Genomic DNA, 144,179 nt, shown 5'->3' with positions numbered 1-144,179 from the left:
TTGCAAGAGTTTTTTTTATGTTATTCAAGTTCCATTCTGTACTGCACCGCAACGTGATGGAATATTTTGACGAGATTTGCACCAGTTTTTCTTCATAAACAGATAAACAAAGTTATTTTAAATGGTTTCTGTTCCTACCACAAGAGGCGTGCCGTCGGTGACGCAGGAAGGGCGTCCAGATTGACTTTAAACTTTAACCCTGTCGAGCAGTAGGCCGTGTTTTATTCAAACAAAGTTTATTCTGCCATTCTACATCTCAGGTCGCAGCACCGATTGTCGTTTGTTGCTCTGGTTTATTTTCCATATGTCTAGATGCGGTAAAAGGGGCAAAATTACGGAAAACGCAAAATGCCGCCAAGTCGTGTTACTGCGCTGAACGCTGTTAATGCGGCCGTAATAAAATGTGTTACAGCTAAGGTTTTGAAATTGGCAAAAAAATGCCTGCCGTGACAACAAGAAAACCATTTTTAGTACATTAGTATATGAAGATATAATTTAGAGTGTCTTTTTGCTTGGACAATGTTCCATGTCCTCCTTTCCAGCAGAGCAAAGTGATGAAATCAGAGATCTCCACTGCCAACGGTTTACCCACCATGGCTTGCACCTGTCGCCAGGACAGGTTCTCGTCAACAGCCCGGATGTCGTTTGCTAAGCTGCATCGCCATGAGTCTCTGGGTCTGCCTTTTCTACGTTGCCATAGCGGCTTTCTGTCGAAAGCTTCTTTCTAGATCTCGTTTGCTCTTTTCCTCAGTGTGTCCGATCCACTTCCACCTTACTTACTTTACTTTATTGGCCGACAATCCATATTATAGCGGATTCTAGCCGAATGTATCAGTGATTTCCAGGATTCTCGGTTTTGGGCTGTCAGTCTCTAATCACCCTGCACTCTTGCTGCGCGTGCATCTTCCTCGATCGCACACACCCAACGAGTGCGTGGTCTACCTCGAAGCCGATACACCACGTACAACTCATGATCCATGCGTCTACGCCATTCGTCGATTTCCATCTTGTCGCCAAATATTGACCGCAAAATTTTTCGTTCAAATACCCCAAGTATACGCCTATCTGCTTCTCTCAACATCCATGACTCATGACCGTAGATGGCCACCGGCAATATTAATATTTTGTACATAGCTATTTTTTCACGCGTCCGCAAACTTCGGGCCTTTAGGTTGCTACGGAGTGCGTAGAAAGCTCTATTTGCAGCAGCAATACGTCTCTTCAGATCTCGGGTGACGTCATTGTTGCATGTTACCAGAGTTCACAGATATGTGAATTCGTCGACAACCTCGTACCGTTCCCCATCTATTTCCACCTCGGATCCAACATCATTCAGACTTCCACGCTCTCCGCCAGCAACTATGTACCGCAATTCGGGGGCAAATTGATCACCGGGGTGAAATTGATCAAACGTACAGCTCAAACAAACTCAAAATTTGGCGGTATTATGAAATAAAATTTATACCTTCTTTTGTTTATTATGTTGAAATATCATCTAATGGTTTATTTTATCGAGAATTCTTAAAGGATTGCTCATTAAATTACTTTTTTATTAAAATTCATATTCGCATCATATTTGTTTCTATTCTCTTGCAACATAAACAAACAAATTTTTCATGCATCCAAACAATATTAATGAACGGTAAACATCTAACTCAAACCCCGCCGACAGTTTGCGATCCAAAACAGTGATCGTTGTATTGTTAATGAAACAAATGATAAAAACCAATTTTCCAAAAAAGTACCACGAAAACAGCTTATCTCTTAACCCGGTAACCATGGCTACCATGTGGTAATGTAATCTAATATAATGTTTTCCTTTCGATTTTTCTTTAAACTTTTTTTTTATTATTTCTCATCAAAATACTACCAAGAAGAGAATTATCATTTAGTTCATTATACAATTACCAGTCAAAATAATACATAAAACTGCTGTTACGAATAACAATAAATTGCTGAAATAATACTTCCTACTTACTCGCTCGGACGAAGTAAAAATATGTTTTATGTGAGGACACAAGTTTTAAATTTTCATTGAAATTGCCGTAACTAAAGAAATTAGTCAATTTCCATGCATTTTAGTATATATTAGTCTAAAAAACGATGAAAAAATAGGTTGATCAATTTCACCCCAAAGCGATGTTTTGCAGTTAAACATTTTTTAAAATAATTTTGAGTGAAATAAACTTAAAATAACGAAGATATTAAAAATTTCCTGAAAAACGTGATCAATTTGCCCCCGGATTACGCTACTTCGTTTTGGCAGTGTATATGATCAGTCCGATTCTCGCAGATTCTCTTTTGAAAGGCACAATTCCCACTACAATAGCTTTATAAACAACATCAAGGCTAGGAGCATGTGCGATTTAGTGATGATGGTTCCATTCCTTTGCACGCCTGCTCTTCGTATCGCCCCATCAAGTGCTATATTAAACAGTAGGTTAGAGAGTGCTTCGTCTTGTTTCAATCCGTCTAACGTCACGAATGCATCTGATATTGCACCACACCAGCTAATCTGACGCTTGATTTTGATTTGTCTAGCTTTATACGACACAGTTTTATTAGCTTGGGCGGAAAGCCGTGTCCGAGCATTATCTGCCATAATTCATTTCTTTTCACTGAATCGTACGCTGCCTTAAAATCCACAAACAGATGGTGAGTCCGCAACTTGTATTCCCGAAATTTGTCAAGGATTTGACGCAACGTGAACATTTGATCCGTAGTCGATCTTCCCGATCGATCGGTCCCGATAGTTACTATAATCGAGTCGGTGTCCCTTCGTATAAATCGGGGAAATGAGACCATGAAGCTAGTCTGATGGCATTTCTTCTTCCGACCAGATTTTTTTGATCGTAGCTTAGATTGCTTTGTGTAGCTTCTCACTCGCCACTTTCAGAAGTTCGGTCGGAATTCCATCCTTCCCTTTTCGTAGCCTTTTCGTTTTTATGCTCTTTTATCGATATCTCGCATCGACATGGCATCCGTAGCATAAGTCGTAAATGAAAGGAGATTCAGCGTGGTTGATCGACGTGGCATGAATCCGTGTTGAGAATCGTCGATGAATTGCTTACAATGGTAGATCACTGGTCCCAAAATTACTTTTTCGAATATCTTGGATGCCGCACACAAAGCGGCGATACCTGGATAATTATAGATGTCCTTTTTATCACCTTTTTATGGTGCGTTTAAACTGGGCAATTTTTTGACAATATGTGGGATGCAACATGCGGTATGTGACATGTTATTGGCTAGTTATTGGTCAATGTTGCTTCTGTTGGCACCTGAACATTTGTGATACGTTGCCATGTTGCTTGGAAACATCGCGCAACAGTTTGGAAAAAGTTGCATGCCACATGTGGCCAATCTAAACGCACCTTTATGAACCGAAAACATAAACGCCGTTACAGACAAATTGTAAAGATGACGAAAAGGAGTAAGCAAGCCTGGGGTTCATTTCTTGAGGAGAATGGCGGGTATCCTGTCCGGTCCAACGGGGATGGACGGCAACATAGCATCGCTCACATTAATAACATTCAACGAAAGCCCAGAAAGCGGAACATTATTTGCAGTCAAGGAAATTTGACAATTGTCGACGTTGCTCTATCTTACGACAGTGATTACAGCAGTTTGAACGCAGATCTCACTTTCAAACTGCGGTGTCCCGTTTTGTGGAAAGTGATTTTGGAAACGCTTGTTGCATAATAAAATCATTCTTTTTCAAACAATATTCTGTTACTCAAGTGTTATTCGCATTGTACCATGCGCCTCCATTGAGTCACATTCCTATACAAATTTCAAGCCAAGTTTTCTCAAAAAAGTTCCTTAGGCTACACCTATAGGAGCAGTGCAGTGAAGTTCTGGATCGACAGGACTACACTATGGTGTGTATGGTTAAACTCTAATCCTGAGAACGATAATGATGTTTCCTTGTGAGTATCTTTTCAGAATTATGTTTTTACCTTTGTTATACATAACAAAGGTTTAGGAATTGGTCGAAAAACACGAAATTGATCCGAGGCCCGGAGGGCCGAGCCACATATACCAATCGACAGGGTTCGACGAACTGAGCAATGTCTGTGTGTGTGTGTGTGTATGTGTGTATGTATGTGCGGGGCGCAACTTTCCTATCGCCTGTTTCTCGGAGATGGCTGAACCGATTTGTTACTTTTGTTACTTTTGTTTGAAAGGTATTATTGCCTAGTATATCACTATTGAATTGCTTCGAGGTTCGACATTTCGTTTAAAAGTTATAAGTAAAAAAGTGAAAATTACGTGACACGATTTTCTCCGGAACCAAATGATCGATTTCAATGATTTTGGTATCGAATGAAAGCTCTAGTTAACACTAAATTTTTTTGGTAAATTGTATTGAAAACAAACTAGTAGTTTAAAAGTTATGCTTAAAAAACCTGTTTTGACAAGGTAATAATTATCGCCTGTTTCTTAGAGATGACTAAACCGATTTAGGCGCTATTAGTCTCATTTGAAAGGTAACATAACCTAATAGATCACTATTGATTTGTTTTTTGATTGGACGTTTAATTTGAAAGTTATGAGCAATTGAATACAACATATTAAAATTTACAATAATTTATAACGATTTCATCTAAGATGATTTATGTAATTTGAATTATTTTGGCATCAAATTAGAGATTTTAATGCTGCAAATATATCTGCAAAATTTCAGAAGAATCGGCTTTGCCGATCAAAAGATCAAATCCTCCAACACTCGCGCCAACTTTTGTAATACGGTTACTCGCGCGCACAATGACCCAAAGCCAAAAAGACATGCGCACTAGAATTTTGACTGGGAAAACATGGTTTTAGGTTTATGGAACCTTCGGAAGAGTTTCTTGAAATTGAAAGCTCTATCGTCTGGTAGAATTTAAATTTTGATTAATCCCCCTAAAAGTGAAATATAAAAATTATTTTTCTTCAGTTTCAATATAACATATTGATATGTTCTGCAAAGGTTTAGAGCATCTAATTTCAAGAAATTTTGTTAAATACAGTAACCTTCTATCTATTCAGCGAAGATAGCAAAATCTTATTTATTGTATATGAATTTGCAAAATCAGTTTTTCTATTTTAGCTCTTTTTGTAATTATTGTATGACTTGTTCATGTACTACAAAATTGTGCAAATAGTAAAAATACACAACTTTGCTGAAAATAGCATACCTCTATGTTTGCTTGTTTAGGAACTGTAGAACTTTGATTATAAAAAATACCCAAATTTTGACCCCGAATTACTAGACTACCAGCAGACGGATACATTTTAAACATTTCACATTGGCTGATAGTTTTGCTGCATACAGACACCATTTTTCCATATGAAGAAACGAGAGAAAATTCCAGTTGGGGTCAATTGCGGTACACCTCACATGCTGACTGCTTCGTTTCTGTGATATCAGTTTATGCTGATCTATTTTCCCAACAATTTAAAATATTAATGCATTGAATAATTATGACATTTTGCTCATAACAAGGTAATTGAAGAATATACGTTAGTTAAACAGCGATTTGTAACTTTTTAACAATATGGCATTCAAAAACCTACACGTGTTGTACAAAATGCGTGAGTAATTGAAGGTTAATAAAAATTGATGAAATTTATTGATGTCAATCAAAAAGAATGGCATTACAGGAATTTATGCATAGTTCAAAAACCTATAAATTAGACCTTTACTACGCAATGTATATGTTAAAGAATAATATTTCCTCTTACAACTTGCTTTTATTTGCACTTACTCAAATTAGTAACAACCAACTTATCCTTACTCAGTAATTTCATGAAAAAAGGATCTATCAAAATTTATAAGTGCTGCTATTTTGTTCAAATTTTGTAAACTTATTCAATTTCCAAAAATTTTATGAAAACCAACGCACTACGCAACGTTAACCAATAGATGAATTATGTACCGAAGACTTGTCGATTTCGATCTCAAAGAGCAAGTAAGACCGTATAACAAAGGTTCCTTTCACCACTAGGTGGATTAAATCGGGTTTTTGGCTTTGCAATCAAATTGTGATAAAAACGAACTAATTGAATATATTTATTTTGTTTAATAAGTCTTCAAATATTGGATCTTTGTGATTGGGTGAAAATGGCTAAAAAATAAGAATTACACTTTAATACCTCGAAGCAGTGGACCCCTCGCTCACCAAGGAGCCCGACTGTTTAAAAAAAGTAGAATTTTTCGGTTAACCGCCCAGTTAGCTTCGAGGTACGATGCTGGCCTAACAAGCCAGTCGTCGTATGTTCGAATCTCGGCTAGGCGGTGCTTGCTGGATAGAGTCAGTAGGATTGTTACACTGGTCCCGTAACTTTCCTGTACTCTAAGAGCCGGATGTGAAGTCTGTCGATAAAGAAGGGTAATGTCTGATGATGGTTTAAGCCCAAAGCTTTACTTAGGCTTTTGCCCCTTCGCGAACGAGGGGTCCACTGTTTCTAGGTATTAAAATTTTAGTTCTTATTTTAACCATTTTCAACCAATCTAGTAGAAAAGTTTCAATATTTGAAGACCTCGTATCAGAAGTGGTCCTGTTTCAACGAGAATAACGAAACTGGTTTTCAAAAATCGCAAAATTTCAATGGCGGGTGAGTTTAAGCCACTAATCACTAATTCCAATATGTACAATAAAATTTAATGCGCACATGCTGCACAACTAGGGAAACTGCTGAAAATTTATTATATATCCTTTCGGATATTTTATTATAGACGGTTAGGTTTGATTTTCTGCTGGAAGTCAAGAAAACTTGACAAGGACAGAGAACATTAAAATGGCCCTTTAACCAGCATAAATTTTCAACTACCATTCCATATGTCCCAATGAATGGTGCTTTCAACTATTGGCGAATCAATGCGAACCAATGTTGTAAATGATAACCTAGATTAATTCATTATTACCTTCTGTAAAACCAAATATTGTGCGACAAACTCTAAAACGTGAATAAAAATGATATGCATTATGAGAAAAAGAATAATTCAAGGCATTTAAATTTTCATAGCAAACTATTGAACAGTTGAAAAATTTAAAATCTCATGTTTTTGTGATGAATGGCTATTAATGAAATTAGATATTTAAATAAATTTTTATTACGATTGTTGTTTCAATAGACGAAGGAAATGGTAGAAAACAGTGTTGAAACACAGGTGTTTTATAGTATCTCCAGTGCGAGATAAGACGTGAAGGAACAAGAGCGGAAAATTAGACAGGGAGCGAGTCATTCAAGCAACACTTACATAGGTTTGCAATTCATTCCTTTTTACCAAACAATGAGATGGATTGAACTGAGCTGTAACAGGAGCGGATTGTAATCGAATTCGAACTAAACTTTTCTCCCACTAAATTTTTAGGCACACACATAAATCAGTACTGTCGAACAGTTGGTCATATAAACGGGTATGATTCACATACTGATGCAAATAAAAATTCTCAAAACAAAGTTTAAAAATACTATCGACAATTTAATGAGAACATAGAACACAGTTCTTCAGAATTTTTCTTCGGAGGTTCGTTTTAAGGATAATATTTTTCCGCGTGACAACAATCACTCAAAACTTTTTACGAAAAATCGGAATTATCAACGATCCATTGACGGAAGTGCGAAACGCGCACGTACACCGACGGCATTCCAATCGAGCAGCCAGCGGCCGATCCGAACGAAACGATACCGACCTGCAGGGAGCCACCATCGGCAACGGTCAGCGGACCGCCGGAGTCTCCGTTACATGATGAGCGACCGCCCTCTCCGGACAGGCAAATGTTCTGAGCCTGGATGATGTTGGCGTTGTTGCCCCAGCTTGACAGACAGTCGGCCTCGGTCATGATGGGATTGCTAGTGAACATCACTACAGCGGAAGTGGCCTGGCTGGCATCACTGGTACGTCCAAATCCGGAAACGGTTCCGGTCAATCCGGCGAAGGTACGGCCATCTCCTGAAGCAGGGATACGAGCAGGCTGGACACGGTCATTGAAAGCAATGGCACTGTTCAATCGTACTACGGCAATATCGTTTCTGATGTTGGTTGGAGTGTATCCTGCGTGAATCGTGATACCACCTGATCCGAAGGCAATTCTCTGCTGAGATGCCTCAATGACATTGCGGTTATGGGCTCCAATGATGGCGGTTCCTCCCTGAGCATTCTGGACACAATGGGCAGCAGTCAGGATGTAGTTGTTGGTCAAAACAGATCCTCCGCAGAGACCGGTACCACCGGCGAAGGTACTGAGCAGAGCGATTTGATACGGGAACTGACCGGGAGTGGCCTCCTGTCCATTGGTGACACGGCGAGATGGCGTCAGCTTGCGCAGGAACTGCCATTCCTGCGGAATACGAGCCCAGTAGTGGTCGAACTCTTCGATCGGCTTAACCTGGGACCAATCGATTTCGATCCATTCAGCACTAGCCACTGCCAAAGCGGCGATCACCAACAGGACGGTCTTCATTTTCGACGAAGTAAGTAAACTACAGTTTCAGACCCGTTAGTTAGTCGCTTTTATACTAATGGCCAATGGTTTATCTTTAGTGACGATTATCGTGAGAAGCTCCTGTGCTTTGCGAGAATCGGGAAAACTGACGATTTATTATACGTAAGTAGACGATTGAACTGGAGGCTTGATAACATGAGTTACTGATATGGTTGTAACAATGCGTATTTCCCTCGATTATCTTTGAACCTGAAGTTGGATTTGGTTCCTACCAAATATATTTACAAAATTGTCGCATTATCTTGATTTGATCGCATATTATCTGAGGTGTTTTATTTTTGCCCCTTCGTCAGATTGAGAAAAAAATAAAGAGCGTGATTTTCAATTTCCTGTAACTTATTTTCAGTATCATGTAGGATCAAATGAAGCCTTTAGGAAAAAATTATTTGTGTGTTAAGTACAGTGTGCTTCTTCAAAAATCACATTTTCCCTATCTTCTATTCAGTGATAAAATTGTAGCTTTTCCGTGTTTTCAAGGTAAGACTAAGGCTTAAAAACCATCAAGAAAAATACATAATTTGTTTAGAATTAAAATACTTCTTATTGATAATCGGAATTGTTAACGATCCACTGGCGGAAATGGGTGACACGCGCGTACACCGACGGCATTCCAATCGAGCAGCCAGCGGCCGATCCAAACGAAACGATGCCGACCTGCAGTGTGTTGCCATCCTCAGTGATGGTCAGTGGACCACCGGAGTCACCGTTACAAGCCGAACGGCCTCCTTCGCCGGAGAGACAAATGTTCTGCGGCTGGATCAGGTTACCATTGTTGCCCCAACGCTGCAAACAGTCCGCCTCGGTCAGGATGGGGTTGCTAGCGAACCGAATTAGAGCGGACGTAGACGTACTGGCATCGGAAAACCGTCCGAATCCGGACACCGTTCCGGTTTGTCCCGCGAAATGACGGCTATCGGCCGAGTTGGGGATGCGAACTGGCGTTATCCAATTACCGAAAATAATGGAATTGTCCAAGCGTACAACGGCGACGTCGTTTCTGATGTTGGTGGCAGTATATCCTTCGTGGATTCTGATGCCACTTGCTCCGTATCCGATTCTCTGCTGAGATGCCTCATTGACCGTACGGTCGTAAGCTCCGACAATGGCAAGTCCTCCTTGAGCATTCTGGACACAATGAGCCGCAGTTAGAATGTATTGATTAGTCAAAACTGTTGCTCCGCAGAGACCGGTACCACCGGCAAAATTACTGAGCAGTGCAACTTGGTACGGGAATTGACCACGAGTGGCCTCCTGTCCATTGGTGACACGGCGAGATGGCGTTAGTTTTCGCAAGAACTGCCATTCCTGCGGTATACGAGCCCAGTAATGGTCGAATTCTTCGATCGGTTTAACCTGGGACCAATTGACTTCGATCCATTCAGCACTAACCACAGCCAAAGCTGCAACTACCAACAGGACACTCTTCATTTTGGCCGGCGAAAGACTACGGATTTGGAATTAAAATTGATTGCTTTTATACTTAACAATCTAGATTATCGTCATTGACGAATTTCTTCCCGGAGAAACGGAAATGAAAGATTTATCATCCTCTGTTTAATAGGATTTGATAACGTGCCCCACTGATAGGATTGACACGATTCGTACTTCCGTAGATTATATGTGACCCAACGCACAGTTGGATTATAAATTCATATGAACTTGTACTGCGGTATCTCGGTCCGATTGCACAATGCGAATTTACAATTGAGGAAAGATACCAGGAGGAAAGCGAAGTTCGACTGCAGTAAATTCAGTTTAAACCTAAAGGTTCGTCGTTAGGCAGCCATTTGATTATGTGCCGATCAAGAAAAAGCATACAACTTGGGTGATTTATTAATTGACGTATCATAGTCCTACTTCTTACCGCAACTAATAGCTAATTGCTCTGCCAATTATGAATGGATTTTGATGATTTGGATACCGATCGATTCATAAAAGATTAAGCTATGACTTGGCATACACTTTTCGCTTCGATTTTGCTCTTTTGATTACTGCAGCTCAGCCAAGCAGAATTCGAAAAAGTGGTGTTTGGAGCATTTATAGAGCTGGTAATTATCTATAATATTGTTGAAGAAAGTAAAGTTTTATCTTTAGTATTTACGACGCAGTAGGGTTGCAATGCCGTTGGTAGCAAAAAAGCGCGCTTTTTGCTACCAAGAGGGTAACAGCCTTATAGCGCCATAAATACAAAAGGCTTAGTAATGCTTACTTCAGCAATATTGTAGGTAATAACTAAGTCTGCAAACACCCTATACATCACGTTTCCAAATTTTGCTTGGCTGAACTGCAGTAATCAATAGAGAAAAATCGAAGGGAAAAGTGTTTGCCAAGCCTGGCTGGTTTCTATTATATTTGTCTTTTACAATCGCTAACTAGTGGAAAATTAACGAAAAGTTTCATGGTCAAATATCATCATACACTTTCTTCGTGATCGCCTAGCTTCATAGGCAGGGATGATGGGTAAATACTTCATTTATTTCCTGTGATTTTGATTACTTTCTTTAAAAAAAGTGACAGAGTCTCCCTGTCCCAACAGGTTGAAGATTCTTTACGAATAGAGATGACTGTTAATCGTTCGATTAATTCAACTAATCGAATAATAAAAGAAATATTCGAGTCGTTTTAATCGAATACTTCTAGCACGAATAGTTGAATTAGTAGACAATGGACGTCACTATCCCATTTACGAATATTAAACCTAGACCAGTGTTTCTCAAAATTCGATTTGAGACGATTCGATTTTGATTGACGACAATAAATAAATAGATAAATAAATAGTTTGATGTCTTTGCTTGGGAAGTACGTCAGAAAAAGTGACAGTCTTCTCGTACCAGCACAATTTCTTACGACCTCCATTAATTTCATTCCTCTGGCGTTGTTATTCGGTGCTTTCATCGTATTTTTGTCGTCTTTCGACTTTTATTTTCATCAGTTTTTCGCCTTTTTTTCTTTTGTAGGAGAACGAACCACTGCGACCAATAATAGAGATCTATTGTGGTATACTCCACCTTAATCTAAGTGCATACTCTTGGCTCATCACTATTGACGAGTTGACGGCCGTGTCAGATTGCACATGTATCTCAGTTCGGTACTACACTTCGTATGAAGTTAAGTACTTCAATGGGATTTTTATTCCAGATACCGGAAGGTTCTAGGATTCCCTTCCCGAGGATACGCAGTCTGCGTTGTATTAATACTCGTCATTCGCAGAGCAGGTGTTCCGAGGTCTCACTCTCAAGATTGCAGAAGCGGCAAGTCTCCTCATTGAGCTTGCCTATCCTCATAAGATGATGTTTGCTCGGGCAGTGACCGGTGATTAGTCCTGTCATTGTACTTAGGTCTTTTTTGTTGAGCCTAAGCAATGTTTGGCTTTTCCTGATATTAGGATCTATAAACCTTTTTGATTGTCGTAGTCCATTTATGCCATTCCAGTTTACTTTAATGGTCGTTCTTACTCACTCGTCAAGTTCCGTTTTTATAGCACTTGACGAGACTCCACAAAATGGTTCTGGTCCTATAAATCTTGTCGATGATCCTTTTCGTGCCAGTAAATCGGCCTTTTCATTTCCTTCAATTCCACTTAGGCCCGAAACCCAGTAAAGATTGACCTGGTTCTTATGAGCTAGCTGTTGCAGTGAAAGAATACATTCCCACACCAGTTTGGAATTGCATAGTGCGGTCTTTAGAGCCTTGCCTTGAGTGCTGCCTGACTGTCAGAGAAAATGCAAATGTTTGCATGTCGGTAATTTCTCCTCAGGCAGACATGATGGGCGCATTCTAAAATAGCGTACACATAGGCAGCACCAACTCGTATATCAATGTACGAAAACTATCGTAAATATCTCTTAACAAGCTCGGATTCGTAAAAAAAAGCCTAATAAAGCGCGCTCAAGTTGATATTCTATCGTTTATAATGCTAGTAACTGACAAACATACGATTTTAAACACAAATTCGTTGAAATACCTATATAAGTGTATCGCTCAAAATTATTCCTCAGTACGTATATCGCCTCAAAAATGGTACGGATAAGCGGCTTTTGCACGTCGAATAGGATTTTGTTGAATACATATCAGTACGTAACTCTTATTTGCAATTTAATTATATGTACATGTGAAAATGCTGACTGGGTGAAAGACAGTCGACCAGATTCCCATGGGAACATATTGATCTATTCCAGGACCGGAGATGCCGGCTCTTGTAGATTTGTTTATTTTTGAGCCGGGACCACCTTGTTCCCAAGTCTAGCGTGTGGTATCAATTGTTCTATATGGAATTTCGAAGTTAGTTCTTTTATCTATACGATCTTCGTTTTTTATTAATAGTTCGTTAATACGGAAGTTTTCCAGACTGGAAAATACGGTTTTTTGTATGCCAAAAGGGTTCTGGGTTCAAAGACTCACTGCAACAGTCAGTGGAGATTGCTTTTGTAGCTTGACTGATACTAATATCTTTAACCTGAGGTTGGTTTTGGTTCGTAACAGTATATGAAATTGACGCAATATCTTTTCGATTCGATTGCAAATTATCAGAAAGGATTTATTTTTTCGCCTTTTTTAATGGATATTATCACTGCGACCAATATCTTGATCTATTGTGATACAGTCCACGTTTGCGGAACTAAATATTTCATTTTTTCCTGCAGTATCGCAATAGAGTGAGCGAACTGTTGTTTATTATCGGTGCTTAAGTGTGGGAGTTTTTCACCCTTTTTTCCTTGTATGCATTTTATTACATACTTTTCAATCTCGCTTTATAGAGCCAAGAAGTGCGGAAACAAGTCCAGTACCTCCATAAAAACTGCTAAGCAGTGTAACTTGAGACTGACTGCCGATTAAGGGTTGTGTGGTAAATTGAAAATATCTGAGTTCAGAAAGTATATAGTGTTATTTTGTCCTCTTTCGACAGGGCAACCAGCGAGTTAAGACATGTGAGTCGACATACTCCGTACACAGTATCTGTATGTGTGTGTTGACGATCCTTCCAAGTTTTAATTTTGAACTAGCCCGAATCTTACGATCTAGGAAATATAAATATCTGTTAAAAACAACTGCTAATACATTCTATTTACCAGTGCACAGTATTTTTGTTTGACCCGTAATATTGCCCCGTTGCATATTTCTACAGCGAGCTAGCTTTAGGGTACTTTGTTCCGCTTCCAATTGAACCACCTGGCAAACTGGAAGAATGTGTAAAATTGCTTCTAAGGCTTTGGTTGGGGTACTTCTCATAGCTCCACAAACCATTACACATGCCTGTCTTTGTAGCTTGTCGAGCTTAGCTTGCGTTGACTTTTCTGATGTTTTGGGCCACCATACTAGCGAGGCATAGGTTACCCTTGGTCTAATTATCGTTAGGTACATCCAGTGTATCATAGGTCTACCAATGGCCCATAGAGCACTAGACGCCTTATTTATAACCTGTTCGATATGTGCATTCCAGTTCAGTTTTTGGTCCAATATTATTCCAAAATGCTTTACTACTTTGGACATTTGGTTCTCTGTACCACCGAGTTGTAATTTCGAAATGGTGCATTTCCTTTTGCGTGTAAAAGGAATGATTGTTGTTTTGGAGGCATTTATATTTAGGCCTTCCTGTCTGCACACATTTAGCTGTGAAATTTAATGCAGACTGCATTCTATTGGATATTACATTATCAAATTTCCCTCTAGTGAGAATCGCTACAGCGTCCGCGAAACCAATCACCTCAGCCTTTGTCAGTCATGTTATTGAGCAGCAGCAGCAAATATTGAGCAGATATTGAGTCAACGACTAGCGACCACTATCCCACCTTGAGGACAACCTTTAGTTGTTTTCCTTGTTTGGGACATACCTCCATGCTGGGCAGTAATTTCTCGACTAGCAAGCATGGCTTGAATCCAACTGATTATATTATCATTAACTCCGTGCTTACTCATTGCCTTTTCAATTGATTAATGTGAAGTGTTGTCAAATGCTCCTTCAATATCAAGAAAGTCTGCTAGTGCGGTTTCTTTAGTTGCAATAGAGCTTTCAATTTTCCCCACCAACATATGTAGTTCGTCTATTGTAGATCTATTGTATCTATCTATTGTATATTGTAGAGTCTATTGTAGAGCTTTTCGCCTACTTGTCATCACTTTTTCATCATCTTTTCGTTACCTTTTCGCCGCCTCTGCACCATCTTTCTGTCGTCTGTTTGCTGTCTTTTCGTGGTTTTTATATTGTTGTTTCGTTATTTCTCATTGTTTTCTCGACGCGTTTCAACGTCTTTATATCATCTCTCTGTCTGTACTTTTGCCGCAGCAATTTCATGATCGTTTTGCCATCTGTCTGTTCGTCACGAAAAGATGCCTGAAAAATAAAATGTTGTCTTCTCTTTCTTTTTTCTCTGGCTATTTTGTTTACAAAGCTCAAAAGTTATAACAGTCTTTGCCAAGCTACTACCAACAAAAACAAAAAAAAAAATTTTGTTCCAATACGTTGTGTAGTTTCTGAGAAAAAGGTACATAAAGTTTGAAAATCGTGTTTTTACAGGAGCGGCGTTTCATTCCGTCGAGGTTATTCCACGCCGCACTAGAATGCTCATGTGTATGATCGTTTAACGGCCACTTCCCGTGGTCGAATCATTACAAAATTAATATCGAAATAAGCGGAAAAGACTGCAGATACAAAATATAGAATAAAAAATGATTTTTTCAAAATTTTAATCATTTATGTCCCCTTAATGGAAATAGAACAGGAATGTCCCCTACTTGGTCATAAAAAACAGCAGATTGACAGCAGTGAAGGATGAAGGAAACTATCAAAATGTAAGAAGAAATTGAAACGAAAATATTTCGTGTTTTGTCATACTCTAAGAAGTATAAATATAGTAGGGAGAGAATGGATCAAAAAGGCGGAAAAACAATTGCAAGTAAATATCTCACTATAATTGATATTAATAGGCAACCGTTAAGGAATAGATACTGCTCACACCAAATCGGAATTGTCAACGATCCACTGACGGAAGTGTGTAATGCGCACATGAACCGATGGCATTCCAATCGAGCAGCCAGCGGCCGATCCGAACGAAATGATTCCGACTTGCAGAGAGCGGCCATCCTCAGCAACGGTTAATGGACCACCGGAATCTCCATTGCAAGGCGAGCGGCCGCCCTCGCCGGAGAGACAAATATTCTGCGGCTGGATGATGTTGGCATTGTTGTCCCAACGCGCCAAACAGTCCGCTTCGGCCATGATGGGGTTGCTAGCAAATCTAATTACAGCAGATTCAGCCGTGCTTGAATCAGAAGTACGTCCAAATCCGGACACCGTTCCGGTTAGTCCGGCGAAATCCCTGGTATCGATCGAATTGGGAATACGAACCGGCTGGATACGATTGCTGAAAATGATGAGGCTATTCATTCGTACAACGGCAATGTCGTTCCTCATGTTGGTCGGAATATATCCTTCATGGATTCTGATCCCGCTGGCTTCGAATGGGAGAAATTGTTGAGAAGGTTCGTTAGCAGTACGGTCATGAGCTCCGATAATAGCAATTCCTCCCTGAGCGTTCTGGACGCAATGGGCAGCAGTCAGGATGTAATAGTCGGTCAAAACTGTTGCACCGCAGAGACCTGTAGCACCGGCAAAATGACTTAGCAGCGCAATTTGATACGGGAACTGACCCGGAGCTGCCGCCCATCCACCGGTAATTCTGCGCGATGGTGTCAGTTTGCGTAGGAACTGCCATTCCTTCGGAATCCGAGCCCAATAATGGTCAAACTCTTCGATCGGTTTAACCTGGGACCAATCGATATTGATCAATTCAGCACTAGCCACAGCCAAAGTGGACAGGATCATCAACAGTATAGTCTTCATTTTGGACGAAGTTAGTTAACTACAGGTTGATTACTACAATTGGTTGTATTTATACCAACGGTTTGTGTTATCGTTATTGACGACTATCGTTTCAAAGAAAAGAAAATAGAAAATTTATCATCCACGATTAATGGCTCTAAATCTAAAAAAACTCTCGTCGATATTATGAAATCGAAACAAGATTTTGCAAACACAAGTTCGCATGCATTTGTAATCTCACTAAGCGTCACAACTAATCTGCGGAAGTACGAATTATGTATCAATCGTATCAGTTATGCACGTTATCAAACGTCAACTAATCGAGGATGATAAATCTCCAATTTCCTGTCTCCCACGAAGAATCGTCCATATCGATAACCCGACGCTTCAATATAAAAGCGACCAGCTACAATCCTGAATCGGAAGCTACTTACATCGTCCAGCATGAAGACCGTCCTATTAGTAATCGCCGCTTTGGCTGTGGCTAGTGCTGAATTGGTCAATATCGACTGGTCCCAGGTTAAGCCGATCGAAGAGTTCGACCACTACTGGGCTCGCATTCCGAAGGAATGGCAATTCCTGCGTGAGCTAACACCATCTCGCAGGATCACGAATGGACAGGAAGCTACTCCTGGACAGTTCCCGTATCAAGTACTTGTGATTAGTAGCTTTGAGAATGGTGCTGCCTTGTGTGGAGGATCAATTTTGACCAGAAATTACATCCTAACGGCTGCTCATTGTGTTTTTCGCGTTCAAATAGGATTGGCTATTATGGGAGTTCACGACCGCACTGCTTTCGAGCCATCTGAACAAGGAATCAATTTCGAAGCCAGTGGTGTCAGAGTTCACGAAGGATACAGCCAAACAAACATTAGAAACGATATCGCCGTTGTTCGACTGAACCATGCCATCGACTTCAATGCCCGTGTTCAGCCAGTTCGTATTCCTGCCGCGGGCGATAGCCGTCATTTTGCCGGGTTGACCGGAACTGCTTCCGGATTTGGACGATGGACCGATTCCAGCACGGCCACCTCCGCTGTACTGCGGTACGTTAGCAACCCCATCCTGACCGAGGCAGACTGTTTGGCACGTTGGGACAACAATGCCAACCTCATCCAGCCGCAGAATATTTGTGTTTCCGGTGAAGGCGGCCGCTCGCCTTGCCATGGTGACTCCGGTGGTCCGTTGACCATTGCTGAGGGTGGTAGCTCAGTACAGGTGGGAATCGTTTCGTTCGGATCGACCGCTGGATGCTCGATCGGAATGCCGGCGGTTTACGTGCGCGTTACACACTTCCGTCAATGGATCGTTGATAACACCGATTATGCGTAAACGGCTTCAAGCGGATTCTTTTCAATCAGATGAAGATAAATTAAATACGAAGAAACAATGGCTGTAGAATAAATTTAAAGCAAAGTGAATTAACGTTGATTTAAAACTGAAACAAAAGCTAACCTAAATGAAATTATAATGAAATTAGAAAATAAACAAAAAATAATTGATAAGATATCCAGGTCCAATCGAGTCAAAATCGAGAAAGATATATCTGGGTGTTCTTCAGTTACTCTCAATTGAACTCCATTTCGCCTTATTACCTCTTCTTTATCTCGGTGCACTTTCAAAGATGTCGAATCTACTGTCGCAGAGCAGCCTACGGGGTGAAGTGGCTGTCAAATTCTTACATTTTCGATGTCCCACGCATAGGTACCAAAATGTTAATGTTGAACCAAAGAATTTGCTGGGAATTCCCCTTTACCGAGGACCATTCGAAAGTTGCTCTCTTTACTCCTACATGCGAAAGAGATAGCAACACACCATGCCCTTGAGAGCAGCACGTTCTTCACAATCATGTGGAACATTTGTGCCTTGCCCATATTGCCCGTGCCATCATTTACCTGATTGGGACGGGAAGGAAAACAGGAGGAATAGGAAGGGGTGGATGAAGAATTTTTTTTTTATTACAAGCACTTTAACAGCTTGGGTCATTCGTGACTTGGATGAAGAAGTTGGACAAACACAAACGCATACCTATCTGAAAATAAAAATCAGGCATAATGAAACGAGCCAATATAGGGTAGAGGATCCATATTTCGCCAGGAGCCACACCTCGCCAGTCGACGAATCCAAAGCCCTCTCCCGCACATCTTTGGCAGACCTAAAAGAAATTATTTGACGAATTGGTAAAATTGAGGACAGCAATTTCACCAATTCGTCAAATAACCTCTCCCAAGTCCACCAAAAACATGCAAAAAGGGCTTGGATTCATCAACCGGCGAAATATCACTCCTGGCGAAATATGGATCCTCTACCCTAGTCCCTAAGTTGATAAGCATTTCCTCTTACCAACACTAATATGCAGAGATATAGCGCCCTACACGCTTAGTTCTAAATAACAAATATTTTATAATAAAAATTCTTTTGTGTTTTTGATAAAAATGAAAAACACGTTTGTACTTTGCAGTGTTATAGTTTTTAATGAGAACAACAATAATAATAAAGAGCATAAGATCAATACATTTCAAGGTATGGATATACATGGTTAATCAGAAGTAATCACTTTTTATCAATTAGAATAGTCAGTCTGGTTCACAACACCCCATCTCAGACCAAGCGTGTAACGATGTTCTTTGAACGGGCCACTCGGAAGGCTCTTCGTGAACACGTCAGCAACCTGCCTCTGTGACGGTATGAACTCCACTTAAATCTGGCCTCGTTGGATACACTCTCGGATGAAATGGTAACGTATGTCCAGATGCTTTAACCTCTTCTGATCACGAGGTTCGTTGGCGATATGGATGCACGATTGATTGTCCTCATACAGTGTTGTTGGAGAACAGCAATCGATCCCGAGGTCTCTCAGGAAATTCCACATGGCATCGCACGCTGCCTGACTCAGTGACACGTACTCTGCCTCAGTAGACGATAAGGAGACAGTCGGTTGTTCCCAAAGTATTGTGTTGCCGAAAACCTGGAAAACATTTCCTGAAGTTGATTTACGGTCATTAATGTCGCTACCCCAGTCGGCATCGGCATAGCCAACCAAAGGTTCTTCGTTTTTGTTGCGCCGAAATACTAGGCTGTAGTCCTTCGTGCCCTGCAAATAGCGCAATACGCGTTTCAAGTGCGACCAGTGGGTGTCAGTAGCTCCACTCTGAAAACGGCTGAGGAAGTTCACAGCAGAACTGATATCAGGGCGTGAAGATATCATTAGATACCTTAGGCATCCTATAAGTTCACGATACGGATGCTGTGTTGCTGTTTCCACTCCGTTCTTTTCCAGCTTGACCTTTATTTCCAATGGTGTGGATACTGGTTTACAGTCTTGCATTCCAAACCGCTTCAATAAAGCACGAACGTACTGGGATTGACTAATCGACAGAAATCCCGCTTTCATATTTTTCTTCACAGTCAGGCCGAGAAAATGCTTTAATTCACACATATCTTCCATCTCAAACTCCTGACTTAAGCTTTGCTTGATACTCATAAGCTCTGCTAACGAATTGCACGATACGATAATGTCGTTCACGTATAGCATCAAGTAAACTACAATGTCCTTCGTCTTGCGTACATACAAACAAACTATCATGGTGAGATCGTTCGAAACCAAGTTTCAGCAAATGAGCATTTAATCGTTCGTTCCAACTGCGAGGAGCCTGTTTAAGCCCATACAAGGATTTGTTAAGCTTACATACGCTACTCCCCCTCTCAAATCCTGGAGGTTGACGCATGTACACGGTTTCCGCTAAATTACCGTTTAAGAATGCGGTACGCACATCCATTTGGTGAATGTAGAAATTCTTCTGAACTGCTACCGCAATCAACGTGCGAACTGTGGCAATGCGAACTGCTGGTGCGTACGTTTCCTGGTAATCAAAACCTTGTCGTTGCGAACATCCCTTCGCCACAAGACGCGCTTTATACCTATCGACGCTTCCATCACCCTTTTGTTTAATTTTAAAGACCCACCTACTTGAAATAGCTCGCTTGCCAGGGGGAAGGTTTACCAGGTCCCAGGCATTGTTCTTTTCCAACGACCGTAGCTCATCCTCGATCGCCTTTTCCCATTCCGGCCAGTCCTCTCGACGACGCAGCTCCTCAACGTTGTCCGACAAATCTTCTACATAGTTTTCCGCATTCAACGCGAACGCGATACACACCTCGTAATCCGATAGGTGTTTTGGAAGTTTCCGCTCTCGATTGCGTCTCCTTAACGACACATTTTCTTGTTCAGCATCTTCAGCATCCTGCAGATCTCCATCTTCAGTTACTTCTTCAATCGGTGGTTTATCTTCTTCTACGTTTCTGATTGTATTTCCGATAGTCGGTTCTGGTAAACGGTCCGACACTAGATGATCATTGGTATACACTTCCTGATGAATAGTCTTCTTCACACGAAGTTCTTCAACCACCACATCACGACAGACGATAACTTTCTGTTGAATCGGGTCCCCGTACACGGTAGCCATTCACACCGTAACCGATAGCACACATGACTTTTAGCATCCAACTTGGATCTCTTCTGCTTTGGCATATGACAAAACACCTTACTTCCGAACACACGTAGTCTCGATACGTTGGGCTTCCGATCGTACCACATCTCGTACGGCGTTTTTGCCACTGATAAAGCGTTTGTAGGGCTTCGATTTACGATATGAACCGCCGCTTGTACTGCTTCAGTCCATAAGACCCGATTCACACCCGATTCATCTAACATCGCTCGCGCGTGTTCGAGAATTGTTCTGTTCATTCTTTCCGCGACACCGTTTTGTTGCGGTGTATATGGCACACTCGGTTCTATAACGATTCCCGATTCACTACAGTACCTCATGAATTCTTCATTCATATATTCCGTACCGTTATCACTACGTAATCTCGCGATCTTCCGCTCGAAATGCGACGTCGCCATTGCTGCATACTTTTTGAACGCTTGTACTACATCACTCTTTGCTTTCAATGGATAAACAGCCGTAAAGTGTGTGTAGCCGTCGATGAGGGTAACGAAGATCTTCTTTCCGTCTCAAGACACTGGTTTAAATGGACCGCACACATCCGTATGCACTAACTCCAGCGGACGTGACGAACGGAGTCTGTCACACTCTTCAAAAATCAATTTCACTTGCTTTCCCATCATACAGGGTTCACACACTTCCGAATTATTAGCGGGGCGAATATTGTCATTAATCCCTTCGACCATATTACTTCGAATTAGTTTCAACAAACCGGCATTACCAATGTGGCCAAACCTGCGATGCCACAGCGACAGTTTAGGTTCTGGTTCGCTAACCATAGCAGACGATACTTCCATCACTCTGACGTTCAATTCGTATAACCGTCCCTTACGGTCAGCAGTACACACAATGTTCCCGTTTCTCGTGATTCGCGCACTGTCTCTTCCGAAAATTACTTCCATTCCGCCTTCCGCTACGCGTTTGATGGAGAACAAATTTGTATACAGTCCAGGTACCAACAAAACATCGTAGACTGTGCAACTTAGCATCTGTCCATTCACCATTGCACTCATTTTGACGTCACCAATAATTCGACTAATCAGTGACACACCCGATTTCGCTACATTGATCACCGTCGGCACCTCAAGCTGATGCACGTTCACGAGACAATTTTTGTCATTTACCATATGTTCCGAAGCACCACTGTCGAGTACCCATCGAAAGTCACTACCACTACTATGCAAAGCTTGTTCGATACTAGCACTGAAAGCAACATCTTCACTTTACGCTTCAGCACTATGTGCTCCAGAACTGGCCTTCTTCTACGTTTTCTTCCATTCATCTGCTTTGCGATTCAGCCACTTGGTCTGCGGGCAATCCGCTCGTTTATGCCCCGGCTTGCCGCAACCGTGACATTTGAAGAGACATTTTCCACTCTTTCCAGCAAAGGCAGTTCCCGGTTCTAGCTCTTTAATAATTCCGCAATACTGGCGCTTTACGTCTTCGCTAAGCAGTCTCGATTTAACGAATTCCATCGAGCACTGTTCCACTGGAAGCGTCTCCAGTACGGTAATTAACTGATCGTATGACTCTGGCATAGACTGTAGCAAGAAAAACACTACGACGGGTTCATCGAACTTTATCTTCGCCGATTCCAATTCCCGAACAATTTTTTCAAACGACAGAATGTGCCTTTCCATCGAAGAAGAATCGTTGTATTTTATGCCATTTAGCTGCTTGAGCAAGAAAAATACTCCAGAGACACCCTTCTGTTCGAACGTATTCTGCAGCACCATCCAGATTGCTTGTGGTGACGTTTTCCCACGAACGTACTCGAGCTGCGAGTCTGCTATCTTGTGGATTAAAATCGATTTACATTTGGCGTCTTCTTGCTTCCGCCTCTTCCGTTTTTCATCCTTCTCCGTTTTCACTGCCACCGTGTCTGTCGCAACATCCAGGAAAAAATCTTTTTCTTCCAGTGGCTTCTCGATACAATGCAGCAAACCCAATTCTTCCAGGTAAGCTTGCATACGGAAGCTCCATGTCGAGTAATTTTTCCCGTCGAACAAGTAGACTCGCTGCGTGCGATCGTCTTCCATTGTCGAATACAAAAACGAAATGGCGTCGTTCTGGCAGACTATCGATCAATTTTTCCGAAGCACTCTACTGGCACTCGCGGCCTAAAAAACTTTTATTCTAATGTTCTTTCACTTTGCGCGTATCCGTTGATGGTTTTCCGAACAAGAACTTTTAGATTTATATAAAAAATTCACATGTCTGGGCCCAAAACCTGATAAGAATGAAAAACACGTTTGTACTTTGCAGTGTTATAGCTTTTAATGAGAACAACAATAATAATAAAGAGCACAAGATCAATACATTTCAAGGTATGGATATACATGGTTAATCAGAAGTAATCACTTTTTATCAACTCGCGTTGACGAACGTAAGCTGCTGCTACCTCCAAAAGTTTACTGTAGGGGTGAAGCGAAATAAGTATTTCTCAAAGAGCGCAAGAGATCGAAACATTTTGGCAGATTTTCACCCACACGTACATACGGGCATTTTTATGAGAGTGCAAGAGATCGTTTAATGCCGTCAACGCGAATTAGAATACGCTTCAGTCTGGTTCACAACAGTTTTGTTATAAACTTGGTCTCGATAGTAGTTAAAATAACAAAAATTGTAACAAAATTTGCTCTAGGCATATCACTAATATATCAAATTATGAAAATAATTTGATCCAGTTTAAATTAGATGAGTTACAAAAATCAGTATTCTGTCCTGCTGTATAACCAAATTGTAACAAAGTGTATTACACATGACAGAACGAGATAGAATCTTGGTAGAACATTTTATGTGTCGTAAGTTTTTCTATCTAATTTATAACAAAATTTGTAAGAAATTTGTAAGAATATTTTTGTTAGAATCAGCTAATCGGGAAGGAACTAAGAATAAGCGCGGACCCTACTCTGGAAGACCGAAAAAGAATAGATTTTCGTAAATATTTTTATATGCAAAAATTATAGTTAAGTGTTGGAATATTTTGAAGATTGGTTATCAAAGGTTTTTTCAAGACGAGTTCTTACGTGGACTTTTGGATGTATTTTGACCCGATCTGGATATTCCGGAATATCCGTTGTCGGTTCTACCGGAACTCCAAATCGGCCATTTCTATTTTTCTTCCGAAGTGTGGAAAATTGAGTATCAAATCACAGAAACCACCTAAGAACTCGTGTTGTAAATTTCGCGATTTTATATATTTCCAAAGAAAATTCAAGCAGGCCAATTTTGAGTTCCCGTAGAACCGACAACGGATATTCCGGAATGTTCAGATCGGTTCACCCAAGAACTCATGTTGAAAAATCCTTTGATTTGATACCCCATTTGCCATATTACTGAAGAGAATTCAAAGCGGCCAATTTTCAGCTTCCGGTAGAACCGATACCGGATGTTCCAGAGTGTGAGACATGTAATTGCGCTCTACAGGATAGTGTAAGATTCATTCTTATTGACCACAAATGAAGTGGATAACTTTTGCGCACTCTGTTAAGCAGATTTCTAGTTTTATTTCACATGCTACTTATGACTTAAAACAAAATCCCACTGCGATCTGGAATATCTCCGAGAAAATGGAACCAAAATTTATCAACTTATTTTTTCATTAAAGGCCAATCTAATGTGGTTCTTTTAAGACTAATTGCATAAAAATCGAATGAAAATAAGTGGAGAGCCAAAAGTGTAACTGCAAATACCATAATTTTTGATGTCGGGGACGTAAAGGTTAAGTGTATCAGTAGGGCCAAAAGGCCTGTTGATATTTTTATATTGCTTTGGGGCGTTTTTGTCGACTTTTTTGTTCCTGTTTTGACATTTTTTCATCTTCTTTTCTTCGTTTTTGTAATCTATTCATCATCTTTCGTCGTCGTTTCGCCGTTTTTTTTTGTCTCTTCATCACTTTTTTGTCTCTTCATCACATTTTTGTCATTTTTTCGTTATTCTGTTGGTTGTCAAAACAACAAAAATATAACCTTTTCACTATCTTTTCATCGTTGTTTCATTGCCGTTAACCCGCTTTTCGTCGTGATTTTGTTCTTTTTGTCACAACTTTTTCATTTGTTTATCGCATTTTCCCGTGAGTTAACTAAAAGAAACTTTCAACAATTTCCGTGAAGTTTATGAAAATCCATAGATACAAGCACAGGTGTAGAAAATTCCTAAATCCGAAGAACTACGTATAAATCCGTAGATCTGCATCATTAAAACGAAGACCCCTAGACCAAGAAGACTGGCAGCTCTGTCAATATTCGGGAGATACTCATGGCAGCTCGCTCTGTCGGCCAAGGTAGTTGTCCCTTAATGCATCTGTGTGAGTGAGTGTTAATATTCATACCGCCATGCCATGCCAACATAGTCGAACAAACACCAATCCAGAATTGTGAAGAGCTTACTAACGCTCATGCAAAATTTACCACCTTCGCTAAAAGAAGCGCCGCTGATGGTGACGCATGACGTGGAAAAATAACAGAGATGCCAGTCTTGTTAATAATGGGGTCTTCGATTAAAGCTCAATTCTTTTTGGAAATACAAACTTTTAAGAAACTGGTAAAAATGATACATAGGGTACTGCCATTAGAAAAATTTAGGCTCCAGCTCATTTAGCTAACGTTATAAATTTGAGCATTAAACAATTAAACGTTTGAAAAATGTCCAGCATTATCGAATTTCATCCACATTCATAGTTCTACGTTAACAAAGCGTTCGTGTTCCTAAGCACATGGATTATTTTTATCCCTTCAGAATCCAGAGAAATTCACCTTTATATCTCTTTATATCGGACACTCAAAGATATTGAGATAAACATCTTTTTTCGAAAAAAAAACTCCTGCAGTACTGAGTTGCTAACAAATTACGACATTTTACGTAGATAAAAGCGAGAAAAATAAAATAAATTTGCTGGTTCATGGTTCCAGAAGTTACGAAAACGACACTTTTCATTTCGTGCCTACCCCTGGTGTAAATTCGTATGAATCAGAAAGACGGAGAAACAATTTTAAGTAAATATCTCATTTTAATTGACATTAATAGGCAACCGTTAAACAAACAATGCTACTTACACCAATTCGGAACTGTCAACGATCCACTGACGGAAGTGTGTAATGCGCACATGAACCGACGGCATTCCAATCGAGCAGCCAGCGGCCGATCCGAACGAAATGATTCCGACTTGCAGTGAGCGGCCATCTTCAGCAACGGTTAACGGACCACCGGAATCTCCATTGCAAGGCGAGCGGCCACCCTCACCGGAGAGACAAATATTCTGCGGCTGGATGATGTTTGCATTGTTGTCACAACGCGTCAAACAGTCCGCTTCGGTCATTATGGGGTTGCTAGCAAATCTAATTACAGCAGATTCAGCCGTGCTTGAATCAGAAGTACGTCCAAATCCGGACACCGTTCCGGTTAGTCCGGCGAAATCACGGATATCGATCGTATTGGGAATACGAACCGGCTGGATACGATTGCTGAAAATGATGAGGCTATTCATTCGTACAACGGCAATGTCGTTCCTCATGTTGGTCGGAATATATCCTTCATGGATTCTGATCCCGCTGGCTTCGAATGGGAGAAATTGTTGAGAAGGTTCGTTAGCAGTACGGTCATGAGCTCCGATAATAGCAATTCCTCCTTGAGCGTTCTGGACGCAATGGGCAGCAGCAGTAATAGTCGGTCAAAACTGTTGCACCGCAGAGACCTGTAACACCGGCAAAATGGCTTAGCAGCGCAATTTGATACGGGAACTGACCCGGAGCTGCCGCCCATCCACCGGTAATTCTGCGCGATGGTGTCAGTTTGCGTAAGAACTGCCATTCCTTCGGAATCCGAGCCCAATAATGGTCAAACTCTTCGATCGGCTTAACCTGTGAGTGACCATTCGATATTGATCAATTCAGCACTAGCCACAGCCAAAGTGGACAGGATCATCAACCGGATAGTCTTCATTTTTGACGAAGTTAGTTAACTACAGGTTGGCAACTACAATTGGTTGTATTTATACCAACGGTTTGTGTTATCGTTATTGACGACTATCGTTTCAAAGAAAAGAAAATAGGAAATTTATCATTCAAGATTAATGGCATTTAAATCTAAAAAAACTCTCGTCGATATTATGAAATCGAAACAACATTTTGCAAACACTAGTTCGCATGCATTTGTAATCACACTAAGCGTCTCAACTAATCTGCGGAAGTACGAATTATGTATCAATCGTATCAGTTATGCACGTTATCAAACGTCAATTAATCGAGGATGATAAATCTCCAATTTCCTGTCCCCCACGAAGAATCGTCCATATCGATAACCCGTCGCTTTAATATAAAAGTGACCAGCTACAATCCTGAATCGGAAGCTACTAACATCGTCCAGCATGAAGACCGTCCTGTTGGTAATCGCCGCTTTGGCTGTGGCTAGTGCTGAATTGGTCAATATCGACTGGTCCCAGATTAAGCCGATCGAAGAGTTCGACCACTACTGGGCTCGCATTCCGAAGGAATGGCAGTTCTTACGCAAACTGACACCATCGCGCAGGATCACGAATGGACAGGAAGCTACTCCTGGACAGTTCCCGTATCAAGTACTTGTGATCAGTAGCTTTGATAATGGTGCTGCCTTGTGTGGAGGATCAATTTTGACCAGAAATTACGTTCTAACGGCGGCTCATTGTGTTTTTCGCGTTCAAATAGGATTAGCTATTATGGGAGTTCACGACCGCACTGCTTTCGAGCCATCTGAACAAGGAATCAATTTCGGAGCCAGTGGTGTCAGAGTTCACGAAGGATACAGCCAAACAAACATTAGAAACGATATCGCCGTTGTTCGACTGAACCATGCCATCGACTTTAATGCCCGTGTTCAGCCAGTTCGTATTCCTGCCGCGGGCGATAGCCGTCATTTTGCCGGGTTGACCGGAACTGTTTCCGGATTTGGACGATGGACCGATTCCAGCACGGCCAACTCCGCTGTACTGCGGTATGTTAGCAACCCCATCCTGACGGAGGCAGACTGTTTGGCACGTTGGGACAACAATGCCAACCTCATCCAGCCGCAGAATATTTGTGTTTCCGGTGAGGGTGGCCGCTCGCCTTGCCATGGTGACTCCGGTGGTCCGTTGACCATTGCTGAGGGTGGTAGCTCAGTACAGGTGGGAATCGTGTCGTTCGGATCGACCGCTGGATGCTCGATCGGAATGCCGGCGGTTTACGTGCGCGTTACACACTTCCGTCAATGGATCGTTGATAATACCGATTATGCGTAAGCGGCAGTTTCATTTCTTTTCAATCAGATGAAGATAAATTAAATACGAAGAAACTATAGTTGTAGAATAAATTTAAAGTAAATTGAATTAACGTTGATTTAAAACTGAAACAAAAGCTAACCTAAACTAATCACAATTATAATGTATTACTAGTCGGTAGAGGACCAACTAGGACAAAGCCCTCGATCGCTGGTCAAACACCGTCGGCGATCCTGAGGGTGTGCTTCACCTGCCTCTTTTCGAATGGCTAGCGCGGCCGTGAGTAGCGCTCTTGCTCTCAGGGTCGGCTCACACAAGGAATTGCCGATCAAGATTTCGGATATCACTTTGAGTTACTAAACTACTGTCTACACTAAAAACACCTTTAAAACTATTTATTCGCCTTCACTTACACGTGCTTTGGTTAAACGAAACTTGAGCTCTTGAGCGATTTCGATATGTTTGCTGGTCTGTGGTTAGATTTAAAGAGACCTTTCGCAACTTTTATCCCCGGCAGCTGAGCCTTTTTCCCCTCTGGTTTTATTTTCCCCTTATTTCGCTTTTTCGTTTACCTCTCCTTACTTCCTTTTTGGTAGCCGCGTTTCTAGTAGCGCTAGTTGCATTTTATCTGGTAGCAGGGTTGTGCTAAGGTATTTTACTTCTCTATTCTACATTTTAACTTGTCCCTTGGAGTGTTTATTTTTATCCTTTTAATTTAATTTTCCTAATTTATGCTAGCAATAATATTTACCAATCTGAGTATTTTAAACAAAAGCCAATTTACTAACATTTACATAATATTTTAATACAAAACTTTTAAACACAAATAACAACTAAGTATCATACATGCCAACGAACTACGGGATTGTCCGCGATGGTAACAAATGAAATTAGAAAATTAATAAAAAATAATTGATAAGATTTCCAAATCCAATCGAGTCAAAATCGAGAAAGATATATCTGAGTGTTTTTCAATTATTCTCAATTGAACTCCATTTCGCCTTATCCTACCTCTTCTTTATTTTGGCGCACTTTCAAAGATGTCGAATCTACTGTCGCAGAGCAGCACGTTCCTCACAATCATATGGGTCCTATTCTCACAGTCACCTTCACCTCACCTTACAGGCCCCATTTGAATTGTACAGTCTAGTGATCGACATCGGACTTTTGACAGTAAAACTGACAACGGTGGAAACAACGACTAGGACTTGCTTTGCTTTTCTTTTAACTACCTCAGTACTGTAAAAAGGCAATAATTTCGCTAAAATAATCCGCTTTTTGTTTATGGGGAAATGAGCAATCATTAACTTTTCGTCGGAAAGCCCAATTTCGGAAGCAGCTTTTGGGCCGAAAACAGGACATCTGTGTTTAAAAATGTATTCACTGCATTGTTCTTGCCAATCTGAACACAGAGAATATATTTTCATGAGCATAATTTTTGTTTCAAACAAAAAAACTGCTTTTGAAATTTACAGAATCAATGACGGTTCATTTCTCCTTAAGGCTTCCAAACCCAAAGTCCAGCCGATCAATTTAGTTTTAGAAAATTAGTAAATACCTGTGTGTCAAACCGCCCAGCTAGTTTCAAGGTACGATGCTGGTCTAACAAGTCAGTCGTCGTATGTTCAAATCTCGGCCAGGCGGTAATTACAGTCAGTAGGATTGTTGCATTAGCCCGTAACCGTCCTGTACTCTAACAGCCGGCTCTAAGAGCAGTGGCTAGAGCGTTTAAATCGTTTATAATTTGATTTCAAAAAGCTCCCTTTAAAAGTTATGTAATTATAGGACTACATTTTCTCTTATTGTCCCATTTGAAAGGTTGGTACCTACTAAAGACTCACTGGATTAATTCTCTTATTTCTTTATCCTTATTTTAAAAGTACAAAACCATGTTGGCACTCATTAATGATATTTCGTTTAGCGGTACAAAGCGAGTGCTGGATTATCATTTCAAACTTTTCTGACCACATTTTCCCCCTTTGTTTCGTTTTTGCTCCTTTTCTGTACCGTTTTCTTGATTTTTACTCTCACTTTCTTTTTATTTTTCCTCTTTTTCCTCTTTTTTCTCGTTTTCCTTTTTTTCAGTCCCTTATTTCTTGTTTCTTCGTTTTTTTGGCACCATTTTTTCTTGTCTTTAGTCCCGGTTTTTCCCATGCTTTCCGCATGTTCTCAGTTATTTTCTTTCTGATTTTCAGTCATTCTTTCCTATTTTCCTTTTTCTCGTCTTCAGCTTTTTTGCCTTCGTCTGTGCCGTTTTCCTTATTTTTTGAAGCCTCGTTCTTCCGTCTTTTCCGTTATTTAATTCGGTTTTTAGCCATGCTTTCTCTTTCCACTCCAGTTTTCCTTTTATCACCCGCTTTCCGCCTTTTGTTCTTCTGTTTTACCTAATTTCTCGCTTTTTGTCCCATATTTCTCCTTTTATGTCTCGTTTTACCTATTCCCGTTTTCCTTGCTTCCTATCGGTTTTCTTTTTTCTACTTATGAGGGAGTGAATCTCGGATACTTTTTCATTTCGACGTATCTGCAAATGGGAGATTCTCTTCGTGTCTCCTCTCTTCCGCTTTTTACGGCGATATTTTTTGCATTGAAAAGAAATTTTTTTTTGTACGGTTACTCGAAATAACACGGTTTATTTTTGCACGGTTTTTTGTACACGGCACGCATCTCCCGTGTAAAAAAAGAATTGGTGTACAACATAACTTGACCAGTAGAAGTCGATATTAAAGTGATAAAAGTTATGATTCTTTTTTCTCTTTCATTATTCTTCTTTTCCTTTTTGGTTTCTCTTTTTCGCTTCTCCTTTTTCTGCCATTCTTTTTTTTTTTGACTGAAGTTTTTGGAGCGTCTTAGTAGAATACGATTTTTTATTTATTTAATTAATTTAATTTCCAGGATCCTTTTTCTTTTCTTTTTCTGTTCCTTCTCTCTTCTATTGCTGTTCCGGTTTTCGCTTTCTCTTGAGTCCTGAATTATCTCTGTTCTGTTTGCCCTGCTTTCAGACCTGTTTCTCTTTTTTGTCTCGTTATTTGTCATTTTCTTTCCTGTTTCGACCTTTTTCTTCTATTTCGGTTTTGTCTATTTTCGCTTTCTAATCCCGTTTTAGTTCGTTCGTCGTTCGTCGTTCGTCGTTTGTCTGTTCCGTTCCTCCTCTTATTATGTCCTGCTTTTCCTCCTTTTCGGTCATGTTCTGTTTTTCTATTCATTTTCATCCCTTTTGTCTTCTGTTTTCATTTTTTCCCATTTTATTTTCTTTTTTGTCCCATTTTTCCCCATTTATTGTTTTCGTTACTCAATTGAACATGTCTCTCTGCATATTAGCGTTGGTATGAGGAAATTCTTATCAACTTAGGGACTATAATATTGGCTTGTTTCATTATTCCTGATTTTTGTTTTCAGGTATAATATGTTCAAGTTGTCATACGGTTTTCGAGTCGTAAATCTCGCATGTGCTACTATATAAATCCGATATAAATTAATAAGTTATGGTTGTTTATGAGTATCATTACCATGATATTAGATTTATAAAATAAGAGTATTTTTGATCTTAATTTTCGTAATTATACTAGCTTTACAAAAAAAAATTCCGAATATCCAGGTTAGTCTCATACAACCGGTGCTTACATACTGAGTATTGTTTCGTATGATAATGTAGTATCGTTTGTTTTCGTGTCTCGCTCGTTGTATTTTTCTCCGGCAGCAGTTGCTTTTGATGGTCATTTTGAATTCATTTGAGCATATTTAGCAATGGCGCGTTTACAAACCGGAACTTTTTTTGAAGCATAATAAACGTGCATTTGAGTCGTGAAATCGGTTACCTAGGAACATCGCGGTTAATTTCTTTAATATGATTATCGAATATCAAAAACTAAATAGCTTAAACAGTTCCCTAATAAAGTAGTTGGAGTTTTCAAGTAAGTTTTATGATCGAAGGATGCGAAAAGGTATCTCGTGCAGTCATATAGCAACAAATGTCTATCGGAATTTATTAACTGCCGGCGATTTCGAACGACTCGGATATGTTAATAGCACATAATTTTCGGTGCGGTAAACTGATTTCTCATAGTTTTTTCTTATATCGATATGTCGGATCTCCACTACCTGTTTCGCAATGGCCACGTAACCAGAGACGTCCTCAAATCGTTCGCGAGCTTGAATGACGTGATCGCACCACCTGCCTCGATGGATCCAGATCAATCTCTGTCTACTAACATCAACTCCTTCCTGTGATACTTGTGGATGATGCAGAGGATTCCTCGGTCTCTAGTAGCAGCAAGTGTCGGACTAACATTCCTTACCATACCAAATTGACCTGCATGGGCGTGGCCAGCTTTGCCATTGGTCATCACAAAGAATTAGATCACCAGAAAACGCACACTGAGAATGATCTGCTACTCTCAAGCATCATTCTGATGGTCCTTTGTGCAATCTCAGGTGATCTAGATCAATCGCGGGCAACTCACGGGCGGTCAAACTATGCTATGCTATGCTATGCTGTCAAGTTCAATTTCAAGTCCAAGTGCATGTCCGATTGTAGGAAAAGTCTAATTTAACGTAAAATTTTGAGTTCAATTTAAACTCTGATTTCAAGTCCAATTTGAATTCCAATTTTAGTCATATTCAACTCTAATTTCTAATTCTTCTGAAAACACGAATGCTCCACCTTCTGTTTATGTCTGGGGACGCTAGTGCATATAGATCCATGCGGGAAGCTATGAGCAAACATGGGATTGACATCTATATACATTAAATTTAATAAAGGCAATAGCGTGAAGGACCCTCTTCCTCATACGTAAACACGATTCATACTTTATTTCGAGTTTTCAAAAGATTTATATTCTCAAGCATTCAAGCTTTTCACGTTTTTTTCATTCGACGAATGGAACGGTTGAAGAAAGTAATGAAACGAAGGTGTTGATAGTGCCTCTAGTGCGAGACAAGACGTGAAGCGGAAAATTAGCTGAGGGAAGGTCATTGAAGCAACGCTTATTGAGTTAGTATAACGTTTCTCTTTACCCAAGCTGGGGGATCCGCGAACCGAACCAAGCCAATTATAACTGGATTCGTAATCAACTTTTCTCCCAGACCTAATCCGTCGATACCCTTGAAAAACAGTAAGCATTCAATCGAGCCCAAGCATAAACGTTATATAATCAAACGACTAGCTAGAAACCAAGTCTGAACTGATTGTTAGATTAGCTTAATGGATTAATCCAATAACATTTTTCAGCTTTTCTCGAACCCTATTTTAACAGAAACAATTAGTCCTCTTAAATGATATTCGTTTGCTGGGTAAATGTGTGAAGAACGAAACAAAACTTGACATTAGACAGCCTGTTAGTAAACTATGCGTTGGAATAATTGAAAACGCACTTGACCAGCAATCGATTGCGGTTGCGTTAATCAATTATTTTTCTCAGTCATACCATTTTCGTCCGCCAATTCGATTTACTTCTTCATAATGTTTCACAAAGAATTTACCAAAATTATAAAAGCGGAATGCGACTGATGTTTGATAATTGATTACTACAGCTGCATTTTTGAAAGGAATTTGCTACCATTATTGTGTAGTTCGTGAATCGTGAATAGAATTCGTTTTATATTATTGTTGCATGGAAATTTCGATTAATTTTAATTTCTCCCCTTGTATTTTCACAACCGACTTTGGTGCATTGATGAATTCAAACGCATCGTCGATAAAGACTACAAAAAGTCGAAACGTCGATCAAAATAAAACAACAGCATGTATAATTACAATCATTTGATACTATCCGAGTATTTTTTCGATGTAACCTTCCCTGGGTTAAATTACTCAAACGTAAAATATTCCACATTCGTATAATGTTAAAAACCGAATTCAAATTTTGCATCGAATTTTGCAGTATCATTTCCAATCGTTACCGACCTGAGCATTGGGGGTCCCCACATTTTTTGCGGAAGCTCAAACCGTGTCAAGCGTATCAGTAATGCATGTTATCAAATCCCATTAACTCGAGGATGATAAATGTTCAATTTCCGTTTTACCTGGAAACCAATCGTTCCTGATTGACGATAACCCGTGGTTAGTATAAAAGCGACCGGCTGATAGTTCCAAATCCGTGTAGTAACTTAACTCATCCGAAATGAAGACTGCGCTGCTGGTGATCGCCGCCTTGGCCGTGGCTAGTGCCGAATGGATTGATATCGATTGGTCCCGGGTTAAGCCGATCGAAGAATTCGACCACTACTGGGGTCGTATTCCGAAGGAATGGCAATTTCTTCGCAAGTTGACACCATCCCGTAGAATCACGAATGGATGGGAGGCTGCTCCGGGTCAGTTCCCGTATCAGATTGCGGTGTTGATTGCCTTTTCCGATGGTGACGGATTATGCGGAGGATCAGTTTTGACCAGAAATTACATCCTAACGGCTGCGCATTGTGTTGTGAACGCTCAACGAGGAGTTGCTGTTATCGGAGCTCACGACCGTACCGTTAATGAAGCATCTCAGCAAAGAATCGAATTCTCAATAAGCGGTATCAGAATCCACGAAGGTTATACCCCAACTAACACCAGGAACGACGTCGCCGTTGTACGACTAAACAGCGTAATCACTTTCAATGAACGTGTCCAACCAGTGCGCATTCCCGCCGCGGGCGATAACCGTCAATTCGCCGGATCAATCGGAACTGTGTCCGGGTTCGGACGGTGGTCCGATTCTAGCCCTAACACTGCAGCCATACTGCGGTACACTAGCAACCCACTTCTGACCGAAGCAGACTGCTTGGCACGTTGGAGCCACAATACGAACGTCATTCAGCCGCAGAACATTTGCATGTCCGGTGACGGTGGCCGTTCGGCTTGCCACGGTGACTCCGGTGGTCCAATGACCATTTTCGAGAATGGCAACACAGTGCAGGTTGGAATCGTTTCGTTCGGGTCGTCCGCTGGCTGCTCGATTGGAATGCCGTCGGTGTACGTGCGCATCACCCACTTCCGGCAATGGATCGTCAGCAATTCCGATTATTCATAATGTCGTAAACTGTAACCCGCACGCGCTAAAGAAAGTACCTAAGACTTGATGGTGAATGGCCAAATGGCTAAAACCACATTAAAATAAAAATAAAAAATGTACCTAAGACTGTTTGCAATGAAATCCTGTATTTTTTTATGGTGGATGGATAGGGTTTCCCCATTGAAAATTTTCTAGTAGATTAAAACGAGTTTGACAACTTGAGACCGACCATTATCACGCTGTAGAATAACTTTCTCGTGTCTAAGCTCGTATTGAGGCCGTTTTTCACACGGCTAAATCCCATCAATTGTCTTTGATACCCTCTTCCACTGGTGGGTGGCTGGTTTCATTTGGTTTCAATAGTCCATGATAAATAATCCCGATCTGAGCCCACCAAACAGAGAGCCTTACCTTCACAGCGTGAATATTTAGTCGAGGCGATGATATAGAAGCATAACCGGGACTTTCCCATGAATTTTTTCCTTACTAAAATAAATCCATTTTTAATAAAGAAAACTCTTTCTTCTTTTTTACCGTTATAATTTTTACAATCAGTGTCGGAAATGGTTGAAAAAAGTAATCAAATAAAGGTGCTTGATAGTATCTCAGGGGAGACAAAGCGTGAAGGGGAAAGAACGCAAAATTAGGTAAGAGAGAGTCATTGAAGCAACGCTTATTAAGTTTGTATAACCTTCCTCTCTAACCAAGCTGGGGGATCCACGGATCCAACCAAGTTATAATGACAGCCTCGAGGCACATTTTTCTTCCAGGCCATGTAGATCGCAGATATTGGTGAACCTTTGAACCACAGTGGACTGGATCTAGCGAACAGTGCTGGGTGATAACTCAAGACCTTACGATAGCAGTATGACTATTTTTTTATCTAGATGATGAACAAGTTGGTTAGAAGGATAGAACTTCCGTGCCACGTCAAGGTAGGTTAGGAAAAATCTTGAAGAGCCTCGAAAAATTGATCTCGGGTTATAGAGAAGTCAGGATGACTGGTTATTTATTTCTTTATTGTTAATAAGATCCATCTGACTAAGTCTTAATGCATAGTTTAGCAAAATCAACAAATTAAAATTATATCCAGTCAGTTCTCCTCAATTTTTGCATAAATTTTCCGGTAGATTATCAAAATTCAAACAGTCCTTCAGCCCGTGTGAATGTCCGGATACACGCAGCCATTGGTTCATGGTACCCAAACGTGGTTCGATGAAATTCGGTATTCAATAGTGCCGTGGAACTGATGGATGTTTACAAGGGTCACTAGCACTGCAGTCCTCGTTTCAAACTCTGTGTCTGATTCACAGCTGAACTTCTCGAATGCACTGCTGATTTACTATCAAAACGTGCGTAGACCTTGAACCAAATTGTATGACTATTTTAAAATATTGCCGCAACAGAGTCGAATTTCTTTATAACAATTTTGAAGGAAACCTAGGTTGACGAGAAAATTCACTCGCAAGAGCTTTTTGCAGGCACTTTTCCCATCTTCAGGCGAGATCGTAATCAGCAGTTGCCGATCACTCTCCGAGCTATTTACTCCTCAGTCATAAGGGTGACGCAAAAAGGATCAGCAAACATATCGACTCAGCTGAAAATGTGTATTCACATCTAGCGTCGAATGACTTACCGCTGCTATTTGGTGATTACAACCAGTCTGGACAACACATTTCCTCACATGAATATGAAAGCGACGTTTGATCGAATTGGTCACGGTACTCTCTTTGGAAGACTTAAAAAAACTGGGGGTTTCCTCACCATTTTGTGAGTGGCTATCCTCAATAGGTCATGTCACGTCACTCAATTACCGTCTTTGAAGTGAGACAGATATATTCATACAATTCAAAGCCAAAACAAAATCACAAACAACTGTAATCTAATATTTTTCATCTAGTTTCTGTTCAGTTGCGTCTAAGTTTAGGTCAAGTTTCATCTCAGTATTAAACACAATGTTAGTGCAATTTGCATGATTTTTATTCTAAATCGTTGTATCAAAAGTCAAGCTTCATCTGTTTCAAGAAAAAACTAGCCGCTCACGAAAAATCCGAATTGTTAACGATCCATTGCCGGAATTGCGTAACACGCACATAAACCGACGGCATTCCGATCGAGCAGAAAGCGATCGGTCCGAACGAAACGATTCCGACCAGCAGCGGGCTGCCATTGTCAACGATGGTCAACGGACCACCGGAGTCACCGTGGCAAGGCGAGCGGCCACCTTCACCGGAGAGACAAATATTCTGCGGCTGGATGACGCCGGCATCGTTGCCCCAACCTGCCAAACAGTCCGCTTCCGTAATGATGGGGTTTCTAGCGAACCGCAGCACAGCGGAGTTACTCTGGTCGAAATCAGACCACCGTCCAAATCCGGAAACCGTTCCGGTCAATCCGGCAAAATTACGGCTATCGCCCGCGGCAGGAATTCGAACTGGCTGAACACATTAAAAGCATTAAAATCGATGGGGCGGTTCATTCGAATAACGGCGATGTCGTTTCGGATGTTATTTGGGTTGTATCCTTCGTGAACTCTGACGTCGCTCCCGACGAAATTAATCGATTGTTGTGACGGCTCGGAACCAGTGCGGTGGTGAATTCCCACAATAGCCATTCCTGCTGGAACGTTGAAAACACAATGACCAGCCGTTAGGATGTAATTTCTGGTCAAAACTACTCCTCCACACAAGCCATCGATACTCTCAAAGTTAGTGATCACAAGAGCTTGATACGGGAACTGCCCGGGAGTAGCTTCCTGTCCATTCGTGATCCTAGGGGATGGTGGTGTTAGATCACGCAAGAATTGCCATTCCTTCGGAATACGAGCCCAGTAATGGTCGAATTCTTCGATCGGCTTAACCCGAGACCAATCGATTCCGGTCCATTCGGCACTGGACACAGCCAAAGCGGCGATTACCAACAGGAGAGTCTGCATTGCTAGGCGAAGTACGTTGCTTCAGATGCTGGGGTTTGCCCAGCCTTATATATTAACGCATCTTGTTATCGTTTGTCGATTTTCTTCGCAACGGGAGCGGAAATTGAAGGTTTATCATCCTCGATTCACCGGAATTTGATAACAATAACATGATTTGCTGATAGTAATAACAATTGACATGATGTTCAGCGTGATAACAAATGCATATGTAATTTGTGTTTCAATATCTTGTTTCGATTTCGCAATATCAGCGAGCGCTAGTTTACATTTAATCTTTGCTGGTGATCGTTTGATTGACTACATTATCTCAATATAGCAGTTCCACCAGTGCAGTGTGATTGCGGGGTTCTTTCATGTAATAAGCAGAAATAATCTGACTCTGTCCAGTAACAAATGGAAACGGAAACAAAAGTGCGTATACATGTAGTGCAATTGAAAATAATAGTGAAATTATAAAATTCAAACAAAATTATACTAGATGTGTTTTTCAGATTCATATAATTTTTGATCCGATTTGCCACAAAAATATGAGAAGAGTATATCGAACTGATCCGCCATCAAAATAACCATATTTACGTCTTCGAAAGTAAAGTAAATTTCATTGGCCAAAACAAAGCATTTTCCGGAATAATTCGTCATCAACCAGCGGCATTGAGATTTCAGCGTCGAAATCTGCTCCGGAACTTTATTTCGACTGTTTTTAATATTTCGCAGATGTACCGGTGAGAACAGTTGAACTTTTTTGCGGCATCCCGCGTTGGCTCACGGAATCCTTGTTGTTGTAGGCACGAGAAAGAGAACGACGTTCTTCTGCGTCCATAATTTTGGCTGGTCTTCCACCACCTTGCTTGAGAGTAGATGTTGGGGATCTAAGGATATGGTAAATGGTCGAAACCGCAATATTTTCGGTTTTAAAATATTGTACTCTATAGTTCTTGCCGAGATCATTGTGTAATTCGTAGGAGTATACAACGCGCTAGCGAAATTCTTCTTGTTTTGACGCCATTTTGAACAAAACTTGGCAAGCCTAAACAAAACAAAAAACACTGGCAGAAACAAGAGAGAGAGATAACACATACACCTCTCATTTTTCTCTGAGCTCATTTGTTGTTATGTATAGGAGCCTCGAAAGAAATCCAAAATTTTAGTTGTCACCTGTTGTAATTGGTTTTCAAAAATTGCTTATTTATGTATGAGTTAATTTTAGTTACTTATCATTCCAATATGTGCAAAACAATTTAATGTGCATATGCTGCACAACTACGGAAACCGCCGAAAATTTATTATATATTCTTTCGGTTATTTTATTGTAGTCACTGCGAGTCAAATTTGATATTATGAGCTCATAATTTATAAAATTGGTCATGAAAACCATTATTGTTTTACCTGCATCACTACGAATATACCTTGTGTTCGCGGGATCGTGTTGGTTCGAAAGGTTTCGAAAAATATCGCGCTTCTCACGAAAATATCGTTAATTTTGATCACTGAAAATAACGTACTCAAAGGTCATATTTCAAGTGACCATAGTACGCAATGATTTTGTTTTAGAACTAAATAGTTATTTTTGCAACTTTTTACAAGTTACATTCAACAACGAAAACATAAATTACAAAAAACGGTTCATATTGATATTAGCTGCAAATGCGTTATAAACGAATAAAACGGTTGATTACGTTTTATTGAAATAACACGTTCACGGTGTTCAAAATACCGTTATTAAAAAATAAACTGGACCATTTAAACGGAAAATACCAGTTAGTTTGAATAGCCATCCTACACCTCTGAGCCAATTTTTATGAAAATCGATCGACGAATTTTTGAGTTACGCCCTTTTTAAGTTTTAAAGGCCAGCTTGCTCATATAAAGTAAATAAAAATCTTCAAAGACACTTCCAAAATGAACGTAAATCACAGCCGGTATTGATTTTTTAGGCAACATATACCCATTGGCGTCCATTTTAAGAATTTTACGCTGTATTGGGACTAACCGGAAATGTTCCGGATTAAGTTATCGCTATGGGAATTGGCCCGTATCGAACATGAACAATGACTTATCATGCGACACCTCAAATTACGCCAGAGTTTAAAAACAAGATCAATCAAAGTCAGATCAACTACCTAGCGCCACGTTAGTTATATCTGGACAAGTTCCGGGCACTTCCAGGAACACCCAGACAAGTGCCCAGTTCCGTCCATGAACAAAAACTTATCGTGCGACACCTTAAATCACACTAGAATTCATTAACTAGATAAATGGAAGCCAACTCTGCTGTCTAGGGTCAAGTTTAGGGTCATATCTGGACATGTTTGAGAGACTCCGGAAGCCCCTAGGTAATGACCAGTTTCGAACATGAACAAAAACTCATCATACGATACCTTAAATCACACTAAAACTTTTAAATTGGATCCAAGTAAGCCAAACGACTACGTCTTTCAGGAAGGTAGCTTCCAAAAAATCTTTCTCGAAAAGTGGTCAGGTTTTGAACGCTAATAGCTTAGTCGTTTTCCGATCGATTTTCAATATTCTTACACCAATCGATTGGAAAATCTTCTAAGAATTGGCCCAAATGATATGGATGAAAAAGTATGGATTCTTGATGTTGAACTATTGAAAAATTGAAAATAATGAACCTATGTTTTACCAGAATTCTCGCTTCGTGATTGGTTGTTGGAAATGACGCCATCAAAATGGAAATGCGTTTTCACGCTTCGGCTTATAATTCAGCCAATTTTCAATAGATTTACAAGATATTTACACCAATTGATAGGAAAATCTATTTGGAAAATATTGAAAATATAGAAAACTATTGATTTTAGATGCGCGTCATTGAAAAATTGAATTATTTTCATATATTTGCCTTCCCACGTTAGTGCTTCCCTAGCACAGATGACAGAAATATATATGATATGACCTATGAGTTAAGCTTCCTTATAATTTATAATTTATATTTATAATTTACGCCCTATAGAATCCGATCGAAAATTGTTGATCTTTAGCTGTTTCTACTTCCCTGGATAAGGTTAGTAATGTCCGAAAATTTCAATTATTCTATTACCGATTAATCGGTGAGCGTTGTCTGCACTAATCGATTAATTCAACTATTCGTGCTAGTAATGTTCGATTAAAAATATTCGAAAATTTCTGGATTAATTTTCGATTAATCGAACGATTAACGCGCTTTATTCGGAGATTATTCGTAGGGGAAGGGCGGTAAAGACGGACATTTGTCATATTTCATAAACAATAATTTTTTGAAGCAAATCAATGATGGGAAATGTTTCTATAGACTGAATGAGCACTTTTGAATTAAACTGCCGATTTTTAGCAGCGCAGATGTCAAATAGCGTAGACAACCGTACACATCATGGGTGGCTGATATGATCTACCCGTAAGTACACCATACACCTGGCCATGTCCTTACGATTGTAGAAATGGGTACGTTAGTTGAACACCTACTTTAAGAGGATGCGCAAAAACTTACGCACTCTTCATAGGTGTTCTTGTACCCAGTAATATACGATATGAATATAATATTAAAAATAAAATGAAATGGAGCATATATGGGAAAACTAGAACAATCTCACCATCAATCCGTCGAATGAAAAATAATTACGTCAGTTTCCATCAGTGCATCTAACGTGCATTGTTTAAGCTTGTTACGGCTAGAGTCTTCATTGTACAGTAGGAGGTGCTTGATGAACTAAAACGAAACAAATAATTAAAATAACATATTATACTTACCTGCTACCAATGCCGTGTGGCTCAGTCGTCTGCATCTGGGAACTACGCGGCATCGCACCTCCTAGCTTAGCTACTCAATAGAGCATGGGCGGGTATGGCCGCGTGGAGGCGCTAGGTAGGAGCTTGGGTTGGCAAAAGCTATGTTGGTCGCTTTCTCGTTTGACTTCCCCATTTCATACCCATTTTTAGCAGCGCAGATGTCGAATTTATAAGAAAAACAAAGAAAAAATGCGTAGATACGCTAACCGATGTAATTTTGTGTGTGAAGAAAATAGCTGGTAAATCGTTGAAAAACAACATATTCATGCTAAACCGACGACATTGCGTTAGTTTGATCCTTCACTGAATATCCATTGGAAGCCTAGTGAATTTTTGAATGATCAGTAAAAAGTTATTGAAGTTTGAAAAAATGGTATCCAAGTCGGGAAAGACGGACACCCAACGGTAGGGAAAGACAGACACACAGATTTTAAAGTAATTTTGCCCAACAACGAATTAACATTGCGGATACTTACATATTATTATATATGTAAAAGTAACCAGAAGCCATATAACAGTTGGAATGGGCCAACTTTTAGAAAAGATTAATTCGTCACCAATTAAAATATTGAAGGGAACGATTTTATTTTCTCGCTCAAAGGGGGGATCGGGAAGGGGGTTTTCTCAAACCAATTCTTTCCTAAACCCATGATGAAATATGTTAATCTTTCTTAATACTGATAATTCGACGACGCGTGACACCTTTTTGCGAGTGTCCGTCTTTCCCGCCCCTGCACAGAAACTCTGATTTATACATAATGTTTATAATATTAAAAAAATCATAAATTTTGGAAGAAATTTTCTAGCACACAATTTAACTTTATTAGACAGAGACTTAAAGGATCAGTTTGCATGAAAATTGCGATCAATACAGTTATATTTGAGTAGATATTGAGTCTTTACCTTAAGGTGTCCGTCTTTACCGCCCTTTCCCTACTCATTGAACTATTCGATCAGTTCAACTACTCGTGCTGGCAGTATTCGATAAAAAATTATTCGAATATTCCTTGTGTTATTCGATTAGTTGAATTAATCGAACGGATAATAGAGATGGTCGGGTAGCGGAAAATTTGCCCGAATCCCGCACCCGTACCCGCCGGGTTCGGGTCGAGGTCGGGTATTGAAAAAAATAATTTGCGGGTTCGGGTCGGGTACGGGTTCTTAATTTTTGTTTTTGAAACCGGATACGGGTTAAAAAATTTTTTTCTTAATCGAGTACGGGTCGGGTTCGGGTATTCAAATTTTCATACCCGACCATCTCTACCAGATAAGGCAACGAAGACTTCCAAATTCACCAAGCGAGACGCCAACAAACCGAAGAATCCATCGACTCATCCGCCAGTGAACGATATGGTTTTGGCTGCTATGCCTTTTACTGCGCATCGTCAGTCGGTCAGCGGCTTTCGTTGACGACACATCGGCAAGCAGCTAGCTTGCTACACATCGGGCAGGCAGCTTTTTGAAAACTCGCGCGTACCGCCTACCGATTACCAGAGGAAAAGCACTATTCAACGTAGGAACAGATCATGAAAATTGATTTACTGTTTGGTTTAGAGTGACTTCGATACGTTTTAATAAAATAGATTCAATCAATTCATGGATATAACTCCAAAATCGGTTGAGGATTGAACGTATACAATGTTACTACTTTGATAAACGTTGCGTATGTAGGTTGTATACATGAAGAATCGTATTATTACATACATGGATACATCCTACTACCGCTGCAAAGAGACTTACGTAGTCCTACGTCACCTATGCGGTCGTGTCTTGTGCACAACCCCTCTGATTTTATAATTATTATTAGAGTGGCTTTAACCCCGAGGGTCATTCACCAAAAAGCTTTTTAAAGTTGTTATATGCGGCACGCACTACTTCAATCGGAATATCATCCCGTATCAAATTATGATATTTATAATCCTTGAGCATGTACCCCATTTACAAAAATCCAATGGGTTCAAATCAGAAGAACTTGGAGGCCTTACTTTTTCGCTATGAAATCCATCGGATTGGTTTTGCACCACGTCTTCACACGATTTGCAGCGTGGCTGGAGTTCCATCCTGTTGAAAACCGTAATCTTCTTCACCATACATTCCCCGAAAGTATTAAGTATTATAAAGTATTAAATTTTGTTTTAACACTATTTCCTGATAGTATTTTGCATTAACTTTCACACCCTTGTCAATAAATACAAGCGGAAGTTTCCCTTTCTTTGAAATGCCTCCCCATACCATGACCGTTGATGAATTTTGGAATCGTGGTACATTCCGTTTGTGCTTTGGAACGTCCATGATCGAAACCGACCACAACCGATCGTTTTGAGCATGATGTGGTGTTTGAAGAACAAACAACTTCTCATCAGAATATATCACTTCTGAAACACCGTGCCGACAGAACAGCAGTTTGCATCTTTCCTGCCGTTTTTCTAACGCAGTTCTAACACTTCGTTTTCTTCCGGTTTTTTACGGTTTTCAACAGATGCCGTCTCGACAAATCTTTTTAGTGTATAGTATACAAATCCTCTTTTTATGCCGTGATATTTGAGGACACGAAAAATAGTGCCGCATGTAGGACCGTTTGACAATTTATTTATTATCAACGACCGTATGGAAATGGCATCACATCTTTAATAATTTTAAAGCACCGATACAGTCGATCGAAACCATGAAAAAAACTTTTAGAATTTGCAGATGATTTTGATATCATAATCAGGAACTTTGCAACGGCGGAGGCAAACCACACCAAACTGAAAGCGGAGTCTAGGAGGATTGGGCTAGAAATAAATGTATCGTAGACCAAATACATGAACGAGGCTCAAAGAGAACAAACGCGCGTTTCCCCCGGACGGTAACCGTTGACGGCAACGATCTACAAGTGGTACATAAGTTCATATATTTAGGATCACTGGTGACCGGAAACAATAACACTAGTAAGGAGATTCAGGGCATTTAAGTGGGACATCGGGACTACTTTATCCTTCGTAAAACGCTACGATCAAAAAGCATACGCCGCTGTACCAAACTGACAATGCACAAAACCCCGCTACTCATGGAGGACATACACGCCCTTGCCATATTCAACTGAAAGATACTGCAGACGATATTAGCGAAGACAAACCGAAAGCCCATCTCGTATCCTCTATTGAGCTAGAAATAATTTGATGGTCACTTTATAGTAGTTAGTAGAATGTAGCGAATATTTTATGTACTAAAATGCTTCAATAGTCCCAGTTCTGTTATTCCAGCCTGTAAAACTACATCCGGCACGAAACTAAATATGACAATCTTGTCTATGTGCCAGCCAGCAGACACTTTTATATCGCATATTAGGTTTCGCTAAGTTTATGACGACCACTTGTAATCGTTCAAAAAAACAACAGATATCGAAATGTTCGAACGAATCGTCCATCATAACTTGATTAACAGGAAGCGTGTAAAATCTGCAATGAAAGTTGTTTTTCATGATGTTTCATATTTTCAACATTACTACCGCAAAATTCGTTTATAAACTTGATTCACCCTGGTCTGCTGTCGAAGCATCCATAAAATAATCTAAAATTGATCTCCTTTGAAGTCGATCTGTCAAATTTTAGGTTAGAGTTAGCACGAACCCAAGATAATGAACGAATGTGAGACAAGTTGAACCGACTTTTCCTTCAAACAATTTTCATGTCAGCACATATTTTACCCTGTTTGTTGTTCGGACAACTAGCGTCGAATGGGTGTAACCATCGATCCGAGGTTTTGACCGACCTGTACCGCATACAATCGGTCAAAATTTCCCGCGATAACCGAAATCTGCTTCGATAAGCTGACCATGTAGGAGCTATAAAACCTGATAGCGCGGCATATATCGCCAGTATACGTAATCAAAAAACCCAGCATGAAGTCATTGGTACTGCTGTCGTCGATACTGGTGACCGTGGTGGCGGCCGCTGACATCGACTGGAGCAAGGTGCGTCCCATCGAGGAGTTCGATCACTACTGGGCTCGTTTGCCGGCGGAGCTGCAGGCATTGCGTCACGCAGCACCGAACCGCAGGATCGTCAATGGCTATGAAAGCTATCCCGGTCAGTTCCCGTATCAGGTTGCAGTGATATCCGACTATGGTGTGGCGTCTGCATTGTGTGGTGCTTCGGTGCTGACCAACAATTATATACTAACTGCCGCTCATTGCGTGGTGGATGCCAGTGGAGGTGTAGCCTTGGTTGGAGCCCACAACCGGATGAACAATGAACCATCTCAACAGTCGTGCAGTTTCAGTGCCGAAGGCATTACCATTCATTCAGAGTACGTTCCGACCACTTTACGGAACGATGTGGCCACCGTGAGACTGAATGTTCCAATCATTTTTACCGACAACGTACAACCGGTTTGGCTTCCTTCTCACTACGATTCTCGAACTTTCTCGGGACTTATTGGAACCGTTTCCGGCTTTGGACGTATTTCGGATAGTAATAATTATGTTGCGGATACGCTACGTTACGTGAGCAATCCGATTATGACAAATTCCCAATGTTTGGATGCTTGGGGTAACAATGCAGACATCATAGACGCGATGAACATTTGCTTGTCCGGAGTTAACCAGCGGGCCACCTGCGGTGGAGATTCCGGAGGTCCCCTGACGATCTATGAAGTTGGAAGGACACTACAAGTGGGTCTCGTATCGTTCGGATCTGCAGCCGGGTGCGCCATCGGAATGCCGTCGGTGTTTGCGCGCGTTACCTACTTCCTGTCGTGGATCGAAGACAACTCAGATTATATCTTTGATCATCCGGAATAGGTGATTTAGAGAGTGTAGAAGGTTTATAAATTGCAAAACACAGTTGAGTTATGAGTGTTGTTTATTTAAGAGAGAATGTTCCATGACGGCTTTTCCAATTAAATTTGTTGTCTCTAGCTAATAACTTGAAGGGATCTAACGAGTAATGTAAATATTACGATATATAAATATAATAAGCAAACATTGTACACTAAATTCGTTTTTTATGCAAACTTTTTGCGTTAAAGTAGGCCAAAAAATTCTTTTTACCTTCTAACAATCCTGAACATCTCAAGCACCCAATGTCGCTACTGACTGCACGCATAGTCATAAGACAGCGCTACTGGATAATGTAGAACTAACCAAAAACCCCTTCAACCAACCTAATATATGTATGCACTTCGATTTAGGTATTTCAATTCAATTCTTTTGATAACCCAGATAAGGACTGGCTAACCTTCAAACACTTAACGAAAGCGATGAAGTTTGCATGAACTCAGCTCTTCGAGCACATAAATTTACTCCGTCGTTCGGCAGCGTCCTAGGACTCCAAGCGAAGCGAAGTTAAAGTTGAAGAACAACAAAGCAGCAGAAAATGATGGCATTGAAGCGGAAATTATCAAACTGAACCCAAACAAATTGGCCAGCTGTTTGCAGCAATTGATTATTAAGATTTGGGACACAGAACGAATACTATCCTGAATGTCGCCTACAAAGTGCTTTCCCAAGTCATCTGCCATCAACTGTAACTAATAGCTAATAGATTTGTGGGAAGTAATTAGACTGGCTTCATGGAGGATCGATATACAACGGACTAAATCTTCACCCTACGGTAGATCCTCTAGCAGTTCTGTTGGTGCGGTAAAAAACGAATGCACAATTTTGTGAATTTATTCCAAAGTGTGTAATCCAAGGAACGTAAAATTACAAAATTCCTGTATGAAGGAAGTTAAATTTTGTAAATTAATTCTAATTAATCAATCAATCAATGGAATTTATTCGGCTCTGCAGTCTTACAGGAACAAATTTTACAATAATTAAACTATTACAAAATACAATTCTAATTAATATATAGTAATATTGTAACTCAGTTTTGGTGATTCGTTACCGCGTGTAGTAGAATGAACAGTGGAAAAAAAGTACAGTAGATATTTTAACGATCGTGTCCCTTTAATGAGCGGGATCTCGCGAGAAGTTTTACTATTTGACCGCCTGATCTTTGAATGTAGTTTATATGAGGATTATTGTCTAAGTTAATTTTAAGCACTCTCATTTCTCACCTTAGATAAGTCTACTAAACATAAGTTAATTGGAAAAATATAATAGAACGCCTCGAAATTAGCATTTAGCTGTGAATAAACGGGGCATAGGTTAACAATTATTATAATGCCGTGAATCGCATATCAGTCCCATATGGAAATTCATCAATCGGAGAAAACAGTGATGAAACCCTGTGATCATGTTTATCAAGATAAGAAAAATATCGCATGACATACCGTTATTAACTTGACTCAAGAATATGTATTACAATGTTTTTAATACTTTTGTAGTACTATACAATAAAATTATAATATTTTTGTATAAAAAAACAATGGGACTGATATGCCATTATTTTGCATGACAGACTGCAAAATAATTGCATATCAGTCCCGCTATGACCGGTTTCTATTTACGGTGTAACTGTCAAAGTTGATTGTTTCGCTTAAAGTGTTTATTTAAAATTTTTAATATCTCCTGGAAAACGTGCTCGTTAAGTTCTCGATACGAAATGCCAAAAACAACGTTGAAATTATGGATATGCTTCCCGACAGTTTTTTTTACAAATGTTTTCAGCGTATCTCAATATGTTTTAAATAAGTTGAAGCCTCGACCCTATATCGACAACATCAGATACGTAGTTGTAAAAAAAGGATCACGAATTTCATTACAGCAACTCTGTGAATGGGCTAAACCAAAACCATTGCAAGATTTTTACAACGAAGCAAGAAAAAATAGTCATGTCTGATGAATTTGATATTGAAAATCATTTAAAAAGACAAAATCAACCAAAATTTTGACGGATGATTGACGATGGAAGGAAAAAATCATTGATTAAAACCATCGTTGCATTAGTAGACGAAACTAAAAAACAATTTTGGATTGAATTACCAGAACAAAACCAGTAACGCATATTTGACGAACGATCTGTGATGTTTGCTAACATTTTATCTATAATAAGAGTAAATATGAGTAAATAAAGTACGTAAGAGTTGATAAAATTGTGTTATCATTCATTTGAGCTTTAAAGTATGGGATATATTATATCTTCTTCCTGCGGCCACCGCTGTGGGACTGATATGCGATTACTTTTAAGATGGGACAAACTGACCTGATATTTTTTTTATATTTTTTGAAATGAAACTAGCTATTTTTTTCTTACAACCTAAAGAACAATGATAACTAATACTGTTCAGCGATTAAACTCAAAATCACAAAAAATACATATGGGACTGATATGCGATTCACGGCAGTATAGTGTCACTAAATCTTCAAATATCGCAGTATTATTAGGTTCAAGACTATAAATTCACTAGTACCTAATAGTTTAGTAGTATCGGCACTATAATTAAGCAGATTTAGCGTAGTTTAGCACTTATTTTACAATGATTTAGCAGAATATTTATATAAAAGAGCAAACAGTTTAATCGTTTCTGATCACATGTGCGATTGTCTTTTGTTCCCGGCCTGTTTACATTTGACTCGTTTCCTGACCTTCGCATGGCCGTTCGTGCTATCGACGATCCCTTCGACAGTGACTGGGCGTAGTTGCGTTGACGCTTGAGCGTTAGTAGCGATAGGAGCAATGAGGCATCGGCCGGTCCCTGGACGTGGCGGGATCAACATTCCCCCCCCCCCTGGACGCTCGTAGATGCCGTTGGCGGTCTGGATTGTTGCCCAACTCACTTGACCGTCAACTCCAGGCTTCGTGGCTATAATTCGTCCTTTCGGCCAGCAGTTTCGCGGGAAGCTCGGATCAACGATTATCACGATGTCCCCGGTCTTAATGGATCTCACTGGTTCAAGCCATTTGGTTCGGCGAGTGATGGATGGTAAATAGTCGCGTATCCATTGTCTCCAGAATTGATTGGCCAAAGCTTGAGAAAGCTGCCAACAGTTTCGAAGCCTTGTAGGATTGTCGTCGAGATGTACCCATGGCTTTAATCCACTAGACGAGCCTAGCAAGAAGTCGTTTGGGGTGACCAAGGGCGAGTCGTCGTCTTCCAACGGTATGCTGTTCAGTGGTCGCGAGTTGATCATCTCTCCACTTCTATCAGCGCGTTTTCCAATATCTCGTAGGAGATCGGACGATTCGACAGTAGCTTACAGAGATTCTGACTGCGCGGATTAGACGCTCCCACGGTCCGCCCATATGCAGGGAGGCTGGAGGGTTGAAACTCCAGCTAGTGTGGGTAGTAGTGAACTCGGTCATCAGGCGTTCCCGATCTAGACTTTCGAGAGCAGCCTTCAGCTCCTTACTAGCACCACGAAAATTGGTCCCTTGCTCACTATAGATGACTGCCGGTGTACCCCTCCAACCTATGACGTTACGTAAAGCCAAAACGCAGGAATCGGTACTGAGTGTGCGTGCAATTTGCAACCGTCTGGCACGGATGGTCAAACAGGAAGCTATTAGCACCCAGCGTTTCTCTGTTTTACGGTTTGCGGAAATCAAGATCCACTCCCATATGTGTAAACGGAGAGTAGGCGGTCAGACGTGCTGGTGGCAAGTCGCTCATGGCTGGCGGTCGTGGAGTTGCCGCTTCGTTCATACATTTCTGGCATTGTTTCCGGATTGTATTGTAGACGGACTTGAGGCGGGGGATCCTGTACCGCTGTCTAACCTCATTGAAGACAGTATTATGGTTTTGGTGGTGGTACTTGCGATGGTAGTAGAGCACTATCAGACGAGTGATGTGGTGTTTGCCCGGAAGGATGATAGGATTGACTGCGTCGTAATCGATCGCCGGGCATGCACCGGTCCGGCCACGGACTCTCAACTGGTCCTTCTCATCAAGGAAAGGACAGAAGTATGCAATAGAGCTGCTCTTTGGGATGGATTTCACCTCAGTTCCACTCAGGCGATTACCGTTGATAGTAGCAATTACGTCAGCGTATTCGCTCTGCTGGGCGAGACGATGAAGAAAAGTTTCAGTTCTAATTAATTCTTGCTACGTCAGCGGCCCACCTTTTCGACGATTCGTGGTGATCATCTGCTTTGAGTTGCATATGTATCGAAAAATGTACGTCGTGCTTCGGAGCGTGGTTGTCCACGTTGAGAAGTTCTGCGGGTCAATGACAGGTTCTGTCGCGGGAACGTGCGTTAACAGGTAAGCTCGCAGCTCCGTATCTGTCGCTCCACAACGAGGAGTAGCAGGCCAATCTGCTTTACATTTCCGAAGAAACTCTGGTCCTTGAAACCAGCGGCTGGAAGGATTGAGATCGGGAAGGCGTGTCCATTTAGTTCCTTCGTCAGCCACATTCTGTTTCGTTGGAATCCACCTCCACTGCTTCGCATCGGTAGTCTCCAGAATCTCGCTCACTCGAAATGCCACGAATGGGCTGTCCCGGCGATGATCAGAGTTTATCCAGCATAGAACATCTCTGGAGTTGGTCCAGAAGTAGCGTTCTGATATCTTCGTAGATAGCGATTGGGCAACTCTGTTTGCTGTTTGCTCACCCGCGTCAACAAACGTGTGCATCTAGATGTTACTTTCTAGGGGCGTAGATAGCCTGTAACATCAGGGGATCTGGATGTTGGTCACTTCCGGCAGAACCTTCAACCACATCAACCACTTCTGGAACTGTGGCTCTTCGATGGGCGTTCCTCATTCAACTGAGGTTCTCCAGATCTCCTGCAGGAGTATCTTTAAGTACATTAGAAAATGCGAAATAAAGCCGAGCGGGTCGAACGTCATCATGAGTGTCCGAAGTACCTCACGTTTAGTGGGTCGCCGGCTTCCCGACAGCAGGTCTTGGTCGTATCGCGGAGATATTTTGAAGGTGAAGCAGTCTGTAGTCGTGTTCCACCAAAACCCCAATATCTTCTCAGTAGTGTTCTCTTCCCCGACTCCTAGGTTCTTCTCATTTGTCGCTTCTTCCTGCAAGAATACTAGGGACAGTTGTTTGAGTTTGAGAGCCAATTTCGCATTCCAAACCCTCCAACGGCGTGGATGCGTTTCACGTCGTGTGCCAGCCTCACAGCTTCTTCCTCCGTTTCTACGCTGGCAAGCATGTCGTCCAAGTAGTGTTTATTCACGATACCACGATTCTGGCATACCTATCGTCGATGTCTCTTTCCAGTAGAATAGCTGGCAATACTGATCTTCCAATCCCATCGATAACACAGGTCTGCAAAAATAAAAAAAATTTCAGATGCATGCGATATTTTAGGTGAATCATATGTTTTCCGAATCCAAAACTGATTTCCGTTTTTCTCCATCACGTACAGATTTTTTGTTTATGCTTCTTATATGGAAAAGTCACAAATTAGATGGAAAACTTATTATCACAAATTCGTAATAAAAACCTAAATAAAATCTTTTTCTGTTATTTCAGTAAATTTTTACTTAATAAATACAGGAAAAGTACTACTGGACTGTAATTTTTATATTTACTCTTTTTTTGCCCTTCAACACTGGGTTAATATACTAAGGTACGCTCACTTATGCAAATTCAACTGCTGTGCCACACAGAAGCAAAATCTGTAAAAGATATGTAAGAAGCATTTATAGAGTAGAATATAATCTACAATTTTGTTGAATAGAGTAGTGCATTATTTTTTCCATTTATAAAAAAAGACGGCCTTTAAGCCTTGTTTTATAAATAGAACGTTTGTTTGAGCTAAGGATAAAGTTGCAATAATATTACCACGAAAATACAAAAGTAATGGAGTACTCAATTCAGAAAGATTGTAGATTGCATTCAGTTCTACAAATGTTTCATACATGATTTTATCAAATTTGCTTCTATAAGGCAGTACAGTCAACTGAGCGCAGGTGGATGTATTTGAGAGCACCAAATTTGCTTTAAAATAATGCTCTCCATAGTTTCTCCATCGTGTATGATTTTCTTCCAAAACATGGAGGGTTTATATTAATAAATACAATTCTGATGTAAAAATCAATTTTTTAATATAATTTACATCTGGGATATTTCTGCTGCTTTATGTCTAAAACCAACTTTTAAGATATTTCAACAAGTATTACATGAAAACGTGACGTGATGGACAATTTTTAAAATTTTTTCTGAATTCAGGGGACAAAAATCTATAAGAATCAGTTGAAAAATCCTATGCAGTTTTTTTGATGCAGACCTGTGTAATTGATGAAACATCTCTTGTAAGTCTCCACATACTGCAACCCGAAACTCACGGAACTGGATTAGGACCGAATTTCGAATCCCTACGCATCACCTGTTCATTGATTTCAAAGCTGCATATGATAGTGTAAACCGTGAAGTGCTTTAAAAATCCTTGACGAAAATGTCTTTCCGGGTCAGCTTACTGGACTTACCATGACTACGATAGATGGGATCCAGTATCGCCTGGGGCTTCGACAAGGAGTTGATCTTTCCTGCCTGCTATTCAATCTTGTGCTTGAAGGTTTATATGACGAGCGGTTATCGATATGCGGGGCACGATTTTTAATAAACCCAGTCAATTTATCTGCTTTGCCGATGACGCGGACGTGACAGAACGAGGCGGTGGAAAATCAGTATACCAGACTAAAACGCAAAGCAGAAATCAGGTTAAGAATAATATTAGCCTGTAACCGCTCATTGGTTAGTAAGGGGAAATGCAGATGGGAAAGCGGGTACGTGTCTGGGTTAGATTAATCGCCTGTATTCTACATACCAATCGGAGCCGGATCCGATCAGAAATTGCGCTTCATTCGTAATACATCGTATACTATAACACACGTCGATCGGGACGTTTCTGATCGGAGCAAGCCCGATCGCAATGCAGAATCGAGGCAAATATTTACCACGTTACTTCACTAGCAAACAGCGAACGCCGAATTAAACCATTAATCATGAGTGCTAATCTTACCTAAGGAAGCATATAACCAATTTACCTGAAGCTGTCGAGGACCAACCAAATAACCAATCAAAATTGCAAACGAAAACCTAACGACGAGGACTGGCATATGAATACGATCATCACTTTATCATCACTGCGCGCACTTCTTACTTCGCTAGATACTTCGAGATGGAATTAAGTTTGATGATTTGCGTTGAGCCTTTTTAAAGCTTCTGTATGTTTGAAATCGGGATTTCAAAAGCTTTTCGTTTCCAAACAATAGTCTGTTTTTGGTAACAATTCCCTCGGCAATGTCACCCTGTGGTATTGAATACCTTGGCTGTGCTTTTGACGTATCTGTTAAGCGGATATGTAGGAGAGACCCCTTCGTCCGAAAACGTGGAGAGCTTTCACTTCTACTGTCAACAGTTTGCTCAGAGGTGGGCTTAGGATGCAGGCAGTTTGGTAAAAGCATACTAAATTAACGAAAGCAATACTAAAACTTGTAATCAAAAAAACTCCACCTTCTCAAATTGGCGGTGTAAAGGGCCAAATAGAATGCTGCATCAACGCGTCCGTCAGCGTCAATTTGACAATAAACCCATGGGAAAACTGTCAGAATAACACTGGAGGATGCGTTGACGCAGCATTCTGCTTGGCCCTTAAGGCTGATTCCAAGATTAGCACAGTGTAAATTTCCTTATCGCTGTTTGTAAATAAATTCCTTAGCGGCAGGGACTCGTTACTCGAGTGGTAGCAAAAAAACGCCATCTCGTCCATAGTAAATACTCTTTAGGGCTCAGAAAGGACGTTGTGGGCACAAGTTCACACCGTTCTTTTTTTCCAATTCAGGGTGGCGTTGCAACAAGTGCATTAAACAACCGCGAGCGAGTGCTGAATCCTGAAAAACATTTGCCTTGTGGAACTTTTTCGCCAGCTTCCCAAGAGATGACCTAGCAGGATGAATTATTTACAAATTATTAATCATTATATAAAGAAATACCAATGTGATTACCAATATTTGTTAGAACACAGGACAGTCGCATGAAGAAGCTACTATCGAATTACTAACCTGTATAGGACCCACAGTTTAAGTAAAAATATACCTACAATTGGGGTTTGTCACTTTTGCTGAGAACACTTCAGCCGGATTAATTAAAGATTCTAAAAGAGAAATAAACGATTTATAGGCTTTTAGGCTGTAGAACAGCTGATTCTACTTGTCCGCAGGGTTCACGTCCGTCCATAAGTCGAAAAATTCAACTGAAATAAAGTACCGGATTTTCACCTCAATCTTCTACATGAGAAGATTCTGACTCTATCGCTTTCTAAGTTTGAAATGGTTATGACGAACCCAAGGTTGTTGGTTTATTCACACTGCAAATCAGATAAACTTCAACGGTTTAGATTGGAAGCTATTTGATATTCCCAAAATATCCCTGCAAAAGATTAACGTAAATGATGAAGAATAAAAAATGCATAGTACCATAGATAAACCCCGATTACCGGTGCCACGCAATTAAATCGCACCGAGTATAAAAGCGCAACAGCGGGTCAACCAGCTAATGCATTCAGGATGAAGAGTCTAGTGCTTTTGTTCGCTATTCTGGCCGCGGCCAGCGCCGAGTGGATCGAAATCGATTGGTCCCAGGTGAAACCGATCGAGGAGTTCGATCACTATTGGGCTCGTCTGCCACCGGAGCTGCAGTTCCTGCGCAAGCTAACACCATCCCGTAGAATCACCAATGGTCAGGAAGCCACTCCCGGTCAGTTCCCGTACCAAATCGCGCTGCTTAGTACCTTCGCCGGTGGTACCGGTTTGTGCGGAGGAACCGTTCTGACCAACAACTTCATCATGACTGCTGCCCATTGTGTACAGAATGCCCAGGGAGGAACGGCCATTATCGGAGCTCATAACCGAAATGTTGTTGAAGCAACTCAGCAGAGAATCGGCTTCGGAGCAGGAGGTATTAGGATCCATCCTGGATACACTCCGACCAACATCAGAAACGATATCGCCGTTGTACAGTTGAACAGTGCCATCGCTTTCAATGATCGCGTTCAGCCAGCCCGGATTCCGGCAGCAGGCGATAGCCGTACCTTCGCTGGATTGACCGGAACCGTTTCCGGCTTTGGACGTACAACCGATGCCAGTCAGGCCACTTCGCCGGTGGTTATGTTTACGACCAATCCGATCATGACACAGGCGGACTGTCTGTCGAGCTGGGGTAACAACGCCAATCTGATCCAGGCGCAGAACATCTGCCTGTCCGGTGCCGGTGGCCGCTCGGCATGCAACGGAGACTCCGGTGGTCCGCTGACCGTTAACGATGGTGGTTCCCTGCAGGTTGGTATCGTTTCGTTTGGATCGGCCGCCGGTTGCTCGATTGGAATGCCATCGGTGTACGTTCGGGTTACCTTCTTCCGTCAATGGATCGTCGATAATTCCGACTTTTCGTAAACGGGATCCGTTGTTAGTGTCTGCACTGTCTTAACTGAAAATCAAATAAAAGCGACTCAATGTAAAAAGTTGGTGTTATTTTCTCGTTGTTGGTAAATCACAAACGGGTCTGGGGTTTGAATTAAACTTGATTAAACTTAATTCGATTTGAATTCAGAATTAAGGTTACGATCAAAAGCACATAAAACCGAGCAGAAACCAAAAAGTAATTATTTTAATTTAGTAAATTATCCTAAGGTAACAATTTGACTTATATTATAGTCTTATTATGGTTTCTATGACCAATTTCTGTCACTAGAACTGTTATAAAGGCATGATAAAACTCATATTACTACTTTGAGTAACTGAAAAAACTAATTTAAACGAACTACGTTAAAAAACGTTTTTGGTTGCAACTAATCTAATGCTTCTGGTATCTGGTATAGCTTCAATATTTCAAATAATTGAGATAATCTCGACCAACATTTGAAAAAGACCAATAAGCGAAACGTCAGCAAATTGAGTGAGAATTGTTTTTTGCTATACTAAAGCATAGAAAACCCAACTCACATTTGGTTTCTTTACATTAAGTTGATTGGCTCTTTTCAACTGTTTGGGAGAAGAAAAGTGAAATACATTGAAAGCAATAAAATTCCAATTGTACTGTACCTTCGCTGCAGTAATGTTTTAAATTTATTAGGGTAACCAACGCATTATCAGCAGCTGTACATAATTTGGACACTTCCAGCAAAATCAAATAGAAGTGTCCAAATTATGTAAGACTGCTGATGGAGTCCAAAATAGATTGGTTATCCTGTCAATCCTTGCGACATGAAGAGCGCTATTGAAATTTGCGCTAACCGAAGTAGTGTATGGCAGTAAATTGTTATTCAAAAAATCTTCGGAAACAATCAAGAATACTAGGTCAGTTCAACAGTAAAAATTAAAAAAGTGCTTGACGTAAAAAGCATTTTAAAAATAAATGCTTTCTCATAATAATCTTCAACTTATCTAAAGGTTGTTTGTGATCTAAACCGATCATATTTGGATTTGGCAGGTATGCACGTCATTTGACGTCAGCCACACATTGCTATCAATGCTGATAAATTTTGGAATTTCCGAATCGTTTCAAATATACCGTGGACAAAACTGCTGCAGAAGCAGCGACACGCTGCCTGCCATCGGCAGCTCTTGGATAATCCAATTCCGAGTGAAACACCCAGAGTAGATGCAAAAAACCAATAATTTATTGCCCACATTTCGCGCAAATATCGTGATACTGACCGACTTATCTGTCAAAAAAAAATTAAAGAAGGTAACCAAGCAGTAAACATGGCTGCCCTTATCATTCGCATCGTGCGGAGCACGATAAGCTCGCTCATAAATACACCCTAAAATCGAGCCCATAATCTTAGTCTGTCGGATTCGAAAAGATCACGCCGAAGAATGAAGTTCACCGCTCTACTGCTGCTGCTCGGACTGGCTGCCCTCGCGGCGGCGTCGGACGATATCGATTGGAGTAAGGTGCGCCCGATCTCGCGCATGCCCCGCTACTGGCGACGCATCCCGAAAGAGTTGATGCGTCAGATGACGCTCGAGCTGAAGGATTTGCCGAGGCACCGACCGGAGGGTAGAATCGTCGGTGGCTACGTAGCCACGCCCGGTCAGTTCCCGTACCAGGTTGCGTTGGTTTCCCAGTTTCCCGAGGGTGGCGCATTGTGTGGAGGTTCGGTCCTGAGTGCAAACTTCATTCTAACTGCTGCCCATTGTGTCGATCAAGCAAGCGGAGGTACCGTCATTCTGGGAGCTCAGGATCGTACTGATGCCGCTGAAGCGGGACAAGTACGAATTCCATTCGTGCAGTCGGGAATCTATTATCATCAAGAGTGGACTCCTGAGCTGATCCGTAATGATATTGCCACGGTTCGTATGCAAAGTCCGGTGACGTTCTCCGACCGCATCCAACCGGTTACGCTGCCGACCTGGAGTGACGTGGAGAACGATTTCTCCGGCATCACCGGAACTGTTTCCGGATTCGGACGCTTCTCCGATGATATACCGGAGGCGTCGAATATTCTTCGTTACGTCGATAATCCGATCCAAACCAATACGGCGTGTAATATTCGATTCTTAGGATTGATCCAGCCGGAAAACATTTGCTTGTCCGGTGACAATGGTCGTGGTGCCTGCAGCGTAAGTTATCATCAATTAACAATGCTTTGTACAGCGTAAACCTAATTTTTTTTTCCTACAGGGCGACTCCGGTGGTCCGTTGACCATTTCGCGCGGCGGAGATACCGTTCAAGTCGGTGTTGTCTCGTTTGGTCTGGCGCTGGGATGCGAACGCAACTGGCCGTCCGCGTTTGCTCGTACCACCTCGTTCCTGCAATGGATTCAGGCTCACTCGGATGTGATCATCCAGGCTTAGATCCGGTCGATGCTCCAGTAGTGCAAAGATCAAACTGTAATAGGCAAATTGTGACCATGTTTTTTAAAGTTTCTATGGACTCTCCAAACTTTCTTTTTTAATATAAATAAAGCAAACTTAACAACTTTCCATAAATGAAAATATTAGAGCGTGCATTGCGATCAATAAAATATTGTAATAATGCCAGGACAGAAGGTCGTTTTAGACCACTTGAAATAATTATAAATTTTATTTCTCTTTTTAGCGAAGCATATTTGCGATAAGACTAAAACTACTGAAATATTGAAAATACATTACTTTCAAACAAGACTATAATACTATAAATTATAAACATATTGTTGGAGGCTGTGAAATTTTCTGTTTCTACCAATTTTGTTGAAAATAGTCGGGAATGATTAAAATTTCTTCATTTTCTATCTCCAAAAATGTTTACCTATGGAAAACCTTTGCGTATTTATATTTTTATATAAACAAAAAATCATTACTCTGAACTAGTGTTAGCTCGTAAACGTACATACGTAACATGGACATGGACCAACAATGAAAATGATGATCAAATTACTCTCATTTCTTTTGCCATAAAACTGCGAACTGCTTTCCGTCGCATGCCGAACCACTCTTTTTATTCACAATCATCTACCATTCCTCATTCGGGTTTAGCGCTCTGGATGTTGTCCAAATTTCTACAATGACACCATTGTCATTGAACCATTATTTGATCGGACTTTAGTAGTGAAAGTAGGGATGGTATAGACAATAGTCAATCTTATGTTGCTCCAGAAAAGGCAGTCCCCCTCATCTGAAGGCATTTCTGTTGATGAAGTGTAATTTTCCTGTCCTGTGTTCTGTATTTTGCAGCACTTTACCGATCGAATGAAGCAGATATAAAATTCTTGTTCAGAAATTTGTTCAAAAATAGCCTTGCAATATGTTTTATTATCCATAATGACGCAAATTCAGTCTTAGATCCGGTCGATCAGTAATGCAAAATTATTTCGTCAGCAAATGCTCGTAGAGCTTTTCCTTGAGCGTTTCTTTTATTCCTCCGGCGCTAGCCAATTTGTCGCTCCACGCAAATTCTCAAAATGGCGCCTCCGGAATAAACGAAAAACAGCAGTGTACAAACATTTTACTACCTACACACTCGCAAACGCACAGTGTCGTAGCGTCTTTCTGCATAACCACTCACGAGGCAAACAACTCGTGAGCAGCCAGCTGCCCGTGAGGGCTAGCGGCACACTAGGGTACAGATGTTGCATTACTTTTCTGATTGTTTTCTTCTTCATCTTAGGCCCTCGATTTTACACGCGGACGGGAGTGCGAGTCCTCGCGAGTGATCGGTATCAGTTGCTCAGGCTGTAATGACGCAGAGAGCGACGACCGTGGCTGTTAGCTAAATACACATATCGTCATATCTTGCTACTTCATCGAAGATGAATCTGCTGATTGCGGATTTTGAAGAGATTCGAAAATCTCTCCCGAAAAATTTCTAAATAATTTAATATCATCAATGCCACTTTCCCACCACGTTTATTTGAGAGTTTTGATTGTTGTGTTTTGTTACGAATAGATTTTCATCAGGAGGAGGTGGAGCGCAAACAAAAAGCGAACAATGGCGTAGGCGTAACGCGTGTGAAGCATGACTGCACTACTTGGTGTGATTCTCAAAGTAAACTCGTCGAAAGTAGGGAGAGTACGATGGGTCGGTCACGTCACCAGAATACCGGATGACCGTGCAGTGAATCTGTTCTCCTCTAGACCTTCATCAGCCTTAAGGGAAACTACACGTACGCATATATTGGGTTGGAAACGAATAAAATGTTGATGGGTCATTCAGGTCGAGCGACAAGCCCAACATCTTCTTTTGCCTGCTTGGTTCGTGGCGCTCATACACAGGCGAGAATGTTAAACGAACATGAATTCACCAACATTTTCGGCCAACAAGTTCGTACGTGTATGAGGTTCTTTAGGAATAGAGAGACCCAACTTACTAGATGGCTCGATCAGGCTGAAGCCGGTATGCTTGTGTCGAGATGGTCAACGAATTGGCAACAAAACACCCAGGATCCAATACAGCGGAGAATAACTCTAGATACACCACTTGCCATCCCGGTTTTATGCTGCTAAAGGAGAAGGAAGAAAGTTTTACATTAACCACTTATTTATTTGATGCTGCAGTTTTTTTTAATGTAAGCGAAATGGCGCCCCCTCGAAGTGGCGCTCCAAGTAGCTGCTTGTTTTGCTTAAGGGAAGCGCCGGCCTGGACATTGCAACACTGCAAGCAAAAATTTCGTTTGTGTCGGAGGACGTCTGTCTGACGGTCGTGCATCTAATTCTTACTTGAGTTATAGGATAAACTGCCCGGGCTTTTCTACCATTTCTTGGTTCCCTGCCCGATGGTCAAGGGGTTCTCAAAATCGTTTCTGGACATCACATACCGTAGACTAGGAATAACGTGCGCATTGAAAAAGAGGACTAATTCCGGGTGGCAATAAAAAAACTACAAAAGACAATCCAATGGATCCAATTCTTCTTAAATTCTACGTTTATTAATCCTACTACGAAAATGTATCGGCGCCCTGCCGGGCAACATTCCAGTAATTGAGCTTAGCCATGATAGAACCTTTAGCCATGGTCGACATTGGCATGTTCTCCAGCTCTTTCGTGGCCTTGGCGATCAACTGCTTTACCGTTTTGGTCAGGAAATTATCGGAGTAAACTTTCTATCGATCGCAGCTGGGAGACTTTGAGCGTTCCAGTGCTATCTTGGCATAATGGGCCGAGACCAGGTGGAGATCAGCTAACCAACCCCCGTGGGTGCGAAGTTCGTATGCTGACAGGGAGGGAGGATCATTTGGAGCTTCATCGGTTTCCTGGTGAAGCATTCCCGGAGGCCGCAGGCCTTTCAAACCGCCACAAAAAGATTATGGATTGGAAGTTCGGGCTGTGGGCCTGCCGATCTCTCAACTTCCAAGGGAGCTCGAGTGCTCTCCGACTTAGTCGTACTCAATATGGCTGCAAGTTCGATGTCGTAACGCTCCAGGAGGTGTGCTTGAAGGGCTCAACGGTACATGCTCCAGAGATGGACATATCATCTACCAGCGCTGCGGCAACACATACGAACTGGGTACAGCTTGCATCGTGAAGGGCGAATTGCGGAAACGGATGGTTGGGTGGTGGCCAACCAATCCTCGAAGCAATTCTCAGGTAGGTGAGGAGGAGAAATACAAATCAGTGATTGGAAGGTTGGGTGAATGGGCCTAAGACTTATCGACTTTGTCGCCTCCAAGAACATGGCCGAACGTAGTACCTTCTTCTAGCATAACCTCCTACATAAGTACATCTACTTACTTGCTTACTTAAGTGGCTTGTCGTGCTAAGACAAAGCCTGTTGAACAAGGTTCTCCAGTCGGTTGTGGGCTACCGGCTCTCCAATTCCGCGGACACCAAGTACTCACCACCAGATCTCGTTCCACCTGATCCTTGTTCCTACCAGATTTGAGACACACACCAGCTTTGCATGGTAGTTGTCCGGCTTTCTTGCAACATGTCCTGCCCATCGTGTCCGTCCAGCTTTAGCCACCTTTAGTGGGTTCGCCATAGTGCGCCATGTGCGAGTTCCTGGTTCATGTCCAGCTTCGATACTCCGTTCTCGTGTACCCCGCCGAAGATCGTTCTTAGCACTCGTCTTTCGAAAATTCCGAGCACTCACGGGTCCTCCTCGAGCGTTGTCAATATTTTATGCCCATAGAAAACAAGCGTCTTGTACAGGGTACACTTTGTACGAGGGCCTAGTCTACCCGATCGCAACTGCTTATGAAGCCCATAATAAGCATGACTTCCGCTGAGAATACGCCTCGGAATTTCATGGCTGGTACACGACACAAGCACATCTGGCAGTCATCTAATCAGACAGAATCACAAATCGATCACGTATGGGTTGACTGTCGGAACTTCTCAGACAACATTGACGTCAGATCCTATCGAAGCGCTAACATTGACTCGGCCCACTACCTGGTGATGGTTAAGATGCGCCCAAAACTCTCCGTTGTGAACAACATTCCGTACCGACACCGATCTCGGTTTAATCTCGCACTGCGAAAGCCCCCTAACGTTGCCGTTAACTACGCCCACTCACTCAAAGCTGTACTGCCGGAAGAGGACGAGCTGGACGAAGCCCTTCTCGACAACTATCAGAACACCATCAAAACAGCCATGGGCAGTGTAGCGGAGAGCATCATCGGGTACGTGGAACGGAATCAGCGGAAGGAGGATGGCGCATGAGGAGAGCGCTGCAATGGCGGCAAAGATACGCAGTGTCACACGACAGCTCCAGCTCCAGGCCGTGGTTTCCTCTGTTGTACGAAAAAGTCGTCTCCATTCCACTCGGTCCATGAGCGCAATTCGCCAGCCGTGTAGTCTGCGTAGGGTCCGCAGGTCACCTTCCACTTGATCGATCCATCTTGCTCGCTGCGCTCCCCGCGGTCTCGTACCAGTCGGATCGTATTGAGTATTGAGAACTTTTTTAACCGGGCTGTCGTCCGACATCCTCACGACGTGCCCAGTCCATCGCAGGCGACCGATTTTTGCGGTGTGAGCAGAGGTTGGAAAACTCGCAAAATGAATAGATACGCCGAGCATCGGCAAACGGTTTTTATCATGATAAAACAACTACGCGAGTGGTTCAATTCGCCTATAACAATGAGCATCATACACTCACGCTTCATAGCATCGCTGAATATACGAATATCGTGAGCAACGCAAAAGTGCAAATTACTGCTTTCTGGTGCTTGTAAAGCCACTAACACTACTTTAAACTATTCCCTTTTCGTGGTAATATTATTTTGAATACTTTCTGGCGTCCCCGGACATTCTATATCCGATAAATCGAACACACTCAATGTTCAATATTCAATTTTTGAACGAATTCTGATGTTCACATTGAGGTTCTGTTCGTGATAAAATTCAAAGCTGATGCGTGCATTATCGGCGAGGCAGGCGAATAGTGTGTGTTTATGAGGGATGTTCATCGATTCAAACGATCACTTTTTCGCGAATTCTCCAACCACTGGGTGTGAGCGATGGGTGGTTCCCTAAGCAGCTGATGCAATTTATCAGAATTGGACACCAGAGCACACTAGCAGATGCAGCGAACTTAAATCCCGCAAAGACTTCATGGCGCGTAACGTGTTTTGGGATAACAATGGCAGTATTATGACGGACGGGGGACGACCATATTGTAATCAGCTGCAAATAAACAGTAAGCACTCAACAACAAACGACCTCAGAGAGAAATGAGAGTATGTATGTGTTAGTTTTCTCTCTCTCTTCGTTTTGTTAATAGTTTTTGTTTTGTTTATGCTTGCCCAGTTTTGCTATAAATGGCGTCGAAACAAACATTTCGAGAGCGCGTTGTACACTTCTACGAATTGCCACAGACATCTCGGCAAAAAGTATACGGTACAACATTTAAAAAGCAAATATGTTGCGGCTTCGACTGTTTTTCATATCCTAAGATGCCCAACAACTATTCACAAGCAAGGTAGTGGAAGACTAGCCAAAATTATGGACGCAGAAGGACATCGTTCTCTTTCTCGTTTCTTCAACAACAAGCCCTCTGGTTTGGCTATCAATTAAGATGCTCCAGACGAATGTTTGAAGAAAATTTTGATCCCGTTTCTACAAAAACATCATTCAGATGGACAATACGTGTTTTGGCCGGATAGAGATCATCGCATTACGCCTTAAAAACACAATCGTTCCTGAATACCCATTCGATCCCATTTTTACCCAAAACCCACGACCTGAAAAATCTGTCTCAGTGCGCCCAATCGAAGATTTCTTCGGGATTTTGAGTTCCTTTGTGTACAAAAATAACTAGAGAGCCACGAATTGCAAACAGTTGATTGGTAAAATCAAGAGATGCATTCGCAAAGTTGACATGACGGCCGTACAACGCTCCTGTTTCGACGTCAAACGACAGCTTCGCCGAACAGCCGATTAAGGACCGTTTTCAAATGTACACTAATTTTTTTTCAACAATGGATAATATATCTTTAATTTCTGTAAATCAGATCTTCTTCATGTATCTTTGTCTTTTTTTGACAGCTTGAGAAAAAAATTCCAAAATTTTAGTTGCCACCCGTTAAGAGGGTTAGCAGTAAAGTAGTCGTATATCTTCCCAAAGTTTTTAAGTAGTATTTAATGCTTATTGGCTTGCATTTAAATTGCATTGGTAATGCTTATATTACCTGTTACCTGGCAAAGCAAAGCAAAGCCTGGGTGCTAATTCCGTTATCGAAATTTGACCTTCTGTTTTTATACGACAGACTTTGCAACCAGCTGTTAGAATACAGGACAGCGCGGGGTCAGTGCTACGATCCTATTGGCTCTAACAGCCTCTCCCAGCCGAGACCTCTCAGCCTGTAACCTGGGTAGCGTTGAAAAGAGAGTGCAGGTTGACACTGGGCTTGTGGACTTCTTGAAAGCCATTGAAAACTTGAAACGAAGTGATTTTCCTAATTGGTTGCCTTGTGTAACCGAAGCGCATTGGTGCGAACTGGAGGTACATTATCACAGCCGTTTAATAACTGCTCTGACGTCCCACAGGGCAGCCATCTGGGACCGCTGATCATTGTGTTGCACGCCAATGATTTATGCAACTTACTCAATGTGCCGAAATGTATGTTCGCTGATGATCTCAAGTTCTTCCGCGCGGTGCGATAAGTTCACCTGTTGATTGTATCGCATTCCAGGAAGACATTAACCAGCTTCTAGAATGGTGTGAAAGACATGGAATGGCAGCTAACATTAAAAAGTGTTCACTCGGCAAAGTATGCTTAAAACTAAGTTTCCCTGTTGAATACAACAGATGTCGTTACTTCGTAACGCATATTGTGCATTTCTGTAACAGCTGAATTTTGCGCGACAATAAATTTACTGACCACAACAACCTTACTCTCTCATGCATCTCAGTTTCTTTTGCGTTTATCGCTAATTGCAATATAACGTTTGACACCTGAACCAATAAATAGTTGGTAAACATTGTTTTTATTGATTGCGTTCATGTTGCGAAATTTAATTTTTTCGAATTTAAATGTCGCAAACATATCAGCTTCTGGCTCTCAGCCAGGCTTTTCGTAAAGCCCTAGAAATGTATCTTTATAGGGCTTTATCTTTTCAGGGCTCTCGGACGGTTGGTAGTAAGATGCTATGGAGAAGTATAGGAAATGTTTGTTTTTTATCAAAATTAGGCAGAAGTCATGAAAATTAAGTATAACATAGTAACTGTACCACAAATAAAATAAGATTAGTGATTGTTTTTCAGGTAGGTAAACATAAATAAGTGAGAAATTTTTATTTTACTACCACTAGAAAAGCGCCATCTCTTGAAAGCAACGGTTCGTATGGTGTCCTATTATGCAATAGGACTTCAAAACTTCACTGAGCATCATTATTTATGCTTGTTATCGTTATCGACAAAAGATCATTTAGAAATAAGCCACTCTTGTTCACTACCAGTTTCGAATAAGACGATGAGAATCGGCTAACTCGGAGTAGGTACTTGAAATTTGAAAGCTGTGATTCAAACTACTACTAATTTGTTGTAGAAATTGGATAGCGCATGCATATGACTCAGACTACAACTAAAGACTTAACTCAGACTAAACGGTTACTGTCTGTGCCAATGATAGACAAAAGAAGTTGCAGATTTTCTTTGAATTCTCTGTTAAACATGCTGTTCGTCCGACGTCCCAGCGACATTGTGACCTATTATAAGCTTGTTTTATCAATTTGACATTATCAGCATTCTTGTACACTTAGCAAATCTGGTGGTTTATCCACTCGTGCCACAATGCATCCGCCTCATTTGTCGCCATAAATTGATCGAGCGGTATTATAATTCAAAAATGGCTAGTGTCTATCGATCTTCGTCTATTACAAGCTTCATGGCTGAAGAGCACCATTCCATAATATATTTCGTCTATCAGTGTCATCCCAAGCTAGTTAGAAAGGTTCATCATCCAACGCCAGCGTGGCCAATTTAACTCTCCACAAACGTTTTGACGAAGATTTACCGGAACTTGTGATATGTACGAATCTAATATAACTAAGTCCGTACTCGAGTTATGAATATTTATTAGATATGAAAGAGTTCAACTGAATCGTACGCCGCTTTGAAGTCTATTCTGTTCACAGTTCTGGGTCTGTAATAATAGCATTATCGAGCATCTATTGCAAAGTGAACATTCAATCCGCTCTGAAATGTTTCTCTCCAAACCCGAATTGGTATTCGCCAATAAAGAATTTCTGATGGGGAGACACTTTTGAACGTGGTTTGAGGGCCTGGTTGCGGTTTCTGAAAATGGGCAGAACATGTTGCATAAAATGTCCTTTTAAAACGTTGTCGATGAATTTTCTACGTCTAAACGTTAACTTTTTTCGGTTTGCTTCCGTAGATCCAGGGTTTTTTATGGTTTCAAATCCTCTTTGAGTAGTATATTGCGATTGCGATTTTTCCAATTCCGGAGTTCCGAACATTGCGAACACAGTTATTTTCAAAATAGAAGCACTCCAAATCGAGGGCTAGGTAGCTTGCCACAACGATAAGATCTGAATTTTCGTGATGTTTTAGACCATTTGTAACCGAACAGGAAAAGTTACAATTTAGCTCATTTCTTTTATTTTCATTTTTGCTTTACACTTCAGCGTAGCTTCCTTACTTTTTATACTGCTTTAGTCGTACTCTTTCGGTTTCTTTTTCTTTTTACATAAACTCCAAACAAATCGCTTCAGCTGAATTTTATCAGCCACCAAAGTGTACGCATAACGCGTTGTAATTAGTTGTAACTGCTAACTTACCGATAACTTATACTGGGATTTCATTGTTTTATTCTCACATTTTTACAGTGTACTTTTTTTTGTCTCTAGGTTTTCTTTTAATAGGTAATTATTATCTTCAATACATCTCTATTTTTATGTTTCACCTGTTTGTTTGTGTTAGTTTCCCAGAAACATTCGAATCAAAGCACTAGCCAGCTATGAATTCTATCAACGGTATTTGCAGCGTGGTTGATATTAAGTCCAGAATTTACAGAGCTTGTGGAGTCGTTTCGACTTTCTGGATACTACACAATCTCGCTCAAACCTTTTGTTTTTGTTTTTTTTTTTTTGTAATTTCACCAACAGTGTAACACCTTCTAAAATCTGTTCTAACAATTTTCCACTCTGTCGCCGCCAGCATAAGCTTTTGCTCTAAACGATAAAAAAAATTCCGGTTTGTAAAATAGTTGACTTATCCTGCTCTGATGTTTATAAATTTGCATTTATTTTACTTATAGTTCAACAGTTTTGTAGTTTTTATTTTCTTTTTCAGGAGTTTACTTTCTACGGTAAGCTGTCTTGACGTGATGTAACAATTTAAACTATTGTTCAGGAAAAATCGAACCGGTTTCAAAATCGATCCTCGATGTTCAAACAGGGGATCATTACTCAGTTGTGGTTATAAATTAATAGTTTTTTTATTAGAATGATCTACGTAACTATTTTAAATCTTTGGACTATCTTTTCACCTGTCGTATCACTCATACCACACTCGGAATCATCCAGTCACGTAATCGTACCCAGCAGAATTCACATCACATTACTCTCGCCTTCCATGTGATATTCTCGATGAGGAGAAATTAAAGAAACAAAACGTTCTATAAAAGTTCCCTTTGAAAAAATAAAGAAAACATAAGCCTGGCAGTAATGACAAACAACAAAACAACCATCATCATTCGAATCTACAAAAGAGTAATTGATTGTACAAGTTTCCCGGTCTTATGTTGGTTTGTTCTTGAACAACTATTTTCGTACTTCTTTTGGTCTTCAGTGCACATCCTAAAATCCTTACATTTCTACTATCACTCTTCGATTAAAGTAGTTATAGTAACGCATTGTTCATTAGCGTTTTTTGCGTAACCCATCATGTTTTTTTTATTAGCGTCTAATGCAGCCTAAAATTTTCACCAAATACCAAAAACCGATAGCCCGCCGCCGCCCCATCAACAGGAAAATCTCGTCGTTGACTAGATTAATGGCATTTGTTGGTCCTTCTAACAAAAAGCAAAAAACCCAGAAAATAGATCTTCTATCGTTGCCAATTTGGGTAATAAATATTAATCGTTGCCTAAACGCGAACACTCACGAAAATGCTAATCCCTTCAATAATAGAATCCCAACTCTAAATTTAAAGCTAAACTTCTGTCGTTCGGTTAGTTTTTTTTTTCATTTGTTTTTGCTACTGCTGCTGTGGCTGCCGCTTCAAGGTGAACAGTTTCGAAGCGGCGTGCCTATTTAACTCGAACTCGTTTGCCTCGAGAGGAAGTGTGAGGAATGGGTTTCCTTTGGAAAAAGTTACGGGGTTGCGTGAATCTCACGTAAAAACTTTATAGCGTAATCTATTGGATTAAAAAATAGAAGGTTTTGTATACTTTGTGTGTTTCCTACTGTGTAGTTTAGAGTTTTTTTTTCTTTCAGTTTTTTTCTGTTGTCACTTGCACAATCTCTACGTGTAAGGAAAGTGTGTTTCACAGTTGGAGTGTGTGTGTGTATGTGATCAATCGATGACGGGGTGCGGGGATGGGGGGATGCTATTCAACTGATGATACAGCAGGATGAACTATAGCTGAGCGGAGTCCTGGTGCATGAGTGGTGACAGCGGTCCCGCTACTTTGTGACCCCGCTCGTACTCGTAATCCACATCAACGGATAGTCCTGCAAAAGCAAAAAAAAATCGACAACGGGGTTCAGCGCACTGTGCTTTTCCAGGCTGCAGGTTTTCTGTTTTTAACACTTTGTTAGTTTTTTAGGTTTAGTAAAATTTAAAGCGTTAGAACGTAAGGAAAAACTTTTTATGGGGTTAACGATTGAGGAGGCACCTTCCGAACATATAAGTGCCTGTTGTTATAAAACAAATAGAGCATTCATCTGTTCTAAGTTCTAATGCAATCAGACTAACACTACGGGTAAAGCAGGCTCTAGATAATCGATACATATTGTACAAATAAAAATTGGCTGACAACCTTGAAGCATAATAAACACTACCTTAACACCGTACACCAAGAACATCAATGTTCAAATGAAATATCATAAGGAGTTAAAATTCGAAATTCAGATATAATGTTTCTCGATTGATTCGAAACTCTGCTAGAGATAGATGTGTATATCTTATAACTGTGATACGTGCCACAGGGTAGCAATTTAGAATTATTGTTCTTTGTATTGTTCATCAATGATCTACTTCTAATAAATCTAATAATATGATTTATATTATTTTTTATTTTTGCCGGCGTCTAATTCCCTGGAAACACCACAGTAAGTCGAGCAAAGGCACCACAGCAATTAATTGATTAAACGAATTAATGTTATTGACTATGGCAAGGAGTTGCTCCCGGAATAGCGTGCCAGCCTGCCAGAGCCATAACCACGTTAAATCATTAAAAGCTGATTACGACGCGTAAGAAGCCAGATAAAATGACTTACTTACTTCTGTAAGCAAGTCACTCAGCTAAAATGCATGCGCATTGAATGCATTTTGAAAAAATCAAAATGATTTAATCTAAAAAAGGCTTTATTAGACTGATCTAAGAGATTCATTGATTTAAGATAATTGCAATAAAACCGTTCATGGTTTAAAGTGGACTATTAAGAAGAAGACGCTGGGACGCAACGTTTTAGGGATCATTAAAGCATCTGTTTCTTCCGCCACAGATGAGCTCCCGGACGTTTTCAATTACCACATTATGCCCACTTTGACGTCATCGCAGCCCTGCGGATGTCTCTCTAGCTCTGAGCCTGGTCTGCAGCGAAGCTCTTCCAATGTGCTGCTGATTTATTACCGGAACGTACGTGGAGTTCTAACCAAAATTGGTCGGTTTTCACCACTTTAAATAAAAAGGACACCATGCGTCTTGTTTCGGGGCAAAACCCCGACTGACTCTATTCAGGAAACTTAAGGACTAACCTAACCCTAGCAATGTAACCTAACCAGAAAAAGAAAACCTACCAACCCTGGATGTGGATTTAGAAAATAATTTACATTAGCCAGTCCATGACGTCTGTTTGCAGCGTTATGTAGCAAGCAAAATGCCGGAGCCTCTCAGTTGGCCTCGAGGTACGACACTGGCCTAAGAAGCAAGACGTCGCTTGTTCGAATCCCAAAGACAGAGAGAGACTGTAAGAGTCAATAGAATCGTTACAGCACTGAAACTGTCCTGTACTCTTACAGCTGTCTCCGAAGTCTGTCGTATAAAAAACAGAAAATCATGTTTCCAAATCGGACTGTAGTACCTAAGATTTGCTTTGCTTACGATCAAAAATGAAGCTTGGACAATAAATGTCCAAACGACGATATCTAAGTCGGATTACCACTGGTGGGGTCCAAACTAAGGTCGAAGCAGAAAGTAGCAGTGATCAGCACGGAAGTCGAGCAGCGAATGAATGACGATAATGGCTTACTCTCTGTCTTGAAGCCACAACCACAAATTTGGTGAATGTAATCGTCGTCCGTGCCTGGAAAGCAAGGCTATCACACGGAAATGAATGGGAAAATTTTAACCTGAAAGTTTCGATTGATTTTCACTATCTAGCGTTTAGAAAATAATACAATTGCCGCATCTTTTATGAATCCAATAGTATATGAACTATTAAAATCCGTTCAAAATTCTAGGAGCTATGAACGTTCAAAATCTTTCATTCTTTCGTGACGCTGGCTTGAATCCAAATTTTTGATTGACACCCTGCGGTAAGACGCAGTTCTACGTCAAAAGTCACTCTTATAGTTAAATGTACTGGTCTGCCTCGACGGGGACAGCTGTAATTGGAGACAGTACTGGCATGCAGGAGCAGGGTGGGTAAATTGATTTAGTATAATTGTCATACAACTAACATGTAGACAGCCAGTTAAAATATCAATTAGCTAATGTCCTCTGCATCTTACTAGTTCCTTTAGCAGCAAATGAAATGCTCAAAAACTATTCTCGGATGAGGCAGTCGTTGATTTTACGTCAGGTTACATGCACAAATATCCCTTCAGTCATGTTTCCGTGCAAAACAACAGTGCCGAACCAAGTTTTGCAGCATGCAATCTGACCGCCCACTTTTCTATGGCATTTCACACATATTCGACATTACCCAAGTAGCACTTGTAACTAATCATAAAAATAAAAAAAATACAAAAAGGTTGCACAGCAGTTACATTTAGGATACTTGTAACGAGTTAGGTTACATAAAATTAAAAATAGTTACTTTTTAGTTTTCTAGTGACAAAAATCTCAAAAAGTTACCAGGTAGTTACCAAATGACCAAATTGAAACCTTTTTCCAAACTGTCATCAACTTGCTGGTCGCAAAACAGTTAATTTTCCGTTACGAGCAGTTACGAAGTCAAAAAAAGTCGGCTAGTAACATTTTCGCAACAATTTGTTCACTGTTCCTTGTAAACACAACGGATTAAGGAAAAACTAGACCTGAAGAATATTGCTAATGGTAAAGATAAACAATTGGTACACGGGTTGTGAAATGCTCTTGTAAATGCGTTTATTTACTTAATTGATGGTACTTGGAATCTTCTCCGCCCAGACATTGGTATTAAGTAAACAAATGATGATTATTCTCAAACGTCAAAACGATCAAGTTACATCGAAACGAAACCGGCAATGAAAATAGGTTACAGTGTAACTTAGAAATGACGACATAAGAAATAAGTGACTACAACAGATTTAATATTGGTTACCGTATAACCGATACCGTAACCAGGTCGAAGGCTAAGGTTACGTACAACTAGAATGTAACTGAAATGTAACCTTCTATGATTAACACTGGTGGTAACTGTTTTATTCAAACTGAAACTATTCTTTGATATTAAATTAACACTTTCTTTTCACAACAATCACTAAAAATACCTTTTCCCGATATCAACAACGTGAACAATGAACAATGGCTGCTTAAAATCATTTCATGCAATATGCCGAAAACGATACAAAACTTCAAGGACGATGGTGTAGTAGTTAGAACCAAAGGCAAAATGGCTATGAATTTTACTGTGATAGAAGTGATAGCGAAAACAACTTGATTTTTAATGGTTTCTAGGTGAATGCTCCACTAATTCATTATTGCTAAGAATAAATTTAAAAAAAATTTAAATTTTTATATTTGATTTACAAAACATCAATTTTTCAAAGAAGTAAGTAACGAAAAGCTATATTAAATAAGAGCGCGTGAATTTTTCAAAGCTAGAATCATGCATTTCACCATAAATTTGAAACTGCATTAAAATTTGTGTTGAAATAATAATTTATACACTCTTCTATATTCAACAGCTAAATTTACTGCTTGACGTTGACAGCCATAGATTGAAATAATAAACCTGCTACATTTTCGCTATGCAATAAAAGTTACAAGATAACTAATTTGCCACCAATTGAAAGTCAATTTACAGTTTATGTGTAACTTCAATAGTAACCATTTTGTAACTATACATGTTACATATTGGTTATTGAGTAACTGTTAATGCAACCAGATTTAGTTACATAAGTTGCGCTATTTCGGTTACACAACTGTTATATTTTAGGTTACTGTAACCGAAGTTTTACATTTAAATTTGTCGCATATCAGCCGCTGCGACTCAATTGTGACAACGTGTGCTACTTGGGTATTTAATAAATGAATTAATTAATAATCCTCCGTTTGTTTCATAACTTGAGATGTTTCATAACTTGAGATGTTATATATGTTATAAATAAGTTATATATATAGAACATTTGTAGAACTAGTTATTATCTACAATTTTGCTGAATAAAGTTTGGCTGTATCTTTTGTAGATACGGTGAGACAATGCTAGTAACTTATTAGAGACTAAGTGGACGTTCACTTTCAAAAAGCTCCACTTCAATGGCATATTTCCTAGCCGATTTATTATTTTTCAGCTGCTAGATGATCTTCTTAACTTCGCCTGTCGTTGGGATTGGGACTTCTTACACCTTTGTCGCACCGTGGAAATTGCCTATTGCGCCGCTATGGTCCTCTATCTTAGCACCATTCAGGTATTCGACAAAGGTCCATCCCTGAACAAACGTACCGTTAAGGCTTTCCAGAAGGCTTCCGTAGAAGTGCAAAAATCGGCAGTTCCACGTCCCAAGTTTCATATCCGTAATCCGTTTTCGTCACGTCGTCGTCCGTCTATTCCGATTATTGTAGTCCAAATTTTCTTGTTGGTTGCTCGTTGCGTATTAGTTTTTCATGGAGCCAAAAAGCCCTTATTTGTCATATCCCACTAGATAAGTTGGTGAATCCAAGCGAAATTTTCCAATTATCTCGGACATTGCTCATTTTAAAAATTTACAACTCTTAGACCAAGCATCGGAGAGCAAACAATTTTCTATGAAAATGCAGGAAAAGTTCGTAGCAATCAAGCAAAACTTCCTGTTGGATTTTAAGAAAACTGTCGAAATATTTTTTTTATTATTTACTAATTCACAGTCTTTTAGTTTCCCCTGGAATTTTCTGTGAAAACAGTAAACCATGAGCTTAATTTCATGAAATTCTAAAACCATTCTGACAAGAAACCACCTGTCTTATTCAATTCAATCATCCGGAAAAACTTAATTTCGCTTTATTGAATCGTGTGCTGCTTTGAAGTCTACGAACAGTTGACGAGTTTATTTTTTATTTAGCTGGCTTTCCGTTCTAGGACATACATAATCTGACGAACAAAATTTTTCCAATCCCATCCTGCTCGCTGCGTTCCTCATCTTCTTATTCCTACCGGATCTTAACTTCAAATTCGCAGGGTAATTATCCGGCATCCTTGCATCATGCCCTGCCCATCGTATCCCAAGAAGACGACAACTGCCATAATCTAATGAAGCTTTTCGCTTTGTTCGACAAACCTATAAAGGCTTCCGTAGTTGTGCAGCAAATGCGCATTAAATTTTGTTGTGCGTATTGGAATGATAAGCAGGAAAAATTAACGTGCCATCAAATTTTTTTCAACTTTTTGAAACCGGTTGTTTAAACAAAAATATCTATTCGATCAGCCACACTTAGTTTCTAGCAAAATCATTTTGGTTTGCATTCTGACATGAAAACCGATTAATATTCCTTTCTGAAACTCACACTTTGCTATATGACCTCGCATAAAAAAATGATTTCGATATTGAAGCCTAATATTCTTCACAATAGCAGCAATAAATCTGTTTGGTCAGGGTGTTACCATATTAATAGCACCATAAAACTAACAGTTTTATTGCGGTTTGACAAGCAACCGCTATAAGATCAACTTTGATTGGTGTACCGTATTGTATTACTACGCCTCATTTACGGTAAGTTTATAAGAGATGCGTCGCAGCCGACGCCTCCGAAACTCACGGGGCTAGGGTCATTGTCTACCGTGAGCATGGACGGCCCGATCTCTTTGACTCACACCCATATCCTGTATTTCGAACGAGTTGAGGTATTTCGATTAACTTGGCAAATCCTATCCCTTATTTCAGCAGCGTCAGTGAGTCAATGTCACCATTAATTAGTTCCGCAATGAAAATTCCTTAATGCATTTTACGCCAGCACTACATGTCGATTCCAAATAGACTACAACGATCAGGTCACGGTGGTAGGTTAACAGGACAACGTCAAGTGGCCTTGAGTCGGACGAATTTTCTCTAGATACGTTCAATCTGCAGATTCCAAGACAACTGACGTTTCCAAGATAGATTAGCAGACGACAGCAATCTTCTATAGTCCGGACTATCGAATACAATTTTAGAACATACAGCATTACGTCATTAAAACAGTATGAATAGGAATGGTCCTATGTAGCTTCCTTGTGGAACTAATCTGCTGAACAGTACATTGCGAAGATATACAAGTACCGACTAGCCGAATGCGTATATCTCGTCTAAAGACTCTACCGCGCAGAGAGAAAATCAATCATTCCATGAATCGTCAAGAAGCCTCAAGTCGCGAGATTTTATACACCTGGCTGCTTGTAGGTTAGTATAAATGGCATCGATTTGTGAGATACCGACGAAATGAACTCCAGCAAGTGGGTACAAACGGAGCGATCAGGTACTAATCGATGTTGAAAGGTGGAGCTGTAATGTTTTGTACGAGAAAGAATAACGTCACTCACTAAAATCTCAAATAACTTGGAACCACTGAAGCTTTTGAGCGTTTTAAATATTGTCGGGTCCCTCCAGCATACTTTCCGCAGCGCTAGGACATTGAATTTCCGGTTCTTCAACACGTCGAAGTGCACGCCTTATTCCCTAGGGATACTGTAAAACACTTTTGTTTCATTATTTTCTTCTACTGTTCCCTCCATTGGAAAGTGTTATTAGGTTTACTACTTTTTTCATGCAATTAATATTTTTAAATACGGAATTATGCTGTAAATACGATAATGCTGTTAACTTTTGGTATAATCTCATATCTAAATTAAAACACGATACTTTTATATAACGCAACGTCGTTAGTCACCAGCCAAGTTTCAATTTCCTACACATGCATTAAAAAATTCTAAAGATTATAGGCTCCTTTCATTACGACTACAAAATATAAAGCTCCAAAAACCAACTCGTGTTAGCTACGCAGCACACATACACCTATGGAAGCAGGGATCGTTAGTACCAAAAGGGTTATAAATGTGTCAAAAAAATATTCTTACAGCCAAGCACGATCAGTCGCCAATTAGCACGTTAAACTTATCATGGCTTCTATAGTCTGACTCTGCGAATGAAAACGGGAGAGAAACAAATGAAGGATCAAAATAAAGCTACGCAAATGCAGTTCACAGCAAAACTCGCATGGCTAAACTCTCCCGAAGTGTGTAAATAGTGTAAGTTCACCGTGAAAAGCTACACAAAATTGTCCTACTTGCGTGGTGTAATTCACAAACTCACGATTAAGTATCACTTTCCGCTGATGCACACACAAGAAAAAAACATTGAACAAAACAGACAAGCACACACAAAAATTAAAAACAAAACTGGAATAACTACTTTTTTTCTCACCCGAAGGCCGCCGGATGCTGTCGCTGGGCGCTTCCGGGATGAAGGCCGCGACGGCAATCGCGCAAATCACCATCAGCGCCCCGAACACGAACGGTGGACCGGGCATCAGCTGGGAGTACTCGTCCTCGATGATATGATGACTGCCGCCGATGGCGGCACCGTGCAGGGTCTCGTTCCGCACGAATTTGCCACCGTCTATCAAGCTGCCGATGCCGCTGGTACCCACGCCGCCACCGGTATGGCCGCTCAGACTGCCGATCCCGGCGTGATCGTCATTCAAATCCACGTGGAACACGTAGAAGATGACACCGAACATCGCCGGCCCGAGGCCATTGCACAGACCTCGCATGCCCGTCACCATACCCTGAACCACACCTGAGAACGATGAATTGCCGATGAATAAACTTAAATCTGAGAACAGATTTTAAACCTTACCTTGCTGGTCAGGGTTAGAGTGTATCGACACAAAAGCGCTAATAGCTGGATAAGTAATTGACGCAAGTGACGCTAGGATGCCAGCAGCCCACATCATCCTAAAAACGAAACAAGCAAACAAGCTAATCAGATACACACGACTATGTTAAGTTGAGAGCTCACTCACCATGTCTGGCTGCCAAATCCGTACCACAACAGTTGCAACATTTCAAACAATAATCCTATTATTATAGTACGTTTAGCACCAAGTGCCCTAGAATGAAAACAATGTAACAAAATCAATGAATGATACAACAGAAACAGTATAGATAATAGCTCCAACTCACTTCATTAGATCACCTAGAATGACCTGTGCCAGTATGCTCAGTATACCGACCACAGCGATAAAGATGGAAACATCTATCGAGCTGAAGTGCATCTTCAGCTTCAGGTAGACGAAGATGCACGAATACTGACCAGCTTCCGGCAAGTAGGATAGTAATACTGTCACGCACTGCATTAGGATAGTGTGGTCGAGGCCAACTTTCCGCAGCGCCTAAAGTAAAGAAGCACCCATTATTACCCAATTCAGAATAAAAAAAATTAGCGTAACTCACCGCAAATGGGTCCGCCTGTTCCCAGCTGATCGGTGCACCCCACGAGCTGGGCCGCACCTTCTCCGGTAAGCTTTCCGGCACTGCCACCAGTATAAAAAATACATCTAGGACCGCGATCGCGGTCGCTAAAGCTACGATTAGAGGCTCTGAATATTTGTCATTCAGGTAGGCGCCAAGGGCAGGGGAAATGACCTGTTAAGAACGGTAACAATTAGTTTGTTTGATTATTTGAACAGTGAAGTGTTTGTATGGCTTACCAAACTAGCAGCAAAGGTAGCCGACACTAAGCCGTACGCACGCGAACGATCCTCCAGGGTCGTAACATCGGCAACGTAGGCAAACACCACCGAAAAGGTAACAGCGAACACTCCGCTGATTGAGATCATCGCAAAGAACCACCTGTACGTAGGGGGGAAGAACAAGGTTAGTTTCGAAGCAGGATTCTTTCGGGTTCCCCGGAACTTACCAAGAGTTAATTGACATCAACGGTATCGGTGCGCAGGTGAAGAACACTGTTATCAGCAGGAAAAACTTTCGGCCCCACACATCGGACAGTGCACCGATGAGCGGGGCACTGAGAAATGAGAGAATGCCCTTGATGCCCATCACCAGGCCGTTCATCAGGAATGTGTGGTCGGGGAAAGTCTGGTTCAGTACCTAGTGATTTAAGAAAAAATGATATTGCTTAATAGTAATATTATAATAATTATTATTCTAGCAAATAAAACATTATACTGCTTACGTCAAGTTTTGTTTACTTGTATAATTAAAGTAACAAAGTTATATAGAAATCAAATATCTAAGAACAGTTATAGGTTAACCTAGCTGTCGAAACGAGCTTTCGAGATTGACAGGGTACAGTGTAAATTGAAAGTGGATTTGACATCAAATAATATGCCAAGATCATAATTTTAACACTAGCCTTCAAACATCTTCATGCAGCGAAGTCATATTTTTGCAAAACAATGCGAACATGAGATGTCCTAAGTTTCTACTTTGAGGAACACTGGGGAGGTTACAAAACAGTAGAGATGGTCGGGTAGCGGAAAATTTACTCGAAACCCGCACCCGTACCCGTACCCGCCGGGTTCGGGTAGGGTTCGGGTATTGAAAAAAAATAATTTGCGGGTACGGGTTCTTAATTCTTGTTTTTGAAACCGGGTACGGGTCGGGTCGGGTATCTCTATTGACCACATTTAACATTAAAGATGGTCGGGTATCCGGGCCCGTCCCGTACCCGTCGGGTTGCGGTCGGGTTCGGGTTTCAAAAATAGCAAACTTGCGGGCTCGGGTCGGGTACGGGTCTTTAATTTTTTTCTTAATCGGGTACGGGTCGGGTTCGGGTATTCAAATTTTCATACCCGACCATCTCTACAAAACAGAGAAGAGTAGCAGAAGTCAAACTGTATACCTATGTTGAGCTCCATTGCATAAGCTAAGCGTTTCAGGAAATTTCCGGGATGCGCCGAATCATGAAATTTTCTAGTCTAATTGCTAAACGATCGAACGTTGCTTGTTGATCAAGCCTCTTGTGCATTGAAACTTTTTTTAAAAAATTCATAACTTTTCAACCGCTGAATCGATTTTGGCAATTTTAGTAGCAAATGAACAAAACTTGTAGGTTCTCAACCGTCATCACACTACTAAAAAGTTTTTTTTTACTTTTAACTATTCCAGATTTTTGCTGTCAGGTATTGTGAGCTAACCAGCATTGTGTGATTATCTACGTCTTCATAAAAACGCCAAGAAATTGAAATTAATTCGCAGTGATCAATGTATATAATTTAATTTTGTTTATTATTAATGAAGCATTTATATTCAGTTTTCGTTAAAGTGCTGAAGTGTTCTGGTTATGAGTATTTCATTGTAATGAATCACCATCGCTTGCTTTCGTGCCTCGTTCGTTGCAAAAACTTTGTCAACATTTTTTCGAAACCGTTACGCAGTTTTAAACTCGAGCCAGCAGTTTTGATATTGGTTTGTATTGATAGTTTACAATAATATTTGACTCAGGTGGAGGTGGCCGGACGGCCAGATACGTTACTTATATGATTTTTGTTATGAAACGGTAGATTCGCATACGGGTAATCTCGAATTTGACACGGGTTAGATTCTAATTGTTGGCAAATTCGAAATTGTATTAACGACAAGCATCAATTGTTGACATCAATTTTTAACTTTTGATTCTTTCCAAATAAGTTCATATTGTATAGATTTTCGAGCACCTACCAAAATAACTTGAATAACTATCGGCCATCTTAGATTTCAAAAGTTTCTGCCAGAAAATTACTTGACTGCCAACCGCATTTTTGTTTTAGAACAGTTAATTAGAACAACTAACTGTTTACAAGCAATTAGAGCGCACACTCTTTTAAAAATTACAAGGACCCGTACGGCACACCATTAGGAAGAACTTCTCTTGAAGCAAGTAAGTTAAAAAGGCCGGAGGTGCCTGGCAAGGGCGGGAAGAGACGTCTAAATGTGAACACGGGTATGTATGCATGTTCCGCCGTAACTGTAGAACGTCGCAATCGTAGTCCATCATTTTTTCTGTGTCGACTATCAACGCGACCAGCATTTTGATCTATTATGATACCCAAGTAACAATTCTAAGTTTTATTACATGCCTCTAGTGGTTTTCACGACAAATTTAATAAAACTATGAGCTCCACCAGAACTTTCTTATGACCGCTATAAAACTGCCTTCCGACTAAGGGGCCCACTCTTCAGAAAGTCTTATAACCTCTTTAAGAATCAGGTTGTAAGCTTAAGTAGTCTTATCACAATCTGCAGAAAGCAGCAATAAAACCAATTATGCCAATTATGCTTTTTGTTATTTGACAGCTGCCCCCATAATTTAATGAAGCTTTTCGATACAAAGCTATACAGCATACAGCTCTGGTTTTTTGTTCGGAAAGAGTAAATATTTCTAGTCTGACATCAAAATTATCAGTTCATCTTATTTTTGATTTGTCACACCAAAGCACTATGGGCCAGAAATTAAAATTTCGGGACAAAAATATTTGCGGTTAAACAGCATGTCTCAGCTCAATGTGGTCTTCGGCAACTTTTTGAATAAAAAATTGATGCATATTTTGAAGGGGTCGTCCAATATTTAAGCGTTACTTAAACAACAATTTAAGTAATAACTTTTTGAGTAAACTTTTTTTCACCTTTTTGGTTTCAAAATATTAAAGATAAACCGATTTCAAGTAATTTTTCTGAAGATATGAAACTTTAACCTTTTACCCATTTTCAGCAATCGACCTCTGTTTATAAACGACCCCTAAAATTACATTTCTTCTTGTAACATGTTTATTTCAACAATGGAATGGATGGAAAATCCGAATATCTTAGCCATCTGCAAGTATCTGCAATTAGTTTGCATACCAATTTGTAGGGAATTATTAAAGCTATCTGCCGAAATGTGTATTTCAGAGAATACCTGGGAATACCATGGCTGAAAATACCTGGGAATAGTGCGGATTTTGTTTTTCATACATTTTATAACTTAATAAATATGCGTCCTAGCGTCAAACAGTCTTCACAGAAAATATGTATTTCAACACACTAAATAACTTTGTAGAACATTTGAAAGCAATAAAATAATCGTGTAGAAAGTTATTGAGTGTAATTGATTTTTAAGTGCTCTTTTTTAACACATCATTATATTTCGTAACCGGTAAGAGATAAATAGTTACTTTATTCAGCAAAGTTGATTATTTTAGTATTTTCTGCAACTTTTGGAGAAAAAAACTTTTTTTAAAATTTATTTAAGAAAACAAAAGTTTGTATCACCCTAATAGGTGTATTCATGGTCACCCTAATAGTGCAGGAAGATGCGCTATATTTTATTATTTTACTTCTCCGAAGACACCACCCTTGAAAAAGTACACATTTTTCATCAAACGGTTTTTAGCATAAAAACAGTTATATCTTATTAATTAATGCAGAAAAAGCAAAACAGTCTTCAGCAAAAATATTCCTCTTTTATGTGCAAAATGTTGTCTAAAACATCACTTTGAGCTGTCTGTTGAAATAAACATGTTACAAGAAGATGTGATTTGAGGAGTCGTTTATAAACAAAGGTCTATTGCAGAAAACGGGTAAAAGGTAGAAGTTTCATATCTTCAGAAAAAATACTTGAAATTGGTTTATCTTTAATATTTTCAAACCAAAAAGGTGAAAAAAAATTTACTCAAAAAGTTATTACTTAAATTGTTGTTAAAGTAACACGCAAATATTGGACGACCCCTTCAAAAGATGCATCATTTTTTCATTGAAAAAGTTGCCGAAGACCACATTGAGCTGAGACACGCCGTTTAACCGCAAATATATTAGCCCCGAAATTTTAATTTCTGGCCCATAGCGCAAAGTTCACTTTAATTCTGTTTAATTTAATTCACATTTACTCTCCCCGAAAATAAAATAAAAAGTCAATAAAAAGGAATAAAGAGACAAATAAAAATTTATATTGTTAGAACATCCTGATAAATTTTCAGCAGTCTCCGTAGGTTTTTTTCCTTGATCTATTGTGATATCGCCCGGGTGTTTGCTGTATGACCCGCACTGCATTTCTTTTTGCTATAATCGCTATTGAGCGAGCGATATGCTTATTAATTTTTGATGCGTGCTTGTGTGTAATTGGGTTTACCCAAGGGGTTTCCAACAGCAATGATTACTACGCACCTTTGAAAAAAGTTACTTTTGATTATTTTACTGATTACCTCTGATTACCACTAATCAATCTCTTGTGATTACTATAAATTAATCATGATTACCAATGATTATTTAAGATTATTTAAGATTGTAAATGATTACAAAAGTAATCTCTGATTACTACGCACTTATACGCCTTACTGGAAACCCCTTGGGTTTACCCTTCCTTCAAAGCTTTCTCTACTTTATCCACCTCGTTCATCATGACAGCACCATTCCCAATTATAGCCATTCCTGGCGCAGCTGCTAACCAGTGCATTTTAACTATAAGAGTCCTTTTTGCACCGTCAATAGGCCTTTTCGGAATAATATAGAATTCAGCAGGAAAAAAGGGTGATGAGGGGCCTGAGAATAAACCCATGCTAAAGTCACTTTAGCATCGAATGGCCTGATTCTACTAAGATTCGAACCCACGACCATTCGCTTGTCAAAGCAGACTCGGAAACCTTGCGGCTACAGAGTCCCCTCTCCGTTGGTTTGCAGCATATGCGCATTAAATTTTATCGTGCATATTGATCTCATCTATCTATATATAAAAGTGAGCGTGAGTATGTTTATCTGTTCCACCATAACTCCAGAACGCCTTGACCGATCTCCACCAAACTTGGCACACATGTTCTTTGATATAAGAGAATCAGCACGGGAGGTTGACAAAAGAGGGAGGGGGTTCGTAACAGGGGGGGACAATACTTCGAAATATCTGGACGCTGATTAATCAAACTTGGCACACATGTTCCTTGACATAAGAGATTCAGCACTGAGGAGATAACAAAAACGAGGGAAGGAGGTTCCCTGATAGGGGGGGATGGTCCCTAATAGGGTGGGGGGCATCACTCCGAAACGCCTTGACCGTTCTTTATCAACCTTGGCACACATGTTCCTTGACATCAGGGAATTAGCAAGGGGGTTGACATAGGGGGGAAGGGAACTAATAGAGGGGGGGATCATAACCCCGAAATAAAAGTGGGAAGGGGTTCGTAACAGGGGGGAGACCGTAACTCCGAAATGTCCGGACGGTCATTTATCAAACTTGGCATAATTGTTCCTTGGCATAAGAGAATCAGCACTGGGGGTTTAACAAAAACGAGGGAGGGAGGTTCCCTGATAGGGGGAGGGTCTCTAATAGGGGGGAAGGAATAACTCCGAAATGCCTTGACCGTTCTTTATCAAACTTGGCACACATGTCCCTTAACATCAGGGAGTCAGCACCGGGGGTTGACAAAGGGGGATGCGACTAAATGGGGGGGAGACGTTAACTTCGAAACGCCTTGACTGTTCTGTATCAACCTTTCATACATGTTCCTTAATATAAGGGAATCAGAACTGAAGGGGTTGATAAAAGAGGGGGTTACAGGGGGAAGACTCCGAAATGTTTGGACGGTTCTTCGTTAAGTGACGGTGCGACAGGAGGGAGCTGATGACAAGAGGTTGCTGACAGGAAGGCGGGAGTAACGCCTACATAACTCAGCATTGAAGTCTGTGGGGTAATATAGAACTCAGCCTGCTTAGGCACCCGACATGGAATGGTCTTGATGCTACTAGAACTCGAGCTCACAACCAGCGTCAAAGACTCAAAGACTCAAAAACGTCAAAGATGACTCGTTAAAGCGGTTGCAGAGGGGATATGAAAATTAAGGGAGGATAAGGAAACTCAAAAGTAAAAGTAAAAAAGCTTTATTTGTCTTTCTTAGTGACTGTGGGACAAAAACAGGGAAGCTGGCCATGAGCGGAGCTGACAATAGAGCGAGGGACGTTTTGACTGAAATGACTGAATGTATGCTTGTATGCACCGCCATAACTCCGGAACGGCTGCGCGGCTTTTATCAAACTTCGCATGTATGTTCTTTATTCCAAGGGAATAATCGCAAGGAGGTGGTCCCTAAAAACGAGGAAAAATAAGAAAAGAGTGCTTCTGCTTTGTCTTCTATTATGCGAATGCAAATCCATAACAGATGCATAAATGACTGGGTGGCAAGAATGAAGCCTGAAGAGGGCTGAGATGGAGTGGGCAGCGACAAGGAGGAAGATTCAAATCAGGGGAAAAGGTTTTGTTTCTTTTTCTTTATACGGATTTCCGAAAAAACAGATGTTCAAGTAGACGGAAGATACAAGAGGGAGTACTGGATAGAGAGAACTTAGACTTAGACGAATCGTTACGCATATTTTACACCAACCTCAACGAGACGAGCTGCGGCACAGTTCCAAGAAAGTTAAGAGCACCATGATCCACCTTTAATAAGCCATGGTGGACTTCAGAGCTCTCGCAATCATCTCCGCAATACTCTGAGGAAAACTCGCAAACACTTTTTCCTTACAAAATCTGATGACGATCGCGAATCGCTCCGAAGAGCTGAAGTAACCTACTGCGAACGAGTAAAATCGACCTGCGACAGCTATATATCGGGAATCCAGTCTAGCATCAAGCAGAATCTAGCACGCTTTTGGGACTACATTTCGAACAATATGAATCTCAATGGAACTGAAGCTCATACCAACAGCGAAGCAGATAATCTCTTCGCGGTTTTCGTTGAAAGTGTATATTTCAGAGTCGCACCGGTGCAAAATAGCAACTGCTTCGATCACATACCATCGCACGGTTTCACTCTCCCCGTTATACAGTTCTCCACACAAGAGGTTCGTACAGCTCTCGAGGCCGTCGACGTGAGCAAAGGATCAGGCACTGGCAAAATCCCTCCGACGTTTATAAAAAACTGTGCTGTTAGTCTTGCGTTACCGATTTCACTAATTTTCAATCGCTCACTGCGAGAGAGATTATTTCCGTCTGCCTGGCAGTCAGCTTACATCGTCCCGATCCATAAATCTGGAAATCAAAAGTGCGTCACCAACTACCGGGGAGTTTCTAGACTTAACTGCCTCAGTAAAGTGTTAAAGAAGATGATACACAGTTTGTTATTTACTGCAGTTTCACTAATCATTTCCGACACCCAGCATGGGTTCATGAAATATCGTTCAACTACTACAAACTTAATGTGTTACATATCCACGTTGACTTGCGCAGTTGAGGCAAGAAAGCAGGTCGACGCAGTGTATCTAGACTTTGCGAAAACATTTGACACTGTTTCGCACAATATAATCATAGCAAAGTTTGCGAAAATTGGCTTCCCGGTCGGTGTGGCTCGTGGAATGGTTGTCCTCTTACCTGACGGATTGTTCAGCATATGTGTTGGTGAATTCTACACAGTCAAATACCTTCCAAATTCCTTCTGGTGTACCGCAAGGCAGTGTGTTTGGTCCGCTGATCTTCAATTTGTTTGTGAATCATTTGTATCTGTTGATTTCCTCTTCTAAATTATCCTTTGCTGACTATCTGAATTCGCATCGTCGTATTCGCTCCAATCTGGTGCCCGTATCAGTTAACATATGTTGTCTCAATAGAACGAGTGCAAAAAAAGTTTTTGCGATTCGTTTTACGTAATCTTCCGTGCAACGATCCAGATTATCTTGCCAACTATTTAGACCGGTGCCAGTTGATCAAGTTGGAACCTCTGTCAGTTAGGCGTAGTTATCAGCAGAGAATGTTTGTCTTCGACATAATTAAAGGAACCAACGATTCCTCAACGATTCTGCATTACTGGAGCAGATTTCTTTTAACGCATCCCAGCGACATCTCCGGGGTATGTCAATGCTGGTCATTCCTCACAATCAAACATGTTATGGCCACTATAACCCGTCAGGTTCTCGTCCCCGGGTATTTAATCAACGAAGTTGGAGATTACTTCGACTTTGAGTTGACGAGAACAGTCTTCTCGAATAGAACAAGTTCAAACTAAACTTAATTTAAGATATTCAGTCTGTACGGTGGTAATCGAAGGTAGTGCAACAATACACAAATTCAATTAAATTAAATTAAACAATTGGTAGATTTATCGATTTTAATTTTAATTTGACTTCTGGAAATTTCAAAATTACGATACAAATTGCCAAGCACGCAGATAAAGATGGTTGCTATATGAAAATGTAAGCAAATTTTCTGAGCAATTCAGAAAAAATATTATCTGGAAAATGTTTTCCATGGTGATGAAAGACACCTAACAAAAATCGGAAACATTTCGTTCTACCTCATGGAAATTCATCAAAATATCCTTTTCTTGTTCGCCAATTTCTAATCTTTTAGTGGTTGAAATTTCTTGTTAGCATTATTTTTCGTTCCTGAGCTAAGAATGAACGTTTTTATTCTAAACTGATGTGAAAACGTTTTCCAGATCCTATTTTTCCTCAAATGCTGAAAAAATTTGTTTACATTTTCAATAAAACTTTTCTATTCTACAGTGCTCGATTCAAAAGTTATGATTTTTTAAATTTAAATGTTTTCATTGAAGATTTGTGAGAAAATATGAAAACTCAAAACAAACACAATTCTGGGACCCTTCGAATTCCACTACCATGAACCTATTAACTGGAAAAGACAACCAAGCGCCCCTTTTCGGTTGAATCCGATGGAGGCGCGTCATCACTCATTAATAAACTTAATGAACAAACTCCTATGTACCTAAGTTTCATTAGTCACAGACTTTTTAACTTCAAGTGTGATGAAAGCAGCACTTCAATTAATTTTCTCAACTAAGGTGGACAACCAGTTATCTAAAACTCACGCCATGTTAGAACTCATTTTTCGGATCTAAATTTATTTCTATAAAATCTTCATTATCCTTACTTTTTAAGCGATAAAAACGCATTGAATTATGAGATTTGAATCTTCCTACAGGTAATGTTCCATAGAAGTCGACTTTCGAAATGAAATGGTAATAGAAATAATATACAAGTTTCCGTCACTTTCTTCATGACAAGAAAACAAATGAAACGACGGTAGACAATAGTTTCTTTACGAACAAAACAATGCTTCTATGCTATATACTTACATTTATCACGGGCATCGTCAGCAGACCCCATGCGAAAAACTCCAAAAATATCACAACTAAGGCATGGTACACACTGGGCTCTCCGATTCCGGAACTCTGCGGAAAAAAAAACAATAAACAAACCACAATATAGTTACAGCGACTGTGACGGGGTGGTAATCGAAAACAATTCAGCAGAACAAAAGAAACAAGCATCGTCAGTTCATAAACCCAACCGCCCACCAAGGGCAAAATTCCATTCACGTGGAAAACACTAATTTTGCGAAACTACTCCCCAATTTGATGCCAACGCCAACGCGCATAATTCGATGGTTGCCCGCGTCAACAACAAACTATCGTGTGCATGCAAAATTCACACGACCTGAAATGTAAGTCCCGCACCGAGCGGGCGCCCGGTGCTAGAAAATTACCATTCTACCGATATGTGCGTCATTCAGCCATTCAAGCACACGAAAAGTTTAAAGTACAAAAATTAACTGCATGCCACTTGCCAGTTAAGTTTGTATCGATTTCAGCGAGAAGTTTGCGGAAGTTACTGCGCCCTTTTGGCTCACATTTTCACGACAAACAACAAAGCGGCAAGGTAAAATCACGAAAGAAAGGTTTTGCTCCTCACAATTAGTGTAATTGGATTCTAGCGTTCAGCGTCCAGCAGAGTTCATGACACAAATTTGAAACGAGGACCTGTGTGCTGCGCTGCGCTGCACTGGGGAGAAAGTTTCGCTCTCTGATTAGTCCCGAGAACCACGAGAAGCACAAGCACTGCTCGTGTGTTTGATTAATTAGCCATTCTCCGGAGTGCAGTACAACGGAAGACATGAAAGTCAGGCCAGCTAGCCAACCAGGACCTGTGTGTAGGACGACCTTCGCAATGCAGATAAAGCTGCGAAGGATGAATGCGGCTGTAACCTTCAATCTTTACACAAGCTTTGTGACAATTAAAACTTATATGTTAAATATTTAAATGTTGTTAGGCAAACATATTAACCTTGCAGTGATTGAAGATCACCCTCAGAAAGTAGACCAGATTCTGCTTTTCCTTCAGTTGTACTACGGTCACGCTCGGTAATCCACTACAATTGCTTATATTCGAAGGCGTTGTTGTCACTTTGTTATGTTGTTGCTGTGCCTGTGTGGTCCCGCTAGCATCACTAGCGGTGGTCCTCGCACCTGGCGTCGCATTATTATTAATACTATTTTCGTTGCTATCGCTAACAGGGTTATCAACAATATTAACGCTAGCGTCATGACTGCCGCTGCTGCTGCCGCCGCCACTGCCGCATGGTTTGTCCGGAACGTTCAGCTGCGATTTGTTGGATGTCACGGTTGCCGTTGTGGCCGCCGAGTTGATTGACGTCAGCATAGAATCGTCCTCCTCATCTTCCTCCTCGGCACCGGTATCGATTTCGATATCACAGCAGTCGGACGATTCGTCCCGTCGTCTTAGCGCTTGCCGCTGCAGCCGGTAAATTTTTCGATGTGTGCCAATTTCCAAATCATCTTCGCTGTCTCGGCCGCTTCTAACGCCAATCATGGGCGAGGTTTCCGCAGGAATATCACAACAACTACTGCTACGACTATTGTTAATGCTTAGATAATTGCTAGTTTCGTCCGGCTGCACGGAACTGCAGCTTCCGGCTTCACCGTCAATCGAACATCCGGACGCCACATTGCTGTCGCTGCCGTCGCCGAACTCCAGCGCCACGCTGGAAGCTTGATTGTACGATAAGGAACATCTACTACGACTACTACTACAGTCACTATCGATTGCTAGGCATTCATTACTGGTAACCACGTTGCTTCTATCACAGATCTCGTCATCACATGCACTTCTGCTCTGCCGATCCACTGCTCCTGTTGAACAAAAAAGATAAGCATAAGAATTCAATTAGAAAAGTACACCTGGAAGTCAAATCAAAGCTGACAGTTACCGTTCTGGTGCTGGATTCTCTCCTCCCTGGACGGTTGCCGTTGCAGATTGTGCTCCATTTTAATACCGTTCAGGATTCACCTCACTTCTGCGCTACGCTTCCTTCTGGTCGGGCCACGGAATGCCTAGCCGTGCGAGGGGTTACTCTAAAAGCATCAGCTTTCATCGGCAGCGGCGTCTTTGCAGTTCGCAGCCCCAATGACAGCTGCCTAATGGAACTCATTGAAGCGAGCAGCTAGAAAAGTTGCTGATCTGTACAGAATGCACTATTGCTCTACTAGGTAAGTATGTATATATTATGTATCAACCGATTGCACCGACTCTGGCGATGTACTCTATTAAATTGTGGCAGAATATCTAAATATAGAAAATATCTCCGCGTAATTTTCCAATAAAAACCGCTTCGCTAGTTGGTTTTAATGTATTCCACTTTCACTCCATTCCGTCGCGAATTTCACCGAGCCAGATCCCGGCCCTTCAATTTGACTGCTACTCTGGTACTGTACAGCACCGCGTGCAGGACAATTTATATGCAAATGTTCCACTACTGTCGTCTGCTAACGCTAATGCATTATGAACGTGCAGCAGCGGCGAAGCATCCTGAGGAGTCCTCCACGGCGTTGTTGTTGCGCTGGTTGGCAAACATATGACGCACCATTTCGCATTACAACTGTTCCGCCGTAATCGTTATCATCATCATTATTTATGTGGCTGGGCTGCGGCTGCCCTATCCTACCCTTCCCGGCTGCACAGCAACAGCTTGATTGTCCAGACCTTGGCCAAGAATTATTATCCTCGCTCCGATCAGATCATCAGTATTCTTGGCCAAGAAGGATTAAATTCATTCAACCTTTTCTCGACGTTTTTGATTGAATGATGGTTCAGAATATGTAAAAATATACTTTCCAATAATTTTTTCTTTTTTGTTTTATCCGGCTGCGAAAATGATTGTTGATGACACTATTGATTTTGTGGTTGGATGGCTTTCTGCTGTTCTGTCTTCTTCATTCGAGGTTTTGTGGACGTAGTAAAAAATTGCCGACTTGCTTGCTTGCTTCTAAGAGAGGTTAGTTAACACCGACTGGCTGCGCTTTAAAGCAAACAATATTTTTCTCTGTGTATTTTCTTTCTGTACGTTTCACTGAGGCACTAAATATTGATTACAAAGGTTTCATAAAACAGTCTTTATGTTTAGCTAGAATGGAACAAGAAAAAATATTCACCACACGATCTACGGCACGACTAAACATTTGTTAATTTTGTAACATCAGCAGTGCCTGCCAGAATGGGAAATGATACAATGATACCACCAAACGTCTTCTTCTTTTGGGGAGCTCAGCCTTGAGCCTAGAGCCCTAACGTTCACCGAAAATATGTTTTCCTTTATAGCGAAAAAATCACCCTCCCTCAGGCCATAAAGAAGAACGAATTCCCCCCGTGTGAGATTGAAATCAGAACAACCGCGCGATTATCAGTTTCAGCGCGTTCTACGTTCGTCGTGCGTCAACAGCCTTGACCTAGATTTTTTTACTCATTCTGTTAAGATCACTTTTAGTGTAAAACACGATGTAGTAGGTAGTCCTTCGCCGCCGCTTCGATTGCTTTCTTGGGTGGAAAAAGTGATTGCTCTTTCTGTTCCGAAGTATTATCTTTCTCGATTGATGCTGGAATGGAACCAGCCACTAAGGACATCGAAGGTTTTGCTTTTCATTGCCGTTTATTGTCCACGACGTTCAAGGAATAGGAGAATTACCAATAAAACAACTATGAGATTTCCATTATGTCAAGTAAACGCCAAGGTTTTGCTAGGTCGAAACATTTTACTTAAATCTTGTGAATTCAATATATACCAATTGAATACATTTATTTCGTTCATCATTTAGGCTTAAAAGTTATACCATCAAACAGAATTAGGTTTTCGATTGCGTCGAGGTACCTCTCTTCGATTGATGAGATTTAACCCTTTATAAGGCCGTGGCAATTATATTGCCACCAACGAAAAATATCCGGATTTTTTGGTGTGCTTTCAGCGTATCAAAACATAAACAGCATGGCAGGTGTATTTATTTTCACTTTTTGGGTGCGCAGAATTAGGAGCAAACATGCGCAGAATTAGGAACATGGGCAAGAAAGTACGCAGAATTAGGCACCATGGATAAGTTTACAAAACGAAAAATATACTCAATTGTTGGTCGACTTATAATTCCCATAGTTTTTAGTATATATTATAGACCGTAAAACTACACGTTGAGGCTATCCACGTTGATAATTTAAATCTAGAATACTTAGAATAGCGGAGAAATCATAAAAATGTCTTAACTGCGCAGAATATGGTACGTTCACGGTAGATTGATTTCGAGTTCTTATTATTCAACCTTTTCCGGCTCAGCATGGTTTCGTACCTAAGCGATCAACTACTAAGTCCCCCTAACAAAAAAAGCGATCAACTTGCACCAATTTGCTGTTAGTTTTTAATAAAATTAATCATCAGATAGCAGTGGCCAAACTTCAACAACTAGGAATCAGCGGTAATATTCTGTGCCGAATCCAGTCATACCTCGCTGGACGGGTAATGGCCATCAAAATAGGAAGCACCATTCCCCGTCAAATTGGGTGTACCTCATGGTGGTCACTTAGGCCCGTATAGTTTTCTCCTTTACATGAACGATAACAATTTTACACTAAAATGTATGAAATCATCACGTGCTGATCATTTCAAACTCCTATCAGGAATAACGCACAAATGCAGCTGGTTATTTTTGCCGATTGGTGACATTGAATAAAATGATATTGACTGCCTCCAAGTGTTCCTACATCCTACTTTTCCATTTTTTCTAAAGCCTCGAAAAATTTTGACTTTTATTTGGACTTACTAAAAGCTTAAGCAATATCCAGTGTTTCAAAACGCGGCAAAGTGAGATTTTTTTTTTGCAAAAAGATCCTGTTCCGGATCGTTGTTAGGGGGGCCGATTACCAACGGGACTGGATGTCTTCACACTAAAATAAAACGCTAGATTTATCTTACGGTAACCATCCGCCAACAGCGGTGGTTGCTAGTGCACTGTATTGATTGCTATTTATTATTCGCCTTTTATACACTTGCGGTAAATAGATTTATTACATGATCAGAATAATAGCCTTTGTGCATCACGTTCAGTTGAACGGACAATAGCGTTTTGTGACTAGCTTCGGCTGGACAAGACGCTATCTGCGATGGATTGCAATGCGGCTTTCTGCCGCAACAGATCCTTTATCTCAATACCTCCAAACGCCGCTGGACTACATTCATATTTTTATTTACCCTTCTTCATGGCACGCGTCTGTTTCTAGCAGTTATGGCCAAATGACGGGGATTTTTTTCGAAAAAATCCCCACTCTGCACTGTGTTGTTCTTAACCCTCTACATTGCTCAATTCTACATAAAAGGTGCTTTTCCGTATCCTGTTCTGTAGACCGAGACCTTTAGCGAAGTCCTTCGTCGGCGAGTATTAACCTAGTTTCCGTAAGGGTCGCTCCCCGACTGATGGGACGTTTACACTGCCTCAGTTACTAGTCAAGTTCCGGGAGTACAACTTGCAGACTCATCATGTGTTTGTGAACTTTAAGGCGGCGTTCGATTCAGTCAAACGAAATGAGCTGTGGCAGATAATGCTTGAACATAATTTTCCGACGAAACTAGTTACGCTGATTCGTGTGACGCTGGATAGGTCAAAATCATGCCGCTTTCGTGACGTAGACTGGCAGTAGACTGCAGCAAAGGTATGCACTCTTTAACCTGCTATTCAACATTATCTTGAAAGGTGCAATACGAAGAGCAAACATAGAAAAGAACGGGACTATCATTACGAAATCTTATATGCTTCTTGGTTTTGCGGATGACGTCGATATCATCGGAATCAACCGTAGAACAGTGGAAGCGGCCTTTAAATCTTTTAAATGGAAAACAACAAGATTGGGACTTACCATTAACACCGCCAAAAAGCAGTAAATGGTTGCTGGCAGGCAGTTCAAAAAAAGCAAAGCCTTGGATATAACCGTCTTTAGACATTACCCTTCTTTATCGACAGACTTCGAAGCCGGTTATTAGGGTACGGGAGAATTACGGGGCTAGTGCAACGATCCTACGGACACTAAAAGCACCGCCCCACCGAGATTCAAACATACGACGTTAGACCAGCATCGTGCCTCGAAACTAACAGGGCGGTGGAATGCAGTTCAAATGGGGTTGGTGCCGACGTGGAATTGGATGGGGAGCGATATAGAGTAGTGGAGGAATTCATATACCTTGGTACGCTCGTGGGATGTAATAACGATGCAGGCAGTGCAATTAAACGACGAACTGCAGCCGCGAATCGAACTTTCTGCCAGCTGAAGTCACGTGGTTAGCACAAAACTGGCGCTCTACAACACACTAATCCTCCAAGTGATGGCCCTTTATGGACATAGTAAAGTAAACCGATAGATGAGTGCTTGGAGTTTTTGAAAGTAAAATTCTGCTATCAATAATTGGTGACAAAATTGAAAATGGAGTGTGGCACAGACGCATGAGCCACGAGCTGTATTACGTATACAAATATGCTGATATGGTGAACGTGAAGGTACTACAATGTGGTAGGTTACGATGGGCTGGACACGTGGCAAGAATGCCCGATGGAAGAGAGACCAAAATTATTTTCAGCAGAGAACCAGGAAGAGGCCGTAGACTTCGAGGCAAATCCCGATAGATGTGCGCTGTCGAGGACGATTCACGTTCAGCTGGTGTTCGAAGAGACTGGCCGTACTAGCACAGTTGAAACCAATTTTGGCAACCTAATTTATGACTAATTTCAGTCATAAATATGTTTCTGCAACCATAAGTGCGAAAAGTGTGTTGCTTGGAGGAGAACGGCAGCCCAGAACTAACAGTACTAGAGGGCCATAATCCGTTCGGCACAGGATCGATAACAGACCGTCGCTACTAAAGTGAGTAAGTAAGTAAGCTGGTGTCATCTCTGGGGCACTTCATTTTTTGGAAAAAAAAATCCTACTGTGAGTGATTTTTGGATTCGATCAAACAGAAAAAAGTTAGAGGTAATCAAATTAGACGAATTCGGTATTTGGTGACTTGTATTTATCTGGTTCTTAGTTCAAAACTAGTAGATAACCGTTACTAGCGCGTCAAGATTCCTGCTTTCGGAATCTCGAGGAATCCTATTTCATAGTAAAGGCGATTACTTTACCGAGTTATAGGTAATCCGGAGATTCCAAATTTTGTTTTCTCATACGAAAATCCTAGTTCTATAAGCAATACATTGTGTACGAATCTTCTGCAAAATTCCTCCACATGCTTCTCATGGTAGAAACCCTGCAAACTTCATGCCCGGGAATAATAGCATTGTGATGGGCGAATGTGGAAAAATTCGGGACGCACAATACCGCTGTAATCCTTGAAAACCGCGAGCATGATCTTTGTTTTCGGTTGAATTCGACTGAAATGACGATGCCTGGATTGGGCGTCATAATCATTAAACCAACATATCGTTTCCAGTAATAATTTACCAGTCGCAGTTTAAAAGCCTCTACGACAAAGATTTGAATACTGTTTCTAATTATCCTTTTGATGATTGATGAATCAAATTCAGCCTTGGGAATTATGTCTTTGGAAGCAGTATTTAACGTATGACTCATGAGCAATATTCTAATCCTCTACCAGCTCTCCAACATTTAGTGTGCGATTATTGGCCCACATTATTTTATTTATTAATCTTTGCCTCGTTGCGTTTGAGTTTGCGAAGTCGACAGCCCGCCCCAAATTTGTCAACCGACCAATTCAAAAGCGTCGGTCACAAATCAATGCGACAATATTTTCTTGATCGAACCAACTCTAATCACAATTCTTTATCTGAATTGTGAACACACGGTTTGATCAAGATTCAGAATAAAGCTTCTGTCCGGAATGTAGAATCGAGGCGAATATCTCTCCCATGAATCGTGACAAGCGGTTGACCATGGCTGCCCCTTCATTTTGTTTATAAAAAATTACCCCGGAACGTGAAGTTCTCGTGTGCTGCTATCAAGAATTTGATGAGCGTTTTTTTGATAGTCGGCTAGGAACCACTAGTAAGTTTAGTTTGGGCAATGACGATTTCCCGCATTTCGTTTCCGCTTCTGTTCCTCGATGAAAATGTTCTGAGTTTGCACTGCGAAATCTTCCAATGTGTGTACTCACTGACGTTCCCATTTCTTGGTGGAAGATGGGGCACCGAACTTTTGCAACTCTTTTGTTGCAAATACATAACGTACCAAATGTTATATCAATCTAAATAATAGCACCCCGAATTTACGATATAATTCAAACAACATTCCAAATCAAATTTAAGGAATAACGATTGGAATTCAAACTGACTTACAATGTAGTACTCTGTTGAAAAGTTCTTAACCTTTATCTAAAAGCAAACTAAGTTGAGACAAGACTCATTCTTGTGCAATTTTTGTGTAATTTTAGAATTATTTTACTGTCACTTTAGTAGATTTTTGATGCCAGTTTCTGTACCGTCTATACCGTTTTGTTTATGGTTCTGGTGTTTGGTAAAAAGTTCGCGACCGCTATTATTGAAGGACTTTCGTTAATGTATCTTTTATTAGTAAGCATCGGTTTTCTTAATTCATTTTGAATTGATTCAAAAGTAGCCAAACAAAGAGCTAAGCTTTCATACATTGTTACTATTTCTTTCATTTCGACCGATTTTGTTATTGACATTCAGGTACATGACACAACAAATCACAAAAAATCAACAGTGTTAGTTCGGGTGTATTAAAAAAATCATTTCAAACCGACTATTCCCGGAAGGTAAACTTACTGAACACAGCATTGCTACTGCAGTACCAAGCGCAGTGGAGAGATTTCGCTTGCTGCTGCTGCAAAAAAACGTCCCATCACTGTCGGTCAACGAAAAAATGCATTTATGCCGCAGTTTATTTGTGACACTTTTATTGCCACCATTTATATTATTCCGATGCGCCACTGAATTTACTATTCGGATAAATAAAAAAGGCTGCAAAGATCATGGCATTGAACTTATTCACTTTTGCAAATCCTTTTAAATTCCTATTTATTTCAGCACTACAGGAAATGCCCTTCAATTTTTTTATTGTGGTTTAAATTTCCAGCAAATATTTAATAGTACCTAGTTGTTAAGAAATTGCGTTTCCTGAAATCACCTTGCGCAGTTACTTGCTAGAAAATATACATTTTTAGTACGTTTTACGGTGCATTTCAATTTAGGATAGCTTCAATAGTAATTTTCAATAAAAATACTGATTGCAAGTCCTTTTTCACACAGAAATCTACGATGTATCGATTGTATAAAATCGATTACATAGTAGCAATATTTCCTTTCCAGGTTCAAAGCAACTTTCTGTGTTCCATCATAAGGCAAAGTCGCAAGTTCTACTATGTATCACAATACTTTTGCACTTTTTGCACGGAAACCAGCAACGAAAACAATCGGTGCACGTGCACCGGAGACCGGACCGGACCGACGACGGTGCAAGTGTACCGAAAGTGAGAGTGTTTGGCGCTTTTCCTGTGGCTCCTCTCCGAGTTTTGTTTTGAGAAAAACCATACGGACGAACTGAAGACATGCGCAAAGATCCCCGGACGTGTCGTCGTCACCTGTCGTCGGTTGGAGATTGTCCCATAAAACAAACTATCTATCCATAAAATAAATCCACGAAAAGACATCATGGTTATGGGTACTATAGTTCTGCCATATAGGAAAAAAATCATTTTTTGTTTCTGTAATATCGATTACACAATTGCAATCTTGTGACATTTTCTTGAAACGAGATGCTGTCTTTTATTCTCTTATTTGAAATTTTATTCATTGTTTTTCAAACTTATTGCATGCAAAACTGAAAAATAAAATGATAAACTGCATTTCATCCATTCAGTGAAGGAACCGACAGGCGAAAATCCGGAAACCGGCCAGACCGCAAAGCTGCCCACTAATGAAAGGAGTAAATTGCCTTTGACATGCAAAAGAACCGGCTTTCCGTGACCGGCCCACATTTTGCCTAGATGTTTGGTACACATAGCAGGACATAGCACAGCACATCATCATCATCCCGAAACCAGGTGTTTGCCAGGTGAAAATCACTACACATTTCGCTCACTAGGCTAGGCCAGTACCGGCACGCTATGCGGCTGGCTGGTAGCTGCAAATGGTGCACACACGATTTAGTGACTTGACGGGGGCAAAAATCACCATACTTTAATATTCTGCTGCCGCAGTATGACGACATGTTTCTGTGCAGTTCAGCTGTTGTGGTAAACCGGGTGAAACAATCGATCATCATTACCCGGGAAAGGGAGAAAGCAGGTCCGCACACACATAATGGCTACCAGCCAGTGAAAATGAAAAGGCAACTTGCGTGTGGGAGGAAATTTCGATTTTTTCACAAATTGATGGTTTGTGCAAAAGGTAAGAATTATCGTTCTACGGAAGAACTTTGTCAGCTGAATTGTGTTATGCTCCAATGGGGAGAATGTTTGTCGCCATTCATCCGCTCCCAGTCCAGTTTGTTTGAACATCCAGCATAACATCAACGTATCAAAACATTGCTGCCACCCACATGCTTGAATGCGGAAATGATTTATTCATTGACCATTTCCTCCAGTAGTGTATTCAATTGAAATGTTACCCTTTTGCATGTTTCTGGAGGGATGGATGGATGCTAACTTACAGAATGCGGAATCTTCATGGCAAAACTCATTTCTCGGTGAAAAGTAAACAGAGAGCTTATATGTGGGCGACTTTCTATGGGTGCGCCTCCACGCCCACACTGAAAGGACATAGCCCGGCTAGTTGAAATTTTCTTCAACCAGATTTTAATCTACAGCAGTGATATATGAGTTTACTGAACTTTCAATATGTACATATGTACTATGTAACTTAAATTCAAAACAATGTAATGTTTGTGTTGAGCAACATTTATTTTGTAATCTACTTTACATGCCTACAAAACATGAATGATTTATTCGGCTACAACTCAGGTATGAAAAATAACATTATCACTAAAAATTAGAAACTGATGACCAGGCAAAAATATTATCAGAAAACTTGTCATGTGGCAGAACATTGTTTTTTCAACTTTTCTTTGCAGTTTTCCATCACTGTGGAGAATTTTATGGAAAGCTTTTTCCGGGAATCCTACCTGGATTGCCGAGAAAGTTTACTTACATTTTCATAGAAAAATGTTTGCTCTGTGATGTTTGCTTTAACGGATATGAACTTTTTGGAGCAGACAAATGTACAGGAAAATTGATTCCTTTCAAAATGAATGACGCATGGTCGCTCGTTAGTTTTTCGACCACAACCCAGGAATTCGGTTACCACAAACTTGCCAAATTTTACGTCGAAGGTAATGCACAGTATTGAAGAGAAAGCGCAAGGCGATGTAATTTATACCGATTTGAAAGCAGCTTTTGACAAAATTGACCATTTTATGGTAAAGATTGACGGTTGTATATCACGACCTTTTACAAATAATTCTGGAGTCCCTCAGGGTAGCAACCTGGAACCACTGTTGTTTATTTTATTTTTTAACGATGCTGCTCTGACTCTGAATGGAAGTCTCAAACTAGTTTATGCAGATGATCTGAAGCTGTACGTAATAAGTAGTACGCACTGGAAGATTGCTGGTGCCGGCTATTGGGCTTAGATACTCTAGAACGACGACGGAAACTTCAGCAGTCCCTGTTTATTGCGAAATTGATTAATAGTGCAATTGATGCCCCCGAACTGGTCTCAATGTTGAATTTTCGCACGACAGGTAGATCTCTTCGGAATACAACGTTATTACAACCAATTTTCCATCGAACGGTGTTTGGATACCACGAGCCAGTCTCAGCATGCATCCGTGCATTTACGACCTTTGAAGAGTATTTCGAGTTTGACGAACCGACTGAGCGTTTCAAAAGTAGAATTAAGTCATTGTTAGTTTAGTGTAGTTTTATTCATTAGGACACCATCATTGTCAGATGAATTAATTTCAAATAAACAAACAAACAAATTATAAAAAATTTTATCAATAAAAAATTAGCAGTTGACGGACAAGAAAAGAATATTTCAAAACATTTTCATGAAATAGAACATATTTTTCCGACTTTGATATGAAGTTCTCTACTACTGTGCAATATTTTGGGAAACGATCTTTCGGGATGATTTTTTTCCTGGCAAAAAAAATGGTTCAGCGATTCTTGATTCAAAAGCTATGAATTTTCGGAATAAGATATATTCGAATAAATCAGAAAAAAAAGCAAAGCCGTGGGATTAAACGTCCTCTCTAAGACTTGACCCTTCTTTGTCGACAGACTATTAGAGTGCAGAACTGTTACGGCACCGCCTAGCCGAGATTCGAACATACGACAACTGGCTTGTTAGACCAGCATCGTACCTAGGAACCAACTAAGCAGCCAAAAAGACAATTTTTATAATTAAAAAAATGTTCTGAACATGATCAGAAAAGGTCATATCGCACTATTCAAAATTAAAACTGTCCAAATCGAGACTTCGCAGCAGTAGTACATTGTTTATTATCTTGAAAAAGACTGTACCTACAAAAGCGACCGGAAACAAATAAAAATCACAAAATTTGAGGTTTGAGATCTTTATATGCAAAAGTAGAATCCCTTTTTTCGGCAAGAGTGTACCCTATTAGGCATACAATCGATAGGCATAATGGACGTTAGGCATAAATACATAAAGCCCCAGTCCCCCACCGCGTCCGGTCATCTCCTTCTGAATTATCTATGAAATGTCATAAAATGGTTTTAAGGAATTATGCAAAATGATCGTTATACCAAACAGTCTCTTATGATTTTCTAATATTTTCGTATCAAACGGCGTTGTACCAAATGACTTTAACGGGTGGCAACAAAAATTTTGAAATTTTTTCGCGGCCCTTATGCTCAACAACAAACGAGCTCAGAGAGAAATGAGAGTATGTATGTGTTAGCTCTCTCTCCCCTCTTTTTGTCAATATTTTTTGTTTTGTTTATGCTTGCCCAGTTTTGCTAAAAATGGCGTCGAAACAAGAAGCATTCCGGGAGCGCGTTGTACACTTCAACGAACTGCAACAGAAATCTTGGCAAAAAGTATACGGTACAACATTTAAGAAGCAAATATGTTGCGACTTCGACTGTTTACCATATCCTGAGATGCCCAACAACTAGTAGCAGCGTTAGTAGCATGAAGCCGGGGTAGCTCGTGCTGATTCAAGCAGTCATCTCTATTTAAGTCGAACTTGGGCCACTCGTCGCCAATTTCCCATTCGTCTCAAAAGTCACAAATCACTTTCGACCTGGCCGAGCCATCTTACATGTTGAGCCGGTTCCTGGTGCCGGTGAAGTTGCTGAAGACAACTGTTTTCGTCGCACTGTCGTCCCGCCGTTCGGCATCCTTACGAGTCCGGCCCACCGTAGCCTACTGCCTTTCGCCAAGTGTATGATGCTATTTGCTGCAAACAATGCCTGTAGCTCGTGATTCATACGTCTCCGCCACTCTTCGCTTTCAGTTTGTACTCCGCCAACTATCCGCAGTACATTACGTCCGAACACGGCAAGGGCGCGTATTTATATCGTTTATATCGTTCGAGAGCTACCTCATAAAGAACTACTGACCTAATAAAAGTTTTGTGCATTGTCAGCTTCGTACGGTAGCGTATGCTTCATTATCGTAGCGTTTTGCGAAGGGTTCTAGTTAGTCGCCGTCAAGGGTTACCGTCCGTGAGAAGCACGCGTTTGTTTTTTGCTTGGAGCCTCTTCCTTTCATGTATTTGATCTTAGACGCATTTATTTAATCTTTCTAGACTACTGCCTCCGCCGTCGTAAGGTTCCTGGGTATGATATCAATCATCTTGTCACCTTGTTTCAACCGTCGCCGTGTCTTGAAAAGACTGGAGTGTGTCCACGAGATGCGGACGCAACACACCAGTCGATCCAATGACAACCCTGATCAGTAGCGTCAGTTTATCGGGGAAACCATTTTCGTTCATTATGTGCCATTGCTGGTCTCGATCGACTGTATCGTGTGTTGCGTGGGCACGATGTGCTCCTATCATATCTGCTGGATGGTAAAAATCTAGTCCATAATTGCACGAGCCTCCATAAAGCCCGCTTGTTAAATTACAAAGTAAACTTACAATGAAGAACGCAGTTATAATATTACTTTTTCCTTTTTTTTTTGTTTTGATTATAGTTATTTTAACAAAGTATGGTGTCGACTAATTATTGTTTGTTTATTGTTATTTTAACAACTTGGGTCATTCGTGACTTCTGCGGGGTTGGGATTTGAGCCCGGGTCCTCAGAGTGAGAGGCGTGAATGCCAACCATTACACCAGCATTGACCCCTTCCATATTTTTTGCTTCAATGCCCTGATGGATAAAATTGCTGATATTTACTGATAGTTATCAGTAACGTACTGGAAACTACTAATAGTTATCAGTAACGATTTTTAATGATAGTTCCCATCCCTAGTTCCTTGGTGTCCAAAAATAAATGGAGAGCCACGAATTGCAAACAGTTGATTGGAAGAATCAAAAGATGCATTCGTAAAGTTGACATGAAGGCCGTACAACGCCTTTGTTTCGACGTCAAACGAAAGCTTCGCCGAACAGCCGATTATGGATTGTTTTCTAATGTACACTAATTTTTTTTTTCGGTAAATTTCGGTAAATCAGATCTTCATGTATCTTTGTCTTTTTTTGACAGCTTAGGAAAAAAATTTTAGTTGCCACCCGTTATGCTAAATGGTCGGCGGATTTGGATTGGATACGAATTGAGTTTGGACTGTATTTGCATTCGATCTGGTTCTGGATGGAATTTGAATTGGATTTGGGTTGTATTTTAATTAGATTTGGGTAGGATTTGGATAAGATTTAAATGGGATTTGAAATGGATTTGAATTGGATTTAAATTTTGATTGAATATGAATTAGATTTGGATTAGATGTGGATTTTATTTGGATTAGATGTTAATTAGATCTGGGTAAGATTTCAAAAAGATTTAGACTGAATATGGACTGTATTTGAATTCGATATGGATTGAGTATGAATTGGATTTAGTTTGTGGAAATAGGATTTAGTTGCCTAGATTTGGTTAGAATTTGAGTTGGATTTGAATTGGATTTGGTTTAAATTTTGATTAGTTCTGGGTAGGGTTGTTTTTTTTGGATTTGGATTGGATTTTGATAAGATCTGAGTAGAGGATAGGATTGGAATTTTTTTTTGTATTTGGATTTGGATTGGATATGAATTGAATATGAATTGGATATGGATTAGATCTGGGTAGAATTGCAATGGGATTTGGATTGTATTTTGCCAAGATTTGGATAAGATTTGAGTGGAATTTAGATTGGATTTAAATGAGATTTGATTTCTATTTGGATTGGATTGTCATTAGTTCTGCGTAGGATTATTGGTCCAAAAAGCGAAATTCGTAATCGTGTGATATTGTGCCAAAACGTGAAGTTTTTCGCATATAGTGTCTTTAGGAATATTTCTTTGTATAACAAGCCCCTTCTTGTGAGAGAAATCTTTGGGTGATTAATTCCCTTAAAAGTGAGATACGAAATTTATTTTCTCGTACATTCGTACACATTTCGTACATAATTTAACACCCAAAGATTTCTCTCACAAGAAGGGGCTTGTTATACCATGAAATATTCCTAAAGATACTATATGCGAAAAACTTCACGTTTCGGCGCTATATCAAACGATCACGTATTTCGCTTGGGTTTCGTAGGGTTTGGATTGTATTTGAATTCGATCTGGTGAATATTTGATTTGAATTTTTATTTGATTGATATTTGATTTGGTTTTTATTTGATTTGAATTGGATTTGGATTTGATATGGATTGGATTTGGACTAGATTTTGATTAGCTTTTGGTAGGATCTTGTATTAATTTGAGTGGGATTTGAAATAGGGTATGAAATGAGGAAGGCAAACGAGAAAGCGACCAACATAGCTTTTGCCAGCCCAAGCTTCTACCTAGTGTCTCCACGCAGCCATACCCGGTAATACTCTATTGAGTAGCTAAGCTAGGAGGTGCAATGCCGCGTGGCTCCCAGATGTCTGATCTCGAAACTAAGATTTTAGACAGACGGCTAAACCACAAGGACTTGGTAAGCATAATATGTTGTTTTAATTATTTTTTTCGTATTAGCTCATCAAGTACCTCCTACTGAACAATGAAAACTTTAGTCGTAACAAGTTTAAATAATGCACATGGATATCAGAACGAAAAATTAAATTATTGGCTATTAGATGTACTGATGGAAACACAAATGACGCAATTATATTTCACTCGATGGATTGCTGGTGAGATTGTTCTATTTTTTCCCCATATATACTTCATATATACTATATATACATACTTTATTATTGAATCCTCATGATCCTTATTGTTTACCTTGTCCTACTAACACGATATCCTCTGTTTTCCTGTAACATCTATGAATGTAGTATAGGTTCCCTGCACTTTCAAAAGTAGATGCTCTATCACTAACATTCCTGCCCACTTCCCCTGCGGTTGTTCGGTCGTAGCCAGGTATATAATGCGATTATATAGCCATCTACGATGTGTGCAACCTCATATGCTAATGCTAATGCTAATTTGAGTGGGTTTTGGATTAGATATATATTTGATTTGAATAAGATTTTAATTAACTAAAGTTTATTTTTGAACGTCTTTGAAGAGTACGAAAGTTGAATAAAAGAAAAGGGATTTTATTTAGGAAACAATTTGAATTTGGATTGGATTTGGATTTGGATTGTATTTTGGTTAAATCTGGGTAGGATTTGAATTGGGATTGGATTGTATTCGAATTCAATCTGGACTGAATTTGAATTCGATTTGATTCCCATTTTGACTAGATTTAGGTAAGATATGAGTGGGATTCGGATTGGATTTAAACAGGATCTGGATGGATTGGATCTGGATTGTATTTGGATTAGATTATGATTAGAACCTAGGTAGGATTGGAATGGGTTTTCAATTGGATTGGAATTCAATTGAATTTGGATAGCTTTTGGTTTTGATTAGAATTTAAATTGAACTGGATTTGGATTGGATTTAGAATGGATTTTGATACCATTTGGATAGAATTTGAACTGGTATAAACTGAATTTGGATTGGATTTGGATTGAATCTGGATTAGACTGAGAAAAAACCAGAAGAGAGTTGTCAAAACTGTCATCTAACTGATAGTCAAAATTTAATTAGGACAGGACAGCTATTTTGGCGTTTCTTTTTGATTTTTGCCAATCCACCCTAAAGCAGGTTTAAAATTTGCAATCTCCATAACATTCTCGGACGGATATTCAAGACGGAAGTTTCTTGTTTCCAGTGTTTCCGGTTGCAAAGCGATTAAACGGCGGCGTTGATGCTCAAGTAACGACGGCAAATTGGTTTTATTAATTTCTCATAGTAGTTTTATCTGATCATTAACGAGTTTATCGGATTTTATAATGGTTTTCCCAAGTAAATTTTATCTTATTTGATGAACAGTTCTGAAGAATGAATGAAGAAGACTTGAAGATAAACGTCACAAAACAATGCTAAACCGAGTGTAGCATTAAAAATTTCTCATTTATGTGCTTTTATAACAATTTTTATTTTTTATTTTCCATTCCAATATACGTTTTTCACTTTTTCCACTTATAAGTCTTAGTGAATTTAAAATAAAATAAATATTTATCAGGCAAAGTAAGTTCAGGTTCAAGAAAAAGTGTTTGTGAAAAATTTATGATGTCTTGCAAGTGTTCTTTGAGAGGAGAAGCATAAAACTGTCGACACTTGTGGTGGTTTCTTTATAGTGCTAAGCAATCGTATCAAATATTATTAAGTATCGCAAGTAGTTTTAAAAGCACTATTGGAATTCTTGAGAAGCTACTTTAGTGTGGGCCTCTCTAGTTTTATTGTGAATTGTGAGTTTTTGAAAAACTAACACACTACTACTTTTTCGACTGCTGCCAGATGCTATTTATGTGCAATATGCAAAATTATTCAAAAATCAGAGAACAGAGAACAAAGCAAGTAATCCATCAAATATTCATTTCAGAATTACCCTGTTAGTATATTTCACACAAGCAGCTACTTGTCTGTAAAAAAAATTCTCTGGGAAGATTCATCTGCCGGATACAAGAAAAAAATCCATAGACATGCAAAATCCCAAGGTAGTATGCTCAAAACGTCACGTACATGTTTATGGTTTTCCTCACTCAATGGATTTGTTATGCACAAATAATGCTGTCGATCCCAGTATCGTAATTTGATTCTAATTTATCCTTTGAAGGGAACGTTCCACAAAGAAAAATCTTATACCCAAAAAAAAAATATCCATCGATATTCGGTTTCGCTGAATAAGCTTACAAATTGCTAGACTGACTGGTGGCGTCGCGACATCTAAATCATGAATGGGACAACAAGGACCCAGCAAGAAAGAACATTCTTTCTTTCATTTCTTTATAAAGTGCTATGTCAGGGTAAAATGAATTTCGGGTTGGATTTCGCCAAACCAATCCATATACACACCATTCAAATCTGCAGTGTATAAAGAAACTAATCGATTGACTTGACTCAGCACGTGCTGGAAGTAAGAAAACAAAAAAAAAAAGGAAAACTCGGCCCTAAAAATATTTTGGTTCGGAAATATTGCTGTGTTCATGTTTTGATTGCCGAACCAGCTGGATTCCTTCGGTCGTTATTCCTACGCCAAATTTCAATAATAAACTTATTTCTTCTGGGTTCTGTTGGATGTTCCGTCGTTCGTGCCATGTGGCAAAGTTGATACCACCGATCGTCGTTGATGGCACCAGCGCAGCAGCGCAGTGATGTCGCGTGCTGTCGCTAATGTTCTTCGAGTTGTACATTTGAATAAAACGGCAGAGACTTCTATTGTGACCTCCCGTTGGCAATATATTTACCGTACGAAAAATATTGTGCATTGCAGTATTTTTCCAGAAAACCTATCAACCGCTGGCGTTGATTGCTGTGGAACAATCTCGTTTGGTATTTCTTTTCTTGCTGTGACGTTTTTCGGCTGAAATGTGGTGTATTCATTCCGATTGAATCATGATGTTTAATTTGGATTTATATCAAGCAGTTCTATTGCTGACATTTACGAACTTGGCCGATAGTTATTGGCTCGAGCTGTTGCCAAAAATGCGAAGAGATATTTTTTCCTCGAACTTACATCGTTTACCCCAATTAACTTCGTAACAGGAAATGTGTGTGTATGTGCATCTCGTCCATGGCTGCTGCTAATCCACGAAAGGTTACCCGAAACAGAGGAAACTTATTTCCTGACAAAATCAGAATGACAGCAACAGCAGCCGCAGCAGTAGTAGAATTACATTTCGATTTTTGGCGTCCTTCCAGACAATGCCTGTGAACCAGCTTTGCCGTTTAAAGTTAAACTACTAAATCATTGGCTGCAGCCTCTCAAGGATGGTTGATTTATCTACAACCGAGGATTGCAGCGTTTCAAATTGTTAAATAGCTTTAGCCTGATAACTATCAGTTTCATTTATGTCGCAGAGTGCAATAGTCCCGGATAGCAACCGTATTGCATGCGTCCCGGTATCCGCAGTCGAATTTAAAATTTTAATTAAACATATCGGAAGGCACGATTCGTTGTCTAATTACAATCCTAGTGCGATTTTCGAACTTAGAATTGTACGCGTTCCAAGATATGCTAACTCGTTGCTCACGACAGATCGCTGCTAATTTGTCACCATTAACAAGTCCGATGTGATAATTGCTTCTAATGAATCCGTTTGCTTAAAATGCCGTTCGAAACAGATGATTAGCCGCCAGTAAATTGAATTCTTGCAATTCCGTAGGTATCTATTTTGCGAAAGGTAAACATTTGACTGGTCGGCAGAACACTTCGATGAGTGCTAAAAACGATGGTTTTAGAAGTTTAGAAGTGGAATTATCGATCGTTGCTCTCGAACAGTTTTTTCATTTTCTTGATAACTTCTACTTTAAGACTGGCTACTGACACAGTGATAGTAACGGGAAGAACACAGTCAATAATTATTTGGTGTTAATAAAAAGTTTGTATGGAAATTTTATGAACAAACGAAAGGGGCATCCATGGGGAACCCCACACATTTTCTATGCGAACTTTTCATGGGAAACATAGAAAAAAACTTGAATAAAAATGTTCAAGAAGAACTATTTTTAAAACTATTGATAATATTCATTAGGATATTAATTTTACTTTCGAAGTAGAGCAGATCGCCAAATTCACGAACACTGAAAGAGTAATACCGAACACTTCAAATCATTGTTTTCAATAAAAAAGGCCTTTGTTAATGAAATCATGTGTTGTCATTGGCGACATTTTGGATATCGCATACGTGCGGTACTTTTTCTCGAACATCACAAACGTACGCTTCCTTCGGGGTGCGGATATCGACTCGGACTATTACCTAGCTCAAAACCATCGACGGTTTATAGCTCGCGACAAGGTCGCCCATTGTGGATGGAAGGTGTAGTCTGTCCCATCTACAAAAAGGGCGACCGACTAGATTGCTATAATAACCGCGGCATCACGTTGGTCAACGCCACCTATAAGGTGCTCTTCCAGATTTTGTTGCGTCGTCTATCCCCAATAGCAAGAGAATTCATGGGACAGTATCAGGCGGGCTTTATGGGGGCCCGTGCTACTACGGATCAAATCTTTACTCTACGACAAATCCTTCAGAACTGTCGAGAGTACAACGTGCCCACGGATCATATTTTCGTGGATTTCAGGGCAGCATACGATACAGCTGAACGAGAACAGCTATGGCAGATAATGCACGAGTACGGTTTTCCGGACAAACTGACGCGGCTGATCAAAGCTACTCTGGAGCGAGTGATGTGCTACGTGTGCGTTTCGAGGATACTGTCGAGTCCTTTTTGAATCGCGCAGAGGTTTGCGGCAAGGGGATGGACTGTTCTGTATGTTATTCAATATCGCTATTGAAGGTGCGATCCGGCACGAAAACGGAGGCTAGGAGGATAGGGCAACAAATCAATGCGTCTCAACCCAAATATATGGTAGGAAGAGGCTCCAGAGAAAGCAATGTTTGCCTCCCACGGACAATAACTATTGACGGCGATGAACTGGAAGTGGTTGATGAGTTCGTTTGGGATCTCTGGTCACAATAACACGAGTAAGGAGATCCAACGACGCATTCAAGCTGGAAATGGAGCCCACTTTTCCGTCCGCAAGACGCTTCGATCTAGGATACGCTGCCGCACAAAGCTAATGATGTACTAAAGAGAAACGCTCCGACAGGAATAATACGAGAAGTTTTTGCCGTAGGACTACGTCTTACGGCAAAGTTTGGGATAGGGTGTCATTCCAAAAAAATCAAAAAATGCGTGCGTCACGAGAAAATGAAAGATTTCGAGTGCTTATACCGTTAACAGAAAGAGTGACAGTCTCCTCATCCCAGCAAAATTTCTTACGAACGCGATTCAACGTAGTCCAATTTGATGCCTGTGTTAGGGAAATGTGCCAGAAAAAATGACAAAAATCCCTTGTCCGACCATATTGCAAATTCTTTACGGTTACACGATTAAACCTAAGTGAATTTGATATCTGTGGTAGAAAAGTGCGGAACAGCTGTAATGTTGTAATAAAAACAATCTTTAATTTCTGTAAGGTAACAGGAAAGCAATTGTTTGTGTTTTTGATTTTGATAAATTGTTTCCAAATGCACATAGAAATAACTCTGAAGTCTATAGAGGATTGAACGTATACAATGTTACTACTTCAGCATATAGGCATATAGCATGTATACACTAAGAATCATATTATTACATTCAGGGATAATTCGTTCACTGACTCAATTTCGATTCATTATAATGTCCAAGGCAAAGCCTTGGGCTTAAACGTATTTCTAAGACTTGACCCCTCTTTATCGACAGACTTCACAGCCAGCTATTAGAGTACAGTACAATTACGGGGCTAGTGCAACAATCCTACTGACTATCTAGCAGCACCGCCCAGCCGAGATTCGAACATACGACGACTGGCTTGTTAGACCAGTATCACAGAACAGAAGGGGAAGTAGAAATCCAAACACGTACATGCTACTTTCTACAGATACTAGCGAACCTGGCGGTAGCGACCCAGTAAACATTTTTGTATGTATATAAAAGTTAAAAATCAGCATAACGTACATATATACATGCTAATAAATCGTATTTGATGCGCGAAACTGGCATATTCGTGATATTTTGGAGGCGATATGCGTGATTTGGAATAAACATACGCATTTTATCGATATAAGTAATTATATACCACAATATTCGATTAAGCCCGACCCGCTCCGTAATGCTATACGATTCTGTGTTGAATATCGTATGTATGTCAGCTATTATCATTATATACGACTGAAAATCAACTTAAGCGGACTTTATCAAGCTTTAATTACGATTCCGAATTTGTTAAGAGTCATTTACGATAATTTTCAAGAGGACCACGACGGATCAAATGCTCAACTTGCGACAAATCTTTGATAAATTCCGGGAATTCAACTTACACACTCACCATTTGTTTATAGACTCTAAGGCGGCGTACGATTCAGTTAAAAACGAAATGAACTGTGACCGATTAAGCTTGAATATGGTATTCCAAAAACAACGATTAGGTGGACACGGGACAAGCGTTTGATGGTTCAAAATCAGACATCAGAATAGGAGTTGAGATATCGGACTCGTTTGTGACGTTGGATGGTTTGAAACAAGGTGGCGCACTGTGGGATGAAAGCCAAATCTGGATGGACAAAAGTAATTACGCTAAAACCGTTAGTCCTAGGTATATAGTATGTTCGGAATAAATTTATTATTTTAACTTCTGCATTTTTGGTGCATATGACATAAGGGTGACCATCATAGTAAGCGAGTGCAAAATAAAAAATTTTTTTGGCTTAAGTTAGCTGAATAAAATGTTCAGTAAAGTTAAAGAACATTAAATTTTAAGTAACTTTGCTAAAGAAATGTAAGTTCTATCTCTTATGGTTGATGGGCTGCTTGTTTTTATGTTAATTATCTGTATTCAGCTTATGAAAGTGGCTCTTGTTTTTTCGAGCTGAAAAACCTTTTATTTTAGGTGAATGCTGTAACATTAATTAACTGTGGTTGCCGAAAATATAACAGTAATCCTCGTTGAAACCGGGCTACTACTGACGCGTGGTCTTATTGAAATTTTTGTACTTGATGGTTGAAAATTGTTAAAAAATGAGAATTACACTTTAAGTACCTCGAAACAGTGGACCCCTCGGTCGTCAAGGCACAAAATTTTGATGCATGGCTCCACTGTGGCTGATTCCAAGGCTGATTCTCTGATATTACCAATTGGGATGATGTCAGAAGACGCACAGGAAGCAATTAACAAGATATATAAGCAAGTTAAAGAAAGACATACACGAAAGTTTTCGAGAGATAACAACTATTGATTTAGTGAGTATGATGCTACAGTACTCAGATTTGTTAATAGCAAACATTAGAGGTATTCCAGTTTTCACGAAACTAAAATCGCCCTGAGAAGTTATACCGTTGATTAAGATAAATACAATCATTGAGACTTATTTTCACTTTTTTTATCCATTCTATTTACGTAAAAATTGTGATTTTGGTAAGTAGAACTGTAATTTTTACTTCAATATTCAATACGGTCTAGCAAAAAAGGGCCGACCTGGACCGATATGATCTCAATTAATTTCGGAGGCCAATATATTACTAAACATCTATACAAAATTTGATTTGCTACGTTATTGACATTTGAAAAAACCATTTTTTTTTTTTGAAAAAATGTCTGTAGCTTCGGAACCGAAGGAGATAGCAACTTGATTTCTTCAAACAAAATGTGCGTTTTATATGCGTGTGAAAGTGCTCAGAAGGCATGATTTGTCAGAAATAAACACGAAAGAAGATATAAAGAAAAAACGGATGTTTTAGGTCCTCCCGACCAAAAAACTTTAGCTCCAGCCCATCAACCATAAGAGATAGAACTTTCATTTCTTTAGCAAAGTTATTTAAAATTTAATGTTCTTTAACTTTGCTGAACATTTTATTCAGTTTGTAGTTTATAAAGTATATAAAGTTTATATTTTGCACTCGCTTACTATGATGGTCACCCTAATGTCATATACACCAAAAAATGCGGAAGTTAAAATAACAAATTTGCTCCGAACATACTATATAAATAGGACTAGCGGTTTTAGCGTAATTACTTTTGTCCACCTAGATATGGGTTTCATCCCACGTTGTGGTGGGTTATTGAATTTGATGTTCAACATTAAATTGGAAGGTGCTATTCGAAGGGCAGGGGTACAGAGAAGCGGTACCATTATCACGAAAGCTGACATGCTGCTAGGATTTGCGGACGACATCGATATCAACGATGTTAAGGGGGCATAGTACTTTTTCAATTTAAAAAAATCGAAATTTTTTTTATTGATTATTTCGAAAGATTAACATTTTGACCATATGTGTTTCAAGTCATGTTGAATTCCAAAAATTGGCAAAGTTACAGCTATTTGTACCGCGCATGTCTGGAGCGATTACAAAGCGTATAAAAACTTCAACGTCGTTTTTCTCGAAACCAGGTTTTGAAAGTCGGTACCATAAATATCTCAAGAACGACTCAAGCAATTCTCATGATTCTTTTTTTGTTTCAAAGCCAACAAAATTATCTAGTGTTTGACCCATCCTTTTTTTGATATTACAATTTTTGAATTTTTTAGAAATGTTTAAAGTCAATTTTTTCGACTAAAAATCTTACTTTTATGTTTGAATGTCCGCCATTTTGTTATGCGTTCGAATTTTAAAAAAAGGATGGGTCAAACACGAGATAATTTAATTTACTTTCATGTCGTTTTGGAATTTTTCAATTCGGATAAGCCCACCAGCTCCAATCCATGGTACCGCAAATCATGTTTTTTTCGAATGATCATGTTCAAGGAGCCGTAGGGGAGAGGGGAAGAAGTTCACATATGCAAACAAAATTGTAAATATTAGTATAAAGTGCAATGTTTAGAATGCAAAAAACCCGAATCGGTTCGCTTTTCGCGTTATCGAGAAAAAAATATTTGAAATAAGGCAAAAAATATGGTGTAAAAAGTACTATGCCCCCTTAACCGGAGAACTTGTGCTAGAAGCGTACACGCATCTTAAGGAAGAAGATCAATTCTTAGCGAAAATTAGAAGACGGAGTGTAGACGCAGCCCCTGAACGACAAATATTCTACAAAAACGGATTAGGAATTCGGCACTGAATCGATAATCGAATTGTTGCCAAAACAGTAAAATAATCAAGCAAATAAGTATACTGTCAATGTTGACAAGGACCGTCGCTGTTCTCAACAATAGGGATTGTGTGTGTTACTGTTACCAGTTCGTTCACATCAACTTAAAGCTCATGAATGGATACGTCAATAAACAAGCTAAGTAACACCAGACAATACAAAAACTACCAATGCATCCGAAATAGTACACTGTTTGATGTGGTTTATGTACAGGTGGAATTAATAAGGCTATCACGCAGCCTGAAACTGAAGAAAATGGCCCGAAAGTTACCTTACATTTTACCATTAAACTATCATTATATCAATGATAAATTTAGGTTAGTTACGTTCGATTTTAGAAAATACGATATTTCCCAAAACCTCACGCAATCTTAGGAATTACGGGTCCGTATTGTTTCAACCAACATCATCGTTAATGGATTATTAGAGCCGTTTTGCCCGGGAGGAAAGTATTCAATTTGGCAGATACTTGGTTTCAACAAGAAGGCGCTGCATGCCATACAGAAGGCCCACTGATGGACCCATCTCTCGTTTTGCGCTTGTATTTTGGCCGCCTAGATCATGTAACTCGACACCGCCAGACTAGTTTTAATGGAGTTATATAAATTATTGCATTTATACAGATGAACCACCAATGATTGAGGCTTTGGATATCTGCCAAATCCAGCTTTACGCGTGCGTAATGGTGGCTAGTGGGTATAACCTTCGAAAAATATTAGCATGCCTTTGGCAACTTTATTCACGTCGAGCTGGCATTTCCACCCTTGATTGTTGTTGTAGAACTATCAAGCGTACGTAAGCGGAGTTGCCAAACCAAAAGCAAATAAACATTTTCGAAAAGTGTACCCACTAGCCGCCATTAATCGCGCGAAAAGGTTGGTATAACACGAATTATTGGTGAGATATCAGCCAAAATACTAGAAACGTAATCGATTTATAAATACTGATTATAAATACTTTATAAATACATCAAATTACCTTCAAAAAGTAAATTTCTGCCACCAATTGATCCCTTAAAATAAAAATTTAGGGCAATTTAAAGTTGCAGTGGAAAACGCAAACCGTCTTCAACTTTCTATGAGTTCGTAGAACTTTAAAAAAACAAACGCGGACTTATGCATTTATATATTTTGAATAAAAACAGACTTGTCCTTTATTGTTTGGAATATACAGAATCAACCTTGAATTTTGTGGCCAAGAATGAAATCATACCGCCCTATAACCAAAAGTTATTCACCGTAGTTGTCTCAACTTCAGGATCAAATTGCTAAATTATTCCACCAGGTCTAATAAATCTAAACCCCGGGTGGAAAGAACCGCAACAATGTCGTCCTGATCTTTTTGTTGGCAAGTTTTCAACTTAGACTAAGATTTGTTACATTTCAGAAGAAAATAATAATAATAAAAAAATTGTAACCTTTCATCGATGAGGCACGAAAAATACAACCCCACTGCACTGCAGCCACCTCATTCCCATATGTCCCCACCTCAGTATCGCGCGTCTCATGGGGCTAACGACGTGACAACAGCAGAGAGATAGACCGAGCATCTCGGAGCACACGGAGGAGCTGAATCTCTCACAGCATCCCCGTTGCTAGCTTGGCTCGTGTCGACGTTCGATTATGTAATTCGCATGCCATAGCATGTGTCAAATCACCCAGCACCTATCCGCACATGAAAAACTCATCCATTCACAAATTTGTCACAAATGAAAACACGGCGCTGCCGATGCCGATGCCAATGGTGATGTTGATGATGATGAAGATGGTGATGTGGTGTGATGGGAAAACAAACCGCAGAGCTCACACATCATTCGGTGGCATTAAAAAAAGTAAGTTTTCCCAGCAGGGAAGCGTACTGTGATGTTACATAATTAAACAGTTTGTTTAGATTTCCTACGCGATGAAAACGGCCTCCGCTCTTCTGGGAGATTGCCATCATGTTCTCGCGCACAATCACGACAGCAAGCAGGAAAATGCGTTTTTTTTCGCTTCGCGTATTTTAGTTTTTATTTTCTTTAGAGCATTCACGGCACAGGAGAATTTTTGTCTGTGCTCTCGCAAGTTGAAGGTTTCACTGCTTCCCATGTGATGTTGATATATGTACTGTCAGTTTGCTGTTGTTGTACGTGTTCCGCCTCTTCATTTTCACGCGTTAGCGTATCACTACAATGCACAAAAGCTTATTCCACCGTAGGAATTCATTTACAGCAGCAGAAGCTCTTTATGGTTTGAACTTTTTTTTTCGTCGATGTTCAAAAATCAGCAACACTGACGGGAGGTTACATAAAAATGCTTACAAACCATTTATTTTCTTTGAACCGAACTTCACCGAAGAGTGTTTGACGAAAAATCAATTTCCGTTCTAATATAAGTTATTTTCAATATTTTTTTTCATCGAAGGGTTATAAACTCTAGACTAACTATAATCCGGCGTCTGATGATACCGATAGTAACGATTTTATAATTATTATTTTTCTCAGGACACTATCCACTATAACAGTTACTTCAAAAAAGCACTCTAGTAGTTGCAATCGAAAAACAACTCAAAACGGTCACTTATTGTCGGACGAGAACAAGATCGATATTTGCGTTTCTGCTTCAGCACTTTTCATCCATGGAAAACTTCGGCTGAGAGTGTGCTTCTCCAGATGGTTTTTTGTGGTATAGAAAAAAACAGATTTTCCAACACAGAATGTGATTATTTTCTTAAACTTGAACTATTTTTAAAACTACTTTTTATCCTGTCCACTTTCTAACAAGTTTTTTTTATAATATGTGGCAGGACCTGAAGCACTATACATCTACTGTACAACACATTCAACCACGACGAAAAGCGACAACGGACTGCGACGATCCTGGCTTCTGGCTCCTAATCGCGACCACGGCCAACATCCCCGAAATTACAACAAGCTGAGCTGAGAGAACGCAGCAAGCAAGGTTTACTCTCGCGCTCTTTCTCTCTCGGTGAAAGTCCTTGTCGTCGGGCCGCGTTCCGAAACTGTAAATTTTCCGGCTGCTGTTTGGAAAATCTACGTCCCACTGTAACACCGCGATGGCAACGACTGACGACGACAACGACGACTGTTTGGCGAGACAAAAACAACCGCACACTGACTACAGTACAGTAGTGTTCCGGTGTCGAACTCTCGCGGTGAGCTGCTGCACTGAATGAACGTCCGGCATCGACCGTGATCCGCGTGCTGTGTGCTATTGCTATTAGTCGATTAGTTATATGTTGGCCATGCGAACTCACCACAGCAAATGGAAATGATGTCAGACACTGCTTGTAAATCGTTCGTGTGCGCCGGTTTTTTTTCTCAGGTGGTGTATCCTCAATGCGGAAAGTAAATTTAATTTGGATAAAATTTTGTTTGCACAAAAAACTAATCATAGAAAAATTTCGACGTTCATCTTGGATGCACTGATACTGCAATACAGATGAATTTAACCTACATCAGATGTGACTATATAATGTAGGACATGAGTAACGACTGCCGTGGCCATGACGATAATTAGAATTAACGATCCGTTGCTAGACTTCTCATCTTGTGTAAGATAGACTTGCTCTATAAAACAAACATTGTTTTAGAAAAAGTTCTAGATACTGCTTTAAATTCCGGTAACAAAACCGGTTCCCAGAGTACCATCAGATCCAGGCATTCCAGTGCCACCAGTAGTGTTCAAGTTCTAGCAACAAACCCGAACCATCACAAACACACTAGGGGGCTGACGTGTACAAATCAAACGTCGACATGCTCTTTGACTGTTAGCATTCCGTCACCCCAGCGGCTCCGGCATTGGCCGGCTCCCCGTGTTGAGTGAATCTTCTGAGTGCTCGGTTGAAGAAGAAAAAATGTTTAGCCGCAGTAAATACGTAGGTACCTTAACAGAAGACTTGCTTCGAAATTTATTACAGCTCGTCAAATATGTTTGCTTGATTTATAACCCATTAGGCGGTTCATAAAAATCAGAGCGCAGGGAACATTTGACGCTCCAAATGTGGCGATGTGTTGATTAATTATTCACCTGCCGCCGAGCGCAAATTGTCCGGAAATGATTCCGGATTACAGTTTAACAAAGGGGGAAATTGTGGGAAAAATTATGAACAAATCCTAAGTAAAAGTTATTAAAATGCCTTTGAGTTATTAGATTGGCTGGTGAAAGTACAGCCTTTCTGGGGAGTTGTTCGTGCAAATGAAACCGAAACTTAGCTACAAAATTACAGAAGCAATAAAATTTAAGAAAAATTTGATATAAACTGGCAATTGAAACAAATTCGTGGTAACATTGAAATGAAATACTGAAGAAATGGTAGATGGATTCCGCAGTCGCACGTTTTTTGGCCTCAATGCGAAACCTGGAGTTGACTACTTTCGGTAAAGTCGTGCCTTTCGTTTCGATGCCCGTTAAATTTCAACCCGCAGTGATCACCCGTGTCAGTTTGTCCTGAGCCCTGTTCTCATGTATTTTCTATAATCGCTGCTTGCGCTCGACTGTATCATATGCTGCATTGAAATCCACGAAAATATGATGCGTTGGTACATTGCACTCCCGACATTTCTGAAAAAATTTGGTCTGCTGTAATACGGGTTCCAATGAAGCCTACTTGATACTGCCCTACGAAATCTCTTGCTATTGGGAATGGATGACATAAAAAGATCTGGGAGAGCACCTTGTAGGCGGTGTTGATCAGCGCAATTCTGCGTTAATTACAGCAATCGAACCAATCGCAGTTTTTGTAGATGGTTCCTTACCATGTTCGTAGAGCCTGGCCGGGAGTTGGTCCTTTTCGATGGCTCTATGAGTCTTCAACTGTCAGATTTTTCACCGGATCTCTGCTCGGAAAAAAGCAGTAGCTCATCCAGTTCGTATCTCTTAGCAGATTACAGTTTGCCTAGCTACCTAATATTTAGCCGAGAAGGACTGCTTTGACATGTTTGGTGTACGGCTGACAGTTTTGAGCACACCTAATTCTATTGGGGAGGGCATGTTACAAGAATGCCGGACAACTACCCTGCAAAGACGGGATTGGTTTCAAATGCGGCAGGAACAAGACGATCAGGAATGCAGCGAGCAAGATACTCAGACCAGGTGGAGCGAAATCTGGCGGAGAGTACATGGTGTCCAAAGAATTGAAAAGCAGTGACCCACAACCGAGTAAATTGGAGTAAATTTGTTCATCAAGCTGTGTTTTATTACTGCAGGCCAACTAATGGGAAGAAAAAGAAAAAGAATACTGTTGCTACGTGAGGGTCAAAACCAATATATTAAATAATTATCTATGAGAACGTGGTCAATATGGTTCATTGTAGGTTGGTCAGGGGATCTCCAGGTCGTTTTGTGAATATCAAACAGGGATGACAACGAGATACATTTTCCGTTTACTGCAATTTCGATTATTTCTATTTAAAAAAACAGAGTTTCCTCTTCCCAACAGGCCTTTGCTTCTTTGCTTCTTCTGATCATATACCAATATGATGTCCTGTAAGTAAACCGTGCTGGGAAAGCGAAACAATCTCCACAATTTCTTCCACCAATTGAGTGAAGAAAAAAAAATAGCAAACCAAAACGTGTTACGGGTGTTTCATTGCACTAGTCGACCGCGGGCAATCCTTTACATAACAATTGTAAATTATTTTCAGGCGTTTTTTTTAAGTTACTGAATCAACGAGAAAGTTAGAAAATAACTCTATTTAGTTGAATAGTTAAATTAAATGGATTTTTTTGACTTTTTCGTTGAAATCTTTACATTTCCGATCAATTGAAATACACCCAATTCTTTTTTTGCACGGATTTTTTTACATGGATTTTTTTTGCACGGTTTCTCGAAATAACACGGATTTTTTTACACGGTTTCTCGAAATAACACGGTTTATTTTTGCACGGTTTTTTTTACACGGGACGCATCCCCCATGTAAAAAAAGAAGTGGGTGTACAGTGTTAACTTCACGTACAAGGTGCATTGACATCCAACAACTGGAATAATTTGGCTATTTACTTTAGTTTATAAAGAGCAAATATTTCTCAAAATGTGCAGTAGATTTTTCTGTTTATTTCTGTTTATTTTCTGTGGAGTAGGGAAAAGCCTTCGGGAGTGATACTCTATGTCGTTGTATCTTCTCCCGTGGGCACAAAACCCCTTATCTTTTAATTATACAACAGATAACATGACATTCTACAGTACAACATTGCTTATATACTATCCTATGCGCTAATTCACAAATAAGACCTAATTTATACACACTGATTAAATACTTATGAGGCAGATATAACAAGACGAAATTTCTTTTTTAACGTAGCACGAGAGACATTGAAATCGAATTCTTCATTGCAAAGGTTAAACACGCGACATACACTTACTAACGGTTCATTGTGGCCGTAGTTTGTGCGAGAGCCAGGGATGAACAGGAGATTATTACGACGTAAATTTCGAGGCCTCACATTGAAATTGAGACGGTTACGCAAATCGGGGCAGTCAATATCCGAGCGAATTAGATCGGCAACAAAGGAACCCATCGCAACATCGCGACGAACGCTTAGCAGGTCAAGTCCAGCTAGCTGACATCTACTTTCATAAGAAGGTAAATTATTAGGATCATTCCATGGAAGGAAGCGAAGGGCAAACCGCAAGAATTTGTGTTGAATTGCTTCAATTTTCTGAATGCCATTTTGGTAATATGGTGCCCAGATAATAGATCCATGTTCCAAAACTGAGCGAACCAGAGAACAGTAGACTGATTTAAGACAATGGACGTTTTTGAATAATTTAGTTACACGAAACATGAAACCTAGAGCGCGCCCAGCCTTTGCAGAAATGTAAGCGATGTGTTCTTTGAAGGTAAGCTTAGTATCCAATAAGATGCCTAAATCTTTGACTACAGTTACTCTATTCAATATTTGACCAGACACTTTATAATCGTATGGTAATAGAGAGCGTTTTCGAGAAAATGAGATGACAGAGCATTTCGAAGCATTCAAACCCATTCGATTGGTAACAAACCATGAGTAAAAGCTATCCAGTTGCTTTTGAAGAAAGATTTGGTCGTCTACGTTTTGTATAATATGAAACAATTTAAAGTCATCGGCATAAGATAATTTCTGGCATTCAATGGGTAGGTGAATATCATTCAGGTATAGTAGGAATATTAAGGGACCTAAATGACTTCCTTGCGGAACTCCAGATGTTGCGGCAAAAAATATCGATTGAGAGTCACCGATTTTTACTGCCATCTTGCGGTCATCCAAGTACGAGCGTATCCAATTCACTATGGAGCCGGAAAATCCAAAACGTTCAAGCTTAGCAATTGCAATTTGGTGGTTTAGTTTATTAAATGCAGCAGAAAAATCAGTATATATAGCGTCAACTTGGAGACGTTGTTGCAGCGCACGGATGATTGCAGATGAATACACCATAAGATTAGTGTTTGTAGAGCGCTTAGAAATAAACCCATGTTGTTCCTCCGCTATAAAATTACGGCAATAGTGAGTAAAAAAGTCGAGTGTAATCTTTTCGAACAATTGGGAAACGGAGCTCAGAGACGCGATTCCACGGTAGTTGTAGCAGCTTGCCTTATTTCCTTTTTTGTGCACTGGAAAGACGAAGGATTGCTTCCAGCATTTTGGGAAGGTACCTGAACCGAGTGATAAATTGAACAGGTACGTTAAAGGAACAGAAAGGCTATTTGAGCGTTTTTTGAGTACGATTGCAGGGATTCCATCTGGGTCAGAATTGGTGGAGCATTTCAGTTTGGTACAGGTACTACTGGTTGTTTCGTTTGAGATGTTGGGATGCATGGTTACTGATATGTGACATGGGACATTTGCGAAAGCTATTTCTACTTGATCACTAGTTAAAGTTTCGGAAACAAAAACAATGCTAAACTGTTCGCGAAATAAGTCACAGATACCTTGAGTGGTGTCAGCTGTATTATCACCGAAAGACATGGAGGTGGGCAAACCGGATTCTTTTTTCTGCTCATTCAAAGCAAAGCCATGGGTTTATACCGTCTTTAGACATTACCCTTCTTTATCGACAGACTTCGCAGCCGGCTGTTAGAGTACAGGAAAATTACGGGGCCAGTGCAACAATCCTACTGACTCTAACTAGCAAGCACCGCCTAGCCGAGATTCGAACATACGACGACTGGTTTGTTAGACCAGCATCGTACCTCGAAGCTAGCTGGGCGGTCACAGCTGGGCGGTTTCTGCTCATTCACGAACTTCCAAAACATTTTTGGTTTGCTTTTCAGACTTAGTTGCACTCGGCGTTGATAAGCTCGAAAAAGTTTTAAGTTGAGGTTTTTATAGCGTTTGTTGGCGGAAATGTACCGTGATCTACTGTGAGCTGTACGATGCTTGTTGAACTTTTTCAAGGCAGATAGTGTATTCAAAACTGTATTAATTATTCTTCTAATTTTATTTATTTCTAATTGTTCATATTTTCAATCAAGGAATTATTTCTGTCATTTTAATGGATTTCATTGATGAATTTGATGATTGATGAAACCTGTGACAAACACATAATCTTTTCGCAAGTTGTTTAAGATAGTTAGCAGGTGTCGTTCGTTAAATTTTAGAGAATGTATGATACTGTTATACAGATATACAGTTCTACGTCACCCTCTCGTACGCGCGGCAGTAGTTTAGTGAGTAAAACATTCGGGTGGTAACCGAAAAAGCGTGAGTGCGAGCCCCACCTGCTATTGCACAACCAGGGATGGTTCGATCACTTTGACTCAATTTTGATTCATTTGACGGTACCGTCTTAGCCGTGCAAAATTTGACACCTATGCCTGCAGACGGAGGCATTCGGCCCCGCGCGTGCCCCACGCACTGACTCTCTCTCTCTCTCTCTCTCTCTCTCTCTCTCTCTCTCTCTCTCTCTCTCTCTCTCTCTCTCTGCCGGAATGTCATATTTTAAATATAATGATGATGATGATAATCATGATGATGATGATGATGATAATCATGATGATGATGATGATGATAAGAAAGATAATGATTATGAGACGAAAAATGATAGACGTAAATGTGCTTTTCCCTGGACATTTGGTACTACTTGAGTTGTAAAATGCAATATAGTGAAGAAGTGGAGATCTCATCAGCCTCGCCTAACACTGGTTGTCTTCAACCGCGCTCCCACCATCAATTTTCCAACACAAACAACCACAAATGAACCAATAGGAAGATTAATCTCAGACCATCAGTAATAACTTATCAGGGCTCGACCCATGGAACAACTATTATCTTTCATCCCCCTGGCATTTATGCACTGTCCCAAAACAGGTCTACAAAGTAAATTGAACGCAACACGACCTGGGTGTTTGCGGTAGTCAACAGAAGCTTTAAAGCATAGAGTCGCACCCGCCTCCCAACCCTCGAGACCAAAGAGCTCGTGCGCAGTATTTATAACGGGAATCCGTCGCCAACCCCAAAAGCCGACCGCTAGAAATATTATCATTGTGAATTATATAGGGCACGGGAGGGTATTTTCGGCCTGTTTCTAAATTCAACCTGTTCTTTTCTTTCGCTAATAAAAATACTTTGCCGATATCACATCTTTAATATGTTATAACTACTTTCTCTAGAATGTTTATTTGTTTATTTGTTAGCAATCAACAGACCCAGATGGTCCTAATGATGCTTAAGTATACTTAAAATATTTACTTTGATTCTAGAACGTGGAATGTGGAAGTCGAATCCGGAAGAAACCCTATTGAAGGTTCGCTGCAGACCGATGACAGCACCGTGGGTTCCGTAATTAGTACGTCGAACAGGCAATCTGAAGAAGGCAGCATCGCGAAGAGCTCGAGAGCGGACGTTGATGTTTAATTCGCCGAGAAGCGAAGGGCAATCGATGTGATTGGTTAGCAGATCCGCAATCAGCATAGCACGGGAAAGCTCTCGCCTCACTTGCAGTGAGTCAAGTCCTATAAGCTGTGCACGACTTTCGTAACTTGGCAGCTGGTGTGGATTATTCCAGGGTAACCGCCGAAGAGCATATCGAACAAACCTTCGTTGGACAGCTTCGATCCTGTGTACTCCGTTGAGGTAATAAGGATTCCAAACTACCGAGCAATATTCAAGAACTGAACGCACGAGTGAACAGTAGAGAGCTTTCAGGCAGTAAATGTCTGTAAAATTCCTAGACACTCTCATTATGAATCCCAAGCAACGAGATGCTTTGGCTACTACATAGGAAGTATGCTGTTTAAAAGATAATTGCTCGTCGAGGTGTATACCGAGATCCTTAACACATGTTTCTCTATTGATTGCGTTACCTGCTAGATGATAGTCGAATCGAATTGGCATTTTCCTTCGTGTGAAAGTGATGACTGAGCACTTATTGTTGTTTAAGCTCATACGATTAGTTTGGCACCACTCAGCAAAAACGGTTAGTTGACGTTGAAGAAAGAGAGCATCCTCGGTGGTCCGAATTACACAGAATATTTTAAGATAAAAGATAACCGCGGGCGTTCAAGAGAGAAGTTCACATCGTTGAAATAAAGTAGGAATATCAGGGGTCCGAGATGGCTACCCTGCGGAATTCCGGAAGAGGCAGAGAACTCTTTGGATATACAGTCACCTATCTTGACTGACAAACGCCTATCTCTTAGGTACGACTGGAACCAACGTAGAACGTTAGGACCAAAACCCAGTCTGTCCAACTTTGCTATCGCGATGGCATGGTTAATTTTATCGAAAGCAGCCGATAAGTCCGTGTAAATGGCGTCAGTCTGAAAGCCATTGGACATTGCGTCTGTAGCATATGTTGTGAATGCTAAGAGGTTCGTAACGGTAGAACGTTTTGGTAAAAATCCATGCTGAGTTTCGGCAATATACAGCTTGCTATGATTGAAGACAGGTTCCAAGATGACCATTTCAAAAAGTGTAATGTAAGTATTCTACTGTTTTTTTATCAAAAGAATGCCAAAACCACCTGTTCTTTCACTAAAACTGGGCCAAGGCTGAAAAAATAGAAGCAATCGCTTAATGGGCCGCAAATACCCTCCCGTGCCCTATAAAAATGAATTTTTTTCTGTATGTACCTTATAGACTCGGAAACTACTGAATTGATCAGCATGAAGATTTGTATGCGGCGGTTTTTGGGGTCGGTGAAGGTTCTTATGATGGTTAGAGACCCCTCCCCACTTTAAGAGAGAGGGGGGGGGGGTTCCCATACAAATAAACCAAAAATTTCTGCACAACTCAAGAACTTATCAAGTAAATGAAACCGTTTTTTTCTATGGTGGTTTAAAACCCTTCTCCCCTCTTAGACGGGGGGCTCCCATACCAATGAAACACAAATTTCTGCATAACTCGAAAACTAAGCGAACTCGAGAAATTTTAGACTCTTCCATAAAACATTAATCAATAACAAGACCACCAAAAACTACCTATAGTAAACTAGATGATTTAGAGCGAGACTGAAGCCCCTTTCGAGAACTGTACCCCAACAAAACAGCCGTCCGTCACCAGTGTAGCGGAGAGCTCCATCGGGCATGTGGCCCGGAATCAGCGGAACTATTGGTTTGACGATTAATGTAGGAGGGTGATGGATGAGAAGAACGTTGCGCAGGCGGCCAAGATGCGCAGTGCCACACGTCAGAACGTGGAAAGACACAAACAGAAGAACGTTGCAACCAAATCTTCTGGGAGAAAAAGCACTACCTGGAAGAGCAGGAATATGCAGAGCTGGAGCGGCTGTATCGTTCTCAGGAAACGCGAAAGTTCTACCAAAAACTGAAAGGCTTTGTGCCGCGAGCCGAAATGTGTCGGGATAAGAATGGCAATATTCTGACGGATGATCGTGAGGTGACCGATTGGTCGAAGCAGCATTTCGACGAACACCTGAATGGCGCCCAGGCGAAGAATCATGGCGGCAGGGAAAGCGGTTTCGACGGTGCAACAAACGGGGAAGAGGTACCAGCCCCAACAATAGGCGAAGTTAAGGAGACAATCATGCAGCTAAAGAACAACAAGTCAGCTAGGAAAGATGGCATTGGAGCGGAGTTTATTGAAATGGGACCAGCAAAGCTGGCCGTTTGTATGCACCGGCTAATTGTTAGAATTTTGGATACGGAACAGCTACCGGAGGAGTGAAAAGATGGGGTTATCTGCCCGATCTATACAAAGTCAAAGGCGACAAGTTGGACTGTGAGAACTATCACCGTTCTCAATGCCGCCTATAAAGGTCTATCCCAAATCATTTTCCGCCCGCTATCACCAATTGCGAACAGAATTTATCAAGCCGGCTTCGTCGAAGGTCGGTCTACAACGGATCAAATATTTACACTGCAGTTGATCCTCCAAAAGGGTCGTGAATACAGAGTTCCCACGCACCATTTGTTCGTTGACTTCAAAACCGCATATGATACCATCCTCCGGAAACAGCTATGGAAAATTATAGACGAGAACAGCTTCCCCTGGCAACCTACGATGGATAGTACACAGTGCTGTGTTCTGATTTCGGGTGGATTGTCAAGTTCATTCGAATCACACAAAGGGTTTCGTCAAGGTGTTGGTCTTTCATGCCTGCTGTTCAACATAGTGCTTCAAGGTGTTATGAACCGAGTGGATATCAACACGCGGGACACGATCTAGTCAATTCGTCTGCTTTGCCGATCACAAGGATATTATCGGCAGAACATCTATGGCGATGGCTGAACTGTACACCAGACTAAAGCGCGAAGCAGAAAAGATTAAATACGTCTAAAACAAAGTACATGGTGGCCAGCGGAACCGATACTGTTCGATGCCGCTTGGGCAGTGATATATTTAAAGACGGCGATGAGTTTGCACTGGTAACGGCGGACAATGATACCAGCCGTGGGATTCGGAGGCGTATTATCAACGGAACTCGTGTAACCGTTCGTAGACTAACCTTTAAGAAATTTCTACTTTAAACTTGGTGGCTTATGCGCCACTCCCGGTAACCCGAGAGACCACCAGTCGTGTTAGGTTTGCCCGACTAATGTTTAGCATGAGATGTTTCTCAGGGGTCGGCTAGAACGGTACAGGGGTTACGCAACTGAAAATAGATACCAAGAGAACCGCTTCGCACCGCCGTGCGATAGAACCGCTAAAAACAGGTATGCTACTAGATCCAAACCCGCGAACGTTACGACCCGGAACGAAGCTGAAATACCAAAGTGAAGGCAACGAAAGGAAGAGTGAGTGATCCTTAGAATGGACTCTGCTCAAACGTACGAATGAAAAACGTAAAATAAATATCTTGAACTTTGTATTCAGTAACCGTATAACGTTCGGGCTGGACAATTGTTTGTAGGTTTTCTAGCACTGTGTTTATGGCCATAAACGTATCACATACCTGCGCAGGGTTTTTGACGATGCTCGACGATGGCTAGCGTTGTCCTGGTCGACGGCGAAGATGGCGACGTCACGGTCGATGGCGGTTGACTCGTCGCCAGATGTTCGTGTGTGCATTGGCCGAAACTAAAGGTGCGGAGGGTGGTTCGGCTGGACGGAAGGCTTCCGATTTTACTCTTCACGAGAGCGACACAATGACCAGGGTCATGCGTACCCGGGTTTTGTCCTTGGCAGGGACCAACGTGCCCGGAAGACCCCACGTACTGCGTTTCCGTGATAGATCTCCCGAAACGGAATGAAACCCCTACCTCAGACTCGACAAAAGGCACGCAATTGACGACGTGTCCTGATTGTCGGCTCTCGGACTTCGGCCACGGAGTGTAACGTTAAAAAGGCCGGTAAAACACGCGCGGCAATTGACGACCGCCGTGTACACTTTCGCAACGCAAACTTAACGTAAAACACCACACGCCCCCGTTTGACTGCCACGAAGGCGGGCCTTAACTGCACACACGAACGGAACGGAAAGTGGACCGTAGCACTCCAGAATCCAGCAAAAAAGAATTCCGTACAAAAAGCGCATGGAGCGCTACTGTCCCGTGCGAACGGAAATACGTGAATTACTACACAAAAAGTCTAACAAGAATTCAAAATTTACCTTTGTACGATTAATATCCCGGTACACTTGAACAGAGTTCACTTTTAAGGTTTTTCCAGCAATCCAAGGAATAACTCTTGGTTTAATTATTTAAAAAAACACAATAACCCTTTGGTTATTTTAAACTTGAATAGCACAATATTCGTTTAAACAGCTCAATAGCACTTTTGAGAACTTCTGTTCACCAGCCGATACGTAAGCGAAATGGACGAGTAGCTTGAATATTTTAATAAAGAAACCTCGGTTCTTTTATTTAAATTTTGGCGGTTTCTAGACAGCATGGCTGCGCCCACTAAACGGATAAACTAATTTAAGTATGGCGAAATGAGTACCTTATTTTCTCTTGCACACCTTTAGCAGCATAATACTAAAGTGACATCTAGTGGTCGTTACCAATTTATGTTTTATCGAGCTTTACTTTCATGATACGAAATATTGCACGCATGCCATTAGAATAAATCATCGCACGTGACTTATACAGTACGAGCGTTGCCTATATTCCGGCGTTACCCGAAATATTACGTTCGCGAAACTTTTCACATATGAGCAAACCTTTTAGTCGAGCTGAGCAAACATTAAAAATCTGATGCAAATAAAATTTATTATCTAAATTTCGGCGTAAAATCCACAACATGTTACACTCGTGCTTACTATGGGCTTCACAAACAATTGCGGTCGAGCAGACTAAGTCCCCGCACAAAGTGCACCCTGTACAAGACGCTTACTAGACCGGTTGTTCTCTACGGGCACGAAACATGAACAATTCTCGAGGAGGACCTGCAAACGATCTTCGGCGGCGTACAGGAGAACGAAGTATGGAGGCGGAGGATAAACCATGAACTCGCACAGCTCTATGGCAAACCCAGCATCCAAAAGGTTGCTAAAGCTGGACGGATACGATGAGCAGGGCATGTTGCAATAATGCCGGACAACCGCCCTGCAAAGATGGTGTTCGTCTTGAATCCGGTAGGAACAAGACGGTCAGGAGCGCAGCGAGCAAGATGGTTAAAAAAGGTGGAGAGAGAGCTGGCGGAGAGTATTCGGTGCCCGAGGAATTGTAGAGCGGTAGCCCCTTGGAGAACCCTTGTTCAACAGGCTTTGTCTTAGGACGGCAAGCCACTCAAGTAAGTAAGTAAGCATAGTCAATCATACTCTGCATTCGGAATTGTCATGTCAAATACGGGCAAAACGTTAAAAGTAATCTTACCAATCATTGCTAAATTTAGAGTTCAAATTGAGAACTTGCATACATCCACCGGTCGCCTAATGAGCAAAAAATATTGCCCTAGTTGGTAAGGAAACAAAAAAGATGTGTAAAAGATTTTGTGGAAAACACAAGACCACATTTATTATTCAAATCATAAGACTCAAATCAAAATTAAAACGGAGCAAAAATTGTCGTGCGGCTGCGCTCAATTTGTGACACTTCTTCCAACTTTATTGCCTGTGGAGGAGACCGTAGATCAGTGTCCCCACAATTGACACTAATTGGTCAAGTCGCTCACTATGGGGCATTTATCGTACGGGTGGTGATCAAGCTATGCAAAACAAGCCACATACCCAATCATCGTGTGGTTGACCTGACCTACAATACGAACAGTTATCAGCACAATGGAAACCTAACAGAATAATTGCGAATGTGGGTAGTGGCGAATGAATGCGGCTAACAAACACCGGGGATTTCCCTAATGAATGACACTATTATAGCTAAACCGCCATGTGAGTTACGTCATTTTTGGCCATTCTGAATACCGCACACAATGGCAAATTAAAAAGTTTTAATTTATGCAACCTGCTCCATAACCACTACGAACGTTAATGGCGAACGATTCTTTGAAATTGTTCCGCTAAACCCGCCGCCGCCGACAGCTGGGAAAACTTATTTAAATTCCTCTCGCTCGTGCAGTGAGTTTTGATGGGCAGGGCAACAATGTCAAAACGACCAGAAGAGGAACATCTTCCACTTCCACTGCACGTTGTTGGTGTGCGGTGATAGAAAAAGCAATAACAAACGTGAGACACGTGTGGTTCCGGTTTTAACTGGCGCACAACTATTGCTTTCGGATGGGGAAAACTAGTAGATAGTGTTGGCACACTTGAAACGCTGTTTCCTCAATAGGATGGGACGTTAATAAAATTGAGGTTCGAGAGAACAAAACTTATTCTACAGCAAGCTAAAAGCACTATAATTAATTAACACACAAGCAGACAGTCTGAAACCTATTAACATCGACGCTACAAATTAGTGATAAGATAATCATTCACCAAGACATGCTAAATAACAGTTTTGCAGTGGACATCACCAGCGCAAACGGAATCGCATGTACAGGAAAGACATTTTTTGGCATATGTCTGGATTGATTTATGGTTTGCCAAATCTCGGATGACCTCCAGTCAGGCGACCCGTGCCGTACCTTACTTGCCAGCACACGTCGAAAATGTAACGATTTGAAACAATGGACGACGGAGTATTGGTACTGTTATTACATGAACGTCAGCAACCGATGTTTCGGGTTGCAGAGTCACATTTCGTGGCGAATTTATTTCACACCCGCAAGCCAACAAATTCGACCTCCGATGGCCGATGGGAATGGGAAACATTGCAGGTTGCATACAGTTGCCCGTTTCTCGTGTTACCCAACATCGGAGAAATTTATGAGAAGCTACTGTTCCAATCTAGTTTATTTTCAATTCGTTCATTCGAATCAGGTCAGACTGGATGAAGTAGTTGAAACTTTTCGGTAAGTTCAAACGATGTCATAATCTCTCTATAGTAATAGATTCAACCTACACGTGCCATTCAAGCCACCGCACGATAGTGCGCCGAACCAATGCAACCGGGAAATGCCATAACTTTGTCCCAACCAATGTCAGTTCAACCACCAGCCGAGAACGGAGAATCTATTTCTGGAATTAAAACGAAGGACAAAACCAATCCAACCGAAAGCAATTGATTGCTCAATCAAACTTCACGCTAGGGACGCCAAATAGCAGCAATTACTGGATTGATAACGAGAATATGGCCGGTACGCAGCGAAATTATCGGCTGATGGACACTCCTGCGGGGAGCGGTCAGGTGCTTTCATTCCCACATTAGCCGAATGCTAATGAGCAACGATGTGTAAACAGCAGAGCACATGTGGACAATTTCGAGTAGTTCCAAGTAGTAGTCACATTCCGATTCATGTTAGGGCAACGACATGTGTGGTTTCCCACCTATGCGATGATTCATATTAGCATACGGTGGCGCTTTGATAATGAGCAAAGCAGCACTGACGTATTTGGGCTACATGAATCAGTAATAAATTTTGTCAAACAAGCCATGCATGTCATGAAGTAAATACATATATTAAAATTATTGACCGTACTTTAACAGCTCCACGATGACGGTAGGAAAACTTCTAAAAAACTTCGCAAGCATTCGAATCGAATGCTACGTCGCCGGCAAAAAAGTTCACGATGCTAGCTCAGATAATAATTCAACGTTAAATGATGAATAACGGTCACCAACACGCGCACGGCAATAACAATGACAGATATAAACTTTTTTGCACATCATGCAAGCCATTCAATTTTGCTTGCCACTGGCATTGCTATAGGTACATGCTTCATCGCAGTAGAGGAACGACAACGTCGACAGACTGAATTGATTACTGTTAATCACGTGACGGCCAATTGCCGAGCTCAGCTGTTTAGAAGAGTGTCGTTCAGGGGCAACTGCATACAGTGCTTGGTTGGGAAGGAGCACAATGGAGGCCATTTATTCTCTCAATTTGATTATTTTCAGTTCCTCAAATGAAGCGTATGATTTGTAACAAATGCTGCTCAGAAAATGGTCACCCTAACAGCACGAGTTGAGTTTCTCAAACAAAAACTGTTTTATCACGAATAGTCGGTTCAAAGCAATGGAAATAAAATATGCAGGATTCTATTTCTTAACCAATCCTAAATAGTAGGTTTCCCTTATGATTTATACACATGATCGAAGCCTAAGCAAAAAGTTCTTACTTGAGTCATCTATGCGTAAGAATAAGGCCAAACGAACAGCAATAAGCTTTTCTCACAGGACGCTGAAAACGCTGTTCCCAACGCCGCCTACAGCTGAGCGTGAAGACTGTTCCCAAAACTAACTTTGTTAAAATGCAAATCTGAAGCATACGGTAGCAAGGAAATACGTGCTTTTCAACGCAATTTACTATTGTTAACGATTTATTTCGGAAGCGTAGTACTGCTGACTACATGGGACCGTATGCTTCGGAGAATTTTTCAGTGACGATCAAACCATCATGTTTTAATCATATGGTTTGGTCTATCAGCTCGATTATGAATACTTTTTAACAAATCAAGTATCTGCACTGACTATAAGCGGAATTTTGTCTGATTTCGCAATCAGATTTTGAAATAAGAAATTGAAATGTTTGAAAAACTTTCGAAAATTGCAAAGGATGCAAGTTAGTAGAATCATAATTGATATGCGTTTTATTGTTTAATCTCTCCGTCTGTTCAATACGTACTAATCTAATCGTCATTTCAGATTTCAGGGACCTAATTGCATTGTATTCTAAGTAGAATTTCAAGTTTTATTGTACTGTCTGGCTTCCTGATCTATCTGTGGTGATCGCATATTACTAGCCTACTAGCGGTACGATAATCTTATACTTCGGCAATTTCGGTTTCCTCGACTCTTGAAAAAAGTGACAGAATCGTTCCATCTAAATAGGTCAGGAATTATTCCTTTCAATTGAGGGGGTGAGAAGGAAAGGGGTGTAAGTGACAAAATTAAAAAAATCGAGATAATGGTAGGAAACGATACTTTGAGCATGGTTTTATGCATGCTAGAAAATTCACGTCAAAATTTTACCGTTTAATGACTTTTTTTAGAATCATGAAAAAACAGCAAAAATAAAAGTTGGTTTTCACTTGGAAGGAAAAGGGTGTAAGTGCACTATATGAGCAATGCCATCTCAACTAACAAAACGGTTTGTCTCGAATATTTTGGGATGAAATTTTGCTGATATGTTGGAAGCTACGCAAGGATTCATTTTCCACGAAACATAATTATTTTCGTCTGGAGTTACTTTTCAAAAAGGCGTATTTATAAATATTTTTTTTTTTTCAAAATATATCTTAAAAACTACTTTATTTGTTAAAAATGACGTCAACGGAAAAGTTGAAAGAAATTAGGTGTATTTTCAAAAAAAAATACTCTGAAAGAAAAAACTGCAAAATCAAAATAAAAAGCATAAAACGTGAATTATCTCAAAACATGTCCCCTCAGATTCGTCTCATTTTTATTAATGATAAGTTAAAACATGTTCTAAAATCTGGCGAAGAGCTACTAATGGGCACTCTATCGGATTTTTTGTTTTATTCTAACAATTTCTCAAAAATTTCCAAATATTACTTATTTTTGTAAAATTAAAAAAAAACATCAAATTCTTCGCATAACAAATTAAACAAATTAGAGTGCTCTAAGCAGGCTACCACTATAGCCGAGAATAATTGAACAAATTTCGTCATATAAACTTATTTCTTAGGTACAGCCGTTCTGAAGTTAGGCAATTACAAATATTTTATGAAGATTTCGATTCTAAGATATCAGACCACCGAAAGGAATGGGGGGGGGGTCGCGAGAAACAAACAATGAGATTTTTTTAATCAGGGATTACATATAATTAGAATTCTAGAGGAAAATCGATGTCTAACGATGTTTCTATTTCGTGATATAAAACGTATACGTATATACGCTAACCCCGCAGATAACAAAATTCTGAGCTATTTTTCATACCATCTTGAAGGTGACAATCACTTGTATAAACTTCTCGAAGACCACTACTTTCTAGGTAATCTGTAGCGTAAGTTACAGCGTATACTATAATATTACATATACGGTAGCGCCACGTAGTGAGGCAGTTCTGCACTATTTTCTATACTATCTGCAAGGAGGTTATTACTCAAACAACTTTGCCTAAGAAAGTAATACCTTAGATTACATGAATTATAAGCTATAGCAAATAAAACGAGTTCGCATATACATTAGCGCTGCACGTTGAGAATATTCTGAACTATTTTCAGTGTCATTTCCGAGATGACAGTCATTTGAACAACCTTCAAGAAGACTGCAACTTTCTAAATAGTCAGTAGCGTAAGATACAGCCTATACAAGAATATTACATCTGCACTAGCGCCACGTAGCGAGAAAATCCTGAACTACTGCTGCCTGCCCGCTAACCTACCTTTCAATGAAGACGATTGTAATATGATTCCAAGATTGGCACTTGCACCCTTTTCACTCCAAGTAGTAATTCCCTATAATCGCTTGGAATGAAAGGGGTACAAGTGCATACTGGGAAGGAAAGGGGTGTAAGTGCAAATAACATTTTCAAAACTATCTTATAAATCCCGAAAATCAAAGTGGTTTTCCAAGATTTCAATATAATTTAATAAAGTAAAGCCAACACAACCACAGTGCGTCATTAGTTTTCTATTATATAATCTGACGAATTTTCTAGACGATATTAACTTTGGATCTGATTTTCTCGAAATTTACTTTTTGTCACTTACACCCCATTCCTTCTGACCCACTCAATTGCATATGGTCTAGGTTGATATCCTGAAAGTAAACCGCATTGTAAACCTGCAAAACCATCCCTTTTCCTTAATCGATTTTGTTGTTTGAAAAAAAGCGCAACCAGCCTTTCCCTTTAACCGATTATATCGATTTACTGTGTGAGAATTTATTCGAAACTGAAGTCTTGTATGAAACCGTGGGGTAGACGAAATATTCGAGCATATAACGTGACGCAGAAATTCTCAAACGGAAGAACTATAGCTGACTGACACTCAAAGACTAGTGACGGAATTCTTTACATCGTTTCGGTTTTATCGTAGTCAAATATAAAAAGAACTAAAAAGTAGACTGCCAAGAAAACGTGCAAGGTATGCAAGGTACAGAGAACAATAAGAATAATTGTTAATCTTTTAATCATAATCATTTTTAACTGGCATTTTACAGGTTAGCTGGAATGGGTTGTTCCATGGCAGGTGACGGAGGGTAAATCGAATGAATTTGCGTTGTATTTTCTCTAACCGAGAATGAGGATTCCAGACCAATACCAATTCCAGCGTCGAACGGACTTGCGCGCAGTACTAATTCCAGCAAATTATAGCAAAATCAAATGGATGTGTCCAAATTAAGCACAGCTGCTGATGGGGTCCAACATAGGTTGGTTACCCTATATCGGTGAAGCTTTTCGCAGTTTTTATGATTAGGCCAAGACTGCGGAACGCTTTAGCAACGATGCAGCTAATGTGCTGCTTGCAGGTGAGCTGTGAGTCAAGGAAGACTCCCAGGATCCTTGGTGCAGGACTCTCTTACAATCAGTTCAGCACCTAGATGATAGCTGAAAAGGATTGGCCGTTTTATCTTGAAGAACGACACAACTGAACACTTGAACACCATTTTATTTTCTTTACACCATATAGAAGAACTCTCCTGGTGTTGTTACAGGAACATGGCGTCTTCTACTTTTTTGACCTCGAGATGGACCTTAAGTTCATCAGTAAAGGAAAGCCTGGGCCCACGTAGCGAAAAGTTTACATCGTTAAAGTATAGCACGAAGATGGGCGGGCCTAGATGACTACCTTGTGAAATACCGGATGTAGCAATAAACTCGCTGGATATTGATTCTCCGATTGCAACAGCCAGATACTGATCAGCCAAGTAGGACTTCCGTCAGAGCAGTAGAATGCTGCCAAGTCTCATCCTGTCGAGTTTGGACAGTCGCAATTTCATAATTTAACTTATAAAGCAGCAGAGAGGTCGATGTAAATTGCATACATTTGAAAACGTAGCATAAATAGTAAATGAAAGGAGATTCATTGTGGTGGATCGAGGTGGCATGAATCCATGTTCAGAATCGTCAATGAATTTCTTACAGTGGTAGAACATTGGTTCCAAAATTACTTTTGCGAATAGTTTTGAGGCCGCACACAAAGCGGCGATACCTCGAAAATTATTGATGCCGTTGTTATCACCGTTCTTATGAACACGGTCTTTATCGCCACTTTCACGGATTTAACTATACACTTCCACAGTCATCCCATGCGCCGAGCTGCCGCAACCTTGAATAAAATGCCACCGGGTATATATGCATTGGTTAATTAGCATCAAATACCAAAAGCCAAAATACCAAAAGATCCGTCAAGAAATCAGGCATCTGAAGAATAATAAACGATCAGCTGGAAAGCACCGACTCTTGACAGAGCTCTACAAAAATAGCAAAAAACTACAAGGTATACAGCCCTAAGGGTTGTACGAAAAGGTGACGTAGGATTATATCAGATCATTAGATCGAAGACTAATGTAAACTGCATTTCTGGCATATGCATGTTTATAAGAATCTGTGAGTGTCATTGTTTAAGTGAATGTTTAAAAGAGAAGAGCAAAATATTCAGTTTCAATTCTTCATTGAATGCAATGGTGGCTTTAAAAATACGTGGACGGGGGTTCATAAGTACAACGCCTGCAACCATTGAGGCATAGAGATTTATTTTAAAAATCACTTGTGTGCATCATCAAGGTTGAAATAGTAATGAATGACCAGCCCATAGATTATTGTATTAAATATGATTATGCGTAGCTTGACATGTTTCGATAATCTTACTTTAACTCGCTTGTGGCCTTTAAAAGGGCCATTGATTACAAATAACATTAAAGCTAAAGCACGTTCATCGCAAATATGAAGTGCCATTCGAATGTCCTTCTCTTTGGCATGAATGGCAGTAGACACTTAAGTTAGCGGCGTCGATTGACTGTCTTTTGCTTCGAGAAGGATTTACTTTCACAGCTTACCGCTTGTTACATAGCAGAAAATATGGCACATACGCAAACATTTCTGTTTTATTTGTATGAGAGTGGAGAGTCCTTATCCTCTTACCACAGGGGTTGATGGGTCTCAAACCATCACAAAATAAATTCATGCCTCCAAAAACCCCCGCATATCAAATTTGGTTCCATTTGCTTGATTAGTTCTCGAGTTTTGACGAAATTTGTTTTTCATTTGTATGGGAGCCCCCCCCCCCCCTCTTAGAAGGGGAAGTGGTCTCAGTACACCATAGAAAAAAATCCTGTCTTCTGAAACCCCCACATGCCAAATTTGGTTCCATTTGCTTGATTAGTTCTCGAGTTTTGAGAAAATTTGTGTCTCATTTGTATTGGAGCCCCCCCCTCTTACACCCTCCTTAAAATGGCTCTCTTATCCACCCCTCCCCAAAAAATTGCTGGTCAGTTTATCTATCCGACGACACATAAATTGTTCAGTTTCGTTCAGTAGTTTAGTAGTTATTAGCATTTGAAATCTTTCATTCAAACGTTACACTCCTATTTTCGTTTTCACAAAGTGCTACCCAGTCCCAGTATAGTAAACAAAGACGTAGTCCTACGTCAAAAAACACTAGTAACGGCGCTTCATTGGATAATTGGAAGAGAAGAAACTACCGGAGGAGTGCACAGAAGATGTGGTTGGTCCCATCTATAAAAGAGGTGTTCGGCTCGATTGCTACAATTACCGCGGCATTATGCCGATCAACGCCGCCTACAAGGTGCTCTCCCAGATTTTATTGCGTCGTCTATCCCCAATAGCAAGGGAATTCGTAGGCCAGTTTAAGGCGGACTTTTGGGGGCCCATGCTACTATAGATTAAATTTTCACCTTCCGGTAAATCATCCAGAAAGGTCGGGAGTAGAACGTACCCACGTATCATACTTTCGTAGGTTTCAGCGCAGTATATGATACAGTTGAACACGAACAGCTATGGCATATAATGCCAGAAAACGGGGTTTCGGAGAAACTGATGCGGCTGATGAAAACTACCCTAGGACGGTTGATGTGCTACGTGCGTTTTTCAGGTACACTCTCGTGTCCCTTCGAATCGCGCAGAGACATTCCTGCAAGGGGGGTCACGACCCTGTAGGTTATTTAACATCGCTATTGAAGGTGTGATCCGGCGAGTGGGCATCGGAACGAGAGAAACGATCTTCAGCAAGACCAACTCCTAGGCTTCGCAGACGATCTGGGCATCGCTACAGGAAACCTTGGGATGGCGGAGGCAATCTACGCTAGACTAAAAACGAAGGATAGGGTTACAAATCAATGCGTCGAAAACCAAATATATGGTAGGAAGGGGCTCCAGAGACAACAATGTTCGCCTCCCACGGACAGTAACTATTAACGGCGATGAAGTGAAAGTGGTTGATGAATTCATATACTTGAGATCTCTGGTCACTGCCGACAATTTTTTTTGTCGGAAGGTTCGAGCCCTGCGACCATTATTTTGATCTATAGTGGTCCGCTGGTAACAATACGGGTAAGGAAAGTCAACGACGCATTCAAGGTAGAAAACGGGCCAACTTGTACCTCGGGATATCGGCAAGACGCCGATCAAGGAGCATACACCGCCGCACAAAGCTGACGATGTAGGTATAAAATCCTAACCAGACCGGTAGTCCTCTACAGACTTGAAACTGTAACTTTACCCACGGAAGACAAACATGCAGGTGCCGTATTTGAAAGAAAGGTACAAACGGAAATCGAAGAGTGGAGCAGGCGTATGAACCACGAGCTATAGGCACTGCTTGGAGCGATCCCTATCGTATATCTGGCGAGAGTTGGTAGGCTACGTTGGGCCGAATACGTCGTAAGGATGCCGGGCAACTGGGCAGTGAAATCCGTGCAGAACTTCCATGATTTGAAGCATCACTACTAGGATCGAAGCAATCTGAAAAAAAATGCAATCCTCTGTGTGTTCTTCTATAGCGTAATTCCCACCGTCATGTTGGGAGCGCCTGCCGTCGTGTTAGATTCTCCACGAAAACCTCAACCTATTCTGGATGTGCGATGAATGCACTAAACTAACAAAGTTCGCTCGCTTTAAAAGTGCCGAGCTGAGCTCAAAGACGAAATTGTCAGGAATAACCACCAGGTTTCAAACCTCACTGACAAGGTCAATGCTGCAACCCCGATGCATATACCTGTGCCGCGATCGTCCTTCAAAACGTCGTCAAGGTGACTCCGAATAAACCGGTCAACGGTACAAAACCCATTGAGAACCATGACAAGCGTGTGGTCAGTCTCCCAACCAATTTGTTTTGGGTGTACTTGTCGCGTTTCCACCCTACCGTGACCACTGACGTCGTTGAAGGACTAGTTCGAGATGGCCTACAAATTCGGGATGCCAAACGAGTTGTTCCCTTAGTAAAAAAGAATGCAGACCTCCAGTCATTAAATTTCGTGTCCTTCAAGGTTGACATTCCCTTGAAATACAAAACTGAGGCTTTGACCCCTGAAAGTTGGCTACAAGGAATCGCTTTTAGGGATTTCGATGACGCCTGATTGAATCCAGCGGTATGGCTTACATCTGTCCGCCGCTCCGCCTATCACTCCAGCAGTTAGACCACCCGGAAACCCTGCTGTCGACACTTTATACGCGACTTCGATGGCGCCAGTCTCTCCAGCCTCTTTAGAGCCCCGACTTCAGAAGTTTAGTTGCTGAAATGCTGACGATACCGGGATGCATCGAGAACTTCCCCACTGGTGATCGGCACTCTGCTTCCAGTCAATCGTTTCAAAACCAGGAACTATAGTTTGTAGTACGACCGCACTGAACTCCAACGCTACTACCAAAATGTGGGTGACATGAACACGAGTGCTGTCGACCATCTGTTCGTATGCGCCCGTATTGACCGAAACCTGGCTTGATAATCGTACGTGCTCTCGGCAGATATTTGGGCCAAATTATGACGTGTTTCGCTGCGACCGCAACCTAAACAATAACTGCAAAAGTACAGGAGGTGGCATCTTGATAGCAGTCCATCATCAATTCAACCCCTCTCTCATCGAAATCGATCATTGGCTCCTATCGAGCAAGTGTGGGTTGGAGTAAAGCTTTCAGACCGAAGGCTGTTCTTGTGTGCACTGTGTTAACCTCCTGATCCCATAATCTTGAATGCTCATATGAACTCAGGTAATGATAATAGCATCAACGACGTCTCCAGTGGACGAGATAATCGTTATGGGTAATTTCAACCTGCCTGGGATAAAGTGATGGATGGCTCCTTTCCCGCTTGTTAAGCACATTCTACATCATCCAGCCTTGCTGGCTACTGTCCGTCAACAAATACATACGTCTTGAAGTGACTACTGCACCACCGATCGTCTATTATGATTTTGCCCGTTCAAGGAAATTCGAAGAACCTTGACTAGCATCAACTGGGATGCAGTCTTGGACAAAGAAGAAGTTAATTCTGCCTGCCACAATGACATTCTCTAATATCCTGAACTACACTATCAATCGACATGTCCAAAAAGAACCATGCCGGCTCAGAAGATGAACCCTGGGTAAACGCTTTGTTACGACGTCTGAAATTCGAGAGTGTAACATCCAAGAACAACAATCCGAGAAACAAAAAAAAAGCTGTCGTTTACTCAATTTGAAGACTCTTGAAAGGAGACCGGTCAACGCTCAAGCTATGGTCGTGGCTAGGCTCATGACAATGCGGTTCAACGGGGTCTACAAAAGATTCGATTTCAATTTGAGTATTATTGGACTACAAACAATCTTCAACGACGACTCTTTCGCAGATAATTCTGATCGATCTGTATAGATAAGCGCATTTGAAACAACGGATGCCTCTGAACGTGGAACAAAGCCAATAAGTAGGTGTATTTAGTTTTCTCGAGCAGTTCTATTGATTAGCCCAGAAGTAATATATCATACTTTTTCCAATGCAATAACGTTTCCAAATTATACATATATCTTTGTTCATTTTGTGGTTTTACCTAACATTATTAAAAAAAAATAAGTATAAAGCATTCGGCCTGCGTTTGCGTTCAGACAAAGAGGTGATTTGTAATCTCAAGAAATCACAGCAATCCCAATCAGCTGGATGCAGGCACAGGCTCAGAAATGCAAAACATCTTACCGTCCACAAACGACGCGCTATGTTCACCCCTTCCGAGAGCAAACTAGTTCCTTACATCTTTTATCATAGCAAAATTCCATGCAGCCTTGAACTTCAAACTACCTTCAACACCATATGCAAAGTTGTCGAACGGATCAACAACATGAGTGGTGCAAAGCAAGCAAAAGCATGCAAAGAAATTTTACGGAACGGAGCCGCAGCACGACCGGCGCAGCATATTAAACTAGCGTGCGGAATTAACTGTACTGTCGCGTCCGGCCACCGCCAGACAAATAGCAAGTTCATAAAATATGCAGAGCAGGTTCGATTATACAAAAAACAACAGAATTATGATCAATACTTGTTGAATGTTAGAAATCGCCATTACAGCAAACGAAAATTATTCTAGCAATAACTTCTAAAGGGTTGACGTTGATCTTAAAACAAAAAACAAATAATCAATTTTTAAAGTGTGCACAACTTAGAAGTTGGAACACTTAAATTATCTATCTTCAAACAACTATTTTAATAGTAACCTAATAGCAACAGAAACATCAATTGCTAAAACAATAGCTTGTTTGCAGCTTTCTATTAGAACTTGTCACGTTAATTGATACGTTTCGAGTATTATTACATCGAAACAGATGTGCTTGTCGTGCACACACAAAACACAAAGCTCCACCCGATAAGAAAACCTTCTTCAATGATACCTAATTGGGGCTCAAATGCCGCGTGTAATTTACTGCCCGACAGTGGGCTGAAGGTTCAATATTAAACAACCAAAGCCTGTGTTCATTTTTAGAGTCGTGTGTGAATTCCGCCAGGGATCATTTACGGGGCATACATTTAGTTTTATTCATAGTAAATTAAGTAGAGAAATAGAGTATTGGTAAAATAAACTTGTGTTATAGCAGTTTATTGCGTGATCCCACAGTTACCGATAGTTTGAGTCATTATTTGGTAACCGTCTCGTTCCAAACAAACGGGCCTCAACTTTATGACGCATTCTGCTCTGCTCTGCTCCGCTTGCACAAAAATGACTATAGGCATGCCCGAGTATGGCATACGGGCAGGCACACGAGGACAAACAGAGGCTCACCACAAACAACGTAGGCACCTGCTGCTGCCCCGTTGAACAAACTGACGATGCTGTTTCCGCTCAAAACAAACAAGCTCTAAAAAAAACTAACTTACCGTAATTACGCCATCCTTGATGATAGCTGGTTTCTTACTCCGCACCACCATGATGGGCTTTTTGAGTGATCTTTTGGACATCCCTGGTCACGCACGAAAGCAGATGGTTCAGACTTTCCAAAATAAAGCGAAATAAAGTTAGCTGTACTTTACGATGACAAAAACAATCCGAAAACGTCACACCAAACGAGAGCCGCAATTGTGCCAGCACTTCCTTTCCGGGCTTGCACAAATTGGTGACACACAGATGAAGCTACTAGGCCACTTCCGTCTATCCTTTTCACCACAAAAATCAATCACTTGTCATTCACATTCTTAAACTCAGAACTGTTTCCTGCATTAGCGAATGATAACACTCCGTAGGCCTCACCATGACGGTCATCGCCGTCAATTCCGAATCGAAACACCCTTACTGAATCAGCACCATTCAGACTGATTTCACAAAAATAATATTCCCACGATTGGGTACTTCCTCCATTCTGTTGTTCCGATCAAACACACTCTAAAAGCCACACACTATATCCGGTTCAGAACCTGAACGGGATCGAAACTTTTCACTCCAGCGGAAGGGCAAAAGATTTTCGTCACTTGTTAATTGGAAAAAATTCACTCACTTCGAAACGGTTCGGAATTGGCCTCAGTTTTGCACGGAGCACGAGCAGAAAAATGCTTCCTTTGCTCGGTCCGATTTACTCTTGCTTGCAGTGCAGCAGCGCAGGAAAAAACCACCAGAGCAGCAGCTGACACCCACACATAAACAAAAGTTGAACAGTGTTTCATGAATGAGAATTTGACAGCTGCATCGCGGACTGCCATGCGACGATGTAGTTGTGTGCGTTTACGTTTACGCACGGCCAGAACATGCGCTGAGTTCGCGAGCCGTCACACAAGCGCGAACTCAGCAGCTTTTCTTCATTTTAGCTGTGCAAACGACGCTATCTCAAACTCAAATTCAAAAGAACCGCGGGATCACGGCGCTTGCTTAAAATGACCGTTTTCAACCGGGTTTTCGGGCTGCCACCAATCATTGGCCGATAAAGTTGCGATTGTAAAGTTATAAAACTTAGTTTTGAGCGCCTTAGTAGAATCTCATATTATGAAATAGGGCCAGAACAAAATAAAGTGCGCTCCGCGGGTTAATTAGAAGTTTTTCGACATTGTGTTTGGACGAGAAGGAAATGTGGTTTCAAATAACTAATCCTACAGTATTTAAAGCATCTTGTAATTAAAAATGAAAAGTCTATAACCATAAACCAGCGGAATTCATCCGAATTTCACGATTCCTGAAGACGGTGGTCTAAGGTAAGTTTTTCATAATAAGACGCAATTCCTCATTTCTGCGCATAACAAAATGTACAAGATGCGGCAGCAAAAACCATTTTCTAAGAATCACCACAAGATTGAAACCGGAATACATTCAGATCCATAACGTGCATGAGGGATTATGATTAAACTGAGTGACCCCTGTGTCATCAAAAAATTTGCTCATAAGTTCACCGGTCCGGCTGAACAATGGGATGAAATCAGACCTCCACTGCTGATGATTACCCGCCATGGCTTTTACCTGTCGCCATAACAGGTACTCATCTGTAGGGAACGTGCGAAGTTAGAAGAATTAACGTAAAAATAAATCTAATGAAACTAAATCATTTGTTTCAGTGTAACGGAAATTGCTTTGCATGTGTTGCGAGAATTTGTCATACGAACGGTAAGAGACAAGGAGAGCAATCTTGAATCGGTCAATATGAGACTCACGTATACTGGCACATGGCATGATAAAGCTTGCTCTAAAACCAGAGAGTCAGTTTTTGGACGAACGTAGACGTTTACGGACGTTGTTGTTCCGTGTTCCGGAGGGCTCGGTCGGAGGCAACCGAGGCAGACACTACAATGGCGCAGAACAAAAGGGAATACGCTCCCAAAGAGTGAGTATAGTGTAATATATGGTGGCGTCTGGCAAACGCCAATTTGAGATAAATTAAAAGACGTTTGTGCGCGTCTGTTTGTTCTGCCTCTGGGAAGGCAGAATATATTATTCAAATACGCTGGTATGCGTAGCTTGTGCGCCTCTGGGAAGGCTGTGAAAAATCGCTTGTGTGCGATAATTCCCCTGAGAGGGATGTTTTAGTAACTCGCTTGTGCGCGTTTTACTTTATTGAATACGCTGGTATGCGTAGTTTGTGCGCCTCGGGGAAGGCTGTGAAAAATCGCTTGTGTGCGATAATTCCCGTGAGAGAAATGTTTTAGTAATTCGCTTGTGCGCATTTTACTTCATTGAATACGCTGGTATGCGTAGCTTGATCGCTTCTGGGCAGGCTGTGGAAAAATCGCTTACGTGTGATAATTCCCCTGAGAGGGTCAATAATTCCCTAGTGCGCGACTTTCTTTATTGAATACGCTAGTATGCGTAGCTTGTGCGCCTCTGGGAAGGCTGTGAAAAAATCATTTATGTGCAATAATTCCAGCTAACTGGCACCTTTATTTCATTTGCTTTGCGTTGACAAGGGCTAACATCACTGCGGGCTCAGGAGTCGTGGGCCCCACTGACAGCTGAAGAGCTAACTTGTGTAAAGATTAGCGAATATATGATATCTCGTTTACGCTAAAGCTAACATGTTGGCATCGAAAACATGACTTCCTGCCAGCGACTTGGGTAATTCCCCTGAGAGGGGTGTTTTAGTAATACGCTTGTGTGCGTGTTACTTTACTGAACACGCTGGTATGCGTAGTTTGATCGCCTCTGGGAAGGCTTTGGGAGATCGCTTGTTTGCGATAGTTCCCCGGAGGGGAATTTTTTAGTAACTAGTTTACGCAATTTGGCAACTTTTATTCGACCACATGTTCCTCTATGAGTATTTTAAGTTCCTATGAAAAGGACGGAATACAGTGGAGTTTCGAACCAAAGCGCAATTTTTTACAATTTGGTATGAGGATGACGACAAAAATGATGATAGTAATGACGGAAATGATAATGATACTAACGGAAATGATTATTGTAATCACGAAAATGATAGTAGTAATGACAAAAAATAATGATAGTAATGACGGATATCATGATAAAAATGGTGGAAATGATGATGATAATGACGAAAATGATTATTGTAATCACGAAAATGATAGCGATAAAGACGAAAATGATGGTTGTAATGTCGGAAATCATGATTAAAATGAGGAAAATGATGATGATAATGACGGAAATGTTCATTGTAATCACGAAAATGATAAAACTAATGATGGTAATGACAAAAAATGATAATGAAAATGACGAAAATGATTATAGTAATCACGGAAATGATGATGGTAATGACAAAAATAATTATAGTAATTACGGAAATGATGAGAATCACGAAAATGATACTAATAACGAAAATGGTTATTGTAATCAGGAAAATGAAGACAATAATAACGAAAATGATTATAGTAACGACGAAAATAATGAATAGATTATGGTAATGACGAAAATGATAGTAATGATTGAAATGATGGCTACTCATATAAAGATGAAAATGACCATACCAGCGACGGAAATGATGATAATGACGAAACTAATGATGGTAATGACAAAAATGATAATGAAAGTGACGAAAATGGCTATTGTAATCAGGAAAACGAAGACTACAATAAC

At 40.5% G+C, this 144,179-nt stretch overlaps 9 protein-coding genes and 1 pseudogene across 12 annotated transcripts; 5 read left to right on the top strand and 5 right to left on the bottom strand.

Annotated features, from left to right (window-relative positions):
• Positions 1-7,568: 7,568 nt before the first annotated feature.
• Positions 7,569-8,456, bottom strand: LOC128734901 (brachyurin-like). Its single transcript, XM_053829299.1, has one exon. The coding sequence runs from the start codon at positions 8,451-8,453 to the stop codon at positions 7,569-7,571; it is 885 nt and encodes a 294-aa protein (XP_053685274.1). The 5' UTR covers positions 8,454-8,456.
• Positions 8,457-9,035: 579 nt separating this feature from the next.
• LOC128736765 (brachyurin-like) lies at positions 9,036-9,932 on the bottom strand. Its single transcript, XM_053831251.1, has one exon. It carries the CDS (start codon positions 9,921-9,923, stop codon positions 9,036-9,038), a length of 888 nt encoding a protein of 295 aa, XP_053687226.1. The 5' UTR covers positions 9,924-9,932.
• Positions 9,933-15,444: 5,512 nt separating this feature from the next.
• Positions 15,445-16,335, bottom strand: LOC128736764 (brachyurin-like). The gene has a single exon (XM_053831250.1). The coding sequence runs from the start codon at positions 16,333-16,335 to the stop codon at positions 15,445-15,447; it is 891 nt and encodes a 296-aa protein (XP_053687225.1).
• Positions 16,336-16,758: 423 nt separating this feature from the next.
• On the top strand, positions 16,759-17,646 carry LOC128736763 (brachyurin-like). The gene has a single exon (XM_053831249.1). The coding sequence runs from the start codon at positions 16,759-16,761 to the stop codon at positions 17,644-17,646; it is 888 nt and encodes a 295-aa protein (XP_053687224.1).
• Positions 17,647-25,875: 8,229 nt separating this feature from the next.
• Positions 25,876-37,980, bottom strand: LOC128736762 (uncharacterized; annotated as a pseudogene).
• Positions 34,176-35,063, top strand: LOC128738246 (brachyurin-like). The gene has a single exon (XM_053833242.1). The coding sequence runs from the start codon at positions 34,176-34,178 to the stop codon at positions 35,061-35,063; it is 888 nt and encodes a 295-aa protein (XP_053689217.1).
• Positions 37,981-45,646: 7,666 nt separating the features above from the next.
• LOC128736761 (brachyurin-like) lies at positions 45,647-46,546 on the top strand. Its single transcript, XM_053831247.1, has one exon. The coding sequence runs from the start codon at positions 45,647-45,649 to the stop codon at positions 46,544-46,546; it is 900 nt and encodes a 299-aa protein (XP_053687222.1).
• Positions 46,547-55,134: 8,588 nt separating this feature from the next.
• LOC128738249 (brachyurin-like) lies at positions 55,135-56,043 on the top strand. The gene has a single exon (XM_053833246.1). The coding sequence runs from the start codon at positions 55,159-55,161 to the stop codon at positions 56,041-56,043; it is 885 nt and encodes a 294-aa protein (XP_053689221.1). The 5' UTR covers positions 55,135-55,158.
• A 1,425-nt stretch (positions 56,044-57,468) lies between these two features.
• On the top strand, positions 57,469-58,450 carry LOC128738245 (brachyurin-like). The gene is made up of 2 exons (XM_053833241.1): positions 57,469-58,215; positions 58,277-58,450. Exons 1-2 carry the CDS (start codon positions 57,469-57,471, stop codon positions 58,448-58,450), a joined length of 921 nt encoding a protein of 306 aa, XP_053689216.1.
• An 8,674-nt stretch (positions 58,451-67,124) lies between these two features.
• LOC128738242 (hippocampus abundant transcript 1 protein) lies at positions 67,125-141,299 on the bottom strand. Of its 4 annotated transcripts, none has more exons than XM_053833238.1 (11): positions 140,555-141,298; positions 87,130-87,225; positions 77,997-78,187; positions 77,788-77,929; positions 77,531-77,722; positions 77,261-77,469; positions 77,101-77,187; positions 76,935-77,032; positions 76,488-76,874; positions 76,154-76,215; positions 67,125-69,208 (listed from the first exon to the last, which is right to left on the bottom strand). In XM_053833238.1, the coding sequence occupies exons 1-10, from the start codon at positions 140,633-140,635 to the stop codon at positions 76,166-76,168; spliced, it is 1,533 nt and encodes a 510-aa protein (XP_053689213.1). In that variant the 5' UTR covers positions 140,636-141,298; the 3' UTR covers positions 67,125-69,208; positions 76,154-76,165. The 4 variants fall into 4 exon arrangements, with proteins under 4 accessions (XP_053689213.1, XP_053689214.1, XP_053689211.1 ...); XM_053833239.1 differs by having other exon boundaries at positions 76,500-76,874; XM_053833236.1 differs by lacking the exon at positions 76,154-76,215 and having other exon boundaries at positions 140,555-141,299.
• Between the last annotated feature and the right edge of the window lie 2,880 nt (positions 141,300-144,179).

This window comes from Sabethes cyaneus, chromosome 2 (assembly GCF_943734655.1).
Source record: "Sabethes cyaneus chromosome 2, idSabCyanKW18_F2, whole genome shotgun sequence".
Lineage (NCBI taxonomy): Eukaryota > Metazoa > Arthropoda > Insecta > Diptera > Culicidae > Sabethes > Sabethes cyaneus.
This window is presented reverse-complemented; position numbering and strand designations above follow the sequence as displayed.

Coding starts and splice junctions, on each gene's coding strand:
- LOC128734901 (XM_053829299.1), bottom strand. CDS start 8,453: ATGAAGACCGTCCTGTTGGTGATCGCCGCTTTGGCAGTGGCTAGTGCT.
- LOC128738242 (XM_053833236.1), bottom strand. CDS start 140,635: ATGTCCAAAAGATCACTCAAAAAGCCCATCATGGTGGTGCGGAGTAAG. Junction 77,470..77,530: donor AACAGGCGGACCCATTTGCG/GTGAGTTACGCT, acceptor TCTTTACTTTAG/GCGCTGCGGAAAGTTGGCCT. Junction 69,209..76,487: donor GCCTTCGGGTGAGAAAAAAA/GTAGTTATTCCA, acceptor TTGCTTTTGCAG/GACTATCCGTTGATGTGGAT.
- LOC128738246 (XM_053833242.1), top strand. CDS start 34,176: ATGAAGACTGCGCTGCTGGTGATCGCCGCCTTGGCCGTGGCTAGTGCC.
- LOC128738245 (XM_053833241.1), top strand. CDS start 57,469: ATGAAGTTCACCGCTCTACTGCTGCTGCTCGGACTGGCTGCCCTCGCG. Junction 58,216..58,276: donor ATGGTCGTGGTGCCTGCAGC/GTAAGTTATCAT, acceptor TTTTTCCTACAG/GGCGACTCCGGTGGTCCGTT.
- LOC128736763 (XM_053831249.1), top strand. CDS start 16,759: ATGAAGACCGTCCTATTAGTAATCGCCGCTTTGGCTGTGGCTAGTGCT.
- LOC128736765 (XM_053831251.1), bottom strand. CDS start 9,923: ATGAAGAGTGTCCTGTTGGTAGTTGCAGCTTTGGCTGTGGTTAGTGCT.
- LOC128738249 (XM_053833246.1), top strand. CDS start 55,159: ATGAAGAGTCTAGTGCTTTTGTTCGCTATTCTGGCCGCGGCCAGCGCC.
- LOC128736764 (XM_053831250.1), bottom strand. CDS start 16,335: ATGAAGACTATACTGTTGATGATCCTGTCCACTTTGGCTGTGGCTAGT.
- LOC128736761 (XM_053831247.1), top strand. CDS start 45,647: ATGAAGTCATTGGTACTGCTGTCGTCGATACTGGTGACCGTGGTGGCG.